At 41.1% G+C, this 132,430-nt stretch overlaps 1 protein-coding gene and 1 pseudogene across 2 annotated transcripts; both read left to right on the top strand.

Moving 5' to 3' along the window:
- Positions 1-13,875: 13,875 nt before the first annotated feature.
- On the top strand, positions 13,876-126,073 carry GLG1 (golgi glycoprotein 1; the record flags this gene model as incomplete). The annotated part of the gene is made up of 26 exons (XM_081108086.1): positions 13,876-14,328; positions 78,701-78,733; positions 81,219-81,305; positions 85,160-85,375; positions 89,624-89,827; positions 90,692-90,763; positions 93,105-93,288; positions 96,184-96,398; positions 100,647-100,768; positions 102,064-102,165; positions 104,235-104,388; positions 106,232-106,369; positions 108,465-108,551; positions 110,045-110,107; positions 110,789-110,902; positions 112,530-112,618; positions 113,540-113,657; positions 114,386-114,478; positions 116,464-116,601; positions 118,152-118,275; positions 118,949-119,091; positions 119,282-119,383; positions 120,350-120,457; positions 121,929-122,049; positions 122,627-122,733; positions 125,127-126,073. 26 exons carry the CDS (start codon positions 13,876-13,878, stop codon positions 125,292-125,294), a joined length of 3,555 nt encoding a protein of 1,184 aa, XP_080964212.1. The 3' UTR covers positions 125,295-126,073.
- Positions 62,449-64,595, top strand: LOC308531344 (polyadenylate-binding protein 4-like; annotated as a pseudogene). The gene is made up of 2 exons: positions 62,449-62,719; positions 62,854-64,595. The product of its transcript is annotated as a polyadenylate-binding protein 4-like (transcript).
- Positions 126,074-132,430: the final 6,357 nt, after the last annotated feature.

Here is a 132,430-nt window from a genome sequence, read left to right as displayed (position 1 = left end):
GTAGGATTTTATCTATTTCTGACCTTGTGGGCTGACATTTTAGTAACTCAGTCTCATCCCCATAGAAGCGTGTGGTAGAGCACATCTGGTCTACTTTGTGGCAGCCACGGTTATGTTCCTCTTGTGCAGTTGCTAGAATTTGAGCAAGCTCTATGATGGAGGCAGCTGTAATGAGCTATTGACAACTTTCCTAATGCTGAAGGCATTCAGTTCATTGCATTGTGAGAGCCAAGAAAAGAGGCCAGTTGTTTGAGCAGTGGGGAAGACATTTTTGTAGCCAGCCTAAGATCTCAGGGATAGTTTTATACAAACCAATGCTTTGAAGACCATTCCTTTTCCCTCTCATTAGGAAAAGATGAGCAAGCAATATGTTAAAGCTCTTGAATCTCTTAGTATCATATTAGGAGTAATGGGCTAACTTTGCAAAAGAGACCGACAAAAGAGAAGCTGCTCAGACTGCTGCTAAAAATAGGAGAAGGGCCTGTCACTTTCAGTTCTGAAAGTTCCCATCTGAATAAAGCCACCCCTTCGGAGTGAGAGGCTGTTCTTGAGCATGTTTAGAATTCTCATGTAAAGCCTTCCCCATGTGAAAATGATGTCTGATTCCAAGTTTCATTCATATATATATATATATATATATATATATATGTATGTATGTATATGTATATGTATACACACACACACACACACACACACATACACACACACATATATAAACACATTTTTGATTTTTAGAGAGAGAAAGGGAGAGAGAAACATCTATGTAAAAGCGAAACATTGATCAGCTGCCTCCCACAGGCCCCCCTTCTGGGGATCGAGCCACACCCTGGTTATGTGTCATGACCAGCAGTGGAACATGCAATTCTTCTGTGCACAGGATGACACCCAACCAACTGAGCTACACTGGCCTGGGCCCAAGTTTCTTTGATTTGCCTCCCTTCCTAAACTTTTCTAAGTGTTTGGGGAAATGGTTATTCATTTTAACTCTGGGTTGTCCACATTTGAGTCCTGCACTTTTCTCCAGCAGAGGGCTCAGGAGTGTGATTTTTCTTAAAATAATTGTTGTAGGAACGTTATTATTTTTATTTCAAAATAGTTCTGACCTGTCAACTCCTGAGCCATTGCCAGCATTTCTCACCAGGAAGGGGTTATTGCAGATTTCCCCAGGGTTCCAAATTCTACTTGTGCCTTTTAAAAATTGCATCCTCCTATTTATTTAAAAAAAAAAAAAAGCCAGTTTCCGGGGTTAGGGAAAGGACCCCCCCCCCCTTTCCTCAGAGGATATACCCCTTTTGATATGTTGATGATTTGATTGCCCAGGCCTAAAGCTTCAGTGGCAGAATGGGATTTGAATTAAAAAGCAGAGCACATCTGGTTTCAGTAGACTGTTACAGAGAGGGATGCTGATTGATTGGCCTAAGCATAGGAACCAAGGGACTCATTACTAGGGAGGTTGGGTGAATCTCAACTCTTGCCAGTCCTTGGGTTCCTTCAGTAAATTTGTATGTTTTAGAAACAAATTCATGTGACTGGTTTCTCCAAAGGAAAAAACCTCACCTTTAGCCTCCCTGCCCCCCTGCACCTGCAGGAGATTGCATTTGTTGATCCAGGCACTGGTGTCCTGTATAGCGCCAGGCCCTGCCATGTTTCTTCATTCCTGTCTCTCAGGTTGTTTTCCCATTTGAGGATTTGGAGTTAAGCAAACTCAAACATCTTGTTTTATATATCCTTGTACCTGCTTTGAAAACAGAGCAATGTTTGTGTTTTATATTTTATTGTTAATTTGAAAATAAAGAATTTGCTGTGTGTAACAGCTCCTGGTGTCTTTTGTCTCTTTGACTGTCAGAGGCAGGAACATGACTGCCTCTTGGGAGAAGGCTATGATCCCAGCCTGGTAGATTTCTCCATTTCATACAGTACAAGGTCTGAGTTACACATTTCCCTGGACCTGAAGTAAACATATTATTTAAATTGATGAGCTATTTGAACCTTTAGCTAGCAATTCTATTTTACTGTTGCTAGTAGGGAGCTGTGTGCTTGCCTCTTACGAATCCCCCTTCACTGGTCTTTTGTTTATTCTGAGATCTAAGGGTCTAAATCCTGCAAACTGTATTTCCCAGACTCCCTTTGTCTGCTAGCTTCCTATTAGTTTCTTTGAAGCCAGGAGACTAATGTGGGAGAATACGAGAAGAAAGCTTTTTGTGGCAGCAGCATTGGACAAGTATGGGCTCCTGGGTTCTGCTCACTACAGTTATGGCTACTTATCTCAGCTTCTTTGTTCTGTTCAGGAATTTCTATTGCCATAAATGATGGTGTTTAAGCATTAGACTGGAAAGGCTGAAAATGTTTTTCAGCTGAATAGCAAATGGAGTTTACTAGATTCCAGGAGGACTGAATCCATAGGTAAAGTTTACTGTTGTCGCCAAAACCGGTTTGGCTCAGTGGATGGAGCGTCGGCCTACAGACTGAAAGGTCCCGGGTTCGATTCCGGTCGGGGGCGTGTGCCTTGGTTGTGGGCATATCCCCAGTAGGAGATGTGCAGGAGGCAGCTGATCGATGTTTCTCTCTCATTGATGTTTCTGACTCTCTGTCTCTCTCCCTTCCTCTCTGTGAAGGATCGATGGAATGTATTTAAAAAAAAAAAAAAGTTTACTGTTGTCTTGGAGCCTGGTGTTCCTTCAGAAAATGACAGAAGTAAATCCCAAATCACAAAAAAACCCCACAATACTGTTCATTGGTAATAATCTCTACTGTTTATCCCTTAATAGTTTACAAAGCCCTTTCCCAATATATTAATTTTTAAGCAATGTTATAGGATAAGTATTATTCTAATTTATAGGAGAAGAAGTAGGTTAAAATATTAAAGGAAAATGACATTTAGGTATTTAATTTTACATATCCTAGTCTTCCCACTTTATACTTTCCATTCCTGTCAGCTAAGTAGGAATTGGGAAAACTGGGTAAAAGCTCACTTTCATTTTTTGATATCTCTGTCTCCAGAATAGCCTGGGATAATTTCCCATAACTTCTACATTTAAAATGAAAATAGCCTGCCCGGCCTGTGTGGCTCATGAACCAAGAGGTCTCTGGTTCAATTCCTGGTTAGAGCACATGCCTGGGTTGCAGGCTTGATCCCTGGGAGGGGGTGTGCAGGAGGCATCTGATCAGTGATGATGTTTCTATCTCTTCCTTTCTCTCTATAAAAATCAATAAAAACATACTTAAAAATGATGATAATGAAATTAAAATAGCCTGGCCAGAGTGGCTTAGTTTGTTGAGCATCACCGCTTGCACTCAAAGGTTGCTAGTTCAATTCCTGGTCAGGGCACAGGTTGTGGGTTCAATCCCTGGTTGGGGCGTGTACAGAAGGCAATCAGTTGATGTTTCTTTCCCTGTCTCCCCTTCCTCTTTCTAAGCATGTCTTCAGGTGAGGATTTAAAAATAAAATAAAAATAAAGCAGGTAATCATGCACATTATTGTGACTCTTAACACTCTTCCAAATGCCCTCATTTGTCTTAGATTTCTGGGTACTGAGGCTGGGAACATTACTCTTCAATAGGAGAGTCTGACACGGTCTAGAGCTACTTGTTCAGTGCTCATCGCAGGTCAGGCGAAGAGGTAGAACTGCTCTGGCTTGTTCCCAGATCCATGGAAACTAGGGAGCAGCTTAGTAACCCAACTTGTGTGGAGAAATAAATCTGTGTGGTCATGAAAATCAGCCTCAGATCTCCAACTGTGTGGAGTGTAATTGACCAATGTCCCAGCTGCTGTACTTTGAAATCCACTGTGTTCACTCTGAGGCCACACTCTCCAAGCCTTACTCCCAAGCAATGACTGAATGTAGCAGAGAAGTTAAAGCAGGCTTATTCCTGGAAAGCTCTCCTCTTAATAAGTCTTCCATAGCCAACCCTGTCTGAAGATTGCTTCTACAGAACCCACCAGAAGGCAAATAGTGGAGTAGTTAATGAAACCCAGACAGTCTAGGCTGGTTTTCCTAACCACAGTGCTATCTCCAAGGCAGAAAATACATAGGAAGTGCTCAGAAGATAATCTATAATAATAAAAGCACAATATGCTAATTAGACCGGACGTCCTTCCAGGATGACACAGCCACTGCGGTTGCGAGGGAGGGATCCAGGCAGCTGCCACCCACAGCGGCAACAGCCTACACTTGTACAAATTTCATGCATCAGGCCTCTAGTCCTATCTAATAAGACAAACATGGTAATTGACTGTACCTTTGCTACACCTCCCATTGGCTAATCAGCAAGATATGCAAATTAACCGCCAACAAAGATGGTGGTTAATTTGCATATGTAGGTGCGAAGTGGCGGAATGAAGACTGAAGGTGGCTACGGCTGGAGCGAAGGCCTGGGTCCCAGGTGCCGGAGGAAAACGGGTGCTGGCAGCCAGGGGAAGGGAAGGCCTATTGCACGAATCTTTTCATGCAACAGGCCTCTAGTCCTATCTAATAATAGACAAAGATGGTAATTGACCATACCTTCGCTATGCCTCCCATTGGCTAATCAGCGTGATATGCAAATTAGCCGCCAACAAAGATGGCGGCTTATTTGCATGCTGCAGGCAGGGCGGGAGAATGCGAGCCGCCATCCAGGCCCCGTGTGCAGCCCCGCCCCCAGCCAGGACCCCCGTGTGCCGCCTAAGCCCCACCACCAGCCGGGACCCCCGTGTGCCGCCTAAGCCCTGTGCCAGCTATGCCCCGCCACCAGCCAGGACCCTATGGCAATCCGAGAGCAGGAAAGTGCCGCCCCTGGGTCGCCATGGTGATCCAGCGATCGGTGAGCAGGAAAGTGCAGCCTGCAGGCAGCACCCAGGTGGGCCTGCTCCTGGGTTGCCATGGTGATCCCAGAGCAGGAAAGTGTGGCTGCAGGCAACACCCAGGAGGGCCTGCCCCCGGGTCTCTGCGGTGATCCGGCGATCCGTGAGCAGGAAAGTGCGGCCTGCAGGCAGCACCCCACCCTGGCCACAGCTCAAGGGAGAGTACAACACACAGTGGAGGCCAGGAGCCTGAGATCAACACAGATGGGCGCCTGCTCCAAGCCTCCACAGTGTGGCTGGGGGCAGGCCCCCAGCAGACACACACACACACACACACACACACACACGGGATGCCTGCTCCGAGCCTCTGCTGCCAGACTGTGGCAGTCAGTAGGACATCCACTGAGGGCTCCCGGACTGTGAGAGGGGCAGGCAGGGCTGAGGGAATCCCACCCCCCCATGCATGAATTTCATGCACCGGGCCTCTAGTCCTATATAATAAAAGGCTAATATGCAAATTGACTGAACAGTGGAACAACCAGTCGCTATGATGCACACTGACCACCAGGGGGAAGATGCTCAATGCAGGAGCTGCCCCCTGTTGGTCAGTGCTCTCCCACAGGGGGAGCACCTCTCAGCCAGAAGCCGGGCTCATGGCTGGTGAGTGCAGCGGCAGTGGTGGGAGAGGCCCATGAGGAGCGGGCCTAAGCCATCAGTCAGACATCACCCAAGGACTCCCAGACTGTGAGAGGGCGCAGGCCAGGCTGAGGGACTCCCCTTCCCCCCGAGTTCATGAATTTCATGCACTGGGCCTCTAGTTACTAAATAAATGAATATAAAAGTGACATGTTGATAAAGGGTAAATTTTCCCAGAGAGGCTTCAAAATGTTGAGACTTTTGAGATAAGCATTAAAGGATAAATAATTTTAGGATGAAAGTGTTAGAACTTCATGGGTCAATGTTATTTCCAGTTTATCTTTTCATTAAAAAAATAAAGCATGGTTTTTAATGTTTTTATTTACCTTTTTGTTGAATTTTAGGAGCTCTTTATATATTCTGGATATTAACTTTTTATCAAATCCGTAGTTTGAGAATATTTTCCCCCATTCTGTGGTTTGCATTTCCATTCTATCGATATTGTGTTTTGATGCATAAAAGTTTAAATTTTGATGAAGTCCAATTTATCAATTTTTTTTCTTTTGTTGCCTAATTGTCTTACAGCTTTAGTTCTCACCTCTAGGTCTTTGATACTTTTTCAGTTAATAATTGTTTATAAAGTGAGTTAAAAGTCCAACTTCATTACTATAACTTTGTAGTATATTTTCAAATCAGAAAGTGTGTGTCCTCATCTTTGTTTATTTTTTTCTGAGACTTTTTTTGGCTATTTTGGGCCTTTTAAGATGGGTTTTTTATTATACAAAAATATAATTGGGGCCGAAACCGGTTTGGCTCAGTGGATAGAGCGTCGGCCTGCGGACTGAAAGGTCCCAGGTTCGGTTCCGGTCAAGGGCATGTGCCTGGGTTGCGGGCATATCCCCAGTGGGAGATGTGCGGGAGGCAGCTGATCGATGTTTCTCTCTCATCGATGTTTCTAACTCTCTATCTCTCTCCCTTCCTCTCTGTAAAAAATCAATAAAATATATTTAAAAAAAAAATATATATATATATATATATATAATTGGGATTTTGATAGGGATTACACTGAATTTGTAGAGTGCTTTGGGAACTATTGATAACAATATTAAAGTCTTTCAGTTTACAAAGGTATCATGTTTTTCTACTTATTTATGTCTTTCATTTCAGCACTGTTTTTCCTTAATATGTTTTTTATTGATTTTAGAAAGAGAGGAAGGGAGAGGGGGAGAGAGAAAAACATTAATCAGTTGTTGCCTCCTGCACACACTCCAACCAAGCATGGAACCCACAGCCTGGGTATGTGCCCTGACTGGGAATTGAACCTGCGATCTTTCAGTGTATGGTACAACACTCAACCAACTGAACCACGCTGGCCAGGGCCATCAATGTTTTGTAGTATTGTGTACAAGTCTTTTGCCTCCTTTGTTACATTTATTCCTAAGTATTTTGTTCTTTTTTAAAAAAAATATATTATTATTGATTTCAGAGAGGGAGGGAGAGATAGAAACATCAATGAGAGAGAATCATTGACAACCCCCCACTGGGGATCAAGCCCGCAACCCGGCATGTGCCCTGACCAGGAATTGAACTGTGACCTCCTGGTTCACAGGTTGATGCTCAATCACTGAGCCATGCCGGCCGGGCAGTATTTTGTTCTTTTGACAGAATTGTTTCTTTAATTTTGTTTTGGATTATTCACTGCAGTGTATAGAAATGTCTTCATACACTGGATAAAAGATGCTTGCTAGGAGTCTGTATTATGTTTAGCCTCAACCTTCATGTGACAGTGTTATCTGGCCCCTGGTTAGGGGCTCCTGACTCAGAATTTCCTCCAGAGGAGAAGAGAGCTAGTGATTTCCACCATCCACCGGAGGGGGAAGGAAGAACAAGAGCCTCTTCATGTCACTTTTTAAAAAATTGATCCATTGGTGAAAAATAAGCCAATCTGAGAAAGACAAATATCACATGATCTCACTTATTTGTGGACTCTAATGAACAAAATGAATTGATCAACAAAATAAGACTCGAAGCATGGAGGCATGGAACAGACTGACATACCTTGATGTGGGGTTGGGGAAATGAGGAGAGATAAACCAAAGAACTTACATACTTATGTCCATAGCCCATGGACATGGGCAATAGGGTAGTGAAGACCTGGAGGGTTGGTAGGGGATGGAAGGAGTGGGTTAAAGGGGGGAGATGAGAGTGATCTGTAAAATATCAATAAAGGATCCCAGGTTCGATTCTGGACAAGGACACATGCCCAGGGTTGCTGGCTCGATCCCCAGTAGGGGGCATGCAGGAGGCAGCCAATCAATGATTCTCATCATTGATGTTTCTATCTTTCCCTCTCCGTCTCTGTAATCAATAAAAATATATATTTTAAGTAAATAAAAAATCATTTTAATTGTCTTAATTTTTTTTTTTTTTAGAGAGAGGAAAAGAAACATTGATTTTTGCTGTTCCACTTATTCATGCATTCATTGGTCGATTCTTTTTTAAAATATATTTTTATTTAAATACAAATTCTTTGTATTTACCTACTTGGGGTTCACAGAACTTAACTATAGGTTGATAGCTTTCATCAGTTTTGAGAAATTCAAAGCATTGTCTTTTCCAATATTGAGCTAAACCGTTATCTTCCTTCTCTCCTTTTGGGACATGAATTATACAGGGCGGGGCAAAAGGAGGCTTGCTATTGTCCATATAGAAAATAATACAATAATTAATAAGTAATAATACAAGAATAAATTCTGTGTTTTACATACTCACGCCATAAACCTACTTTTGCCTCTATTTTTTTTTCCTGTCCTTTTTTTTTCTGTTTCCTTTTGGATGTTTTCTGTTGACCTGTTTTTCTTCAGCAATTCTGTCAGTGCTATAGAATGTTTGTTTACCCTGCCCAATTCATATGTTAAAATCCTGGCCCCCAATGTTATGTTATTTGAGGGTGGGATCTTTGGGAGTGTGATCAGGTCATGAGGATGGAGCTCTTGTGAGTAGGATTGCTGCCCCTGGCATCCTTCCACCATGTGAGGTTACAGCAAGAAGACAGCTGTGTATGGACCAGGAAGTGGGCTCTCACCAGACAGCAAATCTGCTGGCATCTTGATTTTGGATTTTCCAGCATCCAGAACTGTGAGAAATTAATTTCTATTGTTTATAAGTCACCCAGTCTATGGTGTTTTGTATAGCAACCCAAACAGACTAAGACATCCAGTCTGTTGTTGGTCATCTAAGACCTTTTAATTCGGTTCTAGATGTTTGTTTATTTGTATAGAGCATCTGTCCCCTGGTGGTCAGTGTGCGTCATAGCTACTGGTCGAATAGTTGGACAAACACAGGCTTTTATATATATAGATACCTCATAATTTTTTATTCAATGCTGTACCATGCAGATTAAAAATTTTAGAGGCTTGTCATAATGTTATCTTTCTCTAAAAAGTTTTTTTTTTAATGTATTTTATTGATTTTCTACAGAGAGGAAGGGAGAGGGATAGAGAGTTAGAAACATCAATGAGACAGAAACATCAATCAGCTACCTCCTGCATACCCCCTACTGGGGATGTGCCCGCAACCAAGGTACATGCCAGTTACTGGATTTGAACCTGGGACCCTTCAGTCTGCAGGCTGACACTCTATCCACTAAGCCAAATATTGCTGAAAGTATTACAGATGCCCCCCTTTCCCCCCCCCCCCCCCCCCCGTTGACCTCCTCCACCCTGCTCCCCCCACCAGGCTATCAACAAACTATTGTCTGTGTCTATGGATTGTGTATATATGCATATAAGTTCTTTGGTTAATCTCTTTCTTTAAAAAGTTTTCTTGCCGAAACCGGTTTGGCTCAGTGGATAGAGCGTCGGCCTGCGGACTCAAGAGTCCCAGGTTCGATTCTGGTCAAGGGCATGTACCTTGGTTGCGGGCACATCCCTAGTGGGAGATGTGCAGGAGGCAGCTGATCAATGTTTCTCTCTCATCGATGTTTCTAACTCTCTATCTCTCTCCCTTCCTCTCTGTAAAAAAATCAATAAAAAAATAAAAAAAAGTTTTCCTTCTTATAGACAAAGTACTAGTGGGTCACCTTGACCCTACTGAGGCATATTTTAAACTTTATTAAAGTTGGCTTATGGTAGTTTTGCCCTTTCTTCAAGGGTAAGTTTCTTGTTCCTAGGCTATTGTCCTTTCTCCTTGAATTTGGCCTTTATTACTAGGGTGTAAACCTTCTGAGGCCTCAGTTAAAAACCCAGGTAGGCCTAGCTGGTTTGGTTGAGTGGATAGAGTGTCAGCCTGCAGACTGAAGGGTCCCGAGTTCAATTCTGGTCAAGGGCACATCCCCAGATTGAGGGCTCAGTCCCCAGTAGGGGGCATTAAGGAGGCAGCTGATTAATGATTCTCTCATCATTGATGTTTCTCTCTTTTCTTCTCCCTTCCTCTCTGAAATTAATAAAAACAAAACAAAAAAACACAGGTATTTGCCAAGGCCTCTACACCTCAGCAGGGTTTAACTCTAACTTGTATTTCCCTAGTACTTATGGGGCCACTGAACCTCTTTGAAATTGTTGCTCTGTCAGCTATTATTTTCTTCTGGATCTGTGGCATCTTACCTGTATATGCACAGCTTGTGAGTCAGCCTGTGACTTGAGAGAAATTTGTTCAGATTTTTGGCTCTTTGTGGGTTCTTCCTCCAGTATTTTGACCCTTAAATCCCGGCCACTTTGGGGGCTCTTGAACTCCTCCTACCTGTGTATTTTAAGCTCATAAGATTGCTGCTAACTGCATGGGTTCAATTCTTCTGAGTCACCACTTGGAAAGTACACTCAGAAAACAATCTGGATTGGAGCTGCCCTGTATACTTTTCTTTAAGATTATATGTAGCCCCTCATTTCCTAACTGCATTGGTTACTTTCTAATCCCTTCCAACGATATTTTATGTATCTTATCTAGCTTTTATGGTTTTTAGTGGAAATGAAAATTCTTAGGGTTAGAATCAGAAACCTCCCTAATGACATGTATATCTAGGGCCTCCAAGGCCCTATATGGTCTGACCCTTGACCAGTTCTCTTGACTCCTTCTAGTACCCTCTTTTCTCACTTCAATTCAGCCACTTAGACCTTCACGTTGAATACTTATTCCCACTTCAGGGCCTTGAAGTTTTTTGTGAGCCTCTGTTTCTGGAATACTTCTGCTATGGTCTGAATTTTTTTTTTGTCCCCCCACCCCAAATTCATATGTTGAAATCCTAATACTCAGTGATGGTATTAGGAGGAGATGGGGCCTTTTGGAGGTGCTTAGGTCATGAGAGTGGAGCTCTCATGAATGGGATTATCGTTCTTATAAGAGACCCCACAGAGCTCCCTAGCCCCTTCCACTATATGAGGACAAGTGAGAAGTTGGCAGTCTGCAATCTGGAAGAGGGTCTTTGCCACAAACCTACCAAGCTACCACCTGATCTCAGACTTTCAGCCTCCAGAACTGTGAGAAATGTTTATGTTGTTTATAAGCCATCCGGACTGTGGTATTTTTGTTACAGCAGCCTAAACAGACTAAAACAACTTCAGACCTAGTTCTTTATGTAGTTGTTATCTTTATGCTAATTGGTTAACTGATAACTTGCTCATAGGCTCCTAGAGCCTTTCCCTAGCTGCCTTTATATAAAAGCTCCTCCCCAGCCAATAAAAGAAAATACCTTATTTTAAAAAATATATATTTTATTGATTTTTCTACAGAGAAGAAGGGAGAGGGACAGAGAGCCAGAAACATCGATGAGAGAGATCGATCAGCTGCCTCCTACACGCCCCCAGTGGGGATGTGCCCGCAACCAAGGCACATGCCCTTGACCGGAATCGAACCCGGGACCCCTGAGCCCGCAAGCCGACGCTCCATCCACTGAGCCAAACCAGTTCGGCAAGAAAATATCTTTTATTTTCTTCGTAGCCCTTAACATTGTCTAAAATTATCTTGCTCTTTGTTTACTGTCTTATTGTTTATCATATAAGCCAGTTCTTAAGCAATGCCTTGGTGTGTAAAAAAAAAATGCTCAACAGATACCTATTGAATGAATTAGAAATGTGAAGATAAAAAAAACTAAGAGTACAATAAAGGGTAAAATGAATTCCTAGTCTGTGACAGAGGTAGTGTATTTTATCTTGAAAAGTCAACAAGGCCACAAAACCCAGAAAGGTCACCCCTCTTCCCTCTGACTTGGGGGTTTGTGCCTTATGAGAGATCTAGGCTTGCTGTCACAGCCTGAGCTGGCCAGGTTCCCAGATTTCTCATGATTTCTTGCTCCTTGGTCATTTGTGATTTCCAGATAGGCTCATATACGCCTTCCTATCTCCCAGGGTAATCTGTGGCTGGGCATAGGGTTTCCTCATTGCAGACTGAGAGATAGGCAACTGTTGGCTTCTCTTAGCAGATTGTCAATTTCTAGCCTTAAACTAGCTTGAAATAATCTCCCACTTTAAAAAAATATATATTTTATATTTTTATTGATTTGAGAGAGGGAGAGAGAGAATCATCAATGACAGAATCATTGATTGGCTGCCTCCTGCACACCCCACACTGGGGATCAAGCCTGCAACCCAGGCATAAGTCATAGGTCAATGCTCAACTATTGAGCCATGCCGGTCTGGCATATCTCCCACTTTTGTCTGAGTACATGCAGATCCATCATTAAAAATTAATAGCCCCTGATGACTTTTAAAGAACTTCTGGTGATACGTTTTCTATGCCTGATTGAGACTTACCCATGCCATGTATTTATTATTGAAAATGTACACTTATCTGGTCTCCCTGGGCTGCCTTGGTCAATCCTCAAGGTTAGCAGAAGTCTCAGGACCATTTTATGGAAGTAGCAGATGAGAGTTTGGTGGAGATGCCAACATGACCTTCTCAAAGATCAAAACCTGGAGTCAGCCTCAGTGGGCCGTTTGTATCCCCCATAATATTCAGTCTCAGGCATCTGACATCTCAGGCTCTAGTTATGTCTGAGATGTGGGTCAGCACAGCCAAAGCTGCATTTTTGAGCACGTTTAACCAGTTGGTATCCCATGCTCCAAGTTGCTATCTTCCCCCAACATGCTGGATTGTCAGAGTGGGACAAAAGTGCACCCGGGCAATGGGAAGTCACAGGGAGTCTGGTCCCAGGGTGGCAGAGTTTACCTTGGGCGGGTCATTTAATCCTGCTATGCAGAACTGTTGTCATTTCTATGCCATTCCTCAGTTTAATTAGAACCCAACCCAGTCCTGATGCATGGCTCAGATGGCACAATGAATGTGAAAAAGCTTTGTGAAGATAGCGCCTCTCCTAGGGAGAGGGAAGGGACCCTGGTGTGAGGAGAAACAACCAATACCTGCGGAAAGTGCTGCATACAAGCCAGCCAGCAAGAACAGTTACTCCGGCACAGACTTAACCTGAGACCTCAAAGATGTTTTATTTTCTTTTCCTCTTTTTTTTTTTTTTTTAAGATTTGAGAATTGATTTTTAGAGAGAGGGGTAGATAGGAGGAGAGGGAGGGAGGGAGAGGGAGAGAGAGAGAGAGAGAGGAACATGGATTGGCTGTCTCTTGCATACCCATTGGGTGGGGGGTGGGGGGTCAAGCCTGCAACCTGGGCTTGTGCTCTGACTCAGAATCAAACCGGAAACCTTAGTGCACGGGACAACGCCAACTGAGCCACACCGGCCAGGGCTCTTTTCCTCTTTTAAACACGAGTTTCAGTTCTGGCTTACAATCAGGATTCGTGCACAGAGGGCTTCACAATTTATTTATAATGCTGGTTGTAACTTTGAATTCCATAGTGTGGGCCAGGCACTTCACTTATTTCTAATCTTCACAATTATTCTTCACATTAGAGCTCTCCCTCTGCTTCCGCAGACGAGAATAACGAGGCTCGGAGAAGTTCAAGGACTTGCCCAGTCTGCCCATGAGTAAGGATTGTCAGGGGTCTTTTCTTATCCCGGAACCTGTGCTCCTAGCCCCGATTCCATGCTGCCTTCTCTGCGACAGAAAGACTTTTGAGGCGGGTTGAAGGAAGCAGGGAGAGATGCAAGGAGAGGCTCTTCGATGCTGGGGTACACCCGATGGTGTAAAGTTCACCTCTATACCGAACAGGCAACATACTCTACCGGCCATCTTGGTTGAGGCAACCCCAATTCCTCTTTATTTTTCTGTGACGGCAACCAAGGGAATAAGGCCAAGCCGCTCAACCGCGGCTTTTAAAGGAGCACCGGCAACTCCCCCGGCAAGGAGCGCGGCTTGCGGGGCCGCCCGAGTCCCCGCGTGGCCGTCCCGGGCACGGCCTCCTCGCGGGTTCCGCTCCCCGCTCCGGTCGGCGCGGTCCGGGAGGGGCTCGTGTGGTCCGCCGCCCCCTCCCTTGGCCCCGCCCCCTCCGCTCTGGCCCCGCCCCCTCATTTAAGTACGCGGCGCCGGCGGCTGCGTCGAGCTCGCCGCGGACCCAAGATGGCGGCGTGTGGACGTGTACGGAGGATGTTCCGCTTGTCGGCGGCGCTGCAGCTGCTGCTGCTGCTCGGGGCGGCCGGGGCCCAGAAACTACCGGGCCAGGCCGGCCACGGCCAGGGCCAGGCCCCGGCGCCCAACTTTGGGCCCGTTGCGGGGCAGGCTGGCGGCGGCGGACCGGCGGGGCAGCCGCTGCTCCAGCTGCAGCAACAGCAGCAGCAGCAGCAACAGCAGCAGCAACAGCAGCAGCAGCAACAACCACCTCAGCCGCCGCAGCCACCTTTCCCGGCGGGCGGGCCTCCGGCCCGGCGGGGCGGAGCGGGGCCCGGCGGGGCCGGCGGGGGCTGGAAGCTGGCGGAGGAAGAGTTCTGCAGGGAGGACGTGACCCGAGTGTGTCCCAAGCACACCTGGAGCAACAACCTGGCGGTGCTCGAGTGCCTGCAGGACGTGAGGGAGGTGAGGAGGCGGTCCGGGGCCGGGAGGGCCAGGCCTGGTGCGGGCCGGTGGGTGTCGCCAGCCCGGGGAGCGGCTGACGCCGGTCCGCTGCTCCGCTCGCCTCTGCGCTGCGCTCGCGCCTTCCCTCCCAGCACCTCGCCGGGCGCCTTCCGAGAAGCCGGCTCCTCCCCCACCCGCTCCCTCCCGGCGCGGGGACGGGGGACGCCGACCCCGGCTCGGCGCGCGGCCACGGTCGGCGGAGGCCCGGAGCGGGTTTGTGTTTGGTCCGGTCTTTTGTGTGATGCTCTCCGCGCAGTGGCTCCTCGCGGGAGACCTGTTCGTGGTTGTGCCTTCCGTTTGGATTTGACAATTTGTAGCAACCCTCCTTTCACCCGAAAATGGTTGGCGCTCTTACGCTGTTCAAGAATGGGCTGTTTATTGCCAGAAGGTAGTGTTTGTTTAGGTAACTTGGGTTCGGGCTGATGGGTATTGTTGTCAGTGGCCGGATGTGCTGTCTTTACCCCCATTCTTTTGTAATTCGAAAATTCCCGTGATCTGCCAGGCACTGAAACTAATGAATGGGTGGCTCCCCCCTTCTTCTGTAGGTCTTTTTGGACTGTATCGCAAGTTTTAAGCTCTTAACTCCAAGTGATGTAGAGTCCAGAGCTTGGAAAGTTGGGGCAACATTGGAAGCTGTAATACAGATACAGTATTTGTGATTGGGTTGTGGGGGTCCTGTCTTTCTGACGTCTGAATTAGATTTTAACAGTGCCTCCCAAGGCAATCTAGATTTGATGTTATTTGATGTGATTCAGTTGGGTGACAGAACATTTCTTCTCTAGATTTCATGCTGCAGACATATATGACAATTCTCAGTCAGAGTTTGAGAGCAAATCTGGTAGGGATACTTAAAAAAAAAAAAAAAAAAGGTTTAGGTATATAGTCTTAGGCCCAAAAGTGGACGAGGAGAATGAAGTTGCTGTTGGATACAGTTTTGTTTGGCAACTTGTATCATCAGAGTTGCCCAAGGTGTTCATGGTCATAGGAAGACGACTGGTTTGTAGAAAGGCGCTACTTTTGGCAGTTGTTTCCACCTCCACTCCCCAATCCCACGGCGATATTTGATCTATATATTATATACACAATAGTTCATGAGAGGAAAAGACATACATAATCAGGAGACAGAGAGAAAGGAAGTTTCCAGAGCCACCAGAAATGTGGGGCCTTCAGGTACTTCTCAGCCACAATATGAATAAGTAGAAGGATGATCATCTCTTGTTATTCTTTGTTCTTCAGCCATTCCTAGATAGATACAGCTAAGGCTCTTAACTCTGTGAAGCTTTCTGGATATTCGTTTGGTCATTGACGCTATATAGTAGAAGTTCCCTCAAACTAGCATCCTGATACTGGTTTGTGGCAAAACAGGACATTATTGGGAAAATGGTAAAAAGTGGCCCATCCGGGGAAGACATGTCTCTTTGTGTGCACCAGGGACATATGGAAACATCCACTTACAGGCACAGCCTTCCTTTGTCATGCATGTATAAGTGTGTAGCAGCATGTGTAATCCACAAACAGATCTGACCACTTTCAGAGTCTGTTTAATTTAGTAGGTACTGTCTTCCTGGCATTACTTACTTTAAAGAACCTGGCCTGGAAATGTAGTCCTTGCTCCATTTGCCTGTAAGATTCTCAACGAGGATATTGTTTCAGTAACTACATTTTTCTTCCTTTATGGGATGATATATAAACTCTTTGAGGGTAGTTACCGGGTCCTATATTTCCTTTGTAACTTTCTAGAGTACCTAATTCAGTGCTAAGTCAGTTAACATTGTCGACTGATTGAGGATGAGTAAACTAATGGGTTCAGTTTTACGCTCCAGAGGAAGAAAAGGTGTCATGTAAATTGAAGATGGGGGTATTTTGGTGGTAAGAGGAAATCTAAATTTCCAATTTAATTGATTTTCCTCCAATTTTATATACATAAAAATAAAGAAGAATACCATGAACAACAAGGTATATTCTTCAGAAAGTGGAGCTATTTTTAAACCACTTTTTAAAAAAAGACAGCAGAGGAAATTTTATTTCACTTAGTTTGAGAATTAGTTCAATCTGACTTGTGTTTGAAAGAGGATAACTTCAAGAAGTAAACGAGCTAGGCAGATTTGAAGTGAAATTATGGAATATGCTTTGTATTTGCTGTTCAGTGAATAGGACTATTTGTTGGTAAAGTAGACATGTATGTCTTTATCCTTTTGGCTACAAATTTGAGGAAGATTTTTCTCTGTGTACTTGCGATTAGAATTACAAAAAAGCAAAGCATGTGGGTATTTAAACAGTGCTGTATAGTAAACCACATTTTTTATTTTGGAATGACATGGGAATATATAGTGTTAGGTTAAGTCTATTTTTAAATTTATTTTTTGATTATAGCTTGCATTCAACATTTTTTGTGTTCCAGATGTACAGCACAGCGGATACACATTCATATAGGTTACCAGCTTAAATCTTAAATTTAAATATGTTAAGGTTCTCTGTGGCAGTTCACTTATAAAATGTAAAGGCATTATAGTTACCTTTAAATAATTTCAACTGATACTTTAAATTTGACTACTCCATCATATGCCAACAAATTAAAAATCTATGTAGAAACTGTAGTAAAACTAGGTACAGACTATGAATTAGTTCACAGTTTTTTCTTAATCAGTTTGGCCATTATTTTGAAGGTGTGTGTTCTGTGGGGGATTTTTCCTCCTTTTTAACACTCTCAGATGAGTCATGTTTTTTTAAAAGGTCAAGTACCTAGTAGGCCCACTGTTAAACAGTAGGTGTAATAGTAGTAATGGTGGGATAGTAGAGTCCTGGTGTGTGGGTGTAATTTAGTAGTTCTAGTTAATGGAAAAAAATAACTATATAGTTTAGGGGAAAGGAAAAATACACTGTGGACTGTTTTAATAGATGGAGGAGTAGCAAGAGAAGGTACTCTCTAGTTAGTATTTAAAGAGATATGACAGGCAACTGTAGTATGTGCCCTTGATGGGGAATCGAACCCATGACTTTTGAGAGTAATTTTAAAATACTTAATGTATTTTTGGCTGAAATGTTGTATTTAGAAGTTTTAGATGGAGACCTTGGTTCCTTAGGAGTTTATTAGTGCTGTGCATAGTTTTTCTTAGTTTTGTTGTTGTTGTAAGTTTAAAAAAAACTTTCTAAGTTGTGAAATTTCAAACATGCACAGAAGTAGAGAGACTAGTATGATGTTCCATGTATGATCACCCAGCTTGAATATCTTTTGGGGGTGTGTCACTGGGTTTGGGATACTGGCATATTTTAGCAAATCCCAGACACTATGTCATTTTTCTTTAATACTTCAATGTATGTCTCTGATAAGGACTTAAAAATAGAAAAAAATAAAATAAAACTAGAGGTCCAGATGGTTAGAGCATCTTCCCAATACACCAAGGTTGCTGGTTTGATCCTCGGTCAGGGCACATGCAAGAATCAACCAATGGCCCTGCCAGTGTTGCTCAGTAGAGTGTCGGCCCACGGACTCAAGGGCCATGGGTTTGATTCCCTGTCAAGGGCACGTACCGTGGTTGCAGGTTCCCCAGCTCCAGTAGGGGTGTGTGCAGGAGGCAACCAATTGATGTTTCTCTCTCTCTCCCTCCCCCCCCCTCCTACTTCAATTGTACTCTCTCTAGAAATCAATGGGAAAAATATCCTCAGGTGAGGATTAAAAAAAGAAGAAAGAAAACCTAGAACCTAAGTGTTATTTTTAGTAGTAAAAAGCATCATGCCCTGCCAGCATGGCTCAGTGGTTGAGCATCGACCTATGATCCAGGAGGTCACGGTTTGATTCCTGGTCACGGCACATGCCCAGGTTGTGGGCTCAATCCCCAGTGTGGGGCATGTAGGAGGCAGCTGATCAATTATTCTCTGTCATCATTGGTGTTTTTATCTCTCCCGTCCTCTCTGAAATAAAATAAAAATACATTATTTTCTAAAAAAAGCATAATGTGCCCTGGCCCATGCTTCTCAGTGGTTAAAACATCAGCCCGTGCACCAAAGGGTCTCAGGTTTGATTCCAGGTCAAGGGCGCATAACTGGATTTCAGGTTGGCTCCTCACCTCCACCCTTACCCCCTGTCGGGGTGCGAGCAGGAGGCAACCAGTTGATGTATCTCTCTTATATCAATGTTTCTCTCTCTCTCTCTCTCTCTCTCTCTCTATCTCTATCTCTATCTCTATCTCTATCTCTATCTCTATCTCTCTTTTTCCCTCTCCCTCTTTGCCTCCCTCCCACTCTCTCTGAAAAGCAATGGAAAAAATATTCTCGGGTGAGGATTAGGAAAAAGAGAGAGAGAGAGAGGAGAGAGGAGAGAAAGAATTATGAAATATTTCTTCTGAATTTCTTGGTATCTTCCCTTGATATATCAATTTCAGATTATAATGTCTAACTTATGCACAGAGTGTAAATATTTATTGGAGATGAACTATTTGATATATTGAACAGGAGTTAACATTTCAACATTATAAACTATAAACCCACTTTCAAACTCATAGATGAACATTTTTCTTACATTATTCTTAACCATCCACTTAACTATGTCCTAAGATAGTATACCACACTATCTGTGTTATCTCCTTTAATACTTTTGATAGCCCTGGGAGGTGGATAGTATTATCTTGGTTGAGAAACAAGGCTCAGAGAGATGAAGCAATTTGTCCAACATAACATCCTGAGTGGCAGTGCTTGTATTCAGGAAGTTCTTTGTAACTTCGAAGACCATCCTTTTTCCAATCTACCATTGTTGGTTGCAGCTGGGAAAATTAGTATGTGACTGTTGAGAATGCCAAGGGTTCATAAATGGACACAAAATAAAAAGGGTCACCTGGAATTAGAATCTTCTTTTCTTCACTACCAAAAACAGTTGGATTGCAACAGCTCCTATGCATTGAATTATCGTGGATTTCTCAGGCAGATAGGCCAGCATTATTAGACAAAGCTAATTCAATCACTAGTCTGAGTCTATGATGAGCAGACTTTCTGCTTAATGAAAAGATTTTAAAATTCCGTCTTGCCTTAAGCAGGATTTGTGCTACTATAACGTAAGAATTGAGATAGGTCCTTCTACTCTGTATTGAATCCATGGAACGGCACAAAGAGTAAATGAGAACTGGAGCTGGCGTTGTCATTCACTAGTTGTGGGCTGTGTCAAGTCATTTTATCACCCTGAGTCTCCGTTTCCCTTGTGTTAAATGAGAGATTTGGGTAATAGTACAATTTTAAGATTCCTGTTATTTAATCTGAGTTTTCCCCTGTATTATATTCTCTGTTTGTACCTCGGAAATATTGCGGGTTTGGTCCCAGACTACCACAATAAAGAGAGTGATAATTTTTTTGCTGGTGGAGGGTCTTGTTCTCAATTTGTAAAAAAATGCAACATTTGTGAAGTGCAGTAAAATGAGGTGTGCCTATAGTTTCTAGGATTTATGTGTGTACCATCTCCTGATTCCTTATTCATTCATGGGAGGAAATAAGTGATATGAATAATGCAAACAGCAATTAATCCAAACATTGTTTGGCTTCAGGATATGTTATGATTGCTGTGTTTGAGCCATAGGAATTTCCTCCTATGCTAACTATCTCTCAGTGGTTGGAAACAGTCTAACCACATAATCAAGGCATTATTGATCTCCTATTCTGCACCTATTATTGTGGAGGAACACTTTAGACGCCACCATTGCTTACAGTTGGTTTGATAAATGAGACTGTGATCAAGAAACAGTTATGTAAGAGAGTGTTAATCACTTGGTGTCATAGAAACAGTAAGTTCTTTGGAGCAGCGGTTGCCAATTGGTGGTCCGTGAGGTCCGAAAGGTTGGCGACCACTGCTTTAGAGCAATGAAAATAGCACAAAGTTAAAGAGTTACACATGGGCCGAAACCGGTTTGGCTCAGTCGATAGAGCGTCGGCCTGCGGACTGGGGGGTCCCGGGTTCGATTCCGGTCAAGGGCATGTACCTGGGTTGCGGGCACATCCTCAGTGGGAGATGTGCAGGAGGCAGCTAATCGATGTTTCTCTCTCATCGATGTTTCTGACTATCTCTCCCTTCCTCTCTGTAAAAAATCAATAAAATATATTTAAAAAAAAAAGAGTTACACATGGATGAAACTCAGCTCTGCCACTCAGCTTAAAAATCATATCACTTTTTCATTCTTACATAGGGACTGTCTACTTTAGTTCTGTTGTAAGTGAAGATAATCCATGAATTCTTGAGCTTGATGTATTGTTTTTCTAATGGATATTAAACAAAATATATGGCTATTGAAGTGCACAATTCTAACGCATACCTTCTGAAATCATCTTGTTTACCACCTATAGTACATGCTTTGGAAAATACTAAGGCTGGATTGTTTATCTCTTTTAAAAAAATTATTATTATTACTAGAGGCCCGGTGCACGAAATTCATGTGTGTGTGGGGGTGTCCCCTCAGCCCAGCCTGAACCCTCTCCAATCCGGGACCCCTTGGCGGATGTCCAACTGCCGGTTTAGGCCCGATCCCAGGGATCGGGCCTAAACCGGCAGTCGGACATCCCTCTCACAATCTGGGACCACTGGCTCCTAACTGCTCACCTGCCTGATCACCCCTAACTGCCCCCTCTCTACCAGCCTGATCGCCCCTAACTGCCCCCCCTCTGCTGGCCTGGTTGCCCCTAACTGCCCCCCCTGGCCTGGTCACCCCCAACTGCACCCCGGCCCCCCCCCCCCCCCCCCGCTGGCCTGGTCGCCACACGAAGCCTGCTGTTCAGTTGTTGGTCATCCCTCACTAACCCCCCGCAGCCTGCTGTTTGGTCGTTACTGTGACAGCATCCTGGACAATTTGCATATTCCTTTATTATTAGTATAGATTTTTAGAGAGAGTGGAAGGGGGAGGGAGAGAGAGGGAGGGAAGAGGAAAGGAGGGAGAAACATCGGTTTGCCTCCTGCATGCACCCAGACTGGGGATCAAACCTGCAACCTGGGCATGTGCCCTGACTGGGAATCAAACTGGTGCATGGGGAGATGCTCAGCCAACTGAGCCACAGCGGCCAGCGCTGGATTATCTTTTAAGATGTTTCCAGCTCTGGTACTTTGTGATTCTGTGACCTGTAGAAATACGAAACATTGCAATGGAATCATAAGCACAAGTGTAAAAGGAAGATGCTTATGATTAAGTATGATGAAGTTAAGGGGGCTATACTGACTAAAGTAGAGTTTGAGAATTTTTTCAGAGTCCAGATTATAAAGGGTCTTACATGAACCACTGGCTGGTTCTCTACGTAAAACCCAGAGATAGGATGTGTTTTTATCCCAACCTGAGATAAAAATATTCCTGCAGATAATTGAGAGTTACCTATAAAATAGTGCTGTCATTTATGGCAAATACTTTTTAACCAGAGGCTTGATAAAACGTGCTTTACAGCATATAGTTGCTTAATAATTCATTGTTCTTTGGAAGAAAATAAAATACTTGAACAGTCCAAAAGATGAAATGGTACATTATTCTTTTGTACCATTTCTCCTAATATGTTCAGAACAAATTTAGTCAGCAACAATTGAAAAAGATCTTCTGGCCCTGACTGGTTTGGCTCAGCGGATAGGGCGTTGGCCTGCGGACTGAGGGGTCCCAGGTTCGATTCCGGTCAGGGGCATGTACCTGGGTTGCGGGCACATCCCCAATAGGGGGCGTGCAAGAGGCAGCTGAATTGATGTTTCTCTCTCATCGATGTTTCTAGCTCTGTATCCTTCCTCTCTGTAGAAAATCAATAAAGTATATTAAAAAAGAAAAGAAAAGAAAAAAGAAAAAGATCTTCTGTCCTTTTGAGATATTATATAGTATTTTTAAAAGAATAAGTTAAAATGACTTATAGGATGTCATGCAAATTAATTTTTCTTCAGCAAACATTTATTAAATAACTACTATTTACAAAACACTGTTTAGTGTTAGAGGATACAAATATATGATAATAGCTTTCTGTGTGCCTTTTCATAAGAGATCAGATGTTTTCTAGGCATTATATTGTATTTAATCTTATGAGATTTAATTGTATTATTATTTTTTTTGAAATATTTATTTTCATGAGGAATTTTCCTAGGGCAAGTAAGTAGTGGAATTAAGATTCAAAAGTAAGTCTGTCCAGCTGTAAAATAGCTGGACATTCCCCCTTTCCCTATTCCTGTAGTCGTCCAGTGTGGTAGTCACCAGCTAAATGTAGCTATTAAACAGTTAAAAATAGGTCATCTGAATTGAGATCTGCTGTAAGTGTAAAATATACACTTGATTGGGAAGACTTAGCATTCCTCCCATGCAAATGCAGAGTATTTCATTAATATTTATATTGATTATATGTTTAAATGCCAATATTTTGGATATATTAGGTTTTATTTGTTAATGTGACTACTAGAAAACATAAAATAATATATGTGGCTCACATTATATTTCTGTTGAACAGCACTGGCCTACAAGAAAAAGATATTTTAACTAAAAACCATAATGCAAGTTATAAAATAGTAAGTACTATAAGAGAAGGACAAATTAAATGTTATGGGCATACGGTAGAGGAAATGGTTGGGAGGATTAGAAATAAAAGCTCTTTAGTACTTTTTATTCTTCTTAAGTTGGTGGTTCTTATGAATTTCTTAATTTAGTTACCTTAAGATGCCTCCCAATCTGGTTAATGCATGGATTTCATCTTCAGCATGCCTAATTTATGAGGTGTAATGGATTCTGTAGCTCGCTCTTCCAACTTGAGAGGAGCAATATTCTTATGAAACTGGAAGTCATAAGTGACTCATCTTTATTTGGTTGAATTAGATAAATTTGAAACTTAAGAAAGAATCTCAAGGATGGCCTTCAGAACTGTGCCAGAACTAAGTATCTGCATTAAAATAGTTTGTGGAGGAACAAGCAGTGTGGACTGGAATCTAAAAACAATGGATTAAAAGAACCAAGCATTTGTTTTAATTCACCTTTAATAACTGCTGAAATTAGAAAATTATGTTAGATTGAGTAGATGGTATTTACAGAACCTATAAATTCTCCTATTGAAGGCTTGAATAACATGTATAACTCTTTATAGGGAGAGTCATGGTGAAAATAGGTGCTGACTTAAATTCCTGTATTTGTACACCTGTAAAACAGGACCACACTCTTTTTTTTTTTTTTCTGTGCACAAAAATGATACATTTATTGAAAGAGTATTTTTTTTAATACAAAAGAAAGCTCTGTACATAGGACTGTGACCATGTTCAGTATTCCTGGTCAGCATCCCAGGAAGTAGAAATCACTGACATACACACCCCACATTCAGACACACATTCACTCAAGCGTGCGCATGTGTGTGCGTGCACACACACACACACACCCCAGAGCCACCAAAGAAGGGAAACACCAAGGGTTGCTGCATATATAAATGCCACCTTATCCGTGATGCACGCATGTTCTCCCACGGCCATGCTCACACAACACACATTATAAGCACTTTGCCTGATTCACTCACTGGGTCTGTCTTTTGTGGGAAGGAGAGGAGGAATTCATCAAGGTCTCCTCCCCTGGTGGGGGGAGTTGGGAAGTGAGTGAGTGAGGGTGGAGTGAAACAAGAGCAGAGAAAAGGGCTGGGCAGTTACAGACCTGAGTCCCAAGGCCCCCCACTCTCTGACCCCTGATTTGCCATGCCCCAGCCTTGTAAGCTACCCATAAGCCCCAGCTCCCTCCAGGAGAAAGCCCAGAAAGGTGACTTCAGGACCACACTCTTAAAATGGTTTGAGGTTCCTTTGAAAAAATAATAAATGTGACATATATTTAAAATAATAAGTAAGATAAACAGTGAAGTGAATGTGAATATAAGTTATAAATCAATTCAAATGCAGTTACAAAAAAAAGAAAAGAACCAAAGAAAATCATATTTAAAGAAATGTTCTGGTATCTAGGAAGGTTTCATTTGTAAATTAAGTTTAAATTAGCCTGTAAGTCTCTTAACAGAACTTCCAAAGTTCCTGCACTAACTAAATTAGGATAAACAACATGAAGTGGACAAAACCTACAGGGAACTGGGAGGGGATGTAATAGAGAGTTTTAATCGTGAACAAAACCTGCCACCTGTTAATTAGTGTCATCTACTGAGCACACCTATTACTATGAAATAAAAATCAGAAGAGGTAAGGTCCTATAGTCATGTGGAGCCCATAGTGGTGAGTGGAAAAATAAAGTGGGCTTTGGAACTATAATGCACATAGATAAAAATCAATGTGTAGATAAAACTGTGTGTAGATAAAATCCTAGCTCACTTAATACTTCCTGTGACCTTGCACAAGTTAATCTCTTGAATTTTCTTATTTATAAAACTAGTGACCCAGTGCACGAAATTCATGCACATTAAAAGGGAATTAGATGCCGAAACCGGTTTGGCTCAGTGGATAGAGCGTCGGCCTGCGGACTGAGAGGTCCCGGGTTCGATTCCGGTCAAGGGCATGTACCTGGGTTGCGGGCATGTCCCCAGTGGGAGATGTGCAGGAGGCAGCTGATCGATGGTTCTCTCTCATCGATGTTTCTGGCTCTCTATCTCTCTCCCTTCCTCTCTGTAAAAAATCAATAAAATATATATTTAAAAAAAAAAAGGGGAATTAGAGGAAATATTTTAATATTGCTATTTGCCCTTTCTCTATAATATAAGTGTCAGAGATGAAAGAAAATTAGTAAAATGTATATGAAAATCTTTCTCCTGTCAGAGTCTGGGACACACCACGGGACCCAGAGTCAAGTCCCCGCCACCTGTGTGCACCTCGAAATCACGCGAGACCCAGACCCGGCTGGCCCCACCCCCATTGGGCGAGATCCAGACCCAGTTGGCCCCACCCCCGTCAAGCCCCGCCAGGTAGGGGGGCGCAGCCTCAGGTCCCCCGGCCCAGTGCCAGGCAGAGGGTGCAGCCTCAGTTCCCCTGTCAAGCTCCGCTGGGTCGGGGGGGTGCAACCTCAAGTCCCCTGGCCCAGTGCTGGGCGGGGCACAGCCTCAGGTCCCTGCTGATTGCTAATTATGGCTCATTATGGGAACCCCGCCTCCACTGTGGGCACAGTCATCTTGTGTTACGGGAACCCTGCCTCCACTTTGGGCACAGCCATCTTGTGTTGGTGTGACAGAGTGAGGGTCGATTTGCATATTACCGCTTTATTATATAGGATTGAGGTATGAAGTCTACTCCCAGCAGGGTTATGGAGTAGATGAAAACATTTTAAAATACAGGGTGTGGATGAAAACATTTTAAAATACAGGGTGTCCCAAAAATATGAAGATATATACACACTTCGAATAATTATAAAGGCAGTGTTAATAAGGTACATTTCATTTTCAAAATGTAATAAAATTAGCTGTTAACATGTGTATACATTTTTTTGGGCACTGTATTTGCCCATAAATGGTCTTTCTTTTCCCTTTGTTGTTGCAGATGGAATCATTCAAGATAAGGCTTTATACGTTCATTGTCTTTTTTTTTTAAATCCTCACCCAAGGATATGTTTATTGGTTTTAGAGAGAGGAAGGGAAAGAGAGAGAAACATTTATGTGACAGAGAAACATCAATTGGTTGCCTCTCGTATATGCCCTACCTCAGTGGTCGGCAAACTCATTAGTCAACAGAGCCAAATATCAACAGTACAATGATTGAAATTTCTTTTGAGAGCCAAATTTTTAAAACTTAAACTATATAGGTAGGTACATTGTTATTAACTTAATTAGGGTCCTCCTAAGCTGACTTTGCTAAAAACATCCTCAATCTGATTGAGGTACGTTCACTGAGGACGACCCCTTCCAAGGGGTCCACACTAGTCTTGTATACTTGTTTCAGATAGATGAGTGTGGATGGGAGAGTTGGAAGGGGTCGACTTCAGTGAACATACCTCAAAACAATGTACCTCTCCTGCGTATCCCGCGGTCGGCCCGCGCCGCGTCTTCCGTCGCCCGACTGACTGACACCCTCCACTTCTTCTAACGCCACTTCTTCAAAATAGACTCGCCTAGGCTGAAACCGACTTCTGTGCATGGGCCACGAAGTTTCAATCGCACCATACGTGTGCACCCGCACGTGGTATTTTGTGGAAGAGCCACACTCAAGGAGCCAAAGAGCCGCATGTGGCTCGCGAGCTGCGGTTTGCCGACCACTGCCCTAACTGACCAGAATCCTCAACCTAGGTATGTGCCTTGATGGGAATCGAACGAATCCACAACCTTTGAGTGTGCAGACGCTTTAAGCAACAGAGCCACACTAGCCAGCGTTATGTTCACTGTCTTAAGAGAAATGTGAACGGAAATGCTGCATACCTACTATACAGTCTTCCCAAGGCTCCTTCAAGAAAACTTTAGTTGGCTCTAACTGGTTTGGCTCAGTGGATAGAGCGTCGGCCTGAGTACTGAAGGGTCCCAGGTTCAATTCTGGTCAAGGGCATGTACCTTGGTTGCAGGCACATCCCCAGTAGGGGGTGTGCAGGAGGCAGCTGATCGATGTTTCTCTCTCATCGATGTTTCTAACTCTCTATCCCTCTCCCTTCCTCTCTGTAAAAAATCAATAAAACAAATTTTTTTAAAAAAAACTTTAGTTGAACTTACTCAAAGAATAAGATCAAAAACATGCATATAGTTTTACCAGGTATTTAAAATGTGTATACTTTCAGATTATGGAGTATAATGGGGTGAATTCTCTGGGTAAGAGAATTCAGTTCTATCAAATGTTTTTTAGTTCTTTTGGCCTACATAATGCCTAAATTTAGGCTACACTGCCTGTCAGACAAAGGGAAACTCCATTTTCTAGTATAAGAGGGAAAAAATAGTTTTTACATTCTGGGACTGCACTACATAAAACAGATCCTCCCTCCATTGAATGCAATGACTAAGAACATAGCTATTTTATCAGCTGAGAAAGAGCAGACATTGATTGTATCTTTTTTGCCCTTTGTAAAACCACATAAATCTAAGAATTGTTGACGTAAGAAATGTCCAAACCTGTAGAGATTTTTTAGGTTTATTTGAGCCAAATGGACAATTGCTGAGAAGCAAAATCTCAGTCATTTAAGAATATGCTCCAAAGAATGGAATTCTTTAAGAGTGTGTGCTGTTTTACATGAAATTCACTGGTGGTAGATTAGGGAGATTGTATAAGGAGTTTAAGAGAGAGACACATACTTCTTTTACATCGGTGGGTGTAGAATAGTTAACATTTGCAGCACACGGGAAACAGGATAACAATAAGGGTTCTGAGATTTCATGCTCTGGTGGGAGGTACACCCAGTGGGATCCAGAAAAGGGGGATTACTCTGACATTCCAAGGTATGTTTACTTAGATGCCAAAAGACAATACACAGACTCTTAAGTTAAAGATTGACTTTTATCAAGGAAGCTACAGACCTAGGATGTGCCTACCTGCCATGATCCACTTTTACTTAGGAATTTTTATGTTCAGACAATCCTATGTGGTTACTTTTGGTCTCTGAGTTTGTAGGGCCTGCCATGCAGGCCTCCCTTGAACTTGTCAGGTTTAATATGTGGCCCTTTTTCATCCAAAAAAATCACTGAAGTTTCCCCAAAAGTTGGCAGTTTTTCAGAGGAAAAGTAATGTGTAAAAGATTTTTATTCTTATATTGCTAAGATTGGGACATGTTCTGTCTTATGAAACAGTCTGTATCAAAGTTTATGTATTAAGGACTGCACAAAATATTTTCAGTATGTAAGCCTTGTTTCTGAGTTAATTAGGTAGCAAAGTTAGTTTTTAACAGTTTTGAAACAGTTAAAATTCTATAATCATATTAAATCTTAAATTTGATAGATTTATTAGGACCTGGCTATTATGTATGTAGATAAGAACTTTTGTCTGGTTGTTTTTGGGTTGTTGTTTTTTTTATCATTATGAGAAGTTTCAAGGATTTTTACGTGTGTGTGTGTGTGTGTGTGTGTGTGTGTATAAAATATATATATAATACATTTTTATTGATTTCAGAGAGGAAGGGAGAGGGAGAGAGAGATAGAAACATCAGTGATGACAGAGAATCATCGATTGGCTGCCTCCTGCCCACCCCCCACTGGGAATTGAGCCCACAACTCTGGGAATCAAACAGACCTTCTGATTCATAGGTCAATGCTCAACCACTGAGCCACGCTGGCTGGGCCTATTGTGTATTGATTTTTATCTTTATAGTGTACCTGAAATAGGAGAAATCAGGGCAGTGAAAGCAGATGTCAGAATAGATTGGTGTGGTTCTCTTCCTCTTATGGAAACAAATTCACATTTTTAAGCTTTAGGGCAGTGATGGCGAACCTTTTGAGCTCGGCGTGTCAGCATTTTGAAAAACCCTAACTTAACTCTGGTGCCATGTCACATATAGAAATTTTTTGATATTTGCAACCATAGTAAAACAAAGACTTATATTTTTGATCTTTATTTTATATATTTAAATGCCATTTAACAAAGAAAAATCAACCAAAAATATGAGTTCACGTGTCACCTCTGGCACGCGTGTCATAGGTTTGCCATCACTGCTTTCGGGTCTCATCCTACATCTCCAACTCTGCAGTACTTCCCACTAGCTCTTTACACAACATCCTGCTTTCCCACCCCCACAGACACAGGAAGGAAGTACTGGTGTGGGCTTCCAGAGAGTACCGAGTTGCAGCATTTGAGTTTACAGGGTTTATATGTAAATAGTAGTTGTTGGTAAAGATTTTAAATTTGAGAATTTTCTGCACCAAAATATTGTTCAATAGCCTTCCCTTTGTACAGTCCACTGCCCTTCTCCCCACTATCCTTTAAGCATTGTTTTCAGGATTTCTTGCTTTTATTAGATTGAACCAAAAGAAATTACCAGTATTTGATTATGTTTGACCTATACAAGCAGCAGTTTCATATGTTTCAACCTGATTGTTCAGATTTTGAGTATCTCCTTTCCAGCAATTTTTTGCTGCCTTTTGTATCATCTTGAAATCTACAGTTACGAACTAGCAGATAGGAGAAATTAGTCATTTTAGTGTGGGGTTCTCACCTTTGGGGTCTTCCTGAAATTTTTTTTCCAGTTTCTCATGTGGCTTATTTATCCCCAGGACCAAAAGAAGAGAGGCAGTTACTTTTATACTTCTTACTTAACTCCTTTACAATAGGGGAAATGTAGGACCAGGTGTAAATATCAGAGAAACTCACCAGTGGGACCCTTTTTATCTCATTTGCAGCTCTTGATATTGGTATGTAGTAGATAGGACAGATATCAGCCTTATTTCACAGATTTAAAAAAATGAATCAGATGGGTTGTGATTTACATAAGTATTAAGAAACAGCTTAGACTCCAACCCAAGCCTTTTTAAATTCAAAGACTCAGTTATTCCATGTACCACATTGCTTTTCTTAAAACTTTTACATTTTATGTATAATGCAGTTTCTTTTTTTTATTATATACTAGAGGCCTGGTGCACAAAAATTTGTGCACTCGGGGCGGGGGGGTCCCTCAGCCCAGCCTATGCCCTCTTGCAGTCTGGGACCCCTCAGAGGATGTCCACCTGCTGGCTTAGGCCTGCTCCCTGGGGGATCGGGCCCAAGCTGGCAGTCGGACATCCCTCTGGCAGCCCGGCAGCCCTTGGGGGATGTCCACTTGCCAGCGGGGAGCAGACCTAAGCTGCAGTCGGCCATCCTTAGTGCTGCTGAGGAGGCAGGAGAGGCTCCCGCCACCACTGCTGTGCTGGCAGCCATCACAGTGCCCTGTGGGAGCGCACTGACCACCAGGGGGCAGCTTCTGCATTGAGCATCTGCCCCCTGGTGGTCAGTGTGTGTCGTAGTGACCAGTCATCCCCAGTCATTCTGCTGTTAGGGTCAATTTGCATATTACCCTTTTATTATATAGAATAGAGGCCTGGTGCACAGGTGGGGGCTGACTGATTTGCCCTGAAGGGTGTCCTGGATCAGGGTGGGGGTCCCGCTGGATTTCCTGGCCAGCCTGGGTGAGGGGCTGAGGGCCATTTTCAGGCTTCCCAAACCCCCTTCAGGGTGGAGGTCCCCGCTGGGGTGCCTGGCCAGCCTGGGTGAGGGGCTGATGACTGTTTTCAGACTGACCAAGCCCCCCGGCGACCGAAGCTCCAAGCCTTTCCTTTTTTTGTTTTTTTTTATTCGCTCCAGCTCCGTGGCCATGGCGACTGGAAGCAGGTATCTGGGGTTTATTTACCTTCTATAATTGAAACTTTGTTGCCTTGAGAGGAGGCCGAGAAGCTTGGCTTCTTCCATTGCCAGGGCAACCAAGCCTCCTGCTTGCTCCAGCTCCATGGCTGGCGGCCACCATCTTGGTTGGGTTAATTTGCATATAATCGCTCTGATTGGCTGGTGGGCGTGGCTTGGCATAGCAAAGGTATGGTCAATTTGCATGTTTGTCTATTATTAGGTAAGATATGTATATATATGCACATATTTTCTTACTATTTTTCATATTTTTATATCTTTAGCTGTTTTGTTTTTTTTAATTTCAGAGAGGAAAAGAGAGAGAGAGAAAGAGAAAGAAACATCAATGATGAGAGAATCATCGAATGACTGCCTCTTGCATGCCCCACCCTGGGAATTGAGCCCTTAACCCAGATGTATACCCTGACCAGGAATCCAACTGTGACCTCCTGGTTCATAGGCTGATGCTCAACCACTAAGCCATGCCAGCTGGGTGCAGAATATTTTTTTGTTGTTAATCTTCACCCGAGGATATTTTTTCCATTGATTTTTTAAGAGAATGGAAGGGATGGGGAGAGACAGAGGAGAGAGAGAAAAACACATTGATTGATTGCCTCCAGCATGCACCCTTAACTGGGCTTGGGATTGAGCCTGCAACTGAGGAAGGTGCCTTTGACTGGAATTGAACCCGAGACCCTTCAGTCTGCAGGCCGACACTCATAACTACTGAGCCAAACTAGATAGGGCCTAGGATATTTTTTTCCATTGCTTTTTAGAGTAGGAGGGAGGGAGGGAAGTAAAGACATTGATGTAAGAGAGACACATTGATTGGTTGCCTCCCACATGCACCCTGGGGCCTGGGATGGAACTTGCATCCCAGGTACCTGTTCTTGACTGGGAATCGAACCTGAGACCCTTCTGTACTAGGGCCAATGCTCTAACCACTGAGCTGCATCAACCAGGGCCCCTTTTGCATTTTCATATAAATCTGTCAACATATTTGAGCACATACTGTGTGTCCATCATTTATTCAAATATATATATATATTTATTTCTTCTCTCCTGGTCTCTAATCTTACATAGATTAAGTTGCTCGCTATGGACTCACAAATCATGAGGCTCTGTTCTTCACCCTCCTCTCCTCCCAAAAGTAGTTGCCCCACCCCCACCCCATCAACATTTCATTTTGGATAATTACCACTGCTGTATCTTTATGTTCACTGATCTTTTCTTCTATAGTTTTCAGTCTGCTATTAATGCCATTCAGTGTATTTTTAGATATTCTGTTTTTTTCATCTGTAGAAGTCTGATTTGAATAATACGTTCCATTTCTCTCTTCATTATGTTCATGTTTTCCTTTACATCCTTGAATGTATTTGTAATAGCTGTTTTAAGGTTTTCATCTGCTAATTCTTTCATTGGTCATTTCTTGTTTTTTTCCTACTCATTAATTTTTCTTCTGGTGCTCACATTCACCATTTGAGTACATCTTTTGAGTACTGAAAATTTTGAATTCCTTTAGAGTGTTGTATTTTGTCTGGTACACAGATTAGTTTGATCCTTAAGTGAACTGTTCCTTGCCTTGTGTGAGCTTCAGGAATTATTTGGCCTGTTGGCATTTGTGTTTCATTTTCCACTACACATACATAGGACAGGATTTGACTCAAAGGAATCTCTGAGATTTTTGTGCAGCTCTCTTTTCCAGGTCTCTGTCTTGCAAATTTTAGCATAGATCCCCTGAACTTTGATTTGTCTCTTCTACTCTTCAAGAATACCATTTTCTGTTTGGTTTCTCCCTCCCTGTGCTGTAGCCTAGAAACCTGTCTCCAGACTGGGCTAATCATCAGGTTCACCTTGTTTATTTCCCTTCTTTCAGGATTCATAGTTAGTCCTAGGCTGCCTGTTGTCCAATGACTGAAAATTATTTCTTATGTTTTATCTAGTTAATTACTATGAGGACAATTTCTGTAATAATCCTTCATAAGTGAAAGTAGAAGTCACCATCTCTTGAATTTTAATATGTCATATCAAATGGAAATTACTGGGGAGAAATTGTCAGAAAAGGAGATTGAGAATTATTTATGAAAATTGCAAATATATGTATATATCCTTTGACCCAATAGTCCTACTTCTGAAAATGTTTACATAACAGTATGATGAATATATTGGAGGTGTTTTATTGAAGCATTTTTTTGGTAATAGCAAATAATTGGAAGCAACCCAACATCCTTCAGTAAGGGAGTAAATAAATTATTGTGCATCTATACAATGAACTATTCTATAGTTAAATAAATTATAGTGCATCCAATATAATAAACTATTATATTGCTGTAGAAAAGAAGCTCTTTGTGTCAGGTATGGAAAGATCTTCAAGATCTCTTTTACCACTCAATATAGTATACTATCTTTTGTGTAATCAAGGAGGAAGAATAAGAAAAAAATACTTTTTAATACTGAATACTCTGTATGGCTGCAGAAGAAACTAGGATAATGGAGGAGTAAAGTAGGTGGGAGCCCGGCTGGTGTGGCACAGTGGTTGAGCATTGACCCATGAACCAAGAGGCGGCTGGTTTGATTCTTGGTCAGGCCAAATGCCCTGGTTGGGTGCTTGATCCTCATTAGGGAATGTGCAGAAGGCAGCTGATTGATGATGTTTCTCATCAATGTTTCTACCTTTCTGTCCCTCTCCATTTCTCTTTAAAAAAATCAAAACATATTTTTTTAAAATGAAAATATGTGGGAAATTTTTCACGCATTTTATATTTTTTAAATAAAATATATGAGCCACATGTGTATGTTACCTACTTAACATTTTTTGGAGTTTATTTTAAATTTATCTTTTTAAAAAAATGAATTTATTTGGATGACATTGGTTAATAAAAGTGTACAGGTTTCAAGTGTATAACTCCATAATACATCATCAGTATATTACATTGTGTATTTACCACCCTAAGTCCAGTCTCCTTCCTTCACCATTTATCCCTCCTTGGCCTTCTTCTATTTCCCTCCACTCCCACCACCCTTTCCCTTTGGTAATCACCCTACTGTTGTCTGTGTATGTTGTTTGTTTGTTTAATCCCTCCACGTTTTTCACCCAGCCCTCCACCACCTCCTCCCCTCTAACAGCTGTCAGTCTATTCTATGTATCTATGAGTCTGTTTCTATTTTGTTGGTTAGGTTTTGTTTTTGTTTTTTTTCTTTTCTTTTTTTTTAATTGTTTTATTGCTTAAAGTATGACAAAGAGTATTACATATGTCTCCTTTTTTTCCCTCCCTTGCCACCCCTGGCCTCCCCAGTGTCTTATGTCCATTGGTTATGCTTATATGCATGCATACAAGTCCTTCGGTTGATCTCTTACCCCCCTCCTCCTGCCCCCCAACCCTCCCTGGCCTTCCCGCTGTAGTTTGACAGTCTGTTCGAGGCTGCTCTGCCTCTGTATCTATTTTTGTTCATAAGTTTATAATGGTCTTTATTATCCAGAAATGAGTGAGAGCATGTGGTATTTTTCCTTCATTGACTGGCTTATTTCACTTAGCATAATGCTCTCCAGTTAGTTTTTTTGTTTTGTTCATTAGATTACACATATAAGTGAAATCATATAGTATTTGTCTTTCTCTGACTGGCTTATTTCACTTACATAATACTCTCCAGGTCTATCCATGCTGTCGCAAAAGGTAAGATTTCCTTTTTTACGTCAGAGTAGTATTCCATTGTGTAAATGTACCATGTATTTTATTATCATTCATCTACTGATAGGCACTTGGGCTGCTTCCATATCTTGGCTATTGTAAATAACGCTGCCATGAACATAGGGGTGCATATATTGTTTCAAATTAGTGTGGATATATTCCCAGAAGTGGGATCGCTGGGTCAAAAGACAGTTCCATTTTTAATTTTTGAGGAACCTACATACTATTTTCTACAGTGGTTGCACCAGTCTGTATTTCCACCAACAGTGCATGAGGGTTCCCTTTTCTCCACATCCTAGCCAGCACTTGTTTGTTTATTGTTGATAGCCATTCTGCATCTCTCTGATGACAAGTGACGTTGAGCTTTTTTTCAGATGTCTATTGGCCATCTCTATGCCCTCTTTGGAGAAGGGTCTATTCAAGTCTTTTGCTCATTTTTTAATTGGGTTGTCTTCTTGGTGTTGAGTTGTAGAAGTTCTTTTTATTATTATATTTTTAGAAGTTCTTTATGTATTTTGGAAATTAACCCCTTATTAGATATATCATTGACAAATATGTTCCCTTATTCAGTAGGTTCATTTTTTAAAAAATATATAACTTATTGATTTTTTACAGAGAGGGAGAGGGATAGAGAGTTAGAAACATTGATGAGAGAGAAACATTGATCAGCTGCCTCCTGCACACTCCCTACTGGGGATGTGCCCGCAACCAAGGTACATGCCCTTGACCGGACTCGAACCTGGGACCCTTGAGTCCTCAGGTCAATGCTCTATCCACTGAGCCAAACCGGTTAGGGCTAGTAGGTTCATTTTTTATTTTGTTGATGGTTTCCTTTGCTGTGCAAAAACTTTTTATTTTGATGTAGTCCCATTTGTTTATTTTTTCCCTTGTTGCCCGAGGCGATATATCAGCAAAAGTATTGCTACAAGAAATGTCTGAAATGTTGCTGCCTATATTTTCTTCTAGGATTTTTATGATTTTACAACTTACATTTAAGTCTTAAATCAATTTTGAGCTTACTCTTGTGTATGTTGTAAGTTGGTGATCTAGTTTCATTTTTTTGCATGTATCTGTCCAATTTTCCTAACACCATTTATTGAAGAGACTGTCCCATTGTATGCTCTTGCCTCCTTTGTCAAATACTAATTGACCATAAAGGCATGGGTTTATTTCTGGACTGTATTCTGCACCATTGATCTATATGCCTGTTTTTATGCCAATACCATGCTGTTTTGATTACTATGGCCTTGTAGAATAGTTTGATATCAGATAGTGTGATACCTCCAGCTTTGTTCTTCTTAAGATTGCTGAGGCTATACGGACTCTTTCATGGTTTCATATACATTTTTGGAATATTTGTTCTAGTTCTGTGTGATATTGGTATTTTAACAGGAATTGCGTTGAATCTATAGATTGCTTTTGTATAGTATGGACATTTTTTTAAAATATATTTTATTGATTTTTTACAGAGAGGAAGGGAGAGAGATAGAGAGCTAGAAACATCGATCAGCCGCCTCCTGCACATCTCCTCCTGGGGATGTGCCCGCAACCCAGGCACATGCCCCCGACCGGAATCGAACCTGGGACCTTTCAGTCCACAGGCCGACGCTCTATCCACTGAGCCAAACCGGTCTCGGCTAGTATGGACATTTTAATGATGTTAATTCTTCCTATCCGTGAACACAGTATATGCTTCCACTTGTATCTTCTTCAATTTATTTTTTCAGTATCTTTTAAGTGTTTATTGTTGAAGGCTTTTCAGATTCTGTTCTTTGCTGGAGAACACATTATTCCTGGAACCTGAAGTTCTTGACTTTTGAGGCAACCCATTCTTTGGCTAACATCATTCAAAGGGGACAAGGAGATAGATTTATTGGGCAACTGCTATGTGCTTATGTACATTATTGTTTAGTCACCACTGTCACTTTAAGAGATAGATTTAGTTTTAGCCCCCATTTTGTTGTGAAAAATTTCAAAGTTTTTAAAAAATCATACATTCAACACCCACATATACCCAACCACTGAAATTCTACCATTAGTATTTTACTATACAATTGACTCTTGAACAACATGGATTATAACTGTGCGGATCCACTTATACATGGATTTTTTTTCAATAAGTAAACAAAATAAAAACAAACCCTCCATATGCCCAGGTTTCATATTCTGGGATTTAACTAATCATGGATTGAAAACAGTATTTTTGATCCATGGGTTTGGAGAACTGGCTGAATGCATTGTTCTATGCCATTTTCTATAAGGGACTTGACCATTTGCAGAATATAGTGTTCTGTGTGGGTCCTGGAACCAGTCCCCCATGGATACTGAAGGGACATTATTAAATTTTGGGGAGTCCAAAGTTATACTGGAGTTTTCGACTATGCAGGTGGTAGAGGATCAGTGCCCCTACCCCCTGTGTTGTTAGAGGGTCAACTGTGCTTGCTTTATTTCATAAAGATGTTAGTTTTAAACACTTAATGTAAGCTATATGGAAAATTGTATTCTTGTGTCAATTTTCATTCATAGCTTTTCTTGTGCTTACTATAAATTAAACACCCTCCTTTGTAAAGTCAGAACTTTACAAAAAAACTTGTATCCTAGAATACAACTGCATTTATTTTGTATCAATCCTTCCCCCACCTCTCCTCACAGCTGTTGGGAAAACAAGTGTCTTTTCTGAAGCAAGTCAGCTTTATTCTATTCTGATGAGCCAATATCCTTAGACTTTCCTTTCCCCCCAATTTCTAACGAGGTTATTTTCTCATTTGTCTCTGGATCTGTCCTTTCCATTATTATAAGTATCAATTTATGTATCCCAAAAGGAATTCCACATTATTCAAGATACACCAAGCTTGGGAAATTGAGATTTCTCCTGAATGGCAGACCCTGCAGCATGGCATGGCAGTTCCAATTGATATATATTGGAACTTTTGCTATTGCTATGGGTTTAGCAGTACCATGTAATAGTGATTTATAGATTGCATTGAGATAATAATAGATTTATTTATTCTTTAAATTAGTTAGAACATAGCAAGTAAAATGTAGCCAGAATGTGGAATTGTTACTCTAAGCCTGTATCCACCATCACCCCAAATAATTGTTTAATAATTTAGTTATAATAATAATAGCCTGTATAGCAGGTTGTCAACCTTTTGAAATGTCTCTGTTTAGTTTACTTTTTAAAAAATTCCATTATTTTGTTTCTCCAAACAAAATATGGATGATTGGGAGACCAGTCTTTTGTGATGGCAAATTAATTCCATCAACATATTAAAATCTAGATATAGGTTATTTCTTGGATTCAGAAGATCACTGTCAGTTGCAGATTTCTAAGAGACAAGTTAATATAATTGGATATATGTTAAAATGCTGTTGATATTGGTAATGACTTTTTAAAAATTTTTTTAAATATATATTTATTTCAGAGAGGAAGGGAGAGGGAGAGAGAAACATCAGTGGTGAGAGAAAATCATTGATCAGCTGACTATTGGGGATTGAGCCCACAACCTGGACAAGTGTTCTGGCTGGGAATTGAACCATGATCTCCTGGTTCATGGGTCGAGGCTTGACCACTGAACCATACCAGCTAGGTGGTAATGACTACTTTTTGCCAAAAGGGCATTTAAAACATTGGATCCTGATTTATATTTTTTTTATTATGTGGTTAGATGACAAACTAGAATATTAATGAAATAATGCCACTTGATTGATGCAAACAAATTCATTGGTATACAGGGTGGAGCGAAAGTAGGTTTACAGTTGTGAGTTTGTGAAACACAGTTTACTCTTATATTATTATTTATTAACTAGAGGCCCAATGCACAAAAATCATACAAGAGTAGGTCTTCCTTCCCCCGCTGCCGGCACCGGCTTCCCTCTGGCACCCGGGACCCGAGCTTCCCTTGCAGCCCTGGCTTCGTCTGGAAGGACGTCTGGTCTGATTAGCATATTACGCTTTTATTATTATAGATTTTCTTTTTGTTTTTTAATAAATCTTTATTGTTCAGATTATTACAGTTGTTCCTCTTTCCCCCCCCCCCATAGCTCCCCTCCACCCAGTTCCCACCCCACCCTCTGCCCTTACCCCCCTACTGTCCTCATCCATATGTGTACGATTTTTGTCCAGTCTCTTCCCACACCCCCCACACCCCTTCCCCCCCCGAGAATTGTCAGTCCACTCCCTTTCTATGCCCCTGATTCTATTATATTCACCAGTTTATTCTGTTCATCAGATTATTTATTCACTTGATTTTTAGATTCACTTGTTGATAGATGTGTATTTGTTGTTCATAATTTGTATCTGTACCTTTTTCTTCTTCTTCCTCTTCTTAAAGAATACCTTTCAGTATTTCATATAATCCTGGTTTGGTGGTGATGAACTCCTTTAGCTTTTCTTTTCTTTTTTTTTTTTTTATCAGTGAAGCTCCTTATCTGACCTTCAATTCTGAATGATAGCTTTGCTGGATAAAGTAATCTTGGTTGTAGGTTCTTGGTATTCATCACTTTGAATATTTCTTGCCACTCCCTTCTGGCCTGCATAGTTTCTGTTGAGAAATCAGCTGACAATTGTATGGGTACTCCCTTGTAGGTAACTGACTTTTTTTCTCTTGCTGCTTTTAAGATTTTCTCTTTGTCTTTTGCCCTTGGCATTTTAATTATGATGTGTCTTGGTGTGGTCCTCTTTGGATTCCTTTTGTTTGGGGTTCTCTGCGCTTCCTGGACTTGTAAGTCTATTTCTTTCACCAGGTAGGGGAAGTTTTCTGTCATTATTTCTTCAAATAGGTTTTCAATATCTTGCCCTCTCTCTTCTTCTGGTACCCCTATAATTCGGATGTTGGTACACTTGAAGCTGTCCCAGAGGCTCCTTACACTATCTTGATATTTTTGGATTCTTTTTTCTTTTTGCTTTTCCGGTTGGGTGTTTTTTACTTCTTCGTATTTCAAATCTTTGACTTGATTCTTGGGATCCTCTTGTCTGCTATTGGATCTCTGTATATTATTCTTTATTTCAGTCAGTGTATGCTTAATTTCTAGTTGGTCCTTTTTCATATCCTCGAGGGTCTCACTAAATTTATCGGCGGTTTCTAGAAAATTCTTGGAAAACCTTATAACCATGGTTTTGAACTCTATATCCAGTAATTTGGTTTCCTCCATTTCTGTCATTTGTGATCTGTTTCTTTGTCTCCGCATTTTTTATGCTTCCCTGTGTTGATAGAGTGGCTTTCTGTGCTAGGTGTCCTATAGGGCCCAGTGGATAAGCCTCCCCAATTACCTGGGGTGGACACTCTTGGTGCACCCCTTTGTGGGCTGTGTGCACAGTCTTGTTGTAGTTAAGCCTTGATTGTTGTAGGTATCGCTGGGAGGAATTGACCTCCAGGCCAGTTGTCTGTGAGAGTCTGCAGTGTCTCCAGTGGGAGAACTTCTGTGCTGGAGACACCCTTCTGGGGCAAGACTTGCTTCAGTGGGGCTTTGGTGCTCACTGAGTCTGCACCCTGAGTGTGTCCCTTACGGATCTGAGGAGTTGTAATCTGGATGGTTCTACTCTGACCACTGGGTACACTGGCTCTTGGATCTCTAAGGAGGTGCTAATTTAGCCTCTGCCTGAGGCTACCCAGCAGGAGCTATGGGGAGATTTTCAGGTTCCTCTTCCTTGTTTGGGATTTGGAGGTACCCAGATGAGGCCCAGCTGTGAAGTAATGCAAGCTGCTGTGGGGCCTTGGGCCTTCTTTTGGATGTTCTGGGTCTTTCTGACCCAGCTGCAGTTTGTTAGGTAATTTTAGATCTCAAAGGGTCAGGTCATTCATATGCAAAAGCCTCTGCACACAGCTTGGGTGGGGCGGGCTCTCAGGGAATCAACAGGGTGGAGCAAACAGCTATGGCTGATCCTTAGTCCTGCCCTAAGAGGTCCCGTGTCTCAATGTCCCGGTAATCGCTGCAAGCACCTCTGAGAGAAAGCCGCCCTCGAATTCCACCCGCTGCCAGACAGTCCAGTTTCTCCCCGTATGAGACTGGGTCCCCAGAGACTTGCTCGGAACTGGAGTCAGGGCCGTCGGGAGCTTGTGCCTCCCTCCCGATTGCAAAAGACACCGGTGTCCTCCATTGCCATCCTCTTTCCACGCACTCGAGCCTCCATACCTCTGCACTTTACTTCTGCACCTCCTCTGAGTCTCAGTGTGTTTTTCTCTTTCCTTGTAGTTGTAGAATTTCCACTCAGCCAGCCTTCCTGTGGTTCTGGATGATGTCTGTTTTGTCTTTTAGTTGTATTTTTGAAGTGGTTGTGCGAGGCAGCAATTTCAGGTGTTTACCTATGCCGCCATCTTGGTTTCTCCTATTACAGATTTTCCATACAAAAACTGTAAACCTCCTTTTGCCCCACCCACTATTTATATAACATATAATATTTCCCCTAGAATGGTTACTTATTTTTCTCGTAACACTTGAGAATTCATCAAATCTTTAGCAGAGAAAAAGAAGGAAGGCAGCCCTAGCTGGTTTGGCTCAGTGGATAGAGCATTGGCCTGCAGACTGAAGGGTCTGGGGTTTGATTCTAGTCAAGGGCACATGCCTTGGTTGTGGGCTCGATCCCCAGTAGGGGGTATGAAGGAGGCAGCCAATCAGTGATTCTCTTTCATCACTGATGTTTCTCACTCTCCCTCTCCCTTCCTCTCTGAAATCAATAAAAACATATTAAAAAAAGAAAGAAAGCAAATTCAACCAAGGTGAATTTTTGCTATCAGCACGGAAACAGATTATTCTAGAAATAGTTGTGTGTATAATTTTTGCAGCAAGATTCGGTCATTTTGCACATATTAAAAGTGGTGATGCCTTACATTATCTAGTGTTTATATGTATTTGTGTTTTTTATTTTTCCCCAGCAAATTGAATAATTGCTGAGCAAACGCTTGAAGTTATTCCCTGAAATGGACTCTTAATATCCAATTCTGGGTGTCATACAACCTAGTTTAGAAAATTACTGCTTGTTCAGGCTGATATGCCTATTCTGCTAGTGGTGCCTTATTTTTTGATGAAGTAAAGGAGCATAAATAGTAACATTGACAAGATGGTGTTCTTCAGGGAACTTAGAAAAAGGAGAGTCAAAGAGAAGACTCAGTGTATTTCAAAGTCATGGCTAAGGAGAGGCTGCCCTGAGTAACTGACATTAATGTTCTTGGCAAATAGGGTTCTTTAGTGAAATGCCTAAACATTAGCTTAGATGTATTTTGGGGGGAAATAAGGAAGTCACTGAAGATTATTGGGTAGGAGAATGGCATGGTAAAGTAATTAAGGAAATTATTCTTGTGGCAATGTGGAATGAAGTAAGGAAAATCTGAAGGAGCTTAGTAAGTAAAATGCCTTTGTGATCAAACTGTGAAGTAAACATCTGAACTACAGTGGGCTAGTAGAAGTGGAGATGGAAATGGGATTGGTGGAAGATGCACTACCTAGGAAAAATTTAGAGTGTTTTTATTCATTCATTTGATAAGTTTTGGATAAATATTATTTAATACATGTCTAAAACTTAATGGTAGGTGCTGGGGATATGGTAATTATCATACCCTTCACCTCCCGCTACTAAAGGACATGCCCAGTTCTCTCATTGACCCTGCCATCCATCTAGTGAAAAAGGTAGCCATTAAAGCAGTGATTCTCAACCTCTGGCCCTTTAAATACAGTTCCTCATGTTGTGACCCAACCATAAAATTATTTTCATTGCTACTTCATAACTGTAATGTTGCTACTGTTATGAATCATAATGTAAATATCTGATATGCAGGATGGTCTTAGGTGACCCCTGTGAAAGGGTCGTTCGACCGCCAAAGGGGTCGCGACCCATAGGTTGAGAACCGCTGCATTAAAGAATCAGAAAATAAATGGAAAATTATAGCTCTGATAAGTGCTGTGAAAGAGAGGCGCGTGGGCATTTGGCTAATTAGATTGTCAAGAAATTCCTTGAGAAAATGATGCTTGAGCTGAAGGAATGGTAGGACTTAACCAGGTGAAGAAAATTCAAAGTTGAACTGTTAGGCTACCTCTAGACATGTATAATCTTAGCTTGTGTGGAATTCTAAATGACAGCCAGGCCCTTAGAGCAATTTCCTGTAAGGTGATGTAAATTTGGAACTGAATCTTGAACTGAATCTAAATTTTAGAGTAATCCAGCTTAACAGGCTATAGTTGGAGGTATGAAAATGGTTGAGCCCTCTTAAAGAATGTGTAAATAGAAGAGTATGATTCCAAGGATTGAGCCCTGGGGAATGCTCAAAATTAAGGGTTGGAAAGAGGCTTGTTGAGGAAATTACAGGGAACAGGAGTGGTTCAAAGTTAAAAGAAGACTTAGAGGAGTTTAGTTGTGGAAGCCAAGGAGGAAAATTTTAGCTGTGGGAGCCCAGGAAAGGGAAATTTGAAAGGAGGTGGTAGTGATCACTAGGGTAAATAGAATAACACAGTTAAAGTTAATGACTGAGTAAAGAGAATGGTTTTTGGTAAATTAGTGGTAGAACCGTTTTTATAGAACCCAGATTTTGAGACTATTTTAGTGACTTGTCACTCTCAGAAGTTTGATAGTGTCAAGAGGTAAGACTATTTGGAAGGAAGCACATCCCAGTTAAAGGTTCGTTAAGATTAAGGAAATCTATTTTAATTTAAAGGCAAAGAGAAAGCAACTCAAGAGAGGGTGAAAGATTGGAGATGCTGGAGAGGAATAGGGTGAATATAAATGCTCATAAAGAAAGAAAGGAGGAGGAGATTCAAATCATGTCAGACATATGATTTATAATTTTTTACGTACTTTAAGGCCATAGCCATGTTTGTTTGTTTGTTTGTTTTTAAATCTGTCAGTTCCCAAGAGAGTTGCTTGTTCTCTCAGGTTTCACTTAAGATTCACAGAGTAAAGATGCTCTGCTTTTCTTCTTTTTTCCCTCCTCAAAACCTTTTCTGAAGTTAAGTTTCAGTAAAAGTAAATATAGATGTTGAGCCTAAATTGTCACCATGTTAGTTAATTTTGAGGTAGAGCCAAACCCTTAGGACCTTTAGTGAGCCTGGGAGGCCTCAAGGAAAGTAGACCAGAAATGGTTTAAGGCCATTCTGGAATAGATCCAAAATGGTTAGGAAAAGCACCATAAATAGCTACTTTAAAGAAGAATTGTAGCTTTAAGAATGCAGGATGTCAAGATCACAAAGAGTGAACATTTTGGATCCAGCTAGAAGTTTTTCAATAAATTGTGTAATACCTAAACTTTATTTAGTGTGTCATCTAATATTGTGTTTGTGTAGGAACACCATGTCTCTTGGGCTCTGAGTATATAAGCATGCTTAGAGCAACACATTATATTTCCAGTTCCTAACCCAAGTGCCTCTTATGTGCTCAATAAATCCTTGATGAAAAAAACAAAGTAGCTTTCTACTGACTGAGTAATTAGAAACTTAATTACTTTAAGTTTCTCTCTTACCAGTGCAAACAAGGAGAATCTGGTTTTGATAGCTTGTTTTCAAACGTGGCATCTACCGCACTCTTTGTTTTGTTTTATTATTTACTAGAGGCCTGGCACAAGAAATTCATGCACGGGTCCCTAGGCCTGGCCAGCGATCAGGGCCGATTGGGGCCTTCCTTCGTTCCGCACCGCCCCCTGGTGGTCAGCACATGTCATAGCGAACGATCGAACTCTGGGTCTTCCAGTAGAACTCCTGAGAGGACACTTTGCATATTAGCCTTTTGTATATATAGATCACCAGCAGCATACAAGTTCAAAAACAACACAAAACTTATGCCATCCATTTTTTTTCTTATTCTTTTTTATATTGTGGTAAAATATGCATAATACAGAATTTGCTATTTTAACGTGTTTTTTTTTTCACCTGAGGATATTTTTTCTATTGGTTTTTAGAGAGCGTGGAAGGGAGGAACGGAGTGGCCGGTGGGTAAGGGAGGGGGAGCAGAGACAGAAAGAGAGAAACATTTATGTGAGATAGACACATTGATAGGCTGTCTCCTTCGTTTGGCTGTGGGGGCAGGAGTGAACCCGCAATCGAGGTACGGCATGCCCTTAACTGGGACTAGAACCCTTGGCCCTTTGGTGCACAGGCCAATCAATGCTCTAACCACTGAGCAATGCAAGCCAGTGCTACTTTAACCTTTTTTAGGTGTACAGCAAGCATGTCAAACTCAAAGGCTAACACAGTCCAAATAAACAAGGTTTAAGTTTATGTGGGCCGCAAAAAAACAAAAGCTTCAATTGTCATAGAAATGTAGGTTTATTTCAATAGAGACATGCTGAATAAAAGGGCTGAAATAAATGAGTAATCGTTAACAGAAAATAATAGAACATTTTAATAAAAATTAATATTTTTTCTTGAACATTTAACTTATCAGACACTGAATAACTGCACAAATTAATAAGTGTAACGCAAATAAACCTACTTTTCTTATTCTCCAAAAGCAAAATATTTCCTGTTGCGCACACCAAACAAGTCAGTACAAGACTAATGATGTGGCAATCAGCTGCTAAAATATTCGCTGCTAGTATTAGTGGAGGAAATGGTGCGCCTGCGTGTAAGGCGTGTAAGGGAAACGAATGCAACACAATTATAGTAATCAGTCAGCGAACGTTATAGTTCATTATTAATAATTATGTATAACAGGATATTGTAAAAATGAAGTTATGAAATTTTTATTAAAACGTTTCTTACTTACTGTTATATTGTCTGGGCCACAAAAATATTCGTTGTGGGCTGTGTGCAGCTCGTGGACTGCAAGTTTGACATGCTTGGTGTACAGTTTGGAATGAATTGAGTGTTCACGTTGTTGTAAAACCATAACCACCATCCATCTCCAGTAATTCTCATGATCCCAAACTGAAATTCTATGTACATAAAAAAAAATAAGTAACTCCCCATTCTCCCTCTCCCCAGCTCCTAGCAACCACCATTCTAATTTGTACCTCTAACTATGACTACTCAACTACCTCAGAGAAGTGGAATCATGCTATATATGTCCTTTTATGTCTGGCATAGTCACTTAGCGTAATGTCTTCAAGGTTCATCCATGTGGTAGCATGTAGCAGAATTTAATTCCTTTAAAAGGCTGAATAATATATACCATTACATATAGGATATACTCCCATTTTGTTTATTCATTCATTGATGGACATTTGGGTTATTTTTACCTTTGGGCTATTGTGAATATTGCTGCTGTGAACATAGATGTACAAATATCTAAGACCCTGCTTTTAATTCTTTTGGGTAAACTAAGAAATGGAATTTCTGGATCATATGGTAAATCTATTTTTAATATTTTGAGGAACTGCCATACTGTTTTCCACCGCCATACTGTTTACCTTCCCAACAGTGCACAATCTCAATTTCTCCATTTCTTCTCCCACACTTATTATTTTCTGTGTGTTTTTTGTTTTAATGGATGTAAAGTGATATCTCCTTGTGGTTTTGATTTACATTTCCCTAATGAACATCAGTTTTCATGTGCTTATTACTACTCATTTGTAAACCTTCTTTGGAGAAATGTCTAAGTCCTTCGCCCATTTTTTATTCAGGTGGTGTTTGGTGGTGGTGGTGTTGAATTGTAGGCGTTCTTTTTTTTTTTTTTTTTTAAATATATTTTATTGATTTTTTACAGAGAGGAAGGGAGAGAGATAGAGAGTTAGAAACATCGATCAGCTGCCTCCTGCACATCTCCTACTTGGGATGTGCCCGCAACCCAGGTACATGCCCTTGACCAGAATCGAACCTGGGACCTTTCAGTCCCCAGGCCGACACTCTATCCACTAAGCCAAACCGGCTTCGGCGCGTTCTTCATATATTCTGGATATTAACCTCTTATCGGATAAGTGATTGGTAGATATTTTCTCCCATTCCATGGGTTGCTTTTCACTCTGATGATTGTGTCCTAAGATGCATAATTTTTAATTTTGATGTTGTCCATTTAACCTATTGTTTTCTTTTGTTGTCTGTATTTTTGGTGTCACATTGAGACACTATTGCCAAAATTCAGTGTCATGAAGTTTTCCCCAATGGCTTTAGGCCATTAGTCCATTTTTTAGTTAATTTTGTACATGCTGTGTAGGTAAGGATCCAACTTTATTCTTTTACATGCGAATATTCAATTTTTCCAGCACTATTTGTTGAAAAGATTGTTCTTTCCTCATTTAATGGTCTTGGCACCCTTGTGAAAAATCACTTGACCATCTACAGGGTGGGGCAAAAGTAGGTTTATAGTTCAAATAAATTCTGTTTGGGTGCTCGTAACTGTAAACTTACTTTTGCCCCACCCTGTATATGCGAACGTTTATTTCTGGGCTCTTTATTGTATATCATTTGCCTGTATGTTTGTGTTTATGCCACTACCGTATGTTTTGATTATTGTAGCTTTGTAATAAGTTTTGAAATCAATAAATATGAGATCTCAAACATTGTTTAAGATTGTTTTGTCTATTCAGAATTCCTTGAGATTCTATCTGAATTTTAGGATGGCTATTCCTATTTCTACAAAGAAATGACTTGGGACTTTGATAGAGATTGCATTTAATCTGTAGGTCGCTTAGGAGATTGTATTGACAGTATTAAAAATTCTTGAATATGGGATATCTTTTCATTTATTTGTGTCTTCTTTAATTTATTTTAGCAACGTCTTGTAGTTCTCATGTGCAAATCTTTCTCCTCCTGGGCTAAGTTTATTCCTAAGTATTTGTTTCATTTTGATGCTAGCATGAATGAGATTGTTCATGTAGTTTTCTTTTTGGATTGTTAATTCCCCCTGGAGTTTTTAACTCTCAAGCTTGTCTACACTGAGTCTCGAGCAGTTGTCAGTTACAATTTAAGTGTTTGTATGGGCACTGCTCCAACAGTGGTCTTTTGCCCTGGGCCTCAATTTCCAGTAAACTGGGATTCTGTGTATTTGCCTGTCTCTCCAATGTTGGGACAGGGCTTTTCCTGTGACTTTAGTTCTCTGATAGATCTAAGAAGAGTTGTTGACTTTCAGGGTGTTTTGTGTTTGTTGTGTTTTTTAAATATATTCTTATTGATTTCAGAGAGGAAGGGAGGGAGAGAGAGAGATAGAAACATCAATGATGAGAGAGAATCATTGATCGGCTGCCTTCTGCATGCCCCCACTGGGGATCAAGCCCACAACCTAGGTATGTGCCCTTGACCAGAATCGAACCTGAGACCCTTCAGTCTGCAGGCCAACCCTCTATCCACTGAGCCAGACCAGCTAGGGCAAGAGTTCCTTCTTTTTTACCGCCGTGTAGTATCCCATGGTGTAAATGTACCACAGCTTTTTAATCCACTCATCTACTGATGGCACTTGGTCTGTTTACAAATCTTAGCTATTGTAAATTGTGCTGCTATGAACATAGGGGTGCATATATTCTTTCTGATTGATGTTTCCGGTTTCTTAGGATATATTCCTAGAAGTGGAATCACTGGGTCAAAAGTCTTTTATATTAGTTGCTGTTTTGCTAAATACACTATAGAAGAATATTTAACCATAAAACCTGTGTAGCTTTAGCGTTAGCTGGTATTTTCTTGGATGCTTGCAACTGGGGACTCCCTGTGAATTTATAATTATATCCTGTTGACAGGAAATAAGTAGACTTTACATAGTAATTGTTTTTTAGACCTTTTAGTATCTCCCAAGGTGAGCCACTTTGCATTATAGAGACAATAATTTTCTTTAAGGCTTATTTCAATGCAGAATCATAAGTCAGTAACTTCAAAAAAGGCAAGCCAAATAAAAGGGGAAGGAAGATGGGGATTAATGCCAATCTACACTAATAAAAGAGAAACATGCAAATTGGTGTCACTCCGCTATGCCCACCAGCCAATCAGAGCGACTGTGCAAATTAACCAAACAAAGATGGCAGTTAATTTGCATATGCAGGTGCAGAGTGAAGACTGAAGACTGAAGAGGCTTGGTTTCTCCACTGCAGCTGCAGTGGAGAAGCCAAGCCTCACTGCAGCCAGAGCAAAGGCCTGAATCCCGGGTGCCGGAGGAAAACCAATGCCAGCAGCCAGGGGAAGGAAGGCCTATTGCGTGAATCTTCATGCAACGGGCTTCTAGTTTTATATATATACAGGTGTACGTTTTTTATTTAAATCAGTGGTGTAAACCTAGTTATATCAAGGTAGGGTGATTTTTATAGATAGATAGGTAGATAGATAGATATATGTCTATATATGTATATCTGTATATACGGAGAGATATAGGTAGATATATTTTTTAATTGATTTCAGAGAGGAAAGGAGGGGGAGAGAAAGAGATAGAAACATCAGTGATGAGAGAGAATCATGGATAGGCTGCCTCCTGCACACCCGACACTGGGGATCAAGCCTGCAACCCGGGCATGTGCCCTGACTGGGAAACAAACCCTGACCTCCTGGTTCATAGGTCAATGCTCAACCACTGAGCCACACCAGCTGGGCAAGGTAGGGTGATTTTTAAAAAAACATCAATACGTAGGTGCCTCAGGTAAATTAAATTAGAATATCTGGGAGTGGTTGCTGGCATTGAATATTCTTAATTATTTAAGGTACTATTATTATTGTATTGCAAAAACAATGTTTTTATAGCTTTATCCACATACTTTGCTCTTTTCTCCTCATACCTTTGTGCATTTTTTATCTTCCTGGTGGGATCTCCTTCTGCCTATAATACAGTCTCTAGAATTTCTTTTAGTGAGGGTCTCCTGGTGGCCAGCTGTCAGGTTTTGTTTGTCTGGAAATGTCTGTTATATTCTATTTTTTAAAGATATTTTTGCTGGATCTAGGTATCACTTATCTATTTTTGGGTAACAAACCATCCCACACTTCTTGACACAAAAGCACTGTGTGCCCATGAATCTGTGGGTCAGCAATTTGGGGAAGGCTCAATGGAATTACTTTTCTCTGGTCTGCATGGTGTCAGCTGGGCTCATTCATACATCTATAGCCACTTGTCAAGTCAAATGGGGCTGGAAAGTCCCAGATGGCCTCACATATATTACTGGCGGTTTACTAGAGTGAGAGAGGAAACTGGGCAACATATCTGTCATAATTCAGCTTAAACTTCTTCACATGGTGACTGGGTTCAAAAAGCAGTATAGAACTGCCAAGCCCCAGTGCACAAACACTCTGCCATCCTATTTGCAAAGCACTTCAGCTGTCAAACCTCAAATTCCAAAATGTGGAGAAATGAGGCATCATCTGTTGATGGGAAGAATGACAATGTCATATTCAAAGGGGTGTACATACAAAGTGGGGGAATTTGTGGCCTTAAAAATCTATCACAGTATTAAATTTTAGGTTGGAATATTTTTTTCTTCAAGCACATTTTCTTCTTTCCACTGTCTTTTGATTTACACTGATGCTATTGAGTACTTAGCAAATTCTTATTGCTTTTTAAATTTTCTGCCTTTGTGTTCCCTCATTCACTACAACATGTCTAGGTGTGACCTTACTTTTATTTGTCTGACTTGGGCTTTATTGAATATCCTTGACTTGTTATCTTTTATCCTTTCTAGGAAATTCTCAGCCATTATTTGCCTCTGCCCCCACTCTGTCTCTTCTAGAACTTCAATTAAGTTAGATTTTTTGCTGTTTTTCCATGTCTATATTTTTGTGCGTAAAGGTTTTATTATGTACAGAGTGGGAAGGGTGGGGACTCAGTTCTGGGCAACTGCTTTCCTCTTGGCAGCCAGGGCATTACTCAGCTCCTCTTGCTTCCTCTTGGCATGAATATGTGTGTCCTCTTTCATTTCTTGATGAATTTGCCTGTTGTCCTTGGAGATCTTGAGCAGCTCCAGAGCACTATGCTTGTACGAAGCAAAGCTGCATACCTCTCAGATTATGTCCTACACAAACTCGCTGTGCTTGGTGAGCATTCACAGCAATGCTCAGCTTGCTCATGCTCTTGGTTACTTTGTGGCCCTTGTTGAGACCATAGCCATGGGGCAGTGCAGAGCCGTGGCTCCCGCTTTTCATTGGCTACTGCGTTGGAAGGCTCCATTTCTATTAACCTCTTCTAAATGCTACATTCTGGATCATTTCTTTCTATTTATCTTCCAGTTTACTAATTTTCTCTTCAGTTATGCTTAGCTGCTTAGCTCTTCTACTTTTTTTTTAACCAAATTAACCATAGATCATAATTTTTTTCTTTTTTTCAGAACTAAGGTACAACTCACATGCAATAAAATTTGCTTTTTTTTTTTTTTAACTTGGTGTGCAGTATATGAATTTTAACACATGTATAGATTTGAAAGGTTTGGAGTGGACCAGCGTCGTGCACCTATGACATGAGGCTGTAATATGTACCAAGGAAATTTTTATTTCCATCTTGGTGCAGACAGGCTGAGACCAAAAAAGGAATCAGCATTGACAGAAAGGGGGGAAAGGCTTTTATCAGCTCTTGCTGGCAGTTTCTGCTGGCATAAGGGTCCTCTGGTTATCTAAGCTATGCTGTACTCAAGGCTGCAAGCTTTCTGCAAGATTCCTGCTAAACACAGTTAAGTTTCCTCTGCCCCATTTTATTCTCTTTAACCCTTTCAAGATTCATTCCTTCTGTGTATAGATGTATATGTGTGTGTGTGTGTGTGTGTGTGTGTGTGTGTGTGTATGCTTTCATCAATATCACACTCTTAGTGTTGTTTTATAGTAAGTCTTGAAATCAGGAAGTATGAATCTTCTAATTTTCTTTTTCAAAGTTGTTATGATCTTCTAGTTCTAATCTGCTAGATCACTTTTTATATTTTCCTGTTCCCTGAAGATTTTTTTTCAAGTTTGTCTCATTTCTTTAACTTTTGTACCATGGAATTCAGCTTTAGTTTTTGAGTTTCTTTCTTGAACAATATTTGTGAAGATTGATATGTCATGGCTATCATTCTTTTTTAGAAATTTTTCAAACAACAAAGAAAACTTACTTTTTTAGTCTTGCAGTTATATAGATGCATTGAATCCTTTTGTAATTCTAAGAGACCATCTTTGTAGTTTAAGCTTTCATTGAACACAGTTGAAAATTCAAAATTTTTCATATTCTGCCCTTCCTGGCAGAAAGGAGAACACTGACAGAAGAAAATATTTCGTGATGATATGGATTAGAAGATAAATGTAAAGAGACAACTAGCAGCATCTTAGTCTTAATGCTTTCCAGTATGGTAGCTATCAACCATCTGTAGTTATGGAGCACTTAAAAAGTAGACTTGTTATGTGGTATAAATATAAAGTATACGTGGGTTTCAAAGACTTGGAACGAGAAAAGAAATTTAAAATAGCTCAATTTTTAAAATTTTGATTACATTGTTGAAATAACATTATATACTTTTTACTTTTTAAATGTAGCTACTAGGAAATGTAAAATTACATATGTTGCTCATCTTAAATTTCTTTGGGGCAGCATTGGTCTATATAACATCTCCTTTTGCTGGGAAAGAATGTGACAGTGTTTGTACATCTTATATGATGTTTTTGAACCAAAATTTATTAAACAAATGGACAAATACTGAAGTTAAGTGTATATACAAAGGTGACTAGAAGGAAATAGATGATGTAGAAATGAAAATATTCTTTGAATTTATTCCAGGTTTTTTTAAAATTAATAATCTGAAAATCCTGGCTGGTATTTACTCAGTGGTTGAGTGTCAATCAATGAACCAGGAGGTCATGGTACGATTCCCGTTCAAGGCACATGCCTGGGTTGCAGGCTCCATATCAAAGTGGGTGTGCAGGTGGCTGCCAATTTCTCATCAGTGTTTCTATCTCTCTTTCCCTGTCCCTTTCTCTCTCTAAAAAGTCAATAAAAATATTTGTGTGTTTTTTAAAGGAGGATCTGTTACGGGTTTAGCAAGGACCTTCAAAGGCAAAGTGAGCTTTTGAGCTCTCCTATTATCTGGGCACCCCTTTCCTTCAGCTTTGGCTTGGTAATGCCTACAGTATTGTTAGCTTTTTGTTGCTTTTAAGAGACTTTTTTATCTTTCAACATTTTCAGTTATTTATATTTTGAGGGTTATTCCAATAATCTAACCTACCCTTATCAGAAATGGATTACTACATCTTTTTTTTTTTGGCTTCCCTATTCACATGCACACAAGATTTAGGATACTATTGACTAAGCACTTTGCAAAGAGAAGATAATATGTAGAACTATAAAAATTAAATAGGTGAAGAGTCACATTTTAGGAGGTAGAACCTGAGTTAAGTCAGTAGGCACTGTTCATTTCAATTTAAACACACACAACAGACAAAAACTTGCTTTTGTTAAGTTAATAAAAGGATGAAACAAAATATTTTTTGTTATCATTGGGGCTTTTGAGTTGGCCAGATCTGATTGTGGCTGTCATAAGGTTGAGTGCTTACCAATATGGAAAATTCAGGCTTGTTATGAAAAAAAGTGGTTACCAAAACACTTACTGACGGCTGCTGAAGGGCCTGGATGACAGATCACCCACTCCATACTCATGAGTTGTGGCATGTCTAGTGGAAGTTAAAACTTTTACATCAACCTGAAGGTAGCGGAATTCAGTAATTTATTTATTTTATGGTTCAATTCTTTTACAATGAGCTGTTTTTCTAAGCTACCTTATGTGTATGTGGCAAAGCAATTGTAATTTGACATTCTCCAGTTTAAATCTACAGGTGAGATATAAAAAGATATCTTCGAATTATTTTGTTTCCTAAATATTTGTTTCCTTCCACTGAAACAAATCTTTCTTACCCAGTTATTTTTATTACATTTACACACTGCTATAGCCAAGGAAATTATCATTTTTCTTAATAGTTAATAAGTGCCTTTGCTTGCCAGTCTTCTTTAAGGATGTGGTTTACTATGTTTCTCTGGGCTACACCAACTAGGATTGAAGGTATTTAAATATTTTAGGAAGATCAAATATTTTGATAATTTATAGTAGGCTGTTGCTGTGATTCTTGGATCTTGAGGTTAGCTGTTTCAAATTAGATATGTTTTTTCTTGAACAGCAAACCAACATTTCAGAGCAGTGTGTCAGCGACATGGCAGAGGTGAATCACATTGGTGTGATGGTGAATGAATGCCTAATAACTGGTACTTTTGTCCCCACTTATATTTAATCTTGTAGTTGATAAGGCAAAAGAAGAAATACATTAATAAATGTAGATGTGCCGTAAAGAACGAAATTTTTGCCCCTTATGTGATTTGACAACTGTGTGTGCCTTTTAGTATGCATTAAAATTAGGAATAATGTTTACATTTTGAGCAGTGAATTATGTCTAGGATCATTATCATTTGAGATAGTCACTATAAAGTCAAACTGGAGTTATTCCAAGCATTAAATAGTTCAAAATGCTTTGAATTGCAAAATTGAGCATGTTAATATTTACCAGTCTGTAAACATTTACCACATTTTTACATCAGCATTCTAGCCGCTTTGTTATGAAAACATGAGCAAATTCTCTTCCTACACTTGTCTTTTTGTTTAATGCACTTTTTTTTTCTTTTCTGCTTTCTCTCTTGACTCTTGTATCCTCATAGTAATTGTAGCAGCAACTACTATAGATCAACAGCCACAAAACTCTTTTTTGGTTGGTTTTGTTTCAGACCTATCTCTGAGACGACAAACAGGACACATTCTTTCTAGGACTGCTTAAAGGCATCATCAGCTTCTGGGCCTTACAGAGAGGCAGGCATTTTATTTTTAACTGGAGGCCTGGTGCATGAAAATTTGTGCATGTATCTTGGTTGCCCTCTCGCAGTCCAGGAGCCCTCAGGAGATGTCCGATTGATGGCTTAGGGAGCGGGTCTAAGCCTCAGTCTGGCCTCCCTCTGCGGGAGGCAACCGGCAGGCTGGGGGATGGACGGCGCCAGCAGGTGAGTGGCGGGACCTGGCCCCAATCGCTCCGCTGCCCCCGCTTGTGGCTTCCCTCTGTGGGAGGTGACCAGTGGGGTGATGAGGGGGGGGAAGGACAGTACCCCCTAATTGCCCCTCCGCTGCCGCCGCAGGTCGCTGCCACCCCCCTATCACTGTCCCCTCCCTCTCCCTGCTGGCACCGACCTTGGCTGGCCTGGCGCCAGCCCTGCCCCCCACCAACCAGTCATTCCACTGTTTAGTCGATTTTCATATTAGGCTTTTATTATATAGGATAGTTTCACAAAACTCCTGTTTGACTTGTTCTGTTGTGAGACCATCATTGAAATCCCCTTTGGGGTTTCAGCATACTGTAGCTGCAGCCAGGGATCTGATAATAGAATTTAATACTGAGATATAAACTCAAGTTCCATCTACTCGTTAAAAAAACAAAGTGAAATAAAGAAGTGAAAAATTAGTAACTCTTCTAAGCCTTATTAAAAGATGGGATTTAGGCCCTGTCGGGTGTGGCTCAGCAGTTGAACGTCGACCCAGGAACCAAGAGGTCACCAGTTTGATTCCCGGTCAGGGCATATGCCCAGATTGCAGGCTCGATCCCCAGTGGGGGCGTGCAGGAGGCAGCCAATCAATGATTCTCTCTCATCATTGATGTTTCTATCTCTCCCTCTCCCTTCCTCTCTGAAATCAGTAAAAATATTAATAAGACGGGATTGCCCTGACTGGTTTGGCTCAGTGGATAGAGTGTCAGCCTGTGGACTGAGGGTCCCAGGTTCGATTCCGGTCAAGGGCATGTACCTTGGTTGCGGGCACATCCCCAGTGGGAGGTGTGCAGGAGGCAGCTGATCGATGTTTCTCTCTCATCGATGTTTCTAACTCTCTATCCTCCCTTCCTCTCTGTAAAAAATCAATGAAATATATTTAAAAAAGAAAAAGTAAAAGAAGGGATTTAGGACAAATCCCATTGAGATTAGGTAATGTAGGATATGAAAGTGTGTCATGTTACTTTTGGAGAATATTAGAAGTTGCTGTCAAATGTGCTTCGGAATTAAACAGGCCCATTTGCCAGAGTATGTAATAATTAGCTTTGGTGTTTTAAAAATATGTTCTCTTTTCCCATATCTCCGTAAATTTGGGTGACTTCATTGCATTTAGCATATAGTGTGCATAATACCATTAGATTTCTTTAAAAGAAAAAAGACCTAGTTACTGTGTTATTGGAACCTTAAATAAACATGGGCTAGATTAAAGAGTAAAATTATTTTAATGTTTCTTTCACCTTGGTTTTATCAGAGTGAGCTTTAAGTACAGGTATATGTTCCTCACTATATTTAGGAGATATAATTCTATTGAAGTCCTATCCAAACTAGCTTAAGCTAAAAGAGAATTTGTTTCATATGGCTTTGGGCGTAGCTAGATATTGGCGGCTCATCCTCTTAGTTGAAATGATTTCTCCTTAACATCTGCTTCTGGCTGACTTCTTTCATAGCCTCCACGGGATGGCAAGGTGGTCAAAGTAGCTCTTACCCCCACGTAGCCATTTGTGCCAGCATTATTTGTAAATGTTTTATTTGTCATTGTCACAGTCCCTGAATCATTTAGGAATGCTATATGTGTATGATTGGAGTCATTTGCTGTACCCCTCTCTCAGGAATGAAGTCCCACCTAAAGCACTTAACCAAGAATAGGACTAAGAGTAGACTTTGTCTCTGGGGAGAGACAAAAGTTCACCACTTCTTTCATTAGAATAAGACATACCTGTCAATTTGCTCATTTCACATTCTAAAGAGCTGGCATCACAAATTTCACTGAAACTACTGTGAGCCAGGCTAGAGCTGAGGGAAATGTTCATAACACAGGTAACTGAACTTAATGTGCTCCTCCTACCAAAAACAAAAGGAGATCCTCTCCCTCCCTCCCTCTCTCATCCTCTCATCTTAGAGGTCAGTGCCCATGTTTCATAGCTTGAACTACAGATTCCACTTTATCATAGTCAAGTTTTGCTGATTTAAACAATTCTCAACATTAGGTTTAATCAGCAAAACAAAACTTCATTATTAAAAAGTTCTCAAGGTTATTGATGAGAACAAACAAATGGAATCTATGGACAACAATTTGGTAAAGGCCAAGGAAAGAGGAGAGGTAGGGGGAGGTGGAGGTGGCAGTGGGTTGGGGAGGAATTCTGCAATAATATCAACATAAAATTTTTTAATAAAAACATAATGATTTTAAACCTTTCCTAGCCAGAAATGTTATTAGCATTCTGTGAAAGCAGAGAAAAGTAAATGATATTTAGGAAACTCACATTTTATTTCATCAACAAAGTAAGATATGCCCCTCACCCCCTTTGCCACTGTCCTACCATTCTTTATTTCTTATCTATAATAATAAAAGCATAATATGCTAATTAGACTGGACATCCTTCCAGACATCCTTCTGGATGACCTTCTGGATGAAGGTGGGGCTGTGAGGGAAGCCCAGGTCCCGGGTGCCTGCCGGCAGCTAGAGGGAAGTCCGGGTCCTGGGTGCCAGAGGGAAGCCGGTGCCAGCAGCTGGGGGAAGGAAGGCCTAAACTTGCATGAATTTCGTGCATTGGGCCTCTAGTACAGTGGTTCTCAACCTTCTGGCCCTTTAAATACAGTTCCTCATGTTGTGACCCCAACCATAAAATTATTTTCGTTGCTACTTCATAACTGTAATTTTGCTACTGTTATGAATCATAATGTAAATATCTGATATGCAGGATGGTCTTAGGCGACCCCTGTGAAAGGGTCCTTCGACCGCCAAAGGGGTTGCGACCCACAGGTTGAGAACCGCTGCTCTAGTATTAAATAGTTGGAAAGGCTATATACCACAGTATCTCCCACTCATAGATCAAGAGACAGGATTGGATTCCTATGGTATAACATATGTAGTTTTAGTCAAGATTTTTTACTATAAAAAGTTCAAAAACACCAAAAATTTTGTGGAGAGAAGTCCTTTTCTTCTAGTAAAAAACTTTAAACTTTCTAGTAAAAGAACTTCTAGTATTCAAAATCAAGGTTTATAAAATGATGAAATAACCTATAGGCTCTTATTGTTGCTTGTTTCCATCTTTTCTCCTATTGGATTGCTTTAGCTTTCTTATAGCAAAAGCAAAAGGGATTTTTTGTGATTTAGGAGAATTAACTCTTACTGCAATATCAAATTAAGTAGGTGAATTATCACTAGTTTATAATTGTCCCTGTATGAATTAGTGACTATTTTGTTGTTGTTAATTATCACCCAAGGATATTTTTCCATTGCTTTTTAGAGAGCAGTAGGGAGGGAGAAAGGGGAAGGGAGACATAGAAATATCAATGAGAGAGAGAGACATCAATTGGTTGCCTCCGCCCTGATCAGGGCCAGGGGTCAAACCTGCAACCCAAGTACATGCCCTTGACCAGGAATAGAACCCTCGACCCTTCGATGCGTGGGCGGATGTTCTAACCACTGAGAAACACTGTCCATTAGTGACTTTTTTCACATAAATCTTTTAAATCCTTGACTAATTGTTGCTGAGCCATTGCCCAACTTGTATTCAGGAATGGGAGCACATGCTAATAATTAGCTCAAGGGAAACAAAGTTAAATCTGTTGCCAATCCATATGTTTTGGAACATCTGATGTTCCAAAGCAAAATTCAAGAATGGGTTTATATATTCAAAACCAAGTTCCTTAGTTAGCAGAAATAAGTGAGAGAATTCCTGGGAATGATCCTTGTTCTTGCCATTGAAGGAAGAGTTAGCAGGAGACTTCTTTTCTGCCATTTTCTGCAGCCTGTGAAAATTTTGCCACTGCTGCACTGTATTACAGAAACTGATTAACACACAGTTATTAACAGTTGGCTTGGTGTTTTATGCCTGGTTATTTTACACAGAAACACAAAAATAGTTGCAAGTCATTCTTTGGAGAATGGAATCACTTTTTAAAAAAAATTTTATTGATTTCAGAAAGAGGAAGGAAGAAGGAGAGAGAGTTAGAAACATCAATGATGAGAGAGAATAATTGATCAGCTGCCTCCTGCATGCTTCCTACTGGGGATGGAACCCGCAACCCGGGCATGTACCCTGACCCAGAATTAAATCGTGACCTCTTGGTACATAGGTCCATGCTCAACCACTGAGCCACACCCTCTATCTGATATCACATTTTAAATGTACTGATGGAGTTGATGGTTTAAATAAAAGTTGTGTTACGTTTAAGCTTTTTGTTTGTTTGTTTTTTTATAGTGGATCCTTTCATGGCATGAATAAATTGATCTATTTTATGTTTTGTTAATTTGGAACAAAGCCACTAAAAAAGGACAAGATTATGATTTGGGGAGTTTGGTGACCTGATTCAGTTTTCAAAGAAAGAAAAATTAAAATTTGTGAACATTTAAAAAACCACCACAGTGGTCATTTGATCAGTTTGTGAGAATAGTCCATCTAGTTGGTATTTTCAAGCAAGCTATAACTCATTTTTTTAAAAGTTTTTTTTTCTTCTATTTTACCACAAAAATTTTATAAAATAAACAAAGATATTTTTCTTTTTATATTAGCATCTCATCTTTATTTGGGTATTTATCAGGGCTTGCTTAAAAACCTTTTGCTGAAGAAGTTATCAGTCTGGGGCATGACTACATAACATGACCTGCCCAATTAGGAATTTATGATTTATTAAAGCTCCCCCTTTTTGTCCACAAATTGTTTAACACTGAGTTAGTGTAATAGAATCTGAGAGTTGATGTCACAAAGAGTGTTTTGCCCTACCTGGTTTGGCTTAATAGATAGAGTGCCGGCCTGTGGACTGAAAGGTGTCCTGGGTTAGATTCTGGTCAAGGGCACATGCCTGGGTTGTGGGTTCAACCCCCCATAGGGGGTGTGCAGGAGGCAGCCAATCAATGATTCTCTCTCATTATTGAAGTTTCTATCTCTCCCTCTCCCTTCCCCTCTAAAATCAATAAAAATATAAAAACAAACAAACAGAAAACAAAGAGTGCTTTGTTTGGGGCAAATTATGCTCAGAAAATGAAATTGTCTTTGCCAGTAATTTATTTAACACAGGTTCACTGTGGGATTTATAATTTATGATAATTTACAAATGAATAACATAGGATAATGTCTTTTAATAAGTCAGTAAATAAATAACATACTCCAAATGATAGATTAATGATATCATTGTTCCAGGCCAACAGAAGATTAAAGAAATAAGGTTCAAATTTAGTTGCGGTGCACCTTCCTACAGATTGGTTCTTGGTAAAATCAGTCCTTCCAGCAGGTGGCTTAGGTCTCTCGCCTTCTGGGGCACATAGCTAGCAAGTGAATGCACAAGCGTTGGCCATCAAGGTGAGCTGCTCTGAAGGTTATTACTGCAGGACTTCACATGGTTTATACCACCGCTTACAAGTAGTAACCTGGCCAAGGCAGGAACATGTCCCTTCTCTTCCAATAATGATCTGTATTTAGCATACTTTGTCTTTCTCATACCAAAGGCCCAATTACTCTTACTTCAATGGTTCTTGAACTTGAGCATCCATCAGATCACTTGGAAGCCTTGTAAGAGCACAAGATTCTCAGTAGCTTAAGTGTGGTGTCCAAGAATTTGCAGATACTGATATTGACGCACTTGAGAACCACAGGAGCTTGTGTGAATGATTTTACATATTTGCATTGTCCATGTCAAAGCCCTCCATATTTTAATGTTATTTGAGTTTACAATTCACCTTACTCTACATACTTACGTTTATTGTGTACAAGGTATTGGGTGGGCAAGAAAATGGAGGAAAGGAGAGGGAAAGAGGAGCATCAATGTGAGAGTGAAACATAGATCGATTGCCTCCTGCATATGTATCAAGAGGTTGCCAGTTAGATTCCTGGTCAGGGCACATGCCCGGGTTGTGAGCTCCATCCCTAGCAGGGGGTCTGCAGAGGCAGCCAGTTGGTGTTTGTCTTTCACATCCATGTTTCTCTCTCTCTCCCTCTCCTTTCCTCTCACTAAAATCAATAATAAAAACATATCAAATCTTTGTCTTATCACAAAGACAGAACTATTACCCAGTTGAGCCATGAATTGTAAAAGTACAATCTTTTTGAAAACTTAAAATTAAAAAAGACTTTTTTAATTTAGAAAATTTGTATGTTTTAAATTTGGGATTTATCACGTTTCATGGCCCAAAATAGCACATGTGATTTTTGGCAGCTTCTGTCCTGCTCATGCCAATGAAAGCAGCACCATATGGTATGACTGCTGTTACATTAGGAAACGCACACCCTTTGGAGACATTGCCTGGCATAAAGCAGAGCCTCTGCTCCTCATATGCTTAACCTTTCAAGCCAAAATATTGACCAAGATATATTAAGATTTTAGGATATCATGGTATCCTATCAGCTGAGTCTTACAACTCTTTTTCCTACTAGCTTTAACATTTAGCCGCATTATGAAAACACATACTCAGAACTTCATGGAGTCTCTTACCCAATCTCAGAAAGAAGCTTTTGAATGATTATTGCAAGAAAAGAAAGTATGTACCTTTCAGAATGCAACCAATAAGTGTTTTCCCTTTACAAAAGAGTAAAGTTCCTTTTTATTCACTTATTTAGTAGCAAATTTTAGTTGAATAGAGAAAATTTAAGTTTAATGCAGAATCTTTGTTGACTTAGACTTTCATTTGTTATTTTAGGGACATAATCACCTTCGCTGTTTTGTTCGGATTTCTTTTTCTTCACTTTTTCAGTTCCTCTCCCCTTTCAACATTTCTTCCCTCCCAGCAAACAAGAAAAATGCAGGTCCTTTGTGCTCCTTATATGAGGTTGACTGATACTCATCCATGGTCACTGCCATGCACCTCACCACCACTGCCCAGGATACTTATCTTCTAACTTTCCTAAATAGGTGCTTAAAGAAAAATGAAGCAAGCCGAGATTTCACATGAAACTGATTGATTTATGAAGCATAGAGTTACCTTTATATATGTTATGATCAGCTCCTATCTAATTTTTAGAAATTCTTTAAAGATTGTCTTTGGGGGCAGGGGGAGTTTAAAGAGACAAAGTTGGTCCCAGGTTGCAAGGCACCCTTCAACCAGCAGCCTCCGGAGAGGACGGGTATAAATGGAGCAGTAGCTTGCCCGGCCGCCTCTCTCCGCTTTGGGGCCCAGCAGACTGAAGAAAACAAGAAAAAAAGATTTTTTGAGGTTTTTTTTAAAACCTGAAAATCTTTAAAACCTGAAAAGAAAAGAAAAAGGAAAAGCAAATCCTCCTTACAGAACCCACAGGGAAGGGACTTTTGCAAGCTTCCAGCCTTCCCTTGCCTGCCACCACCACTGCCTCATTTGGGCGTTTGTTGGTCCTATTGGTCCAGCAGTCATGTGGTGAGCTGCCGTCATCCACATGCCTCCTCTCTGGCTGTGGAAGCCCCTCTGCGTGGCAGCCCCGCCCCCTCCTCGTGTGCTCTACCCCTGGGGTGGAGCTTAGAGTCGGCACTGACAAATATTTACTATTTCTCTCTTCCCCTGGCTGCTGTGATCTTAAACCATCAGAAGCCCATGGCCAGTATTTATAGAGAAATGCATGTCCTGAGGCTGTGGGGATACTGTTTGGTTGCTTCTTGAAGAATTATTTAATAGGAAAGGGAGTCCCCATTTAATAATTTTTAAAATTTTTATTTTGAAATTTGGAGGTTTGGAACAGGACAGCTGAAAATTACAAACTCCCTGGGAGAGTCATATTGTTTTGAGAGCCTTTTGTCTACTGTCTTGCAGTCTGGAATAAGCCATCCCTGAACTCCTCTGCCTGCTCCTCTGTCTCTGAGTCTGTGCCAGCTGCTCTCATCTTTTTTAAAAAATATATTTTTATTGATTTCAAAGAGGAAGGAAGAGGGAGAGACAGATAGAAACATCAACGGTGAGAGAGTCCTTGATCGCTGCCTCCTGCACGCCCCCTGCTGGGGATCAAGCTCACAACCCAGACATGTGCCCTTGACTGGAATCGAACCTGGGACTATTCAGTCCATAAGCCGATGCTCTGTCCACTGAGCCAAACCAGTTAGGGCGCTTCTCTCATCTTCACCCTGCCACCTGTGAGCCCTGGTGCCGAGAAGAGCCCCCTTCTGTTTTGTGTGGCCTCTTAACAAAAAGTTCTCCTGGTGGACTCAGGTGGTGGGGACTGATGAGGTGAACACTGCAGCCAGCTTGTGTTTGTTTTTTGTTGTTTTATGTACTAAAAATATTATTTGTGTAGAGAGCAGGCGCATAGAACATCTACTAAAGGAAAAACATAAACTCTGGAAAGCAATCCACCAGATGCTTCACAGCGTTGTGGCCGGGTGGGGTGACGGATGACCTGGTTTCTTTATTGTATTTTTTATGCTTTCCATAATAAACATGTGTTGCTTTCACAATCTAAGTACATACCATGCACTCTCCACCCAGGAAATTGGGAATAATCTCTATCAATGTAATCCAGCAGGCCTCCAGGACCCTGACAGTCATCCCCCGCATAAATAAGGAATTTCCTTCTGTTGTCATCAATGAATGGACAGACCAGTGTCCAGAGGGTGGGAAACACCTGGGGAGTCCACAGTGTAGTCTTGGGGTAGTTGGCATCCACCACCTTGATGATGCACAGCAGGGCCTTGATGCCAGTTCTCCACAGGTTGAATGCCTGCTTACAACTGTTTGGCCCAGTAACAGGCAGTTTTTATTAAGTATAAGTCAATACCAGTATGTATTCCTGATTTACTATTTTTAAAAGTAGTACATCTTAGTTTAGACATTGACTTCTCAATGCCAGTGTTGCCTCCCAAGTCAGTGTGATAAGCAAGTGTCTCTTCACATTTCCTGCACTCGCATGTCACCGAGGCCGAGCGATATGAAAAGTTCAGTCCTGCAGAGCCTGTGCTGTCTGTCCCCGTCTGCTGAGACAGGATCCCCTGCAGCTCCTGGGCTTTACCTATGTCAACTTCCAGCAGCTGGCTGACGCTGAGCAGGCCTTAAATACCATGAACTTTGATGTGATTAGGGAGCCCCATCATGTCGTCTCAGAGGGATATCTCTTTGAGAAAGTCTGATGTGGGAAACATCTTCATCAAGAACCTGGACAAATCTATAGATAACAAAGCACTTTGTGTGACTTTTTCTGCTTTTGGAAACATACTGTTCTTCAACGTGGTATGTGATGAGAATGGCTGGGGGTTATGCCTTTATTCACTTCAGGACCAAAGAGGCTGCGGACAAGGCCATGGAGAAGATGAATGGCATGCTCCTCGATGACCTCAAAGTGTTTGTGGGCAGATTCAAGTCTCAAAAGAGCAGGAAAAGTGTGGAGCCAAAGCCAAGGAGTTCACCAGTGTGTATATCAAAAACTTTAGGAAAGAGGTGGATGATGAGAATCTGAAAGAGCTGTTCAGCCAGTTTGGTCAGACTCTAAGTGCCAAGGTGATGACATCCCAGTGGGAAATCCAAAGGCTTTGGCTTTGTGAGTTACTAAAAACATGAGGATGCCATTAAGCCATGGAAGAGATGAATGGAAAGAAAATCAGTGGGAAAGTCGTTTTTGTAGGCCATGCACAGAAGAAAGTGGAGCAATAGGCTGAGTTAAAACAGAAATTTGAAGAGCTGAAAGAAGAGAGAATAGCTGATACCAGGCAGAGGAATCTCTACATTAAGAACTTGGATGACACCATTGATTATCAGAATTTAAGGAGTTTTCTCCTTTTGGATCCATCATCAGTGCTAAGGTAATGCTGGAGGATGGGAGAAGCAAGGGGTTTGGCTTTGTCGGCTTCTCATCTCCTGAAGCAATCAAAGCAGTCACCAAAATGAACGGATGCATCATGAGTTCCAAGCCTCTTTATGTTGCCTTGGCCCGTAGGAAGGGAAAAGGCTCTGCATACCTGACCAACCAGGATATGCAGTGGGTGGCCGGAAAAAGAGCACTCCCTGCAGGCCCATCTTAAATCAGCTCCAGCCTGCAGCTGGTGGCTGCTTTGTGCCAGCAGTTCCACAGGCTTAGGGAAGGCCCTATTACACACCTAACCAGTTAGCACAGATGTGGCCTGTTCCCTGCTGCCAGTAAGGTGGTAGGCCTCAAAGCCTCCAAGGAATGCCAAGTGCTATATGCCAGCCTGGGCCTTGTCCAACTCTTCACCACCTGCCTCCAACTGGGAATGCTCTGGCCTCTTGTGGCTTCCCTACTACCTCTCAGAGAATCAGTGCCCCCACTGGTGTGCAGAATTTAGCATCTAATGCTGCTGTTGCCTCTGCGGTCCGCAGCCATCACTCTGCCTGCCATTCAGCCTGCTGTCCATGTGCAGGGGCAGATGCTGGGAGAACGTTTGCTTCTGCTCGTCAAAACCATGCATTAGAACCTGGCAGAAAATATGGGAATGCTGCTGGAGATCAACAACGTTGGGCTGCTGCACATGCTAGCGTTCCCTGAGTCTCTCTGCTCTGTGGTTGATAAAGCTGTCTGTGCGGTTCTACAGGCTCATCATGCCAAGAAAAGCTGTGCAGAAGGTGGGTGCTGTTGCTGCTGCTACCTCTCAGAAAAGGAAAAACTGATTGAAAAGCCAAATAGCCAACCCCCCATGGAATTCAGCTCAAGGTTTGAAGGTTTTTCCAGCTTGTTCTATGGACCGCAATACCAAAAACCACAAATTGCAAATTTAATAGGTTATTTTGTATCAAAAAGTCAATTATGAAGCACCTAGAAATTTTCAATTAAAAGACTGTATTCTCTGGGTTCTGTTATGACCCAGACAGTGTTAAGTTTTACTTTTTCTATTGTGGGTGTTGTCTCCCCATCCCAGAAATTGGTTTTATTTTATGTACCCAAGTCTTACGTTTCTCAATTTAGAAAAACAACTTCATTTAAAAAAAGAGAAGTAAAGTTGTCCTCATAAGACAACTAGGCTTGTAACTTCATTCAGAAGTTCTCTCTTTTTTCCTTCAGGTCTAATTTATTGGTACTTATTTGTAATGAGCAGTTTCTCCTGGGGGAATTGGATTTGAATAAATAATGGTGATGAATTCCTTTAGAGGTGTGCAGAGGAACTCCTGAAATATAATTCTTTTTTTTTTTTTTTTAAATATATTTTTTTATTGATTTTTTACAGAGAGGAAGGGAGAGAGACAGAGAGCTAGAAACATCGATGAGAGAGAAACATCGACCAGCTGCCTCCTGCACATCCCCCACTGGGGATATGCCCGCAACCCAGGTACATGCCCTTGACCGGAATCGAACCCGGGACCCCTCAGTCCGCAGGCCGACGCTCTATCCACTGAGCCAAACCGGTCTCGGCTGAAATATAATTCTTGATAATCCTTTCCTCCATCTTAGTTCTTTTTCATCAAAAACAAAAATAGTAGATCGCTTCTCAGCCCTTTGGCTATGATCAGGTGTAAAATAGTGGACTTAATTTTCTGAGACTAGTGCTCTTTGACATCCGTATTTAGTAATTTCTTGTCCTATCAGCTTGAAGTCATTGCACAATTTTGATCTTAATTTGGGACTATTTTAGAGAATTAATGTTAAAAGGAAAAATTCAGGAGAAGCTGTTTATTTCATTGTGACCCCAGTGACTGACAATTTGCCTTTGGAAACCTAGAGATCAGATAGAATTTCTGTCAACCAAATACCAAATGTGTGTAGAATGCCAGTGTGTGTGTGTCTTGTATTGTGATAGCCCACATTGTGATTACTGCCTTTCGGGAACTTCCCTAAATGTACCGAAGAAAAATTCTGCCCAGAGACTAGGGGGTTTTTGCAATCTACCAAGAATTTATTTCATTAGTATTCTAATATTTTTAGGAAGAATTTCAAGATATATGTAAATTAGAGCCAAATTTATGTTCACAAAATTAGTTGTGCCGTTGCCTGCTCTGTGACGTCATGGTTGCACCAACTAAGAATTAATTAAGAACATAGATTTGAAATTCTTACTCAATTTCTGGTTGAATAAAGTGTCCCTTCTGAGATATTTTTAGAATCGTAGAACTGCTAAAGGACTTGCTGTGTGAGTCAGGTTCTCATTCAGAAACTGGTATTGAATATCAACTTTCAAACTTTGCATTTTTCATTCTGAATTCTTCTTCTTTTCTGAAAATGCAAGTTTAAGCTGTCATCCGTGGATTAAGTAAATTCTTTTTTTTTTTTTTTTTTTTTTTAAATATATTTTATTGATTTTTTACAGAGAGGAAGGGAGAGAGATAGAGAGTTAGAAACATCGATGAGAGAGAATCATCGATCAGCTGCCTCCTGCACATCTCCTACTGGGGATATGCCCGCAACCCAGGTACATGCCCTTGACCGGAATCGAACCTGGGACCTCTCAGTCCGCAGGCCGACGCTCTATCCACCGAGCCAAACCGGTTTTGGCTAAGTAAATTCTTTATATGTATCACAAGAATACAACTTTCGATATCAGACCATTGAAATGATCCCTCTGTTTAAAAGTGGATTTTTTCACAGATGTAAACTGTTGTGAGTTGGTAATTATGCTATTGGAATTGTCAGAGAGCTTCAGAAAGATATGGCTCTAATTTTTATGAAAGAGGTTTGAAAAAATGTATTTTTCTTTTTTCATCATAGTTCAGATTCAGAGCATTCTAATGACAGAGGATGGGATTCATGATTGACTATGATGAACAATTGCATAGTCTTAGCCAGTCACTTAGTTGCTTTCTTCATTATGCAGAAAGAAAGCTAATTATGAAAAAATGTTTGAATTTTGTTATAAATGGAAGTGGTAGCCTGAAGTCAATACACAGATGCAAGACACTTTTGTTGTATCTTATCTATTTTGGTGGTAATTAATTATGTAATCCCTGTGTACTTAATCTTAAATTCTAAGGCAATGGTGATTAGTCATCTTTAGAAAAGAATCTTCTGTTCATTTTTTCTGTTTCTGTTTTTCTGATATTTTTAGAGTATTATAATTATAACTAAATTATTGGTGAAATAGGAAACAGCTTGAGGAGGTAACTTACATTTATAGGAATTGCTTTTGTTTTTTGTCTTTTTGTTGTCAGTCCTCACCTGAGGATATTTTTCCATTGATTTTTAGAGACAGTGGAAGGGATGGGGAGGGACAGAGAGAGAGAAACATTGACTGGCTGCCTCCCGCACATTCCCTGACCAAGAATGGGATTGAGTTTGCAACTGAGATATGTGCCCTTGACCGGAATCGAACTCGTGACCCTTCAGTCCATGGTTTGATGCTCTCTCCAGTGAGCCAAACTGGCTGGGACTTGATTTTAAAAATATATATTTTTTTATTGATTTTAGAGAGGAAGGGAGCGGGAGAGAGAAATAGAAACATCAATGATGACAGAGAATCCTTGATCGGCTGCCTCCTGCACATCCCCAACTGGGGATGGAGCCCACAACCCAGGCATGTGCTCCTGCCCCCTGACCTGAATCGAGCCCAGGACTCTTCAGTTCACAGGCCGACGCTCTATCCACTGAACCAAACCAGCTAGGGCTGCTTTTGTTTTTAATTGAGGCACCACCACCTCTAAGGAGCAGGGGCGACAAAATAAAACTAGAAAAACGTAGACATTTTTAATAGCCCCAAAATGAACTAATAAAGAGGCAGTTTTAAAGCAGGGAAGTCAACTTTCTTATACACTAATTCTTTGTTCTGAAAGCAGGGACAATTTTTAGTAACCAGTTGAATAATTATTTTGTAAGTCGTGGATATTGAAATCATTTGTTCAGTTTCAAACCTTTAGAAAGGAAGTATTAATATATTTACTTCTCTTTCTTTTTTTTTTTTAATTAAATCTTTATTGTTCAGATTATTACATTTGTTCCTCTTTTTCCCCCCCATAACTCCCCTCCTCCCAGTTCCCGCCCCACCCTCCGCCCTCACTCCCCACCCACTGTCCTCATCCATAGGTGCACGATTTTTGTCCAGTCTCTTCCCGCATCTCCCACACCCCTTTCCCCCCCAAGAATAGTCAGTCCATTCCCTTTCTATGTCCCTGATTCTATTATAATCACCAGTTCATTCTGTTCATCGGATTATTTATTCACTTGATTCATAGATTCACTTGTTGATAGATGCATATTTGTTGTTCATAATTTGTATCTTTACCTTTTTCTTCCTCTTCCTCTTCTTAAAGGATACCTTTCAGCATTTCATATAATCCTGGTTTGGTGGTGATGAACTCCTTTAGCTTTTCCTTATCTGTGAAGCTCTTTATCTGACCTTCAATTCTGAATGATAGCTTTGCTGGATAAAGTAATCTTGGTTGTAGGTTCTTGGTATTCATCACTTTGAATATTTCTTGCCACTCCCTTCTGGCCTGCAAAGTTTCTGTTGAGAAATCAGCTGACAGTCGTATGGGTATTCCCTTGTAGGTAACTGAGTTTCTTTCTCTTGCTGTTTTTAAGATTCTCTCTTTATCTTTTGCTCTTGGCATTTTAATTATGATGTGTCTTGGTGTGGTCCTCTTTGGATTCCTTTTGTTTGGGGTTCTCCGCGCTTCTTGGACCTGTAAGTCCATTTCTTTCACCAGGTGAGGGAAGTTTTCTGTCATTATTTCTTCAAATAGGTTTTCAATATCTTTCTCTCTCTCATCTTCTGGCACCCCTATAATTCTGATGTTGGTACGCCTGAAGCTGTCCCAGAGGCTCCTTACACTATCCTCGCATTTTTGGATTCTTTTTTCATTTTACTTTTCCGGTTGGGTGTTTTTTGCTTCCTCGCATTTCAAATCATTGACTTGATTCTTGCGCTCCTCTGTTCTGCTGTCGGGAGTCTGTATAATATTCTTTATTTCAGTCAGTGTATGCTTAATTTCTAGTTGGTTCCCCAATATAACATCGAGGGTCTCATTAGTTTTCTTGTAGATCTCATTAAGTTTATCGGCGGCTTCTAAACAGTTCTTGAGAGACCTTAAAAGTGTGGTTCTGAACTCTAGATCTTCCATTGACAATTTTGTCCTGTTTCTTTGTCTCCGCATTTTGTTATGCTTCCTTGATGCACCCCCTAGTGGTCTTTGTTTGTGGTCTTATAGTTAAATCTTGATTGTTGTAGCTAATTCCAGGGAGGGTTTGACCTCCAGGCCAAGTGGCTATGAGAATCAGCTGTGTCAGCAGTGAGAGAACTTCTGTCCTCTAGGGAGGTGCTAATCTAGCCTTTGCCTGAGGCTATCCGGCAAATGCCTCTGTGCAGGGCTTGGGCGGGGCGGGTTGCACAGGATCAACAGGGTGGGCCAGAGAGAGCAGTTATGGCGGCTCTCAGTCCTGTCCCCAGGGGCTCTGCCTCTCTGAGTCCCAGCACCCTCTGCAAAGCTCGGAGAGAAAGCTGCACTCGCTCTGACCGAAGCCAGGCAGTCCCGCTTCTCCCGTTTGAGTCTGGGTCCCTAAAGACTCGCCTGCATCTGGAGCTCAGAGTCTGCGACTCCCTCCCGAGTGAAAACGCCAACTGCGCCCTCCGCTGCCAGCCCGCTCCGCGCACTCCGCACCTCAGAATTTGACTTCAGCACTGCGCCTCCTCTGAGTGTCCGTATGCGTTTCTCTTTCCTCCTAGTTGTAGGACTTCCACTCAGCCAGCGTTCCAGTGGTTCTGGGTGATGTCCGTTCCGTCTTTTAGTTTCACTTTTGAAGTAGTTGTTCAAAGCAGCAAACTCCAGCGTTAACCTATGCCGCCATCTTGGTTCTCCTACTTCTCTTTCTTTACAAACTTTATTCACTTGCGTTTAGGCCAAAATTCCCCTATATTATTTTATGTTTTAAAATGTATATTTGGTAATTTTTAGATAAAGTTTAAAAATTAAAATCTGGCCCTAGCCAGATTGACTCAGTGGATAGAGCTTTGACCTGCAGACCAAAGGATCCCAGGTTCGATTCCGGTCAAGGGCACATAGCTTGGTTGCAGGCTCCTCCCCGTCCTGGGCCCTGGTCAGGGCATGTGCAGGAGGCAACCAATCGATGTTTTTCTCTCACATTGATATTTCTCTCTGTCTTTCCCTCTCTTCCACTCTCTCTAAAATTCAATGGGAAAACATCCTTGGGTGAGGATTTAAAAAGAAATTTGACTAAGGTTTTTTTAGTAAGTTACTTAATTAGATAAAATATCTGTGTGAGTTATGTCCTAAATTTTTATTTTTAAAAATCTGTCAGGAATTACATACATTGACTTGGATATATGCTTCTGAATTTTTCGTCAATAGCATAGCTAGCCTCCCACATTCATAATATTGTAAGAGTTCTCACCAGACAAATGACTCAGTAGACATATACATGTACACAGTACTATTTACTAACCCTTTTACTTTATTAGAATTAAAGGGCAGTGAGGGTATTTTCATTTTAAAGGTATAAGACGGGTAAGTCTTGACCTCACCATAGCCCCATCCCTGCCCTGCACTTACCTGAGACTGTCTAAGAACCAGGGATAAATGGGCCCTGGTTTGTGGGGATCTTGGCTATCATCTTTTACCCTTTTAAAACTCAACATGTTCTTGTAGAAGTAACCGTACATTATTCTTGGCATTCAGTTTTGGGCTGCTCCTCAGAGCTGTGCCTAAAGTAGCATCCCAGTCAGTAGTGTGCTCCAGCACCTGGGACTGAGAGGAATATGACAATAGTAAGAAGCCCCTCCATGTTTACTACTGTGTGCAGGCAGATGGTCCTGGTGCTTGAGCAAAAGGAGTCTGCAAGAGCTGGCTGAAACGAACCAAGGAAGATGCAGGGGACCTTGACTGACAACCAGCTGAAATGATCAGAACCTTTCTCTGAACCCAGACCAGAGGCAAATATTTAGATCAGGAGGAAAAAGCATTTTTTCTTGACTACAGGACTGGTTCCCTCCTTTATGTCCCAGCAAAAAGCTTTGTATTGTTTCCCATTGATTCTTCTACATTCAGTGAGGTCTTTGAGTCCTGCTTTCTAGAGATGGATTTTTCCAAATCTTTCTGTGTTTAGGTATTTTGTATTATTTTTGGTCCAGTTAGTGTAAATTTCTTCAGCCTTTAGAAGATCAGTACTTTATAGTTTCTGAAGTAGCTGTTCTTATTCCTTCTTTAAATTAATAAATATTTAAAGATTTTAAAAAAGAAGATGTAACTATACAGTATTTCCCAGCTGTTACCCCACTACCCCCTGGGGAAGCCCATAGGTAAATAACAGTAAATGAAATCACCACTCTCTGTACTATGTTTAGCATAACATTAATTTGGATTATGGGAAATCATTATTGGACCAATGTTCAGATTTTATTAAAACTTTGTACCCCATCACATATTAGGAGATGCCAAATATGTAAACCTAAGAATGGTCACCATAGGGTTCCTCACTATCTCATTCAAGTCTCTGCTCTCTGCCCAGAATGTGCCTTTCCAACGCTTACCCCTGTCTCATCTTCCACAACATACACAAATCATCACAGCATCAAATCACAGCCTCCTTTTAAGGCTCAACTGAAATGGACCCTCCTCCATTCGACTTATTGATTTCCTTTCTGTCTTACTCGTGGGGGTTGGTATTACTTTTTTCATGCTTTAAAATAGCAGGCCCTTCCCTACCCCTACAATCTCCACACTCTGCTTTGTATGATGGTAGGTAGAGATTTGTGCTTTTTCTCTTCTACCACACTAATTTACTAGCATCTGTAACCTTTTTTTAATCTCCCACTGAACCTGATAGTAAATCCTTTTTGAAAAGATGGATGAATGATAAAGAATCATACAAAAGAACAACTCTTCAGTGAATCAGAACATAAAGCCTTTGTTGATCGCTGATATTTTAGAAAAAACTATACCTGGATACAAATAGGAAAAATTAATCCTGAGCCCAGAATAAGGCACTAAGAAGAACTTAATTATGAATCTGAGTAAGAGTCAGTGTATACTTAGTGAAAGTTTATCAAGACTAAAAGACTGGGTTTATCTAACATTACTAACTATATTATATTGAATTTGCTTTATTGATGGGTAGAAGTGGGTGGTTTGGACCAAGTTAATAAATGGATTGCTTATATGGTTTCTTATAAATAAACTCCCAGGAGAATTTATTTACTCCTGCAGTAGAATGTCTCATCAGAAGGAGGCATCTGGTTGTTGCCCAGCCTTCAGATTTTGTTAAGACCATGAAAGCACTGACACTATTAGCATTTTTTTTGTTTGTTTTCTCCCAGGCGATTAATAAACAGAGTTTATTGTCACTTAATTTTGTGCCAGGTGTGATCTGCTGGGTAGTTCAACTTCAATCTATGTAACTTTAGAATGTTCCATATTTTAAGACACAGTCCACCTCCCAAGCAGAAACAGACAATATCCAAGTTAGTTTTGTGAATCTTTAATATCTCCTGCCAAACTCATTAACTCAGCCTGCTTACCTTGGGGAAATCATAGTTCCAGACTTGTACTTTCTGTAAAAACCATCCTCTTAAATGAATGTGATGATTGAGCATTCAGACTCGAACTTTTCAGTCGTGTGTTCTGAAACCTGTTTGCTGTGACTTTGACCAGCAGAGAATGATTAAGATGAAGAAGGAAACCAAAATCATAATATGCAAATGATCAGCATTAAAGGATGTGGAATTCAGTAGTATTTCTACTTTTATATTCCACACCTCGGATTTTATAGATTCACAAAGCTAGAAAGAATCTCAACCATCTTAAACCAATATTTCTTCATCTTTTCTTGTCTTGGATTTTTTTGAGATTATGATGATGGCTGTGGATCTCTTGTCAAAAAAAATGTACTCACATATAAAAGTTTATATTTAGATTTAAGACATTTTCTCTTCCTAAAGTCTGTTAATAGCTCCTAAGTGGAAGAAGTCCCTTTTCTAGTCCAATGTTCTCAGAGGTCTGGAGAAGTTAAGTGACCCACCCAAAATCAAACTGCTTCTCTACTGACTACTTCAGTTAGTCGGTCATTCTTCCACCAGCCTGTTCCTTTCCTTAAAACCAATTCTGTCCCTGGCCATTGAGTGTAATCCTGTGAAACAAAAGGTTGCCAGTTCCATTCCTGGTAGGGCACATGCCCCAGTGTGTGCAGGTGGCAGCCAGTTCACATAGATGTTTCTCTCTCTCCTTTCCCTCCTTTCTCTAAAAAAAATCAATTTAAAAATCTTAAAACAAAACAAAAATACCAATTCTGAATTTACAAAACTTAAAGGAAGGACTGGGGGTGTTAAGCTTTAAAATCGACTGTTTCAGCTTTGGCTTACTCAACTAGGAGATTAAAGTACTGTAATACCCAAAACATTTAAATCATTGATTTAGAAAAGCCAAATGAAGTTATTAGCAAGGTTGTTCTTTTTAAAAAATCCTCACCCAAGGGTATGTTTTTACTGATTTTAAAGAGATAGGAAGGGAGAGAGGGAGATAAAAACATCAATTGATTGCCTCCCAGGGACCAAACCCGCAACCCATGTATGTGCCCTGACTGGGAGTTGAACCCGAAACCTTCCAATTTATGGTACAACACTCCAACCAACTGAGCCAGACTGGCCAGGGTTAGGAAAAGTTTTTTATAACTTGCTGTGGTTATTCAAAGGCTAATCCAGAATTTCTGATTGATCTAATTACTCCACCAGTTTCTTACCTGGGCTACCTACATCTAAATTCATCATATATCTGTCAAATCATTCCAGAGCAGTGATTTTCAACCTTTTCATCTCATGGCACACATAAACTACTAAAATTCTCAGACAGCTATTGTGTTGCCTGTTGTCGTATTTTTTATTTGACAATCTAAGGGAAAAGAGGTTGGTGCCCTTGACTAAATAAGCATTACATGTTTTAAAAATTCTTGCAGTACACTGGTTGGAAATTGCTGTTCTAGAGCACTAGTTCTGTTTATTCATCATGTCTGCCTTTCTTTTTCTTGTAACTCCCAAAGGCCCCCAGCTCCCCATCACTGTGCTTAACCTGACCTACTGAGCCTTTTGGAGGAGGTACCAAACTGAAAGCATAAATCCAGTTTTATCTCCTAGAAGTGTACCTTTCGTCACATTACTCAGTTTCTCTGTAAAACTGAACACATTACCACTTATCTTCCAGCCTGTCATGTTGTAAGAAATAAATGTAGCCCCTAGCTCAGTTAGTTGACAGCTTTCACTATTTCTTGCTATAACCATCACATTCTTCATTGGAGTCAGGCAGGTGTCTCCCTTTCTCCCTTCCTCTCTCTAAAGACAATAAGTTAAAAAATGACAACAGCCAAAAACAATAGCTATTCAGTGTGAATGAATCAAAATTATAACCTTTTGTCAGATGGGCAAAAAACATATATTTCTTGGTGTGCTGAACAATTTTAGTAATTAGTTTATGTGTGCCATGAGATGGAAAAATTTGAAAATCACTGTTCTGAACCTTTGATTGTAAAAGCCCTTTTAAATTCCTAAAATTAATTATTTGCCATTATACTTAGAAATTCTTCATAGCTCTTTAGTTCTATGAATATCAATGGCTTAACATCATAACCTTGTTCTTAAGGTATTTCTATGTTTCATCTTCTCGTTCTGAATCTAGAATGAAAGAAAAATAAGAAAAGTTGATTGTCGATTGCAAATCAAAGCAACAAAAGCGATGAAAGCCAAACACCAGTCTCCAAATTTGCAGTTCATTTGTCTCTGTGGATTAGGTCATTCCTTTATCAAAAGTACAGTACTCTGTAATTAACAAAGAAATTCATTAAATTAGATCATAATTGTTACCAATTGCAATTTAAAGGTTTTGGAATTTGTTTGATAGGTATATTAGTCACTTTTTTCTTTAAAATTTCAAGGGCTTATAATGACAAATGTTTATTTTTCTTGCTCATGGCTATATGGGTCAGTTAGCATGGCTCTGCTCCGGGCTCCTGGTTGGATTTAGGTCTGCTCCGCGTGTCTCCTTGTACTAGCAGCATCCTAGACATGTTCTTCTCAGGAATGTGAGAGCACAAGTCAACTACCCAAGCACATTTAAAGTTTATGCTCATAATATCTCCTTAGCTAAAGCAAGTCCTAGCCTAACGTCAGTAGAGCAGGGTGTGTGTGCCAAGTCCACAGCAGGAAGGTGTGCAGTTACAGGGTAAAGGATCCAGATATCAAATCCTATAAAGGGTGACAACTGAGGAAAATAACTCAGTCTACCACTATATAGGGAAGCAAGTCATTAAAACAATCATATATTTGCTATTATAGGTTCCTTTGGACTGTAAACATGACAACACTTTTTTTCCCCATGGTAACTCACATGTTATTTGACTAGGTTATTTTGAAAATTCCCCAATGCTCTGAATTTCTTTCAAGAATGCCCCTTTAATATAAAGTTATTTAGTAGAAATTAATATGAGTAAAAATTTATAGTGATATTAATTGCCTTCCACGTTTTGTTAGAGAAAGAACTAGGATTGCTGATTGGTTGAAAAATCTAAAGGAGGGATAAAGTAGAAAACTGCCTAAACAAAAAGCATTCTTGCCTGGCCAGAATGGCTCAGTGGTTGAGCATCAACCTACGAACCTGGAGGTGTCAGTTTGATCCCGGTTAAGGCACATGTCTGGGTTGCAGGCCTGGTCCCCAGTGGAGGGTGTGCAGGAGGCGGCCGATTGATGATCTTCTCTCATCATTGATGTTTCTAACTCTCTCTCCCTCTCTGAAATTATATATATATTTAAGTTAAATAAATAAAAATAGAATAGATAAAGGAGATGTGTATTTAAAAGCTATGCAATATTGGGCATAACCTAGTCGAGCTTTTTTGTCATGAAATCGGAAGTTTATTTTATCTCTGGTACATGTACCTGACTTTACAAAACAGATGTATTCATGGGAATATACTAGTATATATAATTTCTGGTTTTTTTAACTTTCTATTTTTAATTATAAACTTGCAAGATTATAGACGTTGCAACATTATAGAAGGTACAAACATAGTACACAGAGCTCCTGTGTACCCATCACCCAGCTTCCCCTAATAGTGACAGGAGACTAATTTTTAAATCGATGGACCTCCTTTGCTCTCTTAAATAAGCCTGTTTTCTTATATATTTAATTTTCTTTTTTTTAATTTTAATATATTTTTTATTGATTAAGATATTACATATGTGTCCTTGTCCCCACGTTACCCTCTACCCCCGCCCCATGCCCTCACCCCCCTGTTGTCCGTGTCCATTGGTTAGGCCTATATGCTTCCATGTAAGTCCTTTGGTTGATCTTTCTCCCTTACCCCCACCCTCCCCTACCTTCCCTCCAAGGCCCTACAGTCCAATCAGTGCCTCTCCGTCTCTGGATCAGTCCTTGTTCATCAGTTTATGTTGTTCATTATATTCCACAAATGAGTGAGATCATGTGGTATTTATCCGCTCTCCAGTTCCATCCATGCTGTGGCAAATGGTAAGAGTTCCTTTTTCTTCTTCCTCTTCTTAAAGAATACCTTTCAGCATTTCATATAATGCTGGTTTGGTGGTGATGAACTCCTTTAGCTTTTTCTTATCCGTGAAGCTCTTTATCTGACCTTCTATTCTGAATGATAGCTTTGCTGGATAAAGTAATCTTGGTTGCAGGTTCTTGCTATTCATCACTTTGAATATTTCTTGCCACTCTCTTCTGGCCTGCATGGTTTCTGTTGAGAAATCAGCTGACAGTCGTATGGGTACTCCCTTGTAGGTAACTGACTGTCTTTCTCTTGCTGCTTTTAAGATTCTCTCTTTATCTTTTGCTCTTGGCATTTTAATTATGATGTGTCTTGGTGTGGTCCTCTTTGGATTCCTTTTGTTTGGGGTTCTCTGCGCTTCCTGGACTTGTAAGTCTATTTCTTTCACCAGGTGAGGGAAGTTTTCTGTCATTATTTCTTCAAATAGGTTTTCAATATCTTGCCCTCTCTCTTCTTCTGGTACCCCTATAATTCTGATGTTGGTACGCTTGAAGTTGTCCCAGAGGCTCCTTACACTATCTTCATATTTTTGGAATCTCTTTTCTTTTTTCTTTTTCGGTTGGGTATTTTTTGTTTCTTTGTATTTCAAATCTTTGACTTGATTCTTGGGATCCTCTTGTCTGCTATTGGATCTCTGTATATTATTCTTTATTTCAGTCAGTGTATGCTTAATTTCTAGTTGGTCCTTTTTCATGTCCTCCAGGGTCTCACTATACTTATTGAGGGACTCACTAAATTTATCGGCAGTTTCCATAAAATTCTTGAAAAACCTTATAAACGTGGCCTTGAACTCTATATCCAGTCGTTTGCTTTCCTCCATTTCTGCCATTTGTGACCTGTTTCTTTGTCTCCGCATTTTGGCTGCTTCCCTGTGTTGATAGAGTGGCTTTGTGTGCTAGGTGTCCTGTAGGGCCCAGTGGCTCAGCCTCCCCAGTTACCTGAGGTGGACACTCTTGGTGCACCCCCTTGTGAGCTTTGTGTACAGTCTTGTTTTAGGTATGCCTTGGTTGTTGTAGGATCACTGGGAGGAATTGACCTCCAGGCCAATTGGCAGTGAGAATCAGCTGTGTCTGCAGTGGGAGAACTTCTGTGCTGGAGACACCCTTCTGGGGCAAGACTTGCTTCAGTGGGGTTTTGGTGCTCACTGAGTCTGCACCCTGAGTGTGTCCCTTATGGATCTGAGGAGTTGTGATCTGGATGGTCCCCCTCTGACCACTGGGTACAGTGGGTTTTGGATCTAAGGAGGTGCTAATTTAGCCACTGCCTGAGGTTACACAGCAGGAGCTACAAAGAGAACTGCAGACTCCCCTTCCTTTTTTGGAGTTTGGAGATACCCTGATGAGGCTCAGCTGTGAAGCAGTGCAAGCCACTGTGGGGCCTTGGGCCTTCTCTTGGAAGTTCTGGGTCTGTCTGGCCCGGCTGCAGTTAGGTAATTATCAGGTTGCAAAGGGCCCGGGCATTCATATGCAAAAGCCTCTGCCGCAGCCTGGGTGGGGCGGGGTCTCAAGGAATCAAAGGGCGGAGCAAGCAGCTATGGCGGATCCTTAGCCCTGCCCTAAGGAGTCGAGCGTCTCAGTGTCCCGGTAACGGCTGCAAGCACCTCTGGAAAGCCGCCCTCAAGTTCGCCCGCTGCCAGACAGTCCAGTTTCTCCCCGTATGAGTCCTGGGTCCCCAGAGACTTCCCGGAACCGGAGTTCAGAGCGGTCGGGAGCTTGTGACTCCCTCCGGATTCAAAAAGACAGCCTCCTTTCTGCGCGCGAGCCCCCGTACCTCTGCACTTTACTTCCGCAGCTCCTCTGGCTCTCAGTGTGCTTTTCTTTCCTTCTAGTCGTAGAATTTACACTCAGCCAGCCTTCCTGTAGTTCTGGATGATGTCCGTTTTGTGTTCCTAGAAGATTTTTCAATTGTTGTGGGAGACAGCAATTTCCCGGTGTTTATCTATGCCGCCATCTTAGTTTCTCTCTAATTTTCTTTATTGTGCCTGATCCTCTTTAGCTTTCAGAATTATGAAATGTCACATAAGGACCCTATGTCACTATGGCTTTATCTCTAGTACATTCTTCTTCATTTTCCCCGTTTTCAGATTGTACCATTGGTTGGGAAAGGATTATATCTCACCTACTTTTCTGTTGTATTTTTTCAGTAAAAGCCCCATTTTACTCCTTATTTTGAAGAAACATATTTAGTTGAATATTCATACTTCTTGTTTTGAGTTTATTTTGATGGTGTTTGAAAACTTGAGATTTGAGATTTTTTAAAAACATCATCTTTCCTTTTTTCCTTTTAGCCTGAAAATGAAATTTCTTCAGATTGTAATCACGTAAGTATGACTTTTCATAATCCACCATATGTGCTTTATATATATGATGAGAAAATTTGGGATCCTTTCCTTGATGTTTTAGCAAGCATTATGTTTTTCTTAATTCTCTTAATCTTAAAAAAAGGCTGATAAACCTTGTATAAGGGCCATGATAAATTTATAAATATCCCTCCTTTGTAGAAACCAACAAGTTCTGCCAAATAATATTTCTGTACTTGAACTTAAAAATTTTTACAGCTACCATATGAAATAATTGTTTCTGTGTTTATCAAGTTTACAAGTTAGATTTCTGTATTTTAAAGTTGTTTCATTTGGTCATTATAAAGTCATCTAGTAGTTGCAGAAGTGACTATAGGTTCCTCAAAGCCTAAAATATTTACTTTCTGGCTCTTCACAGAAAAAGTTTGCTAAACCCTGCTCTGACCTATGGATAGAAATATAAATTTTAAAAACTTAAAAAAAAACAAACCAGTCATCTTAAAATGCATATATGCTTTATTTCAGCATTTCTACTTCTAGGGATTTATGTGTAGTTAGTTATAATTAAAAGAATGGATTAAAAATGTGTCTATAAAAGGCTGTTATATATATGTTATTTATATATATTTGTTATATACATATATATTTGTTATTTATATATATGGCATTATATATAAAGCAAAAGATTGGGGGGGGGGCCTCAAAATTCATCTGTAGACTCAATCTGGCAGAGGGGAAGCCCAAAAAGAAGCTGATACGTGCCTTAGAACCCCAAGGGCTAGAATAGTAAGTATATGAAAGGAAAACAGGGACAAATAGTATATAGAAAACAGGAGAATTGATGTCATAAAAAGAGAAGATTAGGACCCAGACACAGAGGGAAGAATGTGAATATTTAAGGAGAAGATGGCCTGCCTTCTACAAGAGGAGAGAGGCCTCAGAAAAAAATCAGTACTATTGACACCTTGTTCTCAGACTTCTAGACTCCAGAATTGTGATAAAAATAAATTTCTGTGTTTAAGACACTCAGTCTGTAGTATAGTGTTATGACAGACCTGGCAATCTAATAAAACACGTGGGTTGGCATTATAATTTTTCCCATTATTGGTAACGGAACAAATTTTTAAAATTGAATAACTTTCTACCTAGTAGAGAGTTCAGGGATAAATTAATGTCATTAAAGCAAGAGATAAGAGAGTATGAACAATTTTTTTTGGCCAGTGAAATTGAAAATGTTGATGCAATGGACAAATTCCTAGAAAAACAAACTTACTAAAACTAACATAAGTTGAAAATCTGAATAACCCAATGTTTATTTTAAATCAATAAAGGGGAAAAAAAGATTATGATACAAAAAAATTGGATCTGTAAATAAAAAACTTCCCAAAAATGAAACTTCCAGGACCAGATGGATTTATTGGTTAATTTTCACACACATTTAAGGAAGAATAACACCAGCCTTTCAGACAGTAAAAACGTGGAAACATTTTCCTGTTTGTTACAAGGCTATCATAACCTTAGTATCTCCTAACAAGTATGTATCAAGAAAAGAAGCACAGGCCAATGTCAGTCATGAATTGTAGATGAGAAAATGCTAAGCAAGTTAGTAGCAAACTGAGTCCAGTAAAATATAAGAAGGGAAATACATCAAGAGTGAATTGGTTTTACTCTATAATTGAGGTTAAGTTTAATATTTGAAAAATAATCACAGTGAAGAAGAAAAAAAATGTTAAATCTCAATAGACACATTAAAAAGCATTTGGTTAAATTCAATACTAGTTTTTTAAGCTTTTATTATGGGAAATTTTCTAAAATGCATAATTAGACTAAAGATTTCATGGATAGGTTAATTTACAAAAATCAGTTGTATGTTCCGTTGACCAGCAATGAATAATTGAAAATGAAATTAAGAAAACAATTTCATTAATAATAGCATCAAAAAGAATCTAATACTGAGGAATAAAGTGTAATAAAAGGAGTGTAAATTCAACCTTATGGTGTCAAGGGTTTTAAAGGAATGAAGAAAGATATACCTGGAAACTAGACTCTGGGTGACTCTCCTTCATAAAACTGATTTATGAAAGTTCTGTTGATTGTGAAATCTGTGACTAAACCCCAAAATCTGAGCTTTTGGATTAGACTTTTTGGGCTTAAGCAGAATTTAGCTTATGCTACCTATTTATATTTTCTCTGAAAACTACAGCAGGGATTTTGGTTTTAGTTTTTTTCTTGACTTAAAAAAAATGTTTAGTAAAAAAAAAAAGAATATCTGAATAGTAGTTTTATTTTGTCTGTACCTTTTTTCCCTTTTATCTACAAATGCAGTGGCATTTTGTTCCCCTTTTCTGTTCGTTAACTGAAGTCTGAATATGCTTTATCTGACTCTGTACAATGAACTTTTATCATTTATTTGTGTCATAATTTATCATAAATCACTTACATTTATGAAATTGATGGTAAATTTCATGTAAGTCTAACTGAAGTTTGTTTCTTCTCTTGTACCTAGTTGTTGTGGAATTATAAGCTGAACCTAACAACAGATCCCAAATTTGAATCTGTGGCCAGAGAGGTTTGCAAATCTACCATATCAGAGGTAGGTTGTAAAAGAATTTTGTGGGTGTTTAATGGCATAGAAGAGAAAATTACATCTCTGTCAGACTAGTCATTAAGGGAGGAATGACTCATTCATTTACTTTACTTTTCTTGGAATTCACATCTGTATTGGTTGAGAGATAGACCAAGGCCAGTGTAATTAGACTTCTTTTTGTTAATGTTCACCTACACTTACAGTAGGATGCTGTTGATTCAGGCAAGCTGATAATCAGGCTCTGTTGGTACCCAGAGAATACAACTGCTTCTGTCTTCAGCTCTGCTCTCACACTTTCACAGTCTGCTTATGTCTGAGGCATACCAAAATGGTTTCCCCAAGAGGCTTATAAATATTCCTAAGTATTTTGGCTATATAGTTGATCAATGGAACCACAGAGGCATATGCTTCAAATAATAGGAGTTAGCCTTAAAAATATGTATAAAAAGATTATGTCAATTGTTATAAATGGATGTTGATACTAAAGACAAAAATAATGAAAATGTGTAGTATTGTATGGATGTTAATTGGGGAAATTTTTCAATTCTCTTGGCTTAATGTGAAAAATAATATTAGTGAAAATTGTGATATAGAAATTCTTATTTTTTGTAATCAGTAATAGAAATTCCAGAAAGCCAGAGATTTCTATATATTGAAATATACAGTGCACACAGTTGCTATTTTTCCACCTCAAAGATAATTATCATAGATCTTGCAATATGTAGATCTATCCTCAAACTACCCTATTTGGTGACTTAAGTCGGGAACATTTTCTCCTGAGCTTTTAAGGAAGACCCTGCTCCAACCATTAAGCCTTCAGCTTGGGTTCCTCACTTAAGTCATTATGGGATTTTGTAGAACCTGTTTCTTCCTCAAACCTTCTAATCTTAGATCAGATATGTTTTATTCTTTTATAGCAGTGACCTTTCTTCATATTTACTCTTGGGCTTCAGAATAGAATGACCTATCTTTGAAACATTGATCTTCAGCTTCTAGCTTCAATATTCTGCTCATCACATTCCCTTAGGTAGCGACATAGCTATACGTACCAGTTTGATTGCCATGTGGAAATTTAGCTTAGAGTATATGCAGATACATCAGAATGATTTCACTGTGTTTGCTTATTTTATATATATATATATATATACACACACACACACACACACACACACATATATATACATATATATGTATATATGTATATATGTGTGTATATATATATCAAAGGTTTTAAAAGAAGAAGACTCTGGAATCACACACACACACATACACACACACACTTCCTTATAATGTGTATGTAATGATGGCCCTCTTGTAACTTTTGGGGGGTGCTTTGATTCTGTAAAAGATTCAGGTAACACGGACACTTCTCCCTTTCTTGAGGGAGATTATATCAGAGTCAAGAAAATTAAATATCAGGAAAAACATAGTTGCCAACTAAATATTTTATCCTACATCTCCTTCCTGTCTTTCTTAATTTTGGAATCCTACTTCGAAGGAGAAAAACAATATCCCAAGACTACCTGCAAATGACAAACCAAATTTTTAATATACCCCCATGATTGATCCAAATACTGCTTGCTTTCCCCAAGCCTTCATATCAGAAACAGAGTGGATCTGCGCCCCAGCCACTTCAGAGTTAACACCCACCCATAAATATATTGATGATTTAATGCTGTTTTTTGCTCTTAATCTTAGAAATTTTCCTTCTGTCATATTAAACTTTTATCCAGTAGAATGGTTGAAGAAAAGTATAAACTTCTAATTCAAATGCTAAACATCCTATTGTAATTGGCAGTGAACTGAAATACAAATAGGTATTACACCTCTGTGTTTCAGTAAAATCTCAAGTGATTAAAAGCAAATATACATTTAATTTCTTCTTAGGGTTCAATTCAAATTGTGCTCTTGTTCTTTCTTCAGATTTGTAAACTGCTGATTTCCCAGCATTAGAGCCTATCTGAATACTTCTACTTCATTAAATTTTCAAACACAGGTGTCTACCACTACCCTGTTGTGTGTGTTTTATTAATACATGTTTTTTTTCAGGGAGGGAGAGGGAGAGGGAGATAGAAACATATTGATGCAAGAGAATCATTGATCAGCTGCCTCCTGCACACCCTCTACTGGGAATCAACCCTGCAACTGGGTCATGTGATCTCCTGGTTCATAGGTCGACACTCAACCACTGAACTACACCAGCCCAGTGACATTTTCAGGGAGCTATTCCTCCTTTACTTTTGAAACTGAACACTGTTTTGCTCACACAAAAAATAACCTTTTCCTGGGAATAATATTGACGGCCATCTTTTTAGGCATCATAAAAAAAGAATTCCAGGTTAGACTGAAAAAATTGCATTCATCTTTACTGTTGAAGAACTATGCTACCTCTTGAAGCCAGTGTGAGACTGTTTACTTAAATTCCAAACTTTGCTTTTTTAAAAGTAAACACAACTTTCTGTCTTGAACTGAGTCTTTGACTTACTCTGGAGTTAGACATAGAGAGACCCAGTGGCCTATAGGATAGTAAGTGTATGGTATGTCCTTCACCCAGCACCTTTTGGGAAAGAGATTGTATTTGTTTTGCCCTATGTACATATTTACAGTAGGTGACGTAAATATATAATAGTGGAGAATGGTCTCCATTGGTTTAAAAAAACCAGTACAACTAAAATATTTCCTTCTCATTTATATTCAGAATAGATATTTACATTTATCTCCTTCCTCTTGTCAAAACTACCATTTTTGTTTGCTTTTTTATTTCTTCAAATGTAATAATAGGCTTTTCCCAAACAGTCTTCTTTGCTTTATAATTCAGGCTTGTAGCCCTATAAGTAGATTTCGCTTTTTTATGCCTGAATTTTTTGGCTAGCTTGCTTCAGTGGCATTTGTGGTTTGGTATGCACTTTGCAGGCCACTAGCTGTGTGGAATCATTGTGTATTTGATCCGCTAGATCATATATCTAAACCTCCCAAATTAAGTTTACAGTGGCTTCCCCTTCCCAGACTTCTTTCCAAGCTGCACTGTACACCCTTTTAAACATGATTCCAGTCCAGACCATAGTGGTAAAGTTGAGATTTTACTAAATTCAAAAACACATGTCCACATTTATAGTTAGTTCAGAACTCATTAACTTCATGTCAGGAAGTAATATTATGCCTTTCCTCCTTCCTTTGGCCATTAGGTTTACTTAATGATAATAGTTTGCTGTGTAGCTTGGCTTGGGACATGCAACCTGACTTCAGTTCTACACCTGTTTTCCAGACTTATTCTCTAGATTAATCTCCTTACATCTATTGCATTCTTTGCATGTATAAAGGGATTTCTCAGTAGAACCATTTAGAATATTTATTTTTTATTATTTTTTTAAAATATATTTTATTGATTTTTTACAGAGAGGAAGGGAGAGGGATAGAGAGTTAGAAACATCGATGAGAGAGAAATATCGATCAGCTGCCTCCTGTACACCCCCCACTGGGGATGTGCCCGCAACCGAGGTACATGCCCTTGACCGGAATCGAACCTGGGACCCTTCAATCCACAGGCCGACACTCTATCCACTGAGCCAAACTGGTCAGGGCCCATTTAGAATATTTAAAGCTCCTTTTAATTATATGTCAGTAAAGCTAAAATATGTCAATAAAGTTCTTTTTACTCCATTTGGACATGAGTTCTATCTAGCATTTGTATATGTCTATATTTTCTTACAAAACACATTAATCAGGTATTTCCTAGAGGGCACAAACAGTATGAGTAGGCATGACACACTATCAACAGGAAAATATCATTCTTTCTTTTTTAAAAGCTGTTTGATGTGAGAATAGAATACTGTGTAAAACAGCCACTGTCTTTTGAGCAGATTAAAGAATGTGCTGATGAACCAGTAGGAAAAGGTTACTTGGTTTCCTGCTTGGTGGATCACAGAGGCAACATCACTGAGTACCAATGTCACCAATACATCACCAAGATGACGGCCATCATTTTCAGTGATTACCGTCTAATCTGTGGCTTCATGGATGACTGCAAAAATGACATCAACATTCTGAAATGTGGCAGCATTCGGCTTGGAGAAAAGGTATGTACTACACTGGTTTCATCAGAGGGGTTTTAGGAACTTGAGAAATGAAAAGCTTTGTATAACTAGCATGCAAAAAATTTAGGGCTAGAGGTAACCTTAAAGTTGAAGTCCAGACAGCCCCAAGGTCTAAGGCTAGTTTACTTGTGAGTGCATTTTATCTGTTTGTGACAAAATGTTCCAAAAGTATGGAAAAGTAGGGGAATTAATATCTGCTAAGATTAGTGTTACCTTCAAAATACTAAAACACTTGCTGGTTCCCTGTAATATTCTCTGGCAAAGCATTTTGTAGTCTTGTGGGAATAGTAGTTGGGTTAGGAGAGACTTGAATTCTCAAAACTTTTCTCTGCATATACCTCACTGTTGCCATAAAAATATCACTCAAGCCCAGCCAGTGTAGCTCAGTGGTTGAGCATCAATCCATGAACCAAGAGGTCACCGGTTTGCTTCCTGGTTAGGGCACATGCCGGGGTTGCGGGCTCAATCCCCAGTGAGGGTGTGCAGGGGCAGCCAACCGATGTTTCTGTCTCATCGACGTTTCTGTCTCTCTGTCCCTCTCCCTTCCTCTCTCTCCGAAAATCAATGAAAACATTTTTTAAAAAGTCACTCAGCACACCAGTACAAAAGACAATATTTATTTATCTATTTATTTACATATTTTTAAATATTTAAATATTAGAAGATTTTTAAGGTATATGAAAGTACTTCTAGCTTGTCATAAGAAAGGTACTCTACAAATGTGATATATTACCTTCTCAGAAGAACTAGTTTTGGTAAAGACAGGAAAGAAAACGACCTAGCTGGTTTTTTCTTCCTTAATTATAGCTGAACTTATTTTTGTTCTTATTGGTCTCTTGTCTAGAAGGTCAAAATGGAGGTTTGACCAGGTTTATTCTGAATTCGTTTGCTCAGAAAAAATGAAAGAAACTCCTGAAAAGTAACAGATGCCAGTGGGAGAGGTAGTCTGGGGCGGATATGTCATCAGCTATTAATTGCCACTATTCATTAATCTGCTGTTTAGGAAATGTGAAGGAAAATAAAGGCCATTTGTCTCTTTGCCCCTATTTGTTTAGTGCACCAGGCCTTGCAGGCTTCTCTCGTGGAGGGAAGGGGCATAGTATTGTATGCCAGAAGGTTTTAGTGCTGGTTCTTGTCTGACTGTCACCGAATAACCTTTCTTTCATGCCAGCACAGGGCTCTGGCCCTTTCACAGGGCACCTCTGAGTCTATCTTGAAAGCACTGTGAACTTGGCAGGCAGCTAAAAAAAAGGCCGGTTTAATAAAGAAGGCAGATTTTTTTTCCTTTCCCAGCAGATTCTAGAAGTGGCACAAAAGCACTAAGTCACCCTGATAATGCAGGGTATTGCATCGGGTATTGAAGATTATATCCAATTCCAACCCTCACTCTTTAGTATCTTCACCTACGTGTTCCAAACACACTGTTCAGGAATCAGTGATGACACTTCTTTATATTTGTGATTAGTGGTCCAAGCAGTAGAGTGGAACATTACAATTCACCTTTCTTTGTAGTAGTTCTTCCCTGTTGACTCCAAGAGAATCACTAGTTAGCTTCCCACTAGCAATTGGAATTGTCAATATAAAACCTACTTTCAATGGCATGTACGAATTAAGTCTGCAGTGACTGAAATGACTGCAGAAAATGCTAGAGCCCAAAGACATGATAGTGAGGGCTGTTTTTAGCTTTGTTAAATAACAAAAGGTGTTTCTATGAACCATCAACATGCATATTTTGGTCATTTTTATCTTTTGCTATAGTGACCAGTTAGGTGAATTTCTGTTTATACCAGGCACCCCAACTCTGCTTGTGTTTTGGGGACAGTAAGATGACTCATGCCTGCACTTCTGTAGACATGTTCTTTCCTATATAATCCACTCTGGTGCTACAGCCAAATTTAAAAAAGGAGGCATGTCCTCAGCTCTTTTCTGCCTTTCTAACTATAGTTTACTTCTATGTAGCTGGTTATTTAGATAGGAAAATTATCCTGGAAAATTAATGAGTCAGTTTCTGACCACAGAAGAGAACAGGCTCATCAGTTTCAAATTTGTTGCCATCGAAGCTTGCAAACTCCTCTGTGACTGGCTTTGAACTGACCTGCTCTAAAAGTCAGAAAAAGGGTCATGGTTAACCTGCTTGTACCCTTCTTTGTATGAACATATAAATGTCATGATTTCAAAATTACGATGATGTTTTCAAATGTTAATATATATAAAATTTAGAACAAAGACTGTATATTAAGATCTTTAGAATTTTCTAAATAATATTGTAAAAATGAAAGTGCAGATCTCTAAAAGTAAAATGTAAATGATTTCCATTGTCTGCAGAGAAAGTGGAATGTGGCATCCCATACAGGAACTTAATATAGACATGTGCCATATTATTACTATTATACTTTTTACTCAGTAGTTGAGCATTCCCTGCTTTTAACCAATTACTTTGAATAATTCAGACATTGTTTTCTTCTTTGGGTAATGATGTAGATCACAAAAGACACCAAAAACATTGAAATAGAGAATTCATAGCAGAGATGAAAGCTGAGTTCTTGCCTACTTTTTCTTTTTAATCCTCACCCAAGGAAATGTTTCTATTGATTCTAGAGAGAGTGAGAGGAAGGGCGAGGGAGGGGGAGAGAGAGAGAGAGAGAACAGAAAAGAAAAAGAAACATCGATCGTTTTCCTCTCATACGGACCTCAACAGGGAATCAAACCTGCAAACTGTCTGTCTCAGGATGATACTGTATATAATACTTACTTATATAATAAGTGCCTGATATGTTTCTGTCCAACTCTGTGTGATCATTGGTTTGTTTTTCCTTTGGGAGGAGGAAATGGTTAGGCCTTGCCTAAGTGGGTCATAGACAGACTTGACTGTCACTCATAAAGTAGGAAGAAAAAATAAGCCTTACTCCAGATTTCTGGGGTTTGTGTTCACTTTTCTCCCTGTTATCATCTTTTTGTCTCTTGTCCCTAAGAGTTTTATCTGTTCAGAATTAATCTTCAGAGATCTTTTTGATCATCTCAGGTTTGTAAGCATTGCATAGAATCATACAGGAAGTTCCATAGAACCCCAAGGTCTTAAATAGGCACCTTACATTCTGCAACTCGCATGAGTTAATAAACCCTCTAAGCCTCTGTTTGCTCATCTGCCCAAGAGATACACCACTCTTATCCCCTCTTCACAGGTGTGTTAGGAGAGAACATGAACATTTCATGCAGCTACTTGGAAAGTAGTGTGCTAGGGAACAAACTCTATCAAACAAAATAGAAAAAATGCTATACTCTTTTTGTTGAATTGAAATATTACTTAAAGTAGATATTCCTCTATCTGGTTTAAGGAGTCTTTTTATTATGTACAGATGATTTCATAGACCTGGTATCTTACTATAACAAGATTTTATGTGTGTGAACGTGTAAATAAGTGATAGCACTATATTTTCTTCTGCTTTGAATTACTGTATTAATGGTTATACCTCTCAAGTTATTGAAGCATATCTTTTGAGTATAGAAGATTAGGATATTTGAATAGAAAATATCTAGGGGAAATTTCTCATATTTTGAATGAATGAATGGATGAATGCTTGTGGATGCAATGTACAAGTAAATTGGATGACTTTAGGAAAGCTCTCAAAAGCAGTTTGAATAAAGGGTGGTAATCTTGTTAAAATTGCAATAAGATTAATTCAGAACATCAAAGTGAATATTATACTACAGATTGTATATATTTGCATCTTTGTGGGCAGTGTAGAATAGAAAAAAGGAGGAATAGGGTCTCTATAATATATTTTCCCAATGGATTCTGTGACTTGTTTTTGTATCTTGACTAAAAGCACTATTACGTGGGAAATACCCTTGCGAGATAAATGAACAGAGGTTTCTGCAATGTTATTTCATTATGGACATCAGCTATGATTGAGCATTGGGCTAATGTGATTCTTTTAAACGTTTCTGACATTTTAAACTTTAAAAACTCAGGTTTCTATTTCTAGTGCTAACTAACTATACTTAATTTCCCAGGATCTCTGTTTCCATTTGTACCATGCAAGTATTATATTCTAACTAAAGATTATTGAGGACATTTTCTATAATATGTGGTTGGTTCCCACCTGATTTCTCAATAGAACATCAATAAGCTAACTATATGTTGAAATGTGTTATTGTTTTTAACCAAATGATGTTTAGTAGAAAGTCATTGTGGTGAGAGTTGTAAAATTAGTATCCTCACTATTTTAGGATGCACATTCACAAGGTGAGGTGGTATCATGTTTGGAGAAAGGCCTGGTGAAAGAAGCAGAAGAAGGAGATCCCAAGATTCAAGTCTCTGAGGTTTGCAAGAAAGCCATTCTCCGCGTGGCTGAGCTGTCCTCAGATGACTTTCATTTAGATCGGCATTTATACTTTGCTTGCCGAGATGATCGGGAGCGTTTTTGTGAAAATGTAAGTCAGTTCAGAAACTGTTCTTTTCTTCCTTTTCTTTTTAAATATTTTTAAATACTCTATTCCAGGAAACAAACAAACAAAAACTTAACACAAACATCACATGTAGAAAAGCTACTAAAACTGGAAGGTGGAGTTGGTCTCAGGGTAACAGAAAATGATACTGGATGCTCAGCTTTGATTTAACATCCAGTTAACATTTGGCTTCTGACAATCTCCACACTTATTTTTTCTACTTTATCTAACTTCTCATCAGTTCTTGGGAGTTTATTTTATCTATAGGAATCCTAGTTTACCAGGGAATTCCATTTACATCTATTCCATGACTAAAACTTTGCCGTATTACATGTTTATGTTTCTGGTCAAGATTAAAAACAAAACAAAACAGCACCACACAGGTTAAACCAAATCCCTTATTGCTTGCTACCCACAGACCCTACAGAACAACTCTCTAACATTGTAAATAGAAGAATCTCCATCTTTACATCAAAGAACTGAGCATGACTTGTGTACATTCCCACTCTGCCTGCTGTTTTGATATAACAGCTTTCACCATCAAAGCCATTAATTATAAGTTTTACATTGTAAAAAGGAAGGCTTACTGCCACTTCTCTTGATTCCCTAATTAACAGTATATCTGGGACTAAATGACAATAGTCAAGACATCTAGGAAACAAATTTTTATCTTTACTGCAGGCACTATTTTCTTTTAAAGGCTACTAAATTTTATAAATAGTGGAGCCATTTGTTCAAATGTACTCACATTATATTAATTTAACAGAAAATTCTATATAGGATTATGGATACTGTCTAGCATAACTACTTACCTAATAATCATAACAATGGGTATGTTTCACCTTGTAGACACAAGCTGGTGAAGGCAGAGTATATAAGTGCCTCTTCAACCATAAATTTGAAGAATCCATGAGTGAAAAGGTAAGTATTACTTTAAAACAGACCAATAGTTTATTCATTTCTTTTATATATATTTATATATGTACTAGAGGCCTGTTGCAGGCAGATTCCTGCAAAAATAGGGCTTCCTCGGGCCTATTCCTGCAAGAATAGGGCTTTTCTGAGACCAGAGCGAAGCAGAGAAGGGACCGAAGTCCTTCTCCACTGCCTCGCTCCCTCCCGTCTTCGCTGCCTCACTCCTTCCCTTCTCCACTGCCTCGCTCCCTCCCGTCTTCGCTGCCTCACTCCTTCCCTTCTCCACTGCCTCACTCCCTCCCGTCTCCACTGCCTCGCTCCCTCCTGTCTTCGCTGCCTCGCTTCCTCCCGTCTCTGCTGCCTCGCTCCCTCCCGTCTCCACTGCCTCGGCTCCCTCCCTTCTCTGCCACATCGCTCCCTCCCGTTTCCGCCATCTCGCTCCCTCTCCGCTGCCTCAGCTCCATTCCCTTCTCCTCTGCTTCGCTCCCTTCTGCAGCGCCTTGCTTCCTTCTATGCTGTCTTTAGTCTTCGCCCCACTGCCTATGTATGCAAATTAACCATCATCTTTGTTGGGTTAATTTGCATATCGCTCTGATTGGCTGGTGGGCATAGCGGAGGGATGGTCAGTTTGCATTTTCTCTTTTATTAGTGTAGATATACACATACATACATACACACACTAGAGGCCTGATGCACAAAATTCGTGCAAGAGTAGGCCTTCCTTCCCCTGGCTGCTGGCACCGGCTTCCCTCCAGCACCTGGGACCTGGGCTTCCCTCACAGAGGGAGGCCCCACCCACCCACTGCAGCCCGCAGGTGGCCTGGGCCTCCCTCTGTGGGGCAATCATGGGGCAATGGCCAGGCCCCCGACCAATTGCATTGCACCCGCCTTGGCTGGCCTGGTACCAGTTGGTGTCATAGCATGGTCCCTGATGGTCATTCCACTGTTCAGCCGTTTGGTCAATTTGCATATTATGCTTTTATTATATAGGGTTTTTTTTATTGATTTCAGAGAGGAAGGGTGAGGAGGGGTGGGGGAGAGAGAGAGAAACAAACATCAATGATGAGGGAGAATCATTGATTGGCTGCTTCCTGCATGCCCCCTACTGGGGATCGAGCCCGTAATTTGGGCATGTGCCCTTGACCGGAATCAAACCCAGGACCCTTCAGTCTGCAGGCAGACACTCTGTCCATTGAGCCAAACTAGCTAGGACTTACTCATTTCTTAAAAGCTTTCTCAAATCATCTCAAATAATATTCTTATAAACTGATATCAAAATAAATGACTAGTAAAGCTAACCCTTTTCAGAGGCGATACACTGGCTTTTAGTAGGGAACCAAAGCATATTTTGCTTAAGCCAGGAGAATGAAGCGTTACTTGTGATATCTGGACATTTGGAAGCCAATTTGGAATCAGTTTGGGGAGTAAAATTGGAAAAAAAGAATTTAAAGATTTTTTTTTTTAGTGATTTTTTTAGAGAGAGAGAAAGGGAGAGGGAGAGAGAGAAACATTGATGTGAGAACAAAACTTCAATTGGCTGCTTCCTGCACCTTCCCTACTGGGGATTGAGCTCAAAACCCAGGCATATGCCCTGACTGGGAATTGAACCAGCAACCCTCTGGTGCATGGGGCAATGCCCAACCAACTGAGCCCCACCAGCCAGGGCAAAATGGAGAAATTTTTATCAGAATTACACTGAAGTCAGTCTTACATACTCAGGAAGTTTAGGCTAACCAAACCAATGTGCATCATAGGTAATTAGCTATTTAATTTTTCAGCAGATGTTTCATTAAGCATTTTCATTACTCGTAGTATTCTGTTCCTGGATGAATGCAAAAAAAAATTTTATTCCCTTTAAAAGTAATTATTTTTGTTGTTTTTTTAATTCTGTCATTTTCTTTTCTGTGCAGCTGAAGAAATGTTTTTCATTTTCAGTTCCTTTACTATTGAGTAATTATATTTAAAAAATATAGAATGGAACTTCCAAAGTATTATGTTAGTTTCTACTTTGATTCTGGTGAAATTTACCTTAGGAATCTTGTTAAATAAGAAAAGAATACTTTGTCAAGATCTTGTATTAGAATCTACCAAATTTGTATGTGTTTAGGACAGCTATTGCAGCAACCATCAGCAGTTCACTGTAGAAATCTGGTGGTCCCCACCCATTTACCTCTGCCTCTTGTCACGCTAGTTTAGCATGCTTGTGTTAAATTTTAACCAAGCTTAAAAGAGGCATCTTGGTAACAACGGCGGTTGTTGTTGACATGTACTTGGCCATGAGAGGTACATGGGAACAGCTGAACCACCTGAGCAGTCTTACAACTCTTTCGCTGCCTTCTTTACTCAGTGTCGAGAAGCACTAACAACCCGCCAGAAGCTGATTGCCCAAGATTATAAGGTCAGTTATTCATTGGCCAAATCCTGTAAAAGTGACTTAAAGAAATACCGGTGCAATGTGGAGAACCTTCCCCGGTCCCGGGAAGCCAGGCTCTCCTACCTTCTGATGTGTCTGGAGTCAGCTGTGCATAGAGGTGAGAGTTTATTTCTTTTTATCCTTTTAATTCCTTTTTGGATTTACATTTTAAAGCTTCATGTACTGTTACTTTTCGCCTATATTTGCTCTTTTGAGTACATCTGTGCCTTGTTATTTAAGAGTCTTTTTTTAGGAATTGAGGGGTTGGCATCCTTATACCTTGTTGAAGGCCCTTCCTCCTAGCTCAGTAATCTCCAATTTTGTTTTTCTTTATATCTCTGCTTGCTTCTTTTTTTTTTACAAAGTAAAGAATATTTCTCAAATCCAAATATTTTAGTATTTTAAAATACCTACAGGGTGTGGCAAAAATAGGTTCACAGTTGTTTGTATTGGAAAAATAATACAATAATTAACAAATAAGCCCTGGCCGGTGTGGTGCAGTTGGTTGGAGCACCATACCCCAAAAGCTTGCCAGGTAGATTCCCAGTCAGAGCACACATCCAGTTTGCTGGTTCAATCCCCGTTGGGGTGCAGACAGGAGGCAACCAAAAAAGTTTCTCTCTCACATTGGTATTTCTCTGTCTCTTTCTCTCTCCCTCACTTCCTCTCTAAAATCAATTAACATACCCTCAGGTGAGAATTTAAAAGTAATATAAATAAATAAATAACAATACAAGAGTGAACTCTGTTTTGCGTACTCACAACTGTAAACCTACTTTTGCCACACCCTGTACCGTACCACATTTTTAGGACAGAGTAGTATAATGGTTTACAGCGGTTCTCAACCTGTAGGTCTCGACCCTTTTGGGGGTCGAACGACCCTTTCACAGGGGTCGCCTAAGACCATCGGAAAACATATATAATTACATACTGTTTTTGTGATTAATCACTATGCTTTAATTATGTTCAATTTGTAACAATGAAATTGGGGGTCACCACAACATGAGGAACTGTATTAAAGGGTCGCGGCATTAGGAAGGTTGAGAACCACTGGTTTAGCAGATGAGCTTGGGTCAGAGAGAGATGACTTCCAAGTTATGGTTCTGTCACCAAACTAACTGGCTAGGTATCCATTGTTTCCAATTTTTAATTTCTCTAAACCTCATTTTTCTTATCTATAAAAAATATTACCTATGTTGAGTTCTTATGAGGATTGAATGAGGCTATTTGGCATAGCACTAGGTATATAATAAGTGATAGGTAATGTTATTATTATAACAATGATGATGTTAAGAAATTAAACAGTAAAAGATGAAAGGATTATCCCCCGTAGAGTCAGACTCATGATCTGTTTAGTCCAAATGTCAACCCCTGACAAAGAAAGGATCCAAGAAGGATGTATGAAAAGCCAGGGTTGTCTTTAATATTCGCTATAGACTACAAAAATGAAATTTCTACCTCTCATTGAATAAATGGTGCTGGGAGAGTTGGTTAGTGATTAAAAAGTTAAGTGGGGGGGAAAAATCAGTCATTAAAGAAAACTCAGAACTTTTTGGTAAATTTTTTTTCATATCTGGATGTTTGAAAGCAATGAAATAGCAACTAGAGGCAATGCATGGTCATGGTCTTGGACTGAATACCAAACAAAGGGCATTTTGGAGACAGCTGGGGAATATTGATTATGGTCTGCATATTAGGTGAATCCTAAAATGAAAAGTAGAGATTATTGACTAGTAAAGGCATATTATAAAACAGTATGCATAATGTAATCTAATTTTGGTATTTGAAAAATAGAGAGTTAATGTCCTTAAACTGCAAATTGACAAGAAACACAAAAAAGACTCAGTAAATAAATGGCCAGAGGATATGAACAGATAATTCAGAGAAGTTATACAGATTGCTAAAAAAAGACTGATCATATTAAATGTTGACAAGAATATGGAAAAACTGGAACTATTGTACATTGCTGATGAAAATTGAAAGTGGTACCAACCACTTGGGAAAATAGTTTGCCAGTTTCTTAAGAAGTTAAACATACATCTCCCATATGACCCGGACATATGAAAGTGAATGTCCATGTAAACTCTTACACATGAATACTAATAATAGCTCTATATGTACCAGTAATAGCCCCAAACTGCAAATAACCCAAATGTTCATCAGTAGTTGAAAGGGATAAACAAATTGTAGCATATCTACATTATGGAATAGTATTACTTAGCAATAAAAAGGAATGAATTGTCAATACATGGATAAATCTTAAAATAGTTATGCCAAGTAGAAGTCAAACAAAAAAGAGTCCATATGATATGATTCTATTTATATAGACTTTTAAAAATTACAAACTATTAAACTAATCTGTAGTCACAGAAAGCAAGTCAATGGTTGACTGGGGTTGAGGTTGGGGGTGTGGATAGGAAAGGAAGGGAGGGATTACAAGAGAGCATAGGGAAACTTTTGGAGTTGATAAGTGTGATCAATATCTTGATTGTGGTGATGGTTTCACCAATGTATATGTATATGAAACTTACCCAGTTGTATACTTTGAAAGTATAGTTTCTTACATGTCAACTGTATGTCAATAAAGCTGTGTTTTAAAACATTACTTAAGTTTTCCCAGTTGGCATTTATAGCTGAAGGAAGGTGGGAAGCTATAGTGAATATTTAAATGGTAGTCTTTCCACAAGCTTTTACTGTGGGCCAATAGAGATTGTTCTAGGCTTTCATTTTTACCCACATAGTTATCTTGTTGATAAGACTTTCATTGGTAAAACATTTGCATGATTAGTTTAGTAGTATAAAATCTGTATAATGCAGAACACTGACAGGATAAGCCCTAGTCTCTGGAGTCTTAAACTCATTTTATGCTGATAAAGTTTTTGCTAAATTCTAAGCTTTTCAGTCTAGATAATAACGTGACTGGTTTATTCCGGGGGGAAATGTGTACTTTTCATATGTGGTGATACTTGATCCTAATGCTCACCGTAATGTAATGGCTTAAATCCTAACGTAGGGCGACAAGTGAGCAGTGAGTGCCAGGGGGAGATGTTGGATTACCGACGCATGTTGATGGAAGACTTTTCTTTGAGCCCTGAGATCATCCTGAGCTGTCGGGGGGAGATTGAACACCACTGTTCTGGATTACACCGAAAAGGCCGAACCCTGCATTGTCTGATGAAAGTAGTTCGAGGGGAGAAAGGGAACCTTGGAATTAACTGCCAGCAGGCGGTAAGGAAAATTTTTCTACTGCCATTTTGAATGTCACATTTTATCAGCTGAAGAGCCTCTTCCTGACACTGTCCCAACTGTATCTGGATCATTTATGATATCACAGTGAGTATCGGACATGGAATATTGTTTCTTCAGGCATTTCATTGTAAGAATGTGGATTTTGCTGCAGAGCAGAAGTTTGAGCTCATCTATAATAATAAAAGCGTAATATGCTTATTAGACCGGACATCTTTCCAGATGAAGCCAGGGCTGTGAGGGAAGCCCGGGTCCCAGGTGCCTACTGGTGGCCAAAGGGAGGCTTGGATCCCAGGTCCTGGAGGGAAGCCAGTACCGGCAGCCGTGGGAAGGAAGGCCTACACTTGCACGAATTAGGTGCATCGGGCCTCTAGTAATCAATAAAAAGAGCTATATACTTAAAGAAATAGATAAAATGCATTGTTTGCTAGAATTTTTTTAAGGTACTTGCTAGATTGGATTGACTAAACTCATAATCAAGGCAAACCAACTTCTAGTACCTCAGCAAAGGTCCTCCACCAAAAGAGAATTTTCCTGTCTCAGTGGGTTTAATTGAGTTGAGGCTGAAAGATCTGAAATGAATTGGAATTTTCTGTTTCTTTTTATTGCTGATGTATGACAGGTCATGAATTCCAGGCCTGAAGGATCAAGAAAGCATGTAGTTTTCAAATTATACTACCTTTTCTTGTTAGACTAGGGCCGTGGTTGGCAAACTGTGGCTCGCGAGCCACATGCGGCTCTTTGGCCCCTTGAGTGTGGCTCGTCCTAAGCCTTAGAAGTACCCTAATTGAGTTAATAACAATGTACCTACCTATATAGTTTAAGTTTAAAAAATTTGGCTCTCAAAAGAAATGTCAGTCGTTGTACTGTTGATATTTGGCTCTGTTGACTAATGAGTTTGCCAACCATTGGGCTAGGGGAACTGTATGTGGAAGGGCCTTTCTTTTCTACCTCAAAACTCTACAATCAGTTCTGTAAAGATAGTTAGAAAAAATTAGCATACTTGGCTTGAGGAGATAAAGTTATTCTTGTGCAGGATTCATAAGCAGTTAATAACTAGAATCCCAGTACATAATGCAAAGTTAAGCCCTAGCCAGTAGTTCAGTTAGTTAGAGCGTCTTCCCGATATGCCCAGGATGTGAATCCGATTCCTGGTTAGGGCACATATAAGAATCAACCAATGAATGCATAAATAAGTGGGACAACAAATTGATGTTTCTCTCTCTTTCTAAAATGAATAAAAATTTTAAAAATAATAATAAATAAAGTTTAAAATATTATAAATACAATGCCTCTGTTTCTGTTTCATTAAATTCGAAAGTTGAGGCTTTGTCCTCAGAGAAACTTTAAAAAACCATAATTCATTAGTCTTTTATTTTTCTGTTTACATTTTTATTAAAAATTGTATATTGTATTTTTCTGCTAATCATTAAAATCACAATTTTTAGTCCAAAATGCCAAATTTCCATAGAATTTTGATTTGGAATGAAATTTCACCTTAGTTCCTATTACCATGACCCAGAGTAGACTGTAATTGTACCTCCCATGGTGGGAAAAGTAGACAAATGTAGTCTCTTACCCAAAATACCAAGCCTAGTGAGACTGAACGCTAGCTTCTGGATATAATTCCTCAGAAGCAGTCCTTGCTGGTGATTGTCCGAGGAAAGAAACCTCTGTGACAATGTATGTGCCTGGGCCCCAGACCAAGAATTGATCAAGATACCCTATATTTGCATTTTATCCTTAATGCTGCATGGGAAGGGGAGGGGGTGGTTAGGAATAAACCTATATATTCTTTACTGAGGCTACACTTGTACTAAGGTGTACAGAAAAAAGAAAATAGGTTGGTTAGACTTTAGTTCAAAGCATCTCGCTAACCTTTAGGGATTTCTGAAATTTAGCTTGATGAAAGAGCTAGTGAGTGACTCAACACCTGAAGGATAAATAAGCACGCCGGCCTCGTCTTTGTGCCCAGAATAAAGTGCTTTCCCAACCCAGCGCGCAAACCTTAAATAGTGAGTTATGTGGCTTAAGTTTAGCCAAGTGGGAAACAAACACTTTATTTGGGTTTTTATGGACTCGTGGTTTTTAGGAATTGAAGGAAAAGGAATAATTTTTTCTTCGTTTTCCACCACATTATCCATCCTCAGTCATAGGGAGGAATGCTTTGAAATAATATATTTTGGATGGGTTTCTTTCTTTTTCAAAGTTTTCTTCCCTGATACAGTAGTCTTTTATACCTGTCTGTGGTTAACCATTGATTTTCCCTATTCTTTGCTTGGCTGTGCTTTGATTTAGTGATCTTTTAACAAATAGTAAACTGTGAAGCATAAAAGCAAGTGTTACCTTAATGAGTACATACTTTGCCAAATGCACCATAATCATGAGCTTACTAAACTCTCTGTGGTTATGGCTGAATGAGTCTGGGCCCAGTCTCTCCCAGGCCAAAGGTGACTGTCCAGTCTCTTCTCTAGACTAATCATTTCCCAGAAGCACTTCCCCAGGTTTTTCCTAAGCAGTCAGGTGCTGGAGTAGATGTATAATCATGTAGAAATTTACATTCTTAGCGTTAATTTCCCACACTGTTGTCACTGGATTCCAGAGTGCAATGCTCTCTTGAGTCCTTAGCCTACTAGAATCTGTAGGGCATTCATTGCCTCCTTTTAGTAGCTGCAATCTGGTGCATTCATTGTGAATTCTCCAGGTTTGTCTGTCAGTCATGAATCATAGATATTTAATACAGCTCTTGCAGAGACTTTCAGACTCCCATGATGCTTATAATTTCCCTCAGAAAAAGATAAAAATATTTGTTCTTTGTCAATAAATGTCATTACTAAAATCAATAATCCTTTGACAGTAATCTTCCTACCAACTACCCACAGCATTTTGTAGCTTTTCTAAATTGCCACCAAGAATTGGTATAAATAACTTTCATCCCAGAATACTGGAAATCTTTCATATATCGCTCATCTTGAGTATTGACTGATTTTAGAATAGATAGGATGGGGTTTTCTTTGTTCATTTCCTTTTGTTCTGTGTTCTGATCAATATGTGATGGGGTTAGTACTTTCCTAGAGCCCCTGTGGTATTATAGGTCAAATGTATGGGGATCAGAGAAAGCTTCTACAGAGAAAGGCTAAATCTGTGACACAAAAAGGGCTCCAGGTCTTTAACTTGGAAAAAAGGAACCCAAACCAGGATTATAGTTTTCAGATGTGCTCTCTGTTATTCAAGATTCCCACCCCAAAACACCATCTGCTACCCATCTGTAGAAATAATAATCTTTTATACCTGTCAAATGCCTGCAGTTTATATAACCTTCTATATATTCTTATAATCCTCTGCAGTTAAATAAACTGAAACTTAAAGGTTAATCAATGTGCCCACGTTCTCAACACTAATATCTGGCAGAGCCAGAGCTATTAATAGAACTCAGGTCTCTGTTCCTTAATTTAGAACTGTTTCTTCTGTACCCCAACTGCTTTTTCCTCAAAGAGAGGGGAAAAATCTAGGGCACATCTCATACTTTTGATTTATTTCATGATAAAGCATGGACCACGCAAAAGTAAATGTTAAAGACTGTACTCTCATTTTCAGCTGCATAATGACAAATATTTTTCTGTATACTTATTAGCTCTGGATTACCCCTTTGTTATATAAATGAGAGTTGAGGAAAAACGAGATCATAAGTATTATATTCTTTTTTTTTGTAATGAATATTTCTTGCAAGCTAAATGAAATCTCACATCTATCTTTAATAAAGCAGAGTATGCTTGTTGTAATGCCGGTGTCTTTGCAGCAAAATTTAAATTTTAGATTCTTGGGGCCAAAGTAGGTTTCTAACTGGAAATTATTTACTCTTCACTCAATTCTTGCTTGGCCTCTAAGTGTCAGATTTAGTCATCTGATTACTACATAGGCAGATATAAGGGAAAGGGTAGCCTTTATATTGTAAAGACCTTTGGTTTTGCAAATGTCCATTGATGATTCAGACTGGTAGGCAAGTAATCCTCACAATAGCTTAAACAGGAAAACTCGATCAACGAGGTAGAGAAACCAGTTGGAAAGGATTGGGCAAGAGCTCTTTTACTTGGCCAGTGACACTTGTAGTACCTTGTGATGTGCCAGGCTTCGTAACTGATTGTATGAAGCGGTAACATTGCTCTTCCCTGATGTGTAAGTGACTTACTTTCTTCCTTCTTCTTCTTCTTCTTTTTTTTTTTAATCCAGCTTCAAACACTGATTCAGGAGACTGACCCTGGTGCAGATTACCGCATTGATAGAGCTTTGAATGAAGCTTGTGAATCTGTAATACAGACCGCCTGCAAACACATACGATCAGGAGACCCAATGTAGGTTATGTGGTTTGTGGTATTTATCCATACTGTATTTTATTTGGCCGTGTAGCACAGGGAACGTTCCCTCAACGTCATAACTGGAATTTTGTTAAACAGCAACACATACCAACCTTTGTTAAAACTAGTATGGGAATTAAGACGTCAGCTCTGCCTCGTCCGTGATGTGGAGGCCCCTAAACCCAGCATTGTGATGATATTGTTGACAGTGACTGAGCATAGGTGGGCCTGTACATTAGGTCACTCTATACTTTTCATCCTGTTTGTATATTGGCTACTTGATCACCATTAGAGAGTATTTAATTTTCATTGAAATATAAAACAAAATGTGGTAGTTGGATAGGGGAATCATGGGCAAAATGAACTCTGAGGTTGTATACAAGACCTAGGAAAGCTGTAAAATTCTATAATGAAATATTTAAATCACATGCATTCATTTTCTTCCATATGATATGCAAAGAGCTCTAAAAGCAGGTTGCAAGTAAGAACAGGTTTCCCATTCTTAAAAAATCTTTATACCCTACAACGGGCAGTTCCCAACAGTAAAATGAAAGCAGACCTGTTGTCGTTGTCCTGCTGTGCATGCACTCCTGCTGTGCGTGCTGTGGGAGGGGATTAAAACAAGATAATCTTCCATAAAGGTTTTTGTGTGGTTGGAGAAGATAGACAAACACACTTAAGACTAATTAAGCATATTTACCAATATAAAAATAATTGCATTAACTATACAGGGGGCAAGGGAGAGGGAGGAAGAAGTAAACTGCAGATTAAAATAGATTTAAGATACTATCAATTAAATCCAATGTGTGGACCTTTTCTGCGTCTTGATTTGAATGAACATGTAAAAAGGAATGAAATAATTGGAAATTTTTAAAAATTAATTTATTTTGGTAGGTAATGCTATTACATTTTCATTATAGAGAAACATGCTAAAGCACTTACAATGGAATGATTTGCTTCAAAATATCAGCAAGGGAGGACAGTTAAAACAACCTGGGCCGTAGGAAGATAAAGCTATGCAAAGGAAAGGTGTGTGTGTTGGAAAATGTTTATAATCAACAGTTAAAAATAAAGCAGCTACACATGGATCTTGTGCAGGCTGAGTCCTAAGTGCTAAGTGACTCAAGCTGATAGAAGGCTTAATCTCTGTCAGGGCGAGTAAGTGCCTGATTGCCCTAGGAAATGGCAGAATGGCTTTTTCTAGACCAAGGGAATACTAATGTGAGAATTCTGCACATATTGTCAGAACTCTTCTGTCTCATGTTGCAATTTCACCCCTGTTTTATGCTCAGGATCCTCTCGTGCCTGATGGAACATTTATACACAGAGAAAATGGTAGAAGACTGTGAACACCGTCTGTTAGAGCTACAGTATTTTATCTCCCGAGATTGGAAGTGAGTATTTTGAAACCAGTGTAAGTGTAAAATCTCAGCCTGTTTCCTGTGTAGTCAATATCCCTTGTGTTGTTGTTTTTTTTTTTTTTAATAATCAATAGGAATTTGTTTTAATTTCTGGGATAGCCAACAACTTTAATCCCGGAAAAACCTCTTTCTTACTTTCAGAACAGTATCTAAAAACAGAGGCAGCCCCTGCAATTTGTCCCTAAGTGTCCCCATTCACTGCTACTTTGTGTTTTGTTTTTTTAATACGTTTTTATTGGTTTCAGAGAGGAAGGGAGAGGGAGAGAGAGATAGAAACATCAATGATGAGAGAGAATCATTGATCGGCTGCTTCCTGCAGGCCCCACATGGGATTGAGCCTGTGCCCTGATCAGGAATCATACCATGACCTCCTGGTTCATAGGTCGACACTCAACCACTGAGCCATGCTGACTGGGGCTTCACTGCCACTTGGGAAGTCAGGATCAAATGTTTCTGATACCACACACATCATCTATCCAGAGAGAACTTGGGTACCTTTGGGGCAGCAGTAGTATCTTCAGATATGTTTCTAAGTAGACAATAGTAACATTTTTATTTTTATTGATTTGTACCGGGTATGGGAATTTGCTTTTATTTCTTTAACTATTCAAAGTTATTGAATTTCTTCTATCTTAAGAGGCTCTTATCAATAAGTAACAACTTGATTCTCTTCTGATCCTGTTAGCCAAAAAATAGGGGGAAGAGATGAGATAGAAGAAGGATCTATTACCGTCAGAATCACTGTAATTTATTGGCTGCAATTCCCTCCTCTCTCCAGGTCTTACTCTCCCTTCCCACCTCCAGAGCAGCCAGTAGGATCAGGCTGCTTCTGCTCCCACGTTCAGCTGCTCCCTGACCCAGCTGTTTAAGCCACTGTGCTTTGGTCATTAACTTTTTCTGGGGTTTAATGGATGCTTTACCCACATGCTTTACTAGAAAGACTATTTGAAAATTCAGTGTGTTTGTTTCCTGAAATTTTCTCTGGAAAATACTACAGAAAGCTGGGTGGGAATTTCCTTGTGCTTACTCAGGCCATCTAAACTGAAAGAGCAGAGTTTACTGAGTTTACTACCTTAACAAAATCATGTTTTTTCCTCTTTTGTAATTCCTTCAGCCATGATCAAAAGATGCTTCATAGTCATAAAAGCTGCTCATTAAATATTATTAGCCTTTTTCCTTCCACTAAGTAGCACTCCCTCAAAATTGACTTTATGACGTGGACAGAATTAAGCATTCATTGATCTCAGTCGGAGAAGCAGCAGGCTCATTGCCTAATGCACTGTCTCCAGAGTCCAAGTTAAATGTCAAGTTTTTTTAATTGATAAGCATATTCAGGTAAACTAAATTTTAATGGTCTTACCTTGCATAGGGAATAGAAGAGGAACAGTTTTACTAGAAAGGAAGTTGAATGAGAGATTCTGTTTATCTTACCATTTCCTGCTCTTACCAAATCTAGTATATCAGGTAGGATTGAACTTCATGTACGCTTAGAAAAAAATATTGAGTAAGAAGTTGTGGGTTGCCTGCTGATAGCTACAACCCTTATTTTCTCTTTTTAGCCAGGGCATGCTAGTGCTGAGTCTGTTACTGAAATGTTGTGTGCCTTTCATAGCCAAGATAACCTCTTTGAGGTAGAACTTAAATCTTCTGTACTAAGGTTAACAAACTTCTGCCCATTGACCACTGTGTTTTCACAAAGAACAAATTCAAGAATATACTTTTGCTTACCTGCTGTTTCCGCTACCCTGGAGATGATTATTAAAATTATTATTTTTTTAATCCTCGCCCGAAAATATGTTTTTATTAATTTTAGAGAGGAAAGAAGAGAGAGAGACATTGATCAGTTGCCTCCCATATGCACCCCGACCAACATCAGACCTGCAACCTTGCAGTGTATGGGACAACGCTCCAACCAACTGAGCCACCCGGCCAGGGCTGGAGGTGATTATTAATGCACATACAAGCACATTGTAAGAGCCTTAGCATGTGCTAGAAGGAAGGGTATAGTAAGAGTGGTTATCTTTTAACTCTTAACTCTACAGACTGGACCCTGTCTTATACCGCAAGTGCCAGGGAGATGCATCTCGTCTCTGCCACACCCACGGCTGGAACGAAACCAGTGAGTTTATGCCTCCTGGAGCTGTGTTCTCTTGCCTGTACAGACATGCCTACCGCACGGAGGAGCAGGGCAGGAGGGTATGCGTCACTATTGACTTCATTTCTTCTTCTTGTCATTTGTTTTTTAATTAGTTTGCTATATATTGTTCTGATTTCTGGCATCCTAGGAAAACTTCGTTATTCGTGTATCTGGGGGGGAGGGGTTGCTACACTACCAAAAACTTCTTCATTCAGTGAGTGCACACAGAGTGTCCTACCAGCTTCTTTCTGCCTGATTTTATGTTTTTAACAAAATGAGTCAGGATATTTCCAGTTTTTTCTTTAGATTACCAAAATCTAAATCACAAATACACACTTAAGTTCTGCTGCCCCCAACATTATTTAGCTTTAAAGATCCACTAGAAGCTCTTAGCCAAGATACAAATTGTTTTAGGTCTCCTGCTCTTGGCATGAGAACACATATCGCCTATATTAATAGGCCTCTCTCCTAGCACACTGGTTTTGTGGAGCAGAAACCGCCATAGCCTAGGCTCCGGGTATTTGTCTGCCCTGGATGCCACCTCTTGTTGTGGTATTTGGGTGGGTTTGGCTCTCGGGCAACGTTTACTGCCTTCTGGTGCCACTTGACGTGCTGCTTGCTCTCCCAGATGACCTTTTAAAGCCATCTGAGGTACTGATTGCATTTCAGTCCTGCATTTGTTACAGGAAATAGAGATGGTATTATTTCACATGCATGTTAACAAATACCCCTTCTGGGCTTAATGCAGAAGTCTGACTAAGTGCAGGATTCAGAATGAGGAGACCCAGGTAGAAAGAAAGGTTGTACTTCAGTTAACTGCAGTCTTAACCCAGCTTTTATACTGCTGTGTAAGAAAATATGGGAATTGTTGTTACCTTTTTCTTCATATGATGAGCTTGTCATTAATCACAGGAGCTGGCATGTTGGTAGTTACTATAGAAGGAGGTACCTGTCTTACAAACAAAGGGTTGGAAGCTGTCTTTTTAAAATATATATTTCTTTTAAAAATTGAGGTGAAATTCATCTAACATAAAATGAACCATTTTAAAGAGAAAAACTCTTTAGTATTTAGTATATTGACAAAGTTGTGCAACCACAATATCTAATTCCAAAACATTTCCATGTCCCCAAAAAGAAACCCATGTCCATTAAGCAGTTACTCTCCATCTCTCCCCCACCACCCCAGGCACATGGCCCTTTTAGGAAGAGAGAATATCTTTACCTGTCAATGACCGCTTTCTCACAACCTTTCCAAAAATACTAGTTTTCATCTGTTTCACCCTCTTCTAATTCTAACTCATCTGGAAGAGTCTGATTCTAACCTGTGGTGACTGTTGGTTCTGCTGTTATCTGCTTGTCTGAGTTTAGGTAAATTTGAACTCAGTTCTCCTAACCTCCTGAATTAGACCCAACATTCTCTACATTCTTGGAGTCATAGCAAATTAATCTTGCTGAACAGAAACTTTCTAATGTAACCTAAACAAATTCAGTTCACTTTTTATTAGAATATTCTGAAAAAAGGATGTTGTTTCATATAATATATTAGAATAGGCCCAATGTATAATCTCATTCCAAAAAGGGTAGGTTTTTAGAAACCTCCTAGAACATTTAATTATTATTCTGGAAAAGATTTAAGGTATAAAGCAGAGGTCCTCAAACTTTTTAAACAGGGGGCCAGTTCACTGTCCCTCAGACATTCCACACACGCGCACTGCGGGCCCGGGACGAGTCAGCCGCTAAGCAGGACAGGCAGCGGCGGCAAAAACACCCGGCGGGCCGGATAAATGTTTTCGGCGGGCCGTAGTTTGAGGATCCCTGGTATAAAGTTATTTGTCAGTTTCCTGGCATTATCAGGTGTCTTGGTTTTGGTACCTTTAGAATGCTTTGCTTGTTCTTACGTAGCTCTCACGGGAGTGCCGAGCTGAAGTCCAGAGGATCCTACATCAGCGTGCCATGGATGTTAAGCTGGATCCTGCGCTCCAGGATAAGTGCCTGATTGACCTGGGCAAATGGTGCAGTGAGAAAACAGAGACCGGACAGGTAGGTGACATCATCATCATCATCATCATCATCATCATCATATTCATGATTACCATGTTATATAGAGTACAAACCCCCGAAAAATCCATTTCTCTTTACTTCATGGACATAATTTGTTATATTACTTAATGATCTCTCTATAAGAAATCCTTGGGGAAATTTTCTGTTTGGTCTCTGTAATCCAGAATAACTATACTTTCCCTAAGCATTTAGTTTGTTTTTATATTACTTTGTAATTGATTGTTTTCCCTCTTTATGTTGCCTCTTAAAAAGCCTAGAGTCAAAGAAAGGTATGCCTGCCTCTAGCAATATATAAGATTTTGTGGTAGGCATTTTATGTACTAACTTACTACTTGCTCCATCCCACTTTCTTTAACATAATTTCCTCTCCTTTCCTCTTTTTTGACTCATTTTTTTATTCATTTTATTTTGTGGTTCCCCCCCCCCTCATTTTTACAAGCCACATTAAGCCTTTTTGAGGGAGGAATACATGTAAATATTTGTATGCATGAATGGTGTGCGTGACCTACAACAGTCCTACAGGATATGTAGGAATGGACTTTCTCCATCGAATAATTGATGAAATTGAGGCTCAGAGAAGTGAAGTATATTGACTCCCCTATCTAAAACTAAGGTCTATTCCTAGCCAGGCATTTGTTTCATTATATTGTAACCGCCTTCCATAAGGAAGTATAGAGAAGGAGCAGCCCCCAAGAATTACATGCATGCTGTAAATGATTCCTTAGGGTTTTATGCCTAGTTAAAAAAAAAGAAAAGGAAAGAGGTACATTATTACATTCTGTCAAATTAAGTGGGAAAGTGGCTTGTCTTTTATCTCAATGCAGGGAAGCCCAGCAGTGAGGAATAGCTCCTTGTTTAAAGCCCCTTTGGTACTTGAACAAGGCGTGAACCCAGGTCTCCAGGTCCATTTGCACCACTCCAGAACACTCGCTGGGATTAAACTGGTGCAGGAATTAGACGTTTTTAGGAAGCAGTGGCTGCTTACACAGATCTGTTGAGCCTGGGAATGTTATTTTTAGCAGTTTGCTTTCTGGGCCTACTATAGCTCTGTCTAGTTTATTGTTAGAAAATGCTTTTTGTTTGCTTTCTGCTGCCTCTGTCTAATGAAACAAGGGATATGGTCATACCGAATCCCAGGAAACAGTTTCTTTTCATACTGCCTGTAAAGTAACATTGAGAAAGCTGCATTGTGAAGCTAAACTTAGGACATGGTTCCATGAATGGGATTTTTCCCTTAGCCATTTATTTTTCTCCCAAAAGTATTATGCATTTTCCTTTAGGGTTGTGTAATTCCTACAGCCCTTCTCCTTCCTTCCCATTCTAATTTCAAAATAGAGATTCTTGCAAAATAGTAAGTTAAACTTGGTCCTTTAACTGAGAAATAGCTGTTGGTGTGCTTTGAAAAAATGAACTGGTGTTAATACTTAACAGCCTCTAAATTTCTAAAAGAAATGGTAATAGACTGATGCTACAAGGTAGCTCCAGCTGTTTCCAAAGCCCAGACAAGACAGCTTTTAGAGACCCAAGCCCTAGTGTGCTCACTTGTTTGGCACTTTCCCTCAGAGGGTCCCTTATATGGGCTAGAGTTAGAATCCCAGACTTGCAGGAACTTCCAGCTCTTTGTTGTGTTGAAGATGCTGGGTCTCAACGTACTTTGCCCATAAAGAGTCTTAAAATAGTTCATGTCTTTCACTGTGAATTTATTGTCCAATGATCTTAATCAAAACACAGAAATAAATGGAGTGGCAGGGTGTTGATGGAATGGAATAAAGGCCTGATAAGATTTTTAGACTCTGAGGATACCTGAACATTGATTCTTGCTGGTTGTCTCGATTTGGCCTTCTGGAGGATTCACATGCCTGAACCCTCTTAACCACCCTGTTACATCAAGTAGTTATCTTTCCAACCATCCCAATTTGGGAAATAAGTAAAACTTTAGTGTTCTGTTCAGTGAAGTAGTTTTAAAACAAAAAGAAAAGAAGGACCACTGAAAAGGAAGTAGACACTGATATCTCAGCTTCCCTTGATCATTTGTGTAATTGACAAACCCCAAGGGATTGCTTTTTGTTTGCAGGAGCTTGAATGCCTCCAGGACCATCTGGATGACTTGGCTATAGAGTGCAGAGACCTGGTCGGCAACCTCACCGAGTTAGAATCGGAGGTAAGCAGTTTGCAGCGCTTAGAAAGAAAGTGCCCTGTCAGCAGCTTTTCCTTTGTTCTTAGTCCTACTGTTTCTAGAGTCTTGAGAATACAGATTCTCTGGAAAACAAAAGAAACCTGTCACTTTCTGTTTGCTTTATAACGAAGAATATTGTGATGCTTCCTGAACTTCACCCTTTCCTCATTTCTCCAGAAAAACTCTATCTGTTTAGCTCTTTGGTTTACTTCATAAATTCAATTTATCATTGTGATTAGACCAATCTTTTCTTTCCCCTCTAAGAAAAGATAGCTGTATTTTAAATCTCTTAATCATATTCAAGAAGAGTATAACATTCCTGTTATCTTCAGCTCTTTCAATTAGGTCATTTGCTAATGTTTGTGTGTTTAATAAAATTAAAGCCTAGGATTTACAGTTAAACATGGAGGATTGAATACATATGTTTATCCCTGTTCCATCCTGAAATCCACTAAAATAGACAAATAAAATTTAAACCTCATAAGCTTAGGTATATTATTTAAAATGCAGAGCTTATTACTGGGGAGGGAGGCAGCTAAAAATGTTTAAATTGTTTTGTGGGGCAGAGACCCCGGAAACAGAAAACTGCTTTTTTAAAAAAATTTTAAGTTTTTTTCAGAGAGAAAGGAAGAGGGAGAGAGAGATAGAAACATCAATGATGAGAGAGAATCAGTGATTGGCTGCCTTCTGCATGCCCCACACTGGAGACAGAGCTCACAACCCGGGCATATGCCCCGACTGGGAATCGAACCAGTGACCCCTTGGTTCCTGGGTCGACACTAAACTGCTGAGCCACACCCAGCTGGGCAAAAACTGCTTTTAAAAACAAAACAAAAAACAAGCCTTTTAGAACTATTTAAATGGTCAATACATAAAATTAGACATTTCTCAACTAGTCTTTTTTCTATTTTTCAAAGGTTTATTGCTTTCTTTCGTGTTCTGACAACTCCTCTCCCATTCACGTTGTTCTTGTGGGCTTATGAGGACATTCTGGGGTGTGTGACTCTTTAAAGGAAGCTGTTATTTCAGCAGCTAGTACTATACAGTGCTTACTCTCTGCTTAAGGGCATTGAGGGTGTGTTCCAAGAGGCAGTGGTTTATCATTTGGTTTGAGGACAGTGATCTGGTTTAGGAGCTCATAAACTAAAGATAGATGTCAGTTGCCCTTGTTTTCATTTTGAACTGCTTAGCTTTTTGGAAAAACTTGAAAGGCTTTATCTACTCTAGTATTATTATTAAATGCTTTTTTTCTCATCTCTTCTTAATTCTGCTTCTAGCAAACTTGCCTTTCAATGTATCATGGAGGTGCAGTTAGTTCTATCTATGCTGGGGCTCTCTAACTTAAAGACTAAAATAGTCTCCAAATGTACATAACAGATTATTTGCCCATCAGATGCTGCTAAATTCAGAGAAATAAACTGCTCCTTTCCACCCCTGGTTCTTCCTAAGGCAGAATTAATATATTTAATCTTCTACAGGATATTCAAATAGAAGCCTTGCTGATGAGAGCCTGCGAGCCCATAATTCAGAACTTTTGCCACGTAAGTGATGTCTGGAGAATCAAGGGTTAGAAACAGAACTGAGTTCACTAGGACTCTGGCCCCCAAGTGTGTGGTATCATCTCTGTCTTCAGCATATGTTACTCCTGAGTGGCCAGCTTTGAGAAGTTGAAGATGTAAACAAAATCAAGAGGGGATGCCACCATCCTCGGAGGCCTTACTTGGTCGTCCTTTGTAGGTGCCAGATATGTGCTCCGCAGCAGATGTTGGGATGCCCTTTAGAGAGGGACGGGGAAGGCCCCGTGGGCATGGCTGAGTTGCTTCCAGTACATCAGTGCAGGACTTGTTAGCAGTAACAGTGGCTTCCCCTTCCAACTGTCTTCTTGTACCTGGATATTGAGCAAATTCTGTTACTTTATTACTTTATTCAAGTATTAGATTATCTAATTGTGGGAGCAAAACACACCCAGGAACCATGAGGACCTGACAACCAGGAAGCAAAGGAGTAAAAGCATTGACTTCGTAGTACATGTTCCTGTTGGAGCTTCGTGCAGGGCCGCTTGCTGTATGAATTTTATCCCCTAGATGTTTGTCCCTTGTAACTTCTCAGGCTTATTTTGACATAATTTAATATATACCTTGTTTGCATTTTCTATGGAGTAGACTATAAGATGTGTTTATTAATTGTTACAAATGAAGTGTAAATGTGCACTGCCTTTTCAGGATGTGGCAGATAACCAGATAGACTCCGGGGACCTGATGGAGTGTCTGATACAAAACAAACACCAGAAGGACATGAATGAGAAGTGCGCCATTGGTGTCACCCACTTCCAGCTGGTCAGTAACACTGGGCAGAGCCTTCTTGCCTTGACTGCTCTTGTGAAAAATTGTTTTCTCCAAATACATGCCCTATTTTGACTTGTTTTCAATAAATGTGTTTTTTTCCTGCTATGGCCAGATGCTTTGTTAGGCTCCTGAAAATTCAGTGATAAATACAATGGAACCTCAGTTCTCGAACTTAATGCATTCCTGAAGGCTGTTCGAGAAATGATTTGTCAAAAACCAAATAATTTCCTCCCAGTAGAAAAAATATAAATTGAATTAGTCCATTCCAGACCCTCCAGTGATTCCCTGCTTTAACCTTTCTTATATATAGTACATGTCTAGTGTACTGTTTAATCTTTACAAAAAACAACACTTATTTTCTTAAATTTATCGAACCATCCCCTATCAGCTTTGAATGAATCACTTTAGCATTCATCCCAGTGGTGTCTTTCCGTCGGCATGCAGCATCTTTGTCATATATTACTGCCTCAGAGATGGTGGTCACTGGCTAACTGTTTTTTGTTTATCAAAATCAACAGTTTTTCTGCCTCTCCAGTTGTCTGTGATCATTGTTTCACACTATTAGCAATATTAGCACTCTTGATGGTCTCTTTATGTTTTAAAACTGTGCTAATCATTGCTTTCCCCAGCAACAAAAGCATTCTCTCCTTTGTTTGTTGCCTGAGAGACGCTTTTTGTCATGCAGAGGTATCAGCATAAAGGGCTGTCAGTTTGACAACAAAGACATTTTTTCTATAAACAACTTGGTAGAGAACTGAGAGGGAGAATTTCCAGTAATGAGGTTTGACTGTATACAGTTGGTACCCTTAGGGAGTGTGTAATCCATTGGGGATAGAGACAGTAAGGAGGCATTTCCTGCCTCAGTCACATTCCTTGCTTTCATGATGTATTTTAGCCTTTCCTTGAACAATCTCAGTGAGACCTGCTGTTTTGGGTCACTGTTCATTGCAGCAGCCCAAATATGTATCAATACACTGGACTCTAAGCCTTACCCCCTCCCCGCCTTAATCATGTTACCCAGATCTGTCATAATAAGAAGGTTAAGTCATGCTCTTCTTTGTTACCACATGTCTAACGGAAGTGTTTCTGGTAAAGCAAGCATTTTCTTGCCAGGAGGATGCAATCCAAGCATCTGTGTAAAATTCCCCTCTTCTGGGGCATATAGCCTTTGACAAATGGGTTCAGGGCCTCTGGGGTGGAACACACAAACCCTGCCCTGTGGACTATGTTCTAGTAAGAGGAAGACACAGATAGAATCAGGTGAGCCTATGAAGAAAAATAATGCATGAAAGGGTTGGAGGATGAAGGAGGCAAGGGACTGTAGAGGGAGGTAGTTGAATAGAAACGCCAAGGCAGTGACAGAAAACCAGGGGGAGATCTGGGAGCGGGTCCTTTTGGCCGAGGGAACAGCATGTGTGTGATGGGAATGGCAGCGGACTGCTGTGCGTGCAGCAGAGGGAGGAAGGGGAGGTTAGCAGTTCCAGAGCCTGTGGAGACAAGGACAAGTCCTGCAGAGGCCGGAAGGCTGGCTTCTGCAAACTACGAACAGTGTCACCCAGTACTGCTGGTTAGGACTTGCTTCCAAGCTTCTGACTTTCTTTTTCATTGTTGTTTTTAGGTGCAGATGAAGGATTTTCGGTTCTCCTACAAGTTTAAAATGGCCTGCAAAGAGGATGTGCTGAAACTTTGCCCCAACATAAAGAAGAAGTAATGTAGCTTTTAATTGATTCATTCTGCTTCTCTGAAATGCTTCTTAGCTCCTGAATGAATATCCAAGCTGTCAGGCAGCCTCCCACTGTCTGGTAGCCCAGGAGGCCTCCTGCTCACCCTCTGAAAGTGTGGCCAAACACTGCCTTGTCTGGACATCATCCTTATAGCTGCTGAGCCTCCACTGGTGGGGGTAGTTCTGATGTGGGAACCTCGTAGACTAAGGAAGCATTTTTAATTTTCCCAGTTGGGGCTATGTCACTGGTGGAGCAGATGGAGGTTGTGTACTTGGGATCAAGTAGCACTGTGACGATGAGGTTAGCTGACTTCCTCCCAACATAACTCCAGTCAGTCGTGTCTTCAGGGAAGGAATGGCTTTACTGAGTTAGAGATATAGTGAAAAACAAAACCTTATTCACTTAGGAGTTACATCTTAATGAGGAGGGTGATGCGTTTGTGGAGCATGACTACCTAAATCCTTCCCTGTCACTTTGCAAAGGCACATTTCTATTTCTATTTCCCCTCATATAAACCAAGTTCCCATTTTGCTCCGGTTTCTATACTTTTCAGGAATCAGCTTCACAGGACGTACATCAAAGCCATGGTTCAAGTTAAGCGCAGCCTTCCTCTCTGATCACATGTTTTTTAACAAAACAAGTGTTGAACTGTCCTCGCCTCTGTGGCCTCCCTGCCACTCAGGAATATAGTCAGCATTTGGGCTGTGGCCCAACTTTTATGACATATACAGTCAAATTGTTGCTTTTAGAGTTCTGAGAACACAGACTTAAAGGAAAGGCATTCAAAACATGGTGAAAGGGTCATGAGTTCTGGGAGGGGGTGTTGTGCTGGCCCAGCCCAGTTCTCAGCCGCCTGCCCTTGGGTGGCTCCAGCCATTCCCAGGCCTCCTCCTTCCCTTGGCAGGGTGGACGTGGTGATCTGCCTGAGCACCACCGTGCGCAACGACACTCTGCAGGAAGCCAAAGAACACAGGGTGTCCCTGAAGTGTCGCAAGCAGCTGCGGGTGGAGGAGCTGGAGATGGTAATGCCTCAACCAGAGCCACAAACCCAGAAGCCCTGGGGCAGGGGAGAGGAAGTGGGTGAGGGGCGAGGACTAATTGAAAGGGTTTAGCCACTATCGGGCTAAAGTTTTACCATATGACAGCTTCTTGTTTTACTTTGTATTTGAACGAGAAAATACTTTTACTGTGTGAAACAAAGTCCAGAGCAAGACACAGCTGTAAGCATGCAATACAGTCATTGCATAGTAATGCCTGCGGGATCAAAGGTCTCTCCTTTCACTCTGCTGTTCTTGCCCCAGCTTTGCCAGAGGCTGCTTTCCCTCATGATGGCTGCCTGCAACACTGGGCCACCTGCCCCAGATTTGTCTCCAGCAGGAAAATAAAAACAAGAGAAACCTTCCCCAGCATGAAAAAAAGATCTTTCCCTTCAATTTGATAGTGTCAGTTTGAGGTCTGTGCCCAACCCCTGGACAGCGGCCGTCTCCAGGGGAGTGCCAGGCACTGATGACCAAGGTGAAGTGGAAGTCAGCCCCAGTGTGCACTACAGGGGAAAATTCTATTGTGCAGAGAAAGTCCAAGGCCCTGCAGCTAGCTAGTGGCAGAACTGAAACTGAATCCCCGTTCTCCTGCCACTTTGCTGTGTAGAAATTGTGGTTACCAGACAGGATCCAATCAAAAATATGTAGAACATTTGACATCTCCAGCTCAGAGTAACCTCCCTTTTCCATGCTGGTTCCCGCTCCTGCAGACAGAGGACATCCGTCTGGAACCAGATCTGTACGAAGCCTGCAAGAGTGACATCAAGAACTACTGTTCCACGGTGCAATATGGCAACGCCCAGGTAACTTTTTGTTGTTTTTTAACTGCAAAAGTAATGTGAAGGTGACATTTTACTTTATTTATTTTGTGTGTGTGTGAAGGTGACATTTTAAAAATTAATTCTTTAGTGGGATAGGCCTCATCACATCCTATCCAACCTAATCATCCTCTCACGAGTTACGCCAGACTTTTCCCAAAGTTTCTCTTTGTCTCCTATTTATTCTCTTTCCTCTTTCAGTTTCCATGTCTGCCTAATAATCTCTTAATGATCCTTCATATGCCTCCTCCTCTCTCTAGCTTTCCCAGCACTCTGCAACTCTGTAGATATTCCCTCACCATGTTCCCATTGCAGTGCCTCACTAACGGCCACACAAGTATCACCTAAGAAACTTTTTTTAAAACTACGTGGAAACAGGGACCTACCCAGAATCATCAGGAATGCAGTGCAAGCAAATAATTTTTTTTAGAATAGTCCAAAGATTTACTTCATTTTTTCCATCACCATTTATCTCCTTTATGCCCTCTTCCACCTCCGCCCTCTGCCCCTTGCAGTCACCACACTGTTGTCCATGTCCTTGAGTTCTCTCTCCCTTTTTCCTTTTTTGTTCAATCCCTCTGATTTTTTTTTTTTTCATGTTCTCCCAGTAACTCAACTGCCCCCTTCTAGTTCAGGGCATCGCCATGGAGCTTTCCTTTGAGATAGTGGCTTCATTGTCTTCTTGTCCCTGGTGTTGTTGACGCAAAGTCTTAGGGCAATCTGATTCTCACTTCTATTAGTTAATCTGCCTCTGAGTTTTCTCTTTATCTTTAATAATCTGTATTTTCACTGTGATATAATTAGGCATTCTTTTTTTTTTACTTCCTTATTCTGGTTGGCTTTTTCAGTCTCAGAATTCATGCCATTCTGCTGTTTTCATTCCCAAGATCTGCGGTTGGTTCTTTTCATAACCTGTTCTTGCTTATCATTTAGCATTTCCTTCTGTGTTGTTCTGAGGCTATTAAACAATATGTTTGGATTGTGCTGTTACCTTTTCCCTCAGTTATTTGATGATTCTTGGTTGTGCCTTGAGAATTTCACAGAAGTCTCGTGACTTTATACTACAGCCCTGGCTACTGCAGCTTTCCGTCTGCTTCTCTTCTGCATCGTTCACAGAGGACAGAGGGAAGAAGTCAGGATGTACTTATTCACTACCGAAAATCCATCCTGTGCTACTCCATGCACCCGCTCTTCCCCCTGGCCATCACCTCACTGTTGTTTGTGTCTGTGGGTTACTCATATGTGTTCTTTGGCTAATCTCTTCACCTTCTTTCATCCAGTTCCCCCCCCCCTGACAACTGTCAGTCTGTTCCATGTAGTTATGCCTCTGACTCTAGTTTATTTGTCAGTTTATTTTGTTGGTTAGAGTCCACATATAAGTGAGATCATATTTTTCTTTCTCTGACTGGCTTATTCACTTAGCATCATATACTTTATGCTTTTATGTTAATCCACTCATCTTTTTTACTGTACTTGTTTGTTTATATAAAGTTTGCCCTGTGTGGGGTAAGAATTGGGTCTAATTTATACCTGGCATGTAATGCTCTATTCTCTTGTGGTAAGTGGTGAGTTGAACTGAACCTCCTGGCTTGTGCCTGCAGTCTAGTCAGGGTTATTGCTCTAGCGAAAGCCAGAGAGCCTCCCGTTTGCTTCAGAAGGAATCTTGACGAGGATCAGCTCGAGAAGGCAAAAGAAGCCAGGAATCCTGAGTGGGTTCCTTCCCTTTAGAGCTCAGTGCAGCCTGCTGTTCATTATTTTTATATGGTTGGTTTACTATGAGCTCTGAAGTTACACATCTATCAATATAATTCTCCTTGGTAAGGAAACCCTGATTCCTATTACCTAGGAATTAGACATGGAAGGTACTTGGATAGAAAGGGGGATGTACTAAGATCTGAATGCTTCAGTCGGAAGACGTGGATTATCAATCCTGGTGCACCCCTTAACTTGACCATTACTCTACGCCCTAGATTATTGAATGTCTGAAAGAAAACAAGAAGCAGCTAAGTACCCGTTGCCACCAGAAAGTTTTTAAGCTGCAGGAGACAGAGATGATGGACCCAGAACTAGATTATACGCTCATGAGGGTCTGCAAGCAGATGATAAAGGTAAGAGGTCCAAAACCAAGCACTAAGCACAGGGTGAGTGAAAATGACAGCATAACCCTTTTTATTTTATTTTTTTAAATATATTTTATTGATTTTTTTTACAGAGAATAAGGGAGAGGGAATAGAGAGTTAGAAACATCGATGAGAGAGAAACATCGATCAGCTGCCTCCTTCACACCCACTCTGAGGATGTGCCCGCAACCAAGGTACATGCCCTTGACTGGAATCAAACCTGGGACCCTTCAGTCCGCAGGCTGATGCTCTATCCACTGAGCCAAACTGGTTAGGGCAGCATAAACCTCTTTAAATGTCAGAGGAAATTCATATGATCTTCCCGTTTTCATTGTTTATACAGCTAAGACGTGGTTCTCAAAGTCTGGTCCCAGACCAGCGCATCAGCATCCCCAGGGAATCTGCAGATTTCTGGGCCCCACCCAGATCTGCTGAGTCAGAAACTGGGAGTGGAGCGTCTGGTTTAAAGCTCTCCAGACGATTCTGATGTACGTCAAGTTAAAAAAAACCCTGAGCTAAGATAACTGACCTCACTTGGACCTGAGCCACGAATAACTAGAGGTCCAATGAATATATGATTGGTTTTGGGGGCGATTCATGGTGGTATACTGAGAAAGCCACCTTCAAAATGTCCTGACATTAATCCACCACCATCGAAAGGCTTTTCCATTTGACAAGTTTTTTGGTTCATTTACTTCTGCAGTGAGCATTCTCTACAGCAGGGCCGACTTGAGAACCTAGACATCAGTTCCTGGATCTATCCATATATACAGAGATTAAACTCAAGGTTCTGACCACTTACTTCTGCTTCCCTTTAAGATAAAATGCTACTTTTCAACCTATCAAATAAATTCCAAAGAGAATTGTGAAAGTTAGAAGTCTTTTGGTGGGCCTGGTAGAATTGAGTCCTCTGTAAAAATGGAAATATCAGGGTTGGGTTTGCAGAAACTTGATATTACTTTTATAAAGATCAGTCACCAGTTCACATCCCCATATTCAGATGTCATCCCCATACTAGAATTAGGTAGAGATGGAATTTTTTACTAGTCCGAAATGGAGCTCTGACTTCAAGGACACTCACCAGTGTATAGGGACTGGCCCTGTAGTTAAGAGATAAACCAGATGGGTCCTTTCCACACATCCCTGTTCACACTGGTTACTGGGTAATTCCTGAGTTTCCCATTGGAATTGGTAGATATTTGGCCACCTGGTACAGTTAAATTCATGCTTCATAATACTTATGCTCATGAGATGCCACGTAATGTAACAGCCATGAGGGTAGGGAATCAATCCAATGTAAACTAGGAGACACTGAGGTAGGAGAAAGAAATGTGAGAGCTACAGTGGAAAGTAGGTACAGAATAGGGCTTGAGGCTGAATGCTTATTCACGCTTAGTCATTTCTCTTGTCCCAAGTGATACCTGCAGGCTGCTTCTGTCATAAGCTTCTCAACAGATGTTTGAGTAATACAGGTGATGCAGATGGTGTTAATTGCCATGTTTGAATAGCTGTTTTTATAAAACTTTGATTCTTTGCAGAGATTCTGTCCAGAAGCAGATTCCAAAACCATGTTGCAGTGCTTGAAACAAAATAAAAACAGTGAATTGATGGATCCCAAATGCAAACAGATGATAACCAAGCGCCAGATCACCCAGAACACAGGTAACATCCTGGCTTGGCTTTCCAGGCCCCGCACTTAATGGAACTGAGTGGGCGGATCCATGCTTCATAAAACTGTAGGTCCTTTGTTGCTTGGGAATTTTCAGGGAGAGCTTGGATGTAAGCAAAAGGGCTTAATCCTCCCTTGAATAGTATCCAGGAAAACAGAACAAAAGCCATGGGAAAGAAGAGGCTGAAAAAATAGAAAACTGCCTTTGAAGGACTTACAAAAGAAATCAGGGCTAGATTTCTTGAAAAGTCTAGAGATTTAATAAAACTTCACGCATGTGGCAGGTGAGTATATGGGTCATTCATTTTAGAGCAGAGAAATTTTATCTCTGAGTTACCTTGTAACTAAATGGCCAAGGTGAGTTGGGTATTCTGTTCTCAGTATTTTCAAAGCTAACTGTATGGGGAAGGTTGATGTTTGTGAGGACTGCTCAGAAGATCAGTCTCAGACTCTGAGCAGCTGCTGCCCCGTAGAGGGATTCCTGGTTTGTATTTCTGAGTAAAAACAAATAGAGCTCAGTATATATACATTCATGGAATAAATACATCAATGGTTTATTTGTGGTCATTGATATAATATGTCCCTTTTTGGAAGGTGGCTCTCTAAATATTTGTGAATCCAGTTGGAATACATATTTTATCATGTTCTTAACACTTTCTGCTCTAGATTACCGCCTAAACCCTGTGTTAAGGAAAGCCTGTAAAGCCGACATTCCTAAATTCTGTCACGGTATCCTGACTAAGGCCAAGGAGGATTCGGAACTGGAAGGCCAAGTCATCTCTTGCCTCAAGCTGAGATATGCTGACCAGGTAAATTGGCCCGGGCTCTCCACAGAGGTGTGTTCATGGAGCCGCCTCTGTTCCTGGCACTGGTTCTCATGGGAAGGCCTCAGCTCGCTCCTGCTGCCCCAGGACCTTTTTATACCTTCCCCACGTCAGGGGCCAAGTAAAAGCTGAAGTTGTCTAACAGCCTGACATGTTCTCCTGTTGTCACATGTAGCGCCTCTCTTCAGACTGCGAAGACCAGATCCGGATTATTATTCAGGAGTCTGCTCTGGATTACCGACTCGATCCTCAGCTGCAGCTGCACTGCTCGGATGAGGTAGGATTGGGGATGAAACCGGTTGTGAACAGAGCTGGTCAGAGAAGTTTCATTGGAGCAAAGTTCTTTACTCTCTTTCCCTGAGCCCTGGCTCCAGGGTGAGTTGAAGGGACACCTTTAGGCTCTCCATGGTCCAAGTTCCTGGTTCTCTGTAATGGAATTAGTCCTGTTACTGTGCAGGGCTGGTTCTGTAGTTCTCTATTAAACAAAATCATTCTCCTGTTATGTCTCTACATAAGTTTACTCTTCCCTTCTCCTGGTTCTGATAGGGAACCCAGAACACCCCAAGACTTGGCAGAAAGATAAACGTGCTCCTATAATAGCACTAAAGAAGTGCCAGTCCTTGGAAATCATTTGACTTCCTAGCTAGAAAGGGCTGAGTGGAGAACCTTGTTCAGTGTATGTGAACTTGAGGGGGTCGTAGCTAAAAATACTTCAAACAGCTTACTCAGAGCTGTCCAAAATAGATTAAGTTTTAATCTGTGCTGCAGGCTATGTTCCTGGGCCTCTCTCTCTCTCTCTCTCTCTCTCTCTCTCTCTCTCTCTCTCTCTCTCTCCTCTGTGTGTGTGTGTGTGTGTTTGAGTTGTGAGTCTGGGTTGACCCTGAACCTCTGGAAATGTGAAGCACTTGCTTTGAGTATTAACTTGGCTGCATGACCTTCCTCCTGTGGAATCAGGAAGTATGTTTGATGCTAGTCCTTGAGCAGTCCTGGGACAGCCTCTCAGGTCTTAGGGTTGGCAGCATGAGGATATGCACATGGGCTGTTTTTTGGCTCTGTGCCAGTCCTTGTGAAGGAAAACAAAAACGGAGCTTGGTATCTCGTTCTGGACAGAGGGGAAGGAGGAGGAGCCCGTTTGCGTGGAGCTCTGGGCACGTGTGTGGGAGGGTCACCAGATCTGCACATTTCAGAGACCGAGGTTTCTGGTGAGAGTGGGGTGGCCTTGTTTTGTGTGTCTCCTGGACAGATCTCCAATCTGTGTGCCGAGGAAGCAGCAGCCCAGGAGCAGACAGGTCAAGTGGAGGAGTGCCTCAAAGTTAACCTGCTCAAAATCAAAACAGACATGTGCAAAAGGGTAACCGCCATCATCACTCCCCCCACTTGCTTTTCTCTCCTCTTCCCCCTTTTTCCTTTAATGCTATATTCTGCACGTTTTAGTGATAAAATCTAAACCTTCCTTCCCAGAATGCTATGCTGTTCTCTCTTACCAAACTTTAATTTGACTCTTGACCATTAATGGCCTATAACTTAAATATTCTGTCACATGTACTAATTATTTGTGAATGTCTCATTTCCATGACTAGGCCATTGTTTAAAGGGCACTCTGAGTGGAATACCAGAGCAAAATGTCAATTCCAATATATTAGTGCATTGCATTCATAAAACTCAAACTAAAAATTTAATTCATTTCAGAAACATCACATAAAAACAAATTTATCAAAATATGACTAAGCATACAGTATACTACAAAATTGAAAATTTGACCTTTTTTAAAAAGTGTTTCAGTGGCCTGCTGGTTTGGCTCAGTGGATAGAGCGTTGGCCTGCGGACTGAAGGGTCCTGGGCTCAGTTCCAGTCAAGGGCTCATGCCTGGGTTGCGGGCTTGATCCCCAGTGTGGGGACTTGAGTTTTATTTTTGGGTTTTTGTTTTTATTGTTGTTGTTTTACAGGAACCACGGTCTTTATTGAGAGCAAACTAATTTTTATTTAACAAATCATTTCCAGCCTGTCTTTACCTCCTATAATTTCATCATATACAATTGGAGGGTTTGCAGAGTTGATTTCACTTCTATTATGCTTATAAGTCTCTTGTTCAAAACTTCTTTAAACTCAAATAAGAATTATTGTTGCAGTAGCATTATGCTTTGTGAGTTAATTTTTTCCTTTTGAGGATAATGGAAGTAAAGTGAAACATTTTGCAGACATCTACTTTTGTTTGGGAATTTTCGTATAGCATATTACTCTGATTTTCAGAATTCACATTTTCTGACTTCTTAAAGTAACAAAATAATTATATTACATCAATATGAATACTAGCATTTAGTATTTAATAATAATATCAAAAATATAAATCTGATCTTACAATCTCCTGCTTTGTTTAGCAAACAGCTTTTCTTTCGCTAGGTAGGTCCCCAAGTATATTTGTTGAATTAAATTTTGTTGGATGCTAAAATGCCCTGGCAGTGTGGCTCGATTGGGCATTGTCCTGTGCCCCAGGAGGTTGTTGGTTCAATTCCCTGTCAGGGCATATGCCCAGGTTGCGAGTTAATCCCCTGTAAGGGGTGTGCAGGAGGAAGCAGATTGATGTTACACTCTCACGTTGATGTTTCTCTCTCTCCCTCTCCCTTCCTCTCTCTCTCAGAATCAATAAACTATTCTTTTTAAAAAATTGGTTACTAAAAATCTGCACTCTCTGCGTCATCACCACATTGCTGCCTGTCTCAGCTTTCTCTCCTTGACTTCTTTGTACCTAAAGTATTTGCAGACAGCAGATCTGATGCATTGTCTCCACAAAAGCTCTCTCTGCAATGCTCTTCCCTTCCCAGGAGGTGTTAAACATGCTGAAGGAAAGCAAAGCAGACATCTTTGTGGACCCAGTTCTTCATACAGCTTGTGCCCTGGACATCAAACACCACTGCGCAGCCATCACCCCTGGCCGCGGGCGTCGTAAGTCACTGTACACGCTGACCCTGTCTGAACTGCCTTGGGAGGAGCGAAGACTCCCCCTGAGACATTAGGTGCAGCTACTCTGTTCTGTAGCTGCAGCTCAACCACAGACGACATCCCCTGAGAGCCTTCGTGGCAAAATGAACTTTGGAATAAATCTGCAGTGTGAGAGGACCTAGCTGCGAGAGTTGAGTTCAGGGAAGCATAAGTCAGGCCACCATCATGGATCTCTTTCCCATCTTGTCCAGCTTCAGCTTCGTCAGCTTCCCAGTGGCCACATCAGGCTCAGTGCACAGGTTTTGTGTGAGGTAGAACCTGGGCAGGTGGGGAGTTGTTTCTGTGCCATGTGTGCCCAGTAAATATAAGAGAGGTTTTAGGAGAGACTGGACAGTCCATGTGGGAATGAAATATCATCATTCTCCATGTTACATCTTGGGTCAGGTTTCCTAGAATGGATTTAACTTTGTTCATCCAGCAGATCTGAAGTCTCTGGTGGTTAGATAGCCTTCCCCCCAACCTTACCGAAATCTCTCAGTTCTGTGGGTTTCAGACTGTTCTTATCCCTTTCCTTCCACAGAAATGTCCTGCCTCATGGAGGCCCTGGAGGACAAGCGGGTGAGGTTACAACCGGAGTGCAAGAAACGCCTCAATGATCGGATTGAGATGTGGAGTTACGCAGCGAAGGTAATGACCAAGAGCATCTGCTGAAGTGGCCATCTGTTCTGTCAGTTTCCAGTCTCTTCAAGGCACTTCACTGGTTTTCTAGTCCTTGTGAGGCCAGCAGTACGAGTATTAAAAAAATCTGTCAGGGTACCTTTGAGCCTCCTTGGCTGTCCATGAGCCTGGAACCGTCTTGCTTTGCATTGGGCTGTGTCTGCTAGGGTTTGCCAGGGCTGTTACTTCTGCCCTCAGAGGCCCACAGTCCACCACTGAAAAGTGAGTCACCCGAAGGAAGGATGTGACTTAAGCCAGCTGTGCAAAGAGAAACTAGACATCATGCCCACGAGAAAAGAAGGGTATCAGCCACTCCTGCTGTAGCTTGTTTTTCTAATTTTGCACAATCTATAGGAGCAAAATACGGATGTGAGACTGGCCCTCAGCTAGCCTGGAACACAGAGCGTCATAGGATGGAGAGAGACATTAGGACACCGGTGAAAGTGGATGGTACCCAGGCGGACTTGGCCGGGGGGGATTTTTCCTACAAAAACTCAGACTCAGTGAGAGAATGATAACAATTCTTCTCATGTATACATTGCCTTGTTCACAAATCACTTTGATGGATATGTTACCTCATTTAAAACTTGAAACCTATGAGGTCAGTGGAATGATTATTCTCTCATTTTATGGTGGAGGGAACTGCGACTTCCTAAATTATGACTTGCCCAAGGCGCAAAAGTCAGGTTTCTAGATCCACACTCTTTCTATCTCCCTCGCTGCGATAGATGATCCTTAGATCGAGAGAGAGGACTTCCCGTCACCCATGTGCTTAAAGGTCAAGGGTAACAGGCAAGCAGGAAAGACCACAGGAAGTTTTCATACCTAGACATAAGGGACTGTAACTGTCAAAATAGCAAGGGATTAAGCACCCCTTATTCCTTCTCCTGAGGGAACGTCAGCTTTGACGTCCTTGGTTAGTTGAGGCAGTAGAGACGAAGTTACCCTTTTCTTTCCGCACTGGTTTCCACTTTTGAGCTGCTAAGAATTGCCACTGCTTGCTTTGGATTGACAAGTATTGGCGCTCAGATTACATTAATCTGAAGCCTCCTGCTCTGTTTTGTGTACCTGGGCTCAGCATAGAAGCAGCCCAGACACCTCGGGGCCAGCCCTTTTCAGGCACCCAGCTAAGGTGAGACTCAAAAGAACAGTTTGTGCCTGGGAGCCTTCCGGTTCTGATTCTGCCGTAGCAGCTACTAGAGGCGCATTTGAGAACGCAGTGAGGAAGACTGAGGGTGAAGATTGGTTACATGGCAATGCCCACAGTGGGGAAGTGGGGAAGCATATTCAGTCCCTGTCCATCATGTTTGCACATTACTTTTGATGTGGGGGAGTGCTTAAGATAGAATGGTGAGTGCAAACAAGTCAAGATAAAGAATTGGCATATAACACAATTTGAATTGTTTTCTAAAAGGCAGCAAACATGATGAATGAAATGAATCAGAGTACATAAGAACCTGTGACCTTTTGCAAGTCACTAAACCACCTCCTAGTCCTTGGGCCTCCAAATCTCCATCTGTAATATGGGATAATAAAGCCCCCTGCGAGGTGGTGTGAGGGCTGCCTGGTTGCAAACATGCTGAGCCCTTTCCAAGGCCCAGCACATCGGCCAGTCCTCAGTGGGCTGTTATTTTGTTGCGGGTAGAGATTGCTGTGATGAGACTCCCCCTCTTTGGGTTTGGCTGTATTTTCTAATCTTTATGTTCTTAACAGATCCTTTATTTTTATTTTTAAATTGAATTTATTGGGGTGACATTGGTTCATAAAACCATACAAGTTTCAAGTGTACAGCTTAACAAAACATCACCTGCACACTGTGTTGTACACCTGTTCCCAAAGTCGTGTCTCTTTCTGTCCCATTTACCCCCCCCCCCCCCCCGCATCCACCTCCATCTGCTCCCACCTCCCTTTCCCTCTGGCTATTACCACACTGTTGTCTGTGTCTGTGTGTTATATATATATGTGTGTGGGGTTTTTTGCTTAATCACTGCACCTTCTTTCATCTAGTTCCCCAGCCCCCTCCCCTCTGACAGCTGTCAGTCTGTTCCATGTGTCCATGCCTCTGTTTCTATTTTGTTCTTCAGTTTATTTTGTTCATTAGAGTCCACATATAAGTGAGATCATGTGGTATTACTCTGACTGGCTTATTTCACTTACATAATCATCTCCAGGTCCATCTAACCTTACATAGTAGATACATACAATATTATGATTAAAAAAAAGAGTTGTAGCTCTTGTCCCTTGCCCGTGCTCCTCAAAAGAAATGACATAAATTAAGCTAGGAATCAAGATAGGGCAAGTTAGAGCTAGCACCACCCCAGCCCGGTTCTCTCAGAGGGTGATGCTGTCGTATGTTACTCCAGGTGGCCCCCGCGGATGGCTTCTCTGACCTCGCCATGCAGGTGATGACGTCCCCGTCAAAGAACTACATTCTCTCCGTGATCAGTGGGAGCATCTGTATATTGTTCCTGATTGGCCTGATGTGTGGACGTATCACCAAACGAGTGACACGAGAGCTCAAGGACAGGTAGAGCCACCTTGACCACCAAAGGAACTGTCTGTCCAGTACCTAGTTTGTACAGACCTCCTGTATAGCGTACCCTCTCACCTCGTTCTTCTCAGAGGTGCCACCAACAAACACCCATGTTAGAGCAGCAGCAGGTACCACTGCATTGTCCCATCTCAGACTTCACCCATGTCATGGTGTCCCTCCTTCCGGCCATCTGTGCAGCATCAGCCGCTGGCCACTTGGTTATCGCCGTTGTTGGCAGACTTAGGTTTACCTGTAGACAAGTCTCTCTCATACCAATGGAACCACAGGTACTTCCAGAACCAACTCATCTGACCTGCAACTCAAATGATTTCTTAAAAAAACAAAAACAAAAAAAATAACACACACACACACACACACACAGGAAATAAGTTTTTAAAGAAAGGAAAAAATGTATATAGTAGCATACCTCCTCCAAGCTTGATTTGGGCAGTGGGCTCTTTCTTCTGTGTGACTGTGTATAATGAAGACAGGACGTTAAAGGGGAAACACTCCACCCAATATGCTACAACTGGGATGTCTTGCTCATTTCTCAAAAGCACCTTTGGGCCATGTCAGGGCCATGGACTTCACCAAGTGGTGGGAAACCACTAACCAGCCAACTTCGGATCCTGTTTTCTTCTGCTGAAACAGTGATGCCTTCCAGTTTCCACCCTAAAGAGCCACTGCTGGTCAAGACCCCCATGGCCATATGTATTCCTACGATCTCCTCACCTCAGTGAAGTAAAGCCGGAGCCTCCCTAGGCGAGGGGCAAATGGATTGGGGAGAAGATCAAAACTCTGTGATGCTGATCTGCACTGAGAGGCGGGACCCGGGTCCCCAGGCAGCAGAATCCCAGTGCCCTCCCTCCTCCAGGCTAGTGCAGGGCTCGGCTGCCTGGGGATTGCCCTGCTGGGTGGCAGGTGCTGGGAAGCAGCGCATGTGGGGGAGGGGCTGGGGGAGGAAGGAGGAGCCAGGGCTTGATTCACTTTGCTTTATTTTTCAGGCAACGTTGCAGGTCAGGGCAATGGCTTAGAAAGATGTAGCATGGTCTCAGGTGTGACTGCAGTTCAGCCTGACCTTTTTGCAGGCTCTGAGCCACCTTCCTAGACAGCTCCTTTATGCCTCTACATGCAGAGGGCGTGGAAAGTTCTTACATTAAAAGATGGAGGCTTTCTCCATTCTTTTCCTTTCTGCCCGTTTGCTGCATACACCCACGGTAGAAGGCATTGGCTAAATGTTGTACTTTGGGGATTCGTCAGTCTTTTCAGAATCTGAGTTAATGGGAGCAATATTCCTGGCCACTCTCCCTCACCCCACGGTGTGGAGGTGACAGGTTGGAGCGTACAGAGGGAGGACGCAGGCATCATGGTTCTACCCAGCACGGCTGGCTTGACTTGGGGCATGGAGTCACAGTGGCTGCCTAGAGGGCGGCGTGTACAGTAGGAGATATATTTATATAATATATATTTTATTAACCTGTTAGACGTCCACAAAGTGTTATAAATCATGTGCCTAAAACTGTCTGCATAGACCATGGCGCCCTTCCCCCCCGCCCCCTTGGCCACCGTCCATGTGTGCCGTGGACCTTCACATTCGTCTCCCCTGAGGTTTTCAGTACAGAGTGGGTCAGTTTATGGGTCAGTTGGTCCACGTTGCTCCTGCCCTGACCTGACTGGCGTGTATTTGATACTCTGGTCTTCTTTTTCTTTCATTTCTCCTTGCGACCTTTCCTGGAGGCAGTGGCTTCCAGAAGCCAGCTGTGTGTTACCCCTGCCTGGGCTAACAAGTCACCGAGGGAGCCACTCAGCAGCTTGGCTCCCTCAGTCCTGCTCTTAGGTCTTCCTGATGCTCAGCAACTGAGACTCTTCCGTCTCATAAAACTTGAAACTCTGGGAGTCTGAGCAACACCCCTTCCACCTCCACTGTTGGACCAAATTGAGCTGGTCCCAACCATTTCCCCAGGGGTTCCCGCTTGGGTGGTGGAGGTTGCTGAGGCTTGGGATCGAGAAGTGGGGTGTCCTCTAAATGCAGGCCCCCTGACGTGTCTGGTGTTGTTTACAGGATTGGATTGATGTTCACCATTTGGAGGGGCCGGTGCCATTCTCATCTCTGCAGTCTCCCTCCCTATACATGTCAAACATCTCCATAATTTAATGCCTCCATATTTCTGTTCTTTCTGAGCTGGGACGATCTCCTTCATTGTCTGCAGCAGATCTGGAAGTTTGAGGAGTTTGATTCTTGAAACTTTTGTTGCCTTTAGAGATGGTCGGAATAGAAGGGGTACTCTGCCTCTGTCTGCAGTGGCTTGTAAGAAAGCATTTCCCCAGCCTCCTGGAGCAGTCTGATGTGATGGTTCTTGGGACTCCAGGCAGATTTCCACGCCCAGCACCACCTGCACCTGCAGCTGTACCTCTGCTGCTCTGCACTTGGTGTCACAAAACAGATACACAGGCACTCTGGTTGCCAGCCTCCGATCAGTAGAGAGTAAGTCACCTAGCCTAGAATTAGCAAAGGAGGAACCGTGGCCCTAGTGGAAGAGCTGATGACAGACCTTGGCATTTATCTCTTCTGATGTCCAGCCCCTGAACAATAACATAAGCAGCAGGTGGGGGTTTGGCCAAGGCCAAGGCTCCTGGCAATTGTTGAAAATGACAGTAGCCAGGTACCTCCCCTGGCCTTACCAGCTCTCTCCAGTGTCTCAGGGACTCATACCTGGTGTGCTCCACGATATTCCAGAGGCATCAGGAGGGCAGCCTCCTGGGCTGGAGGCACTGCGTACAGGCGGAAATCAGAAATCTGGGCAAAATATCAAGAACAAGACGAATGCCCCCTACTGGAGCGTCTCCCGCAGAGGGTGGCTCCAGGAGGAGACCACCTGGTGCCCCCCTGGCCCTCTACTATTCCTGCTGTCCCAAGAGAAGCTGCTAGCAAGGTGTGCCAAGATGGGCGTCCTCGCAAAGGCTCCAGATCTCTGCCTTCCCCGGATGCGTCTGCCAGTACTCCCAGCCCGTTCTTTGGGTCCAGTCAGCTCTTTCAGAGCCTGTGCATCCTTAGAAGCCAGGGGAGCTCTAGTGTTCAGTGAGCAGGTGTTGACCTCATTGCCAGCCTTCAGGGATTTCCATCCTGCACTTTTCTGGGGGACAGAGCAGTGCTGCTGGCGGGGGGAGAGCTGCTTTCCTGGAGGAGGTGACAGAACATTCCTGAGACCCCATCTCTTCCCATTTCCCGAGGTCACAGGATAGAAGGGTGGATGTTCTGGTCTCACGGTCGGGTCGTAGCGTCCATTTACAGCTGTGTCAGCTGTGTGCTGACTTCCCTACTTTCTCCCAAGAGAAGAGTCCCTCATATGAGTGTGACTTCCGGAATTGTCTCCCATCCTCCCTGCCCCCAGGCTGTGGTACTACTTCTAGCCCCAAGTCCCCACCTCAGCGATTCACCAGGGAGGGTAGGCTGCTTCCTGGGCTCCTTTCTTAGCTGACCTCCAAGGCCTTCACTTCCCATTTCTTCCTCTCCCTCACATATAACTCACACTAAGCAAGCAGATGTGGAGAAGGAAGCTAGAATAGGTACCACTGGAAGGCAGCCAGCCCAGTCTGACACGTTCAACCTAAATTTTGGCCATAGAACAAAAATAATACGGCTTTTAAATGATGTTTATTTGTATTTCATGTTCTTGTAAATTTGAAAAACCTCAAGGATCCCTTTTATATTTCCCACCATCTGTGCAGCACCAAAGTAGTTTTGTGAAATGCAGCACCCCAGTGCCCTGGCTTTCCAGGACACTCCTCCGCATTGGTCTTTGACTCCCCAGGCCCTGGGCCAGAGCGGAAGTTCTCTCGTTTGTCTGGTTGGCTGCTCCTCTAACTGTACTGCTCGCCGTCCTCCTCCTCTCCACTAGGCAGGCAAGAATCCCATTTTAGGGCAACCACGTCAGCAGATCAGTCATGACTCTTCAGTGACCCGTTCCCCCACGCCATCTAGTGAGGCCGCTGGAGACCCAGGTGGATGGTCTGCTCGGGCTGGTGGCGACAGGATCCTGACGGTGGTTTCCTCCCCTTCCCCCTTCCCAAAATCCATTGCGTTTCCCAGGTAGGGATGTTGGGTTACGTGCAGTAGAGAACTCTCCCTGGGCAAGGAGAAAATTCAGATAGTGCCTCTATATTCTGTTTTTGCCTTCCCCCAACGTAGGGTTGACACCTGGACCAAGAGCCCAGCAGGCCCTATGGCAGACATGCTGGGGGGTTGAGGTCAGACTGCAGTGCCCTGGACACAGTGGCTCCTCCCAACAGTGCTCCCAGGTCAGCCCGAGCAGGAAAGCAGACTGCAGCACATGCTGTGTGAGATCTTAGGCCTTTACCTTTTTTTTTTAAGAAAGAAAGAAAAGTAAAATGAACAAGCCTCTTTTGTAAATGGTTTTCCTTTCTATGTATAAAATCCCTGCAGTTCCTTGTTTTTACATGTTCTTGCTGTGTAATTTTGAGATGTTACTGAGATTCTGAACATAATGTGCATTTTTTTTCTGTACAGATGAAATGGGAGAATTTAATAAAGAGTTTGCAGGTTTTTACTTGTTAAATCTTCTCTGTGGTGACTGGGAACACTGCACCCACCTGCTCCGCCTGTAGAAGCCCGTGGGGCCAGGAGCACCGACTGAACGTGTCACTGATGCTCACAGACCTTGCTGTTGGGTTCTTAGTATTCGTGGTTCAGTCAAGCAGAGTAAGACCGTGGGACGTTTAGAGCAGAGATGGAAGTCAGATCCCGGTTTCTGTGACTCTCAGGCTGATGTGTCCAGAATTATTCATCCTAATGATGTGTTTAAGCCATAGCCTGAGGCTCCTTCTGGGAAGGGCACCTGCCTGGACCCTCTCCTTACAGTTACGGCACATGGATGCCACCTGGTCTAGTGGCCGCCTTCCAGGTGAGGTCCAGAGCTGGGCCGCACTTGCTTCCTGTGCCCTGCCCAGCTCTGGGGTCTGACCGCTGTGCCACCCTTGCTGGGCCTTTTCTTTGACCTCTTCATTCAGCAAAGCTGATTTGCATCTGTGTGTTTTCAAAGTAATCACCTAATGAATAGATGGCAGCAAAGATGTCTTAAAGCCGTAACGGCCATAGTAGGATTCGAGTAACGGGATGTTCAGTGAGAAAGGAATGGGTAACCTGGGACGCAAGGTTTCTTCTTAGAACTTCCAAGCCATCTCGGCAGCTGTCACCGAGGAGGCGGTGGGCCTGGGTATAAGTGGAGGCTGGGAGAAGGTGAAGAGTGGGAGGAATCCCGGCTGCAGATAGTCCTCATTGAAGGGAGCTCTGGGCAGCCATCGGCCCCGAATGGGAGCAGCCTAGTACCTGGTGCTCTTCAGTGTCCTAGAGAAGCCGCCTGCTTCGCTGGAAGTGCGGGGATTGAGATGCAGGGTTCAAGCTCCCCGTCCCAGGCCCCACAAGGGAGAAGTGGCACACCTGGCCCAGCTGCACTCGGCCCCTCAGAGAGACGCTCAGCGATGACAGGGAACGTGCTGCCAGCCGAAGCCTCGGCCGTCTCAGGATCAGCACCCACCCCAAACGTTGCAGGTTTGGTTTTTCTGGTAGAAGGTGCTTGTGCTCCCGCCCTGCCAGCAGGGCACTCGTCAGAGCCCTCCTTCTCTTCTGCATCACCACCAACCAAAGCTCCCTCCAAGGGGCTCCACCATCTCCACCTTCCTTCCCAAGCCACTGCCACCTGCTCCACTGCCGTCCTACACAGCAGGGGTCCTCAGACTCCCTGATAGAGCAGGTGGTACCTTCCCAAAGATACACGGGCCTGAAAACATGGCACAGTAGTAGGTGCCCTCATCAGCAGGGCTGGCATTGCCCACAGTAATGCATGTGGCATTCTGGGCCAGGTCTATGCCAGGAAGCGGGTTCACAGCCCTTTCTCACTGACTCGGCCAGAAACCGGCCCATCCATTGCTGGTACCAAGACAAGACATGGCCCTGGCAGCGCTGCCCTGCACCACACACCAGATCTGCGGGTTACCTCGCCCACTCATCACAGAAGGCTGAGGCTGGAGGCACCTGAAGGGGCAGAGAGACTAGTGACCACTCGAAATTACTCATGGTCATTTATGAGTCATTTACTCTCAGCTCAGACGAATGTGAGGGCTTTCTAGAGAGCCACTTGGCAATACCTGTGAAAACTGTAATTCATCGTACCCTCTGATCTAGCAATTCTGTTTTCATATTAACCTGTAAAAATAGTTGAACTCAGGTATATTGGCATGCCTACAAAGGTGTTATAATAATCTTTATAGTAATGAGAAACTAAACAACTATAAATAGAGCAGAGGTTAAATTTTAAAGTGAGACACCCATATCATGCAATACTATGCAGCCCCCAAAAATGAAAGTGTAGGACTTGCATTTTTGGTAGGATGGAGTATTTTGTAGCTGAAAGATTCTCCCCGTGAGAACAACTAGAAAAGCTAGTGAAACTGGTGATTTTTATGGCTTAAAGGAGTTGCAGAAGCAACAGTAACCCAAGGAAGTGAAGATTATAGAGAGGCTGGTGCAGCTACTGTGCAAAACTATGGAGTTTCCTTAAAAAATTAAATATGGAACTGCCATTTGACCTAGTGGTCCCACTTCTAGGAATATATCCTAAGAAACCCAAAACACTCATCAGAAAGGATACATGCGCCCCTATGTTCACAGCAGCACAGTTTATAATAGCTAAGACTTGGAAACAGCAAGTGCCCATCAGCAGACGAGTGGATTAAAAAACTGTGGTACATTTATACCATGGATACTATGTGACAATAAAAACAAAGAACTCTTACCATTTGCCACAGCATGGAAGGACCTGGAGGGAATGATGCAGAATGAAATAAGCCAGTCAGAGAAAGATAAGTATCACATGATCTCACTTACATGTGGAATCTAATGAACCAAATAAACTGATGGTCAAAAATAGACCCAGAGACATAGAAGCATGAACAGACTGTTGAACCTCAGAGGGAAGGCAGGGGAGGCTGGGTGGGAGGAGAGAAACCAATGAACTTTATGCATATATACGTAAGCCCTGGACACAGACAGTGGGATGGTGAGGGCCTGGGGGGCGGTGGGGGGCGCGGGAGTGGGCTGGAAGAGGGTAATGCGGG

Source organism: Myotis nattereri (assembly GCF_964212035.1).
Source record: "Myotis nattereri genome assembly, chromosome: 15".
Classification (NCBI taxonomy): Eukaryota; Metazoa; Chordata; class Mammalia; order Chiroptera; family Vespertilionidae; genus Myotis; species Myotis nattereri.
The sequence above is the reverse complement of the archived record's forward strand: the minus strand, read 5'-3'. Positions and strand labels throughout refer to the sequence as shown.